This window comes from Cyprinus carpio, chromosome A19 (genome assembly GCF_018340385.1).
Source record: "Cyprinus carpio isolate SPL01 chromosome A19, ASM1834038v1, whole genome shotgun sequence".
NCBI lineage: Eukaryota > Metazoa > Chordata > Actinopteri > Cypriniformes > Cyprinidae > Cyprinus > Cyprinus carpio.
Genome location: NC_056590.1, coordinates 17,578,532 through 17,709,178, shown reverse-complemented (window position 1 = coordinate 17,709,178; position 130,647 = coordinate 17,578,532). Strand labels below are relative to the sequence as shown.

The window sequence follows — 130,647 nt, the reverse complement described above, 5'->3', positions numbered from 1 at the left end:
AAAGATTATTAAAACGATTAAAAATGTACTTTAAAGTACAATTTTTAATTTGACTTTATTACAAAGTGCAATAACATTTTTCAAAGACATGAAAATATCCAAATGATGTGTCATTGTTATTATTATTATTATTATTATTATTATTATATTTTTTATTTTTTTGAAAAGTGTGTGAAAAAATTGTGTTTTATGGTTGGTCACAATTGTGACTGGTGGGATAATGTGTATAATGAATTAACATATTTCCGCAGTCATCAAAATTGTTATATATTTGTTTGATCACATTCTAGCATAACTATTATGCATAAAAACCCTTATAGAACACTGATAGGAATACTGAGATAAAAGACAAAAAAATATAACCATCAACATATTTCAAAATTGTTACTTTATTGCAACATATATCATACTATTGTAACTTATTTGTAAGAAACTGTAACAATGACACTTTTTAATTAATGAAATATTTTGTCATTGCAACATTTTAGTGCAACGTTCATTAACAAGTGCAACTGGAATTATATTGTATACCTAAATTCACTGTTATCCCAACGGTCAGTATTGTGACCATCAACATGTTTACTCATTCTATGACCACACTCAACAAAACTGAATTATTGTGAATTCATATATTAATACTTTGATGTAGCCACCATCTACACAAACATGAAGTAAACTGCTATGGTCATGTGATAATTTGCATTAACCATGTGATACTGCACATATTTAATTGAGACCCTTTATTTTTTAAAACACCAGTCAGTAAGATTTCTACAGCTTTATAAATGAAAAACCTTCTTTACGGTCACTGTTGTGAACGATAGGATTAAATGGGTTGAGTACACTTAAGTGGCCTTTTATTTTATCAAAATATTTTATCTTCAAGTACAGTTTTTTTTAATTTATTTTTTTTATACTTTTAAGACTTCAAGTACATTACAAGTGCACATTCCATGCGATTAAGCACAATTCTATTTTTAAAAGGGAATTTTTTACCATGGGACCAACATACAACAACAAAAAAAACAATAATAATAATAATTCTAAGGGAAGTTTTAAAATAAGTCAACAAAGTTAGATCATAACTGTTCATCCCCTTTTTGTAGGAGCGGATTTAGCAAACAATATTGCTACCAGACGGTTGCCAAACTTTATTGAATGCTCCTTGACATGGACATTTGAAAATGATCAATATGATTTACAGTTTTTTAGTGCAAAGTGATTTAATGTTCTCAAAGAGACAGAGAAAAAAAAAACATCAATGAGATCATTGACACTTTAAGAAAATAAAAATGAAAAAAGATCAGCCAAAGTGTTCTTGCCAATCTCTTCCCATCTGCTTCTAGGAGAGCAGTGGACCAAGACACAGAAATCCTATCCATGACCTCTGTGGGTGGCCGCAGCGCTTGACAAGAGGAGATTCAGCCAGGTGATCACAAAGTGTGTACCAAACACACAAACACAATCCTCATGAAATCAAACCCATATTTGCAGACCTTTCACCTAAAGATTTGTTTTCAGAATGGTTCAAAATTCTTTCCCATGATTTCCTAATTATAAAGTTTGGAACATCTTAACAGCTACTGTGACAAAAGTACTATGTTTAATTAAAATACTATGTAAGCTGGATCTGATGGACAATATTTTAATTAAAATACTATGTAAGCTGGATCTGATGGACAATATAGGGTTTTGCTTTGAAATCCACAAAAAAAAAAAAAAACACATACTGTGAATCTTTAAATCCATTCCCAACCTTTAAAAAAACATCTTAATGAAGTGTTAGGGTTCACTGCTATGTAAACCACGGGAGAGGTCACTGGGGCAGCTTTAGTCTCTGTCTGGGTCTTTTCAGTGTGGATAGCAAGGTTGGGTGAGGTGAGCAGGTCAGCTGACCTCAGATCTGTCTGTAACCAGAGACTCTTCTAACAGATCAGGTTTAAGGTGTTTTATCTTAACCATTTGACCAGATGGAAGTGTCGGGCATGTAAACATCACAGCTTTTCACTTCATGGTTCAAAAAGTTCAATATCTTTTCAAAAGAGGTCTTGTTTTCACCTGGTATAGATCTGTGGTCAACCAAGACACATCACTGTTTACACCTGGTAGTAACATGCATCTCCTGTGACCAACTGTGATCAGATTACTAGAGGATGATCTCTGATTTCTTGACTACATGCATCACCCACTACACCAGTGTGATGTTTAAAGAGCAAGAAAGCAAGGAGCAAAGCATAAAAAAAAGATCAATGCAATATTTTGAGCTGAATTCTGTACTATTTTTAAGTATCAAACAGGACTTTATAGTGACAGTGACAGGTTTAATAATGAATTGGAAACTACGAACATCACAATTAAGTTTTTATTTATTTGAATTATTTATTATTATTAACTCTAGAGCATTTTTTAAAAAAAATTAACTATTTTTTTAACTTGACAAAATGTGGCACTGAGAAATAAAATATGCAAGACGCTGTGTGGTGGTCTAACACATTTAGTGCAAGTTTACATGGAAAAACAATAGAAAAGCAGAACAGTGCATGCAAAAAACAGTGTCTGTGTGAACAGGCTCTAAGCCAGACTTGTTTAAACTACAGTAAACCCATTGAAAGCAATCAACAAATACAAAAGCTCACAGAAAAGCACTTACCACAGCTTATCTTAAGTGAAAACAGCCTTTTTTCTGTTTTTATATATTTGCTTAAACAAGGTCGTGAAAAAACATCTCTTGTGCTGTTTATGCTCCAATTACATTTTTGTTTATGAATGTGTTCATATTACAGCCTGGTAGAAGTCTTTGGCAAAGACTGCAAGATTTCAACCACTAAAAGAACAATTTGATTGGACGTTAAATCTGATAATCAGAGATTAGGATACAATTTTTTTCTATAACATAAATCCGCATATGGACAGAATCTGGGATAGAAATTGATCTAAAATACATTGGTAAATCACAATGAAATAGAAAAGAACTTACTGATTTATTCTGAGACCTGTAGCAGAAGCCATTGCTGGTCTCGAGAGTTCACCACTGACATTAGGGATGTTCACTTCTACACCAAACACAGAATGTTCTCCTAATGATAGTTCATATTTTATTATTTTGGGAGGCATTTCCAAACATTCAAGAATGTTCTTTTTAGGTTTATTTCACAGAACCATAAACTAAAAGGGGGGACTGATGGCCGGCCAAAATCCTTCCACCATCACTACCAAATACTAAAATTACAACTGTCAAGCCACAAGATGTCTTTACTGGCAGAGGGAAGAGCGACAGATTTCTCACACCTCTACAGAGCAAGTGTGACAAAGTTTAATGCCCGTTTTTACAAAAAAAAAAAAAAAAAGCAAGAAAAGAGCCACAGTCTCTTTGTGGTGTGAACCCATTCAGGCAGGTTTCAGAGTGTGATGCAATACAGAAAACCAAAGAAAGGCATGGCTCCAAACATGAGGTCACAGGCCGAGGAACAGTGGTGTCATGTGGTTCCATACACACAGTGCTGACACATAATACTTAATGAGAAACAAACAGTGCTGTTTTTTTAACTGCATTTCCTCTCTTCCTGGATCAAATGTCTCCACCAACAAAAACAGTCTCGTGCATTTGCCGTGATGAGTAGTCTCATCATTACCTAAGATACAGAGGATCACTGCATTCGCAGCACTTAAAAGTAGTCCCACAAAACAGTAGACTTCAGCAGTGACTGTGGGGCACTGTGACTGTACTATGGGAAGAGTACTTTCTTTTTTTTTTCTTTTTTAAACAGATGTGCTACATAATGCCTATGTTTTACTTACGATTAATGAATGAATATCAACAGTCTCACTGTGGCTCAAATTTACAGGATTACCATTTAAAAGGGTTTCAGGATTTTTTTTTTTTTTTTGTCAGCATAACATCACATCAGTGCCATAGGTGTTATATTTTATTTGAGAGCAAACAAAATTTCGGTAAAAATGTATTAATTAATAAATAATAACAATAATAATAATAATAATAATAATAATAATAATAATAATAATAATAATAATAATAAAAATAATAAAAATAATAATGTTTAGGTTAACTATCCCATGAGAAAATGACCATGAAAAAAAAATATGTTTACAAACACTTGGTTTTTCTATTAATGCCATTATTCTTAAAGGAGGTTTTATGCTCATTTCCTTCAATGGCCTAAAAGCTCCTCATTCCAAAAGGTATGCTTGATTAACATGTTCAGACATAAAAATAATCAAAATTAATTTTTAGAAATGTTGGTTTTGAATTTCCAATATAACAGTCTAATATTTTTTATAGTTCACCTAAAAATGAAAATTCTGTCATCATTCATGTCAATCCAACCTTGTATGACTTTCTTTTTTCTCTGGAATCTAAGTGTTTGGTTTGAACCTGAACATCTTTGGCTCCCATATGACTTTTATTGTATGAACAAAATACTGTAGAAGTCAATGAGAATCTAAATTTTTGTTATCAACATTCTTCAAAACATCTTCTTTTAGGTCCAAGTTTTAATTTTTGGGTGGACTATCTCATTAAGTTTTAAATTCTGGTTAAGCCTTTATTCTGAAAGAGACTATTTAATATTACAATTTCAGTAAGTAAATTCAGAATTAAATACATCATGTATTTATTTTAATTTTTTTCTGGAAATACTGGAGATTCTTGTTCTTGCCGTTTATATGACTTGATGCTCAGTTACAGTGAATATTCTGAATAATGTGGATAAAGTGGTAAATTTGGATTAACTGTTTTCAAATGTCTTCAGATTTCTAGAATCTAGAATACTATTCCAGATATTCAGTTTCAAATTTCTAGAAAATACCGCCTTACAGTAAGATTAATCTGTTTTATGTGATGCTTACATAATTAGATTATAACCAAATTCTGATTAATATTGGTGGATTATTGTGCATGTTAATGCAGTCATTGTAACAAGAAGCTTTAAATAAATGTAATCTATTTACTTTTAATGGAATCTGTTTTGAAATGATTATATCAACTAAGTACACATAACCCAGTAAACCAATTTTTACAAAGTAAACTATTAGGCATTTGTCCAATTCTAGAACAGAACTGTCTTCAAAACTAACATTTTGAGAGAAAAGTAATGATTAACCGTGCCATATAAAAAATGCTGAAGACATCAACTGATATGAACATTAAATTAAAAAAATAAAATAAAAAAGAAAGACCATGAAACAGAAGAAGAGAGAAAATTGGGAGAAAGAGAAAGAAAAGAAAGAAGAAAGATGAAAAGAGTCCTGGAAGCTCTCTGCCTGCAGATGTTGGCCTAGTCCGGCCCACCCACGTTGGCCCCAGTGATCTCTGATGGCGATGAATGATGATGTCACAAGTGCTCAGGCCCGAAAGACAAGAGGAAAAGCTTATCATCACTGATGCAACAAAGCGTAACACGAACACACACACTCATTCTGTATATAGATGCATGCATTGCCTACACAAACACACGTACACACACTCAGCACAAACCAGTTAAGCTTTTTGCATGGGCAAAACTAGAAGATCCATGAATTTTAAATTAAGTGAGCCTCACATTTTAAGATAAAGGTCTTTAATATCCAGTGAACAGACTGTTATTAGGACCCGAAGCAGCGTGCATGGCATAATTATGCAAATATAGTACAAAATCTTTTGCATTTCATTAACATTAATGTGGCATTTAAAGTCAAATCTATGGCAAAGGTAAATGCATATAAGTAGTTTACGCAAATATACTAAATATATAATAAAAACAATATAAATATGACTAAATATTCAAGAGATTAGAAAATGCTTCACTATGAGGACTTGGTTGCTTAAGGGGGTTAAGGAGACATGCTGAAACTTGCTTAATTGCATTCTTAGCAAAATAATCTTCTCCAGGCTGTTTTCAATATTTACATGTGTGGTCAAGTTTACCAGTTTATTTATTCATTTTCTCTGCCTCAACTAAAATGTTTGCAGTATACTGTGGTATTTAAAAACAAAACAACAACCTTTGGATATCCTGCTTTGTCATTATGTCCCAAATTTGTAATTTCCAAAAAATAACAACATTTAAATTTCACCCTCTGGTGGGAATTACCACAGGAATGATTACACAGCGTCAGAGCTATGCAAACAAATACGGTACAAATATAATAAAGTTTTCCTTACTGGGAGATTTTGCTTTGCTAATTTTTGCAAGGATTTTTGGGGTAAAAATAAATAAATAATTCTAATAGTAATAATAAATAATCTGAACCATGATGCAGGGTTATTATGTCCAATGAATCCTGCGACCACAGCAGAGAGTCTGATATTCATTTGTTAACAGCTATGAGCGGCTTATAAATCCTACTCTGGTGCCTTGCTTGGATCTTCACAAATGTTCCAGGAACGGCGTTTTCAACAACATATCAAAGACCCATTTAGCACCACCTCAAAATAGTCTCAAAGGAAAGCAATATATTCATGTGTCATTTTCTTTTCCCAGAAAATTACTGCCAACTGCATGCAGTATATCCCTCAATACTACTGCCAGCTGCCATACCAAACTCCAAGTCATATTTCTCAAATGAAGTGACAGAACCAACACATCTTTTAATGATGGAAAAACACACCATTTTGCCATAAGACCCTAAATCTAGGAATCCAAGGAACTGATCATCAACTTTGGATTAATAGTAAGGATTAAGTGCGCGCACAGTCTCTGCTGTCATGAAGATGATGAATGAAATAGAAATAGCAGTTGGGAAGATAATACACTGATTATAGTGCCAGGTAGTACTAATATAAGGCTTGAAAGGTTTAAGACATAAGAAGCCTTAGTTGTAAGGTACAGAAATTATGATTTTATAAGTGCATGTGTCAACACAGGCAAAGAAGAAATAGGCCTACTTCTGGGGTGTCTAGTCAAAAGAACTAAATATTAGCTACACAAATATCCATTTTATTATATTATTAGTAGTTATTATTCTTGAAGCAATATAAAAGTTTAGAAATTGAATATATCTTATGATTTGACTTTGTGGTTTTCATAAATAGTAGGCTATGGTGTAATATATTAGTTGCTTCATCTTGCTTGTTGATGGTTGAGGTAAATGTTGTTTAACCCATAAATTTACATCAGACTAAAAGAATCCAAACCCAAAGAGAGGGAACTTTGCCAAGTCCACAAAGGACAATAGTGAAAGTGCTCATTAAATGAATATGTGGTTGATATAACTTTAAAGTCCTACCTGTGTATAATAGCTTGCACTTAGAAAAAATAGTCCACTACAGCATCCGACCTATCAAAAGGACAGAGAATGCAATATATACCCTGAAGTCCTCTAAGGAGTTTGCAAAGAGCCATTTAGTTCATCTAACCTAATTGTGATTAATCTGATTAATCAGCATGTCATATAATTAATGTAATTTAAATGTTTAATTGATTTATAGCCCTATAAATGACTAAATAAATCAGGGGGAAAGGGATTTTGATCTGTTGTATGAAGCGGCTTCTGTTTTGCGGCTTTCAAAAAAATCATAGATATGCATCAGACACAAACATAAAGATTAATTGTCACACAGCTCAGACATTAGGGCTCAGCAGGTTTGTTCCTATCCTCATACTGCTCTCGGCTGAGACATGCCTGTGAAAATATCAACAGATCAATGTCAATAACATAATGAAAAGGGCCGGAAAAACACAGTGGAATGTAGCATCATTGCATGCCAAATTAAATGAAATCACCGCACACTAAATCTTTAGTTCATGTTGTTCTTTCCTTAACAAGCTTACCTGTTTTACCATCTTAGCCATTCATTACTTTGCCAAACTGCGTACAGTATTTCTAAGACCAGTCCAGTTTCCAGTTCATTGTTTACTCAGATTTCGCATCTCAGTGCTTAACATTCCAACTGTCATTTTTACTTCATTCTGTTTCTGCTTCTACAAAGCCCAAACTCAAATAACAGTATAACAGTTTCATAATTGGATGTATTAACATAGGAACCAGGGGCCCCAGAAACACTGAGGGTCTTTGTTTTACACAAGATGGGCTGTAGCTGGAGGATGAAACCATCTCTCAAGAGCATCTTGGTTGAATGAGAAACAGGTGTGACGGCATTCGGACGCTTTTCGTCTTATGTCTGTGAGTGGATGGGCTAAGCTGCATCAGCTGCTATTAAATATGATACAATGTAAGCAACATTTGCTACATTGACCTCTGCATGAAAATCTCTGCAGATAGTGGTGTAAGTGAGATGTTACAAGGCTACTATGGTTACACGAAAGTGGGAAGTATCCATAGTAAATATTGAACAGAAAAAAGTCCTGGCAATGACCTTGAGACATCTCAGAAAATTTGTTCTCTAAAAGACATGAGGCAAAATCACCAACCTACTGTAGGTAAAGACCTGTCATTACAGTTCATAGCTGTGGGCTATGCTGTAGTTTTGTGTGTGTTGCAAATGTGGATGTCTTATTCAGTCCAGTTCCACAGCAGATTTTCTTACATTCATACACACAAAAAAATAACACACTAACACATCACTTGATCTCTATATTGATCTTACCAGGCTAGTTAGGAAGGATTAGTATTGTAGGTGAACTTTCCTCCCTGAGATCCTGCCTGGCTCTCTTCCTGGTTATAACTAGGGAGTTTATCATGATTAATTGTGCATCATTACTCTGAGAATTGTTACCACATGCATATAGCCAGAGCTGAGAGGAAGAGTCAAATATACCCTCATTAGCCATTTCACAGGTGTGCTCTGCTGGGTTAAATCATGAAAACATCAGCCTTGTGAGTTTTTAATCTCACACCCTATTTTGAATTTAAAGGGATACTCCACACCAAAATGAAAATTTTGTCATTAATCACTTACCCCCATGTCGTTCCAACCCCCCTAAAAGCTTTGTTTGTCTTCAGAACACAATTTAAGATATTTTAGATGAAAACCGGGAGGCTTGTGACTGTCCCATAGACTGCCAAATAAGTTACACTGTCAAGGTCCAGAAAAGAGCTCAAGCATTTAAAGCAGCAGACAGACAGCATTACTGTAATGCATGCTCAAAATAATCAGAACATTATCGTGTGTTGATTTAGACAGACAATATTCAATTCAAATACTGATTTAACTCATCAGCTGTAAAAGACACTAGATGCTCAATTTAGTAGATACAATTTTTAGTCCAACTATATATTCTGTTTAAACAACTTCCATTTCAAGTTGAACCAACATAAAATTTTACCCAAAGGTTGCTGTGTTGTTTGGTCCAAACCGTAGGTGAGGTGGAGTTATGGTACAGTAGGCTATTTTGGCACATTGTACTGTGTTGACAGAATGAGCTATACTTCACTTGCTGCAGGAATTAGCTAAAGTTAAGCGCTGCTCAGGGCTGGATGGTATATTATTCTAAATGTATGTTTTAAACAACGACAGTTGAAGCCTGACAATTGTTGTGAAATGATGTTTCTTAAACCTTGAATGAAATAAATGATGAAGCCATGTGAGAAGTAAAAAAAATATATATGTAAATTACCAAGATTTAATTTTTTATTTTCTTAAACTTTGAATGAAATAAACTGTTGAATTATGAGAACCAATGAGATTTGTTCTTGTGCATCAAGGGTAAAATACAGAATGATAGTAAGAAAGATTTATGCATAAATCTTTCTTACTATCATTCATACTTGTATTTTACATGTCAGTGTGTCATCATGTACATTTATGGGATTTTCAAGGTCCACTAATCACAGGATACAGATAAATGTGAATTTTAAATAAATAGCGTGGTGTTATTTAAAATACCCAGAATTGGGTTTCTCAAACTCAGAAATACAGCTTTGGAACAACATAAGGGTGAGTAAATGCTGACAGAAATTTCCTTTTTGGGTAAACTATCTCCTTACTAAAAAAAGATAAAATATTTTATTTGTTTACCTGCATATGTGATGTGACCCTAAACTGACATCAGAGAACCATGAACATGAAAATGTGCTTTAGGTCAAATGAAATCGGATGACACAAAAAAAGGTGTTAGAATCCCTGGTATAGCCAACAGAATATGTATTAAAAACTGTAACAGAACCTGGTTGTACAGGAAAATGTGTGTAGATTTTGTGATCCAAGTCTCTGCCCAAGTAATACTGTACATTCTGATCATTACACTCAATGCAAAACAAACAGTTCTACAAACAGTTCTATGAACTCACGTTCATCTGCTTCTGCTTCCATATCGAAAAATCCAATCAACAAACCAAGTCCCTACCCTAGATGCATCTTTACAGACTAACCTTGCAAACTTTGGCAAAACCAATGAAGTGTGTTCTGAGCTAATAATCCTGAGTAAACAAAACACATATCCAAAGGAAAGTGTGTGTTTGAATATCACAGTATGTGGGAGTATGCTGAGTTTTATGGATCAGAGCAACCCTCTCTTAATAGAGAATGTATTTGGTAATTGAGCTTATAAATAACAGCAGGTGGTCCTTGCATCTCAAACTCTCTGGGGGCGATTCTGTTGTCAGGAATAATTATAGAGATGGAGAATCAGTACAGACAAAAGCACCCATTTCTGACTGCACCTGTCAACACACCAGAGACATCAGACAGACGTCTTCCGTTAAACACATGATATTACCTGCCTTAGTTTCTCAGTCTTATTTTGTCTCAGACAACACACCCAGGACCGCCCATAGTCCGCTTGGTGACCTTCTGATGTAGCTCGCATACAAAACTTGAAAGTATTTTCTTGATTACTCGAATTTTGTTTCATACTTTTTTTTACCGCTTTTTTTTTACAGGATCCACAAAGTATCTCATCCTCTAGTGACTTGCGGTGTAACCTGTTCAGTGTCACCTTCCTCTGGATTCCTGAATTCATAACATGATGAATCTGATTCAAAACATGGGAATATAACCTCAGGCACGGCAACATGACTTTCAGAATGGCAGAGTGAAAAGATACGGGATACAATGAAGCAGCTTTAACATGTTGCTGCCAAAAAGTAGCTGATGTGCCTGCAGGTGAGGGCAGCCCTTCACAACAATACAGCGTAGAGTTACGAACACAGTGAGTAAGAACTCACTTCTTGAACTAATTCCTCATTTGTTACATAGTTTCTGCCGCTCTGTGAAATTCTACAACCTTGCCTTTAGCTACGGTCAGTGGCTCCACTTCGTAAACAAAATGATACACACCAGCATATGTAAACTACTTAATTTATTGTGTAAATGTGTATTCAACTATGTAAATATCAACTTGAAATATTAATAAAACAACAATTATATAAAAATATAACATATAAAATGCAGAAAAACAAATATACACATAACAATATTTTAAAAAGGGATAGTTCACCCAAAATGAAAATTGTCATTATTTACTCACCCTTAAGTTGTTCCAAACTTGTTCTTCTGTTGAACACAAAAGAAGATATTTTGAAGAATGTTGGTAATCAAACAGTTGCCTGTAGCCATTGACTTCCATAGTATTTTTAAGTCAGTGGCTACATGCAACTTTGGTTACCCACATTCTTCAAAATATATTATGTTCAACAGAAGAAAGAAATGCATACAGGTTTAGGACAACTTGAGGGTGAGTAAATGATGACTTTTGTGTGAACTATCCCTTAACTTTCATCTTTCATTTGTAATAGTATACATAATTGCTTTATGTAAATAGGTTATTAATACATATGTAATAATGCACGACTAGTTGTGCATTAAACAATTTTAATGCACGATGTGGAAGCCAAGAACCCTGTTGCATCCGTGGAGTGCATTAAAATCATTTAATGCACAGCTAGCCATGCATTATCCCGCATACACCATGGTCATTTGCCAGCACTGACAAGTTAAAACTGTTAATGATGTTTGCAGTGCAATATTTGACCAAAGGTAAAAATGATGGTTATTTTTGTCAGTTACGGCTTGTTAGCTCTAGCATTCTGCCCACTTCAAATCAGACACAGAGGTAAGACCACATTTATTTGAATGAATTATAGCATTTATTTGAATTAAGTTGTGTGTGTCTGTGTGCGAGTGATGTGTGTGTTTGTGTTCATCAATTAAAGCAGCGCATTAATATAGAACTGTGATTAAACTGACTTGGAACTACCTGTGCATTAAACGGTTTTAATGTATACTTGCCAGCCAATCAGAATCGAGTATTCAGACAGACCATGGTATAAAAACATTAACCATATTACACTCAAAAAGTGCATACACACATACACATACACACATACTCATATACAGTCATAAAATAATCCACATCTGAAAATATAAAGAAAAACATCTGTACATCTCATTGCAGTCCAAGTCAGTGTCATTGTAGTTCAAAGTCACTTTCCTTCCATGAGCAGGGCTGTGTTGGTCAAATCTGCACCATATGGCTCACCCTCAATACATGAGAGGCTCTATTCATTTTTAGAATTAAGCTTTGAGTTTTTATTTTTGCTTTTTTTCTTCTTGGGGTTCTGCAGTGGTTGATCCTTTGAGGGACTCTGAGGCGCATGAGAGGACTCGTTGTTTTGGCGCGTGTATCTCTTGCAGGTGCAGGATGTAACGGCGGTGATCTTGTAGGTGCGTGTGCTGCCATCCTGGCACTGGAGTTTAATGCGCTGGATGCGTGTGCGTTCAGTGACACAGCGCCACTCCTGGGCGTCCCGTCTGCTCCAGTAGTGACCTCCACCGATCCAGTTGGGCAGCAAGTGGGTGGGTAGACATTCTCCAGCACACACTAACTCCTTCACGGGATTTAGGCTGGTGCACTGGCCATCAGATATATATTTAGTGGACCTCAGCTCCCTGCAACCGACCTGATGCTGTTCTGCTAAATAAAATTTCATGCTTTAAAAATCAGTAAATGGAAAAGGAATTGTATGATACATAATACTTTTAAGTAACTTCTACAGTATAGGCTAATACAATAGCCTGAAAGACTAAAATAGTTGTCAAAGTTTTAAATTTAAAGGTTAAACAAACATAGACAGACAGACAGACAGACAGATAGAGAGATAGATAGATAGATAGATAGATAGATAGATAGATAGATAGATATCCAGGCTGGTTGCTAGGCATTGCTATGGTGTTCAGTCAGGTTCTAAGACATTGCATAGATGTTCACTTAACCGCTAATGCAAAATATGACTGGAGTTATAAAAAAAATATGTAAATGAATGCGAACAACTGTATAGATTTTGATGATTTGTAAATTGTAATATTACAAAAAAATATGGATCCTACAAAATGTCATAAACACATGAGTAAACACTTCAAGATAAACACGTACCGGTTTGGTCTCGGCTCTCCGTTCGTCTTCCTCCGTTGCGCGCTCGATTTAAGGAGGCATTATTTGGAGTCTGGTGAGGTGATGCGCCCATGTGTCCATTAAACTCTTCAGTGGCATCATTTTTGAAAGCATGACAGCTTTTTATCAGAAAACAGAGCAGAAACAGCAGCTGGTATTCGCATGTGTTGAGGGGCATTGCAAAAGAGTTCGGTTCGGTGTCTCTTTGAAAACTCAGAGAATGATCATACCTACCTGTTTCTCATCCATGTTTATATACTCGCCCACTCCAGAACAGCAGCAGTGAGTGGAATGATGAAGTGTGCTGGAAATGGGCGTGTCCTCGCGATGTAGTACACGCCCACCTACAGTAACCGTATTCTGCACTAGCCACATGGAAAATTATTTTGATGTGAGCTAATCGTCGCAGAAACATGACATGAAATCATTTTAAGTAACTCTGACAAAAAACAAAAACAACAAAAAAAAACCATTATAATTATTGTATACAGACGATTATATTTATTAACTGTAATATTTATGATTATGAAATATAATAAAAATACGTTAATAAATTACATTTTGTGTAAAACTGCAACACTAAAAGAAACACTAGATACCAAACCCCCTTATTGTGAAAAATTAGTTGTTTTAAATTTTTTATTCTGATTCTATTCAGTCTGTAAATGTTACTTTCATTAATAATAATAATAATAATAATTTTTCTTTTTATTAAATAGACTTCATATAACATTATTATTAATAGATAGATAGATAGATAGATAGATAGATAGATAGATAGATAGATAGATAGATAGATAGATAGATAGATAGATGGATAAATAGATAGATAGTTTGGAGAATGGATTGATGGATTTTCTTGAATTACATTTTGTTGAATTTTCATATATACATATACACCTATTGTGCAGCTCAGTTGATATTTGTGAGCAAACACTGCATTGCAACACTCTCATACAGAGAGACTGTGCTGAGGATGTTGCGCTCTCAGGTGTGAATGAGTTTTCAAGCGTATTTAGATCCTCTACATCTGAACCTGGTGCATTGAGCTCTAGTGAGTGCTGTAAAGTATGGGCATGCATGACAAAACCAATGAAACAGGATAGGCCTGGATTATTTTACCCCAAAATTATCCAAACAGGTGCCTCCGATGAGCTCACCAAATGAATGTGCATAACACAAACGACATGGAGGAAACTCAAAAGCCCAATGCTCACTTTCTTCCACCGAAAATGTGTCCCTCAAAAAGTGTTTTGTTTCACTCTCTCCTCAGGCATTTACGATTAATTCATCCCGCTTGCCCCCAGGTACACTTCTTTGATTCGGACGAAAAAACACTTTAATATTGTGATTTTTTTTTTAATATATATATATATATATATATATATATATATATATATATATATATATAATATATATATATATATATATATATATATATATTTCAAAAGCCACTGGTGTCAAAATGATCTCTTATTACCTAAAAAGCACTGCTAGTCATATTGGTAAAGGGGGGTTTATTGGGGATCACTGAATATGCAACCTCAGGGCTTGAAAGAGGAATATCAAAGTCATGCGATACAATGCGGCATTCGCTAATTTCTGCATCTCAAAAACCGGATATTTGAGATAGTCCTTTCATGCACCTGTAATGACCGTGACATGCTCATAGATGGAGACAGGAGAGGGATGAATCTCAGGGGAAACAGAGAGGTTACGGCACTGAGTTATGAGTATAGTGACATGCGACATGACAACCGTGTGCTAAATAGACCCTCGTTTGGCCCACAGGGTGAGATAGTCCCTTGGGATGAGGGGATGCGGAGACTGGGAACAAAGCACTCAAAAACAGACAGAGCCGTCTATAGAATTCTGAGTGAGTGCCTTAGGATGTGTGCAACAGGACCAAGTGTGGGAAAGTCCATGGAGGAGATCCATCCTCTACCAAATCTAACACAATACAGAATAAACTACACATCATCCTAAAATATAAATATAACAAACTAATATTAGAAAACATATTATGATTATAAACATAATGCAAATTTATTAAAAAATATGCATTTTCATTTAAAAATGTTTCATTTTTGTTAAACTTTAAACATTGTTAGTTGCCTGTTTCATTAGGTGATCATTATTGAAATATAATTTTCACCTGGAAGAGGTTTATGTTGTTATAAACACTGTGATTCTGCTAAATAAAGCATGTTTATTATACATTCTAAGAAGTAAATAGTTCACAGCCTGCTGATGCCAAAATTGAGCTCACACTTGATCTTCAGATGATGGACGCTGCCCTCTAGTGGAAAACTACTGAATTAAAATCTATGCATTACAAGGCTCTATTTCTTTATTTGATTAATGTTTAGATAAAAGTAACCCTTCAGTATGAACTATTTTAGGGGATCTACTTGAAAAGCAAATTATGTTGGAAATAAGAAGCAGAATTAAAAATGGAAACAAAAAGGGGGGAAAACTTAAATTTTAACAAAAACACTTAAAGGAATGGTTTACCTAAAAATGAAAAATTGCTGAATATTTACTCAGCTTCAGGTCATCCAAGATGTAGATGGATTTGGTTCTTCATTGTAACAGATTTGGAGAAATTTAGTATAATGTAATTTGCTCATCAGTGGATCCCCTCCAGTGAATGGGTGCCGTCGGAATGAGAGTCCAAACAGCTGTTTTCAAGTAATCTGCATGATTCCAGTCCATCAGTAAATGACTTGTGAAGCGAAAAGCTTTGTGTTTGTAAGAAACAAATCCATCATTATGATATTATTAACTCACTTCTGAGTCTAAAATGGATTGAATTGATGGATTGGAGTCATGTGGATTATTTGTGGATTATTGTGATGTTTCATCAGCTGTTTGTATAGGCAGAGTTTTTTGACCAGAGCCAACTGAATGAAAGCGATATGAATTTTCTCATTTTATTTGTTTTATCCTATTATTTTAGTGAGTAGAATGAGTAAGTTAGGGCTAAATGATTTTAATTGTTTTTAAAAATAAGCTCTATTCTCTCGCGACTCAAGAATCTCAAAGTATCGTGTGAGTGGACTCTCTTCTCATTCTGTTCCCGCTTTAGTCTGCAGAGGTATGCTAAATAAACAAAACTAAGAGTGGAGAAAATGGTTTATATGGTATGTAAAAAAAATCTGAGCTCGTGGTCTGCCGGTATGTGCCCCCCCAGGCAAAAATGTGAGACTCGCCTATGGCTGTTTGGACTCTCATTCTGACGGCACCCATTCACTGCAGATGATCCACTGGTGGGCAATTGATGTAATGCTACATTTCTCTAAATCGGTTCACATGAAGAAACAAAATCTACATCATGAATGAGAGTGAGTACAATTTCAGTAAGTTTTAATTTTTTTGGGTGAATGACTCCTTTAAAGTGGTAGAGAAAATTCTCAAACTTTTTCTTTATGTCAACAGTTGCTCACAGACAAAATAGGAAGTCCATTGTTTAGAAGTTTATCATGTGCTCTACAGATCCAGTATTCTGTGTGGTACTTACACAGCTTAGAATAAGTATACAATCCAACACTTCTGTATCATGGTTAACAGTTTCCTATAAAATGAAGAGCACCAATCACAGCACAGCACGCTGAGGCTGAACTGGATGCCCAGTGGAATTCACCTGTACAAAGACAAAACAGCCAAAATATTTCTGTTTCTCAGTCCTTTCCAGCACGAGGAGGATCTTCACAGGCCTCGGAGGTTTCACAGCAGTCATCAGAAGGACTGTGTTGAAGTGCACACTCTGACAACCCCAGACAAAGAGCCAGCATGGAGCTGGTGGCGTTCACTACATCACTGTCATCAGCTGAGAGGAAACAGAAAACACAAATGAAATAAGCTTCATACTTCACTTCTGAAACTCTTATAACATAACATAAAATGACAAGAACAAAGCTTCCGTAGTAAAGACCTTTGTTTTATCATCAGTCCTTAGTCCTTCACTGTCATGACCAAATGCAGTAAGATCCAGTAAGATCTAACTCAAGCAAATCAAGCATTTCGTAACTAACCAATGTCGTGCTAATATGCTAAAACATTACCATTGCTAGAGAGTTCTCTCAGTTTGGGTTGGCGGTTGAGTTGAGCATCTCTCTGTGGCAGAGGGGTTTTGCACTGCCTCTTATGGGTGAACCAGTGCAGCCTCTGACAAGTCTTCCCACAGTAGACCACCTGCAAAGAGATTTGGGAGCATTATGGGAAAACAGTGTTTCAGTAACATGTGAAACTCCAACATAATGAGAAGAGAGCTTACTTAAGAATACAAAACAATAATCCTCATATAATGTAACTCAACAGTGCACTTTAAATTCACCTTTGAAGCTTCAGATACCTTTAAATTTTAATTTTGTTGCATTTCTGACATCAAAAGAAAAACTGGATTAGGTTGGTATAGCCAAATAGTCAATGATCTGGGCTTGTTAATTAAAAGGCTGTAGGTTCAGGATGTGGAAAGTTATGTTTCTGAAGAGAAACCACACGCTAAATAGAAACTAACAATCATTAGTATACTTTTCAGATGATCATTATGTGTGATTAATTGTAAAATAAATCATATTAACAACATTTGTAAGTTTGGCCAGAAAATGATCAAAAATGTCAATATTAACTGAATAAATGTTGATGGCAAGTCATGATTACTTAAGAAAAGAGGAAGCACATTATACCATTTTACAGAAGGAGCACTTTTTGTTAGCACCCCTCTCTCCACATGTAGCACAGTACTCCATGTCCATAAGCACCATCTGGCCCGTCAATGCCTGGGTCAGAACCGAGAAGGCTGTGGGGTCGTTCCCCTGGAAACATAAGTGAGATGTTAGCAATGAGCTGACACATTTTTATCATTTGCCATCAGTCAGCAAGCTATGAACATCTTCACTACCATTCAAACGTTTGGTTAATGTTTCATTTACATGAACAAAAGTGTATTCCTGAAAATTCAGCTTTGCATCACAGCAGACATCACTCCAGTCTTCAGTGTCACATGATCCTTCAGAAATCATTCTAAGATGCTGATTTGCTGCAACAAACATCTTTTATTTAAAAAAATAATTTAATATTTTTGTAGAAACCGTGATACATTTTTCTTTGATGAATAGAAAGTCCAACAGAATAGAATGTCTTTACGGTCACATTTGATCAATTTATGCATCCTTGCTGATTAAAAGTATTCATTTCTTTTAAAAAATAAAAAATCTGATTCCAAACTTTTAAACCGTAGTGTATAATCATAAATATTTAATAAAAGCAAAAGTTAAGTTGTAAAATAGTATTTAATATTAACTATAAAAAATATATTAATTAAATATTAAAATATCCTACCTGATGATAATTATTATTTTATATTATATTATTTACAATATTATAAATCTTTTTTTTATTATTATTATTTAATAAGTGATTCCACATAATATGACTCCTTAAAATGAAAAAATATACAAATTATAAGGTGTTTTTATCTTGTATGTTAGAAAAGTGTACTAACAATTTCTGCGGGTGCTATAATTCGGACCAGCTGTTGCAGCAGGGTTGCCTCACAATAGGGAAACTTCTGGATACAATCACGGATGAATTTCTCCTGGTACTGAGGAAAGCCATCACCATCTCTTCCTTTCAGAAGCTTGGGCAAAAGAAAAATATATGTTTTTGTGACGCCATTTGCAAGACTCTCTAAGATGAAAGGACCATAAAGATGAAGCCACCTCTTCAAAAGGGCATCCAGGTTATCATCACGTTCCTGCAGATAGATCAGACACTTCTGCAGCACGCAGCTGATGTAGTGCATCTTCATGGCCTGAACCTCATTCATGTCCTGCTGTTTCACGCACTGCTCACAGAGCAGATCCATCACACGGTAGCACTTCTCCAGGGCCACCACATCAACCAATAAGGGGTCCTCCTTCACTAGCATCACTATCTGGAAAGTGCATGATGAAAAATGTGCCCCAAAATATGAAAAGTGATTATAGCAGAGACACTAGCCTTACTTTCAATGCAAGTTTCATGAAGGAAACATGCTCTCATGCTACATTATTCTGTTAACTGATCCCTGCTGAGTGTGGGATTGAGACACCTTACTCATCAAAAATCACTGGATGTGAGACAGCTGAGATAGCGCACACAGATGCCATCCGAGATCTGCCTCAAAGCACACACTCAAGTCTATACTAGAGCAACTGTGTATTATATTACTAACACAAACCTTTGATTTGACACTCACAGGCCTGCATCTTGAAAATACAATTTCTGATTATTAGAAAAAGGCAAAATATTACCTATTTTGATGATGCTGAATTCAAAAATATCAATAAAAACTCCCATCTCTCAAAGTTTGACTATTTTGGCACAATTCCTGGAATCAGTACCCCAAAAAAATCAGTAAGAAACAAGTATGGATTTCATTCAGCAAATATGATGCTGGGCGGTGTTATTTATGCATTTCATTGCAATGTCACATGCAAATGTCATTTCATTTTTCATATATTATGCAATGAAGGTTGTTTATCAGAGCTGTAGGTATAACAGATATACAAAACCCCAAGCCTGTGTTGAAATGCAGGCCATGTTGTTGCTCTGTAATATCACAAGGATATATTTAGATGGAATAAAAGCAGAAGGGGTGTTGGTTAGTGCAAACTGATGCTTCCTCCAGTCATGTGACCTTGTATGGTATTCTTATGGGTGTTATAAAAGCATAGGTTGCTGTGTTTCACTAACATTGTTTGGTTTGTGTGAGCATGGTGCTTTACTGTCACTTGAAATCTGAGTTATATAAACACACTTGGCAGTTCTTACCTTGACAGGATTGAGGTTAGTAGTCATGATGATTTTGTGTAGGGGTCCTGCCAGTTTGGGGGGTAGTTTAGGTTCTCTCTCTGAACCCTGGGGTCTGGTGTAATATTCCAGCCTCGCACGAGAAAAGAAATTGTTGATCACTGTCACACAGTCGTGCTGACCTGCACAGGGCAGAAAGAGAAAGAGGTTAGTGATTTATTAAGTAGTAAGTAGTAAGTGTGCATATGTATATGAATCACTCACCCACAAAAGCAGCCATCTGAGCAGCAGTTCGTCCTACAGAGTTGACCAGATCTGTCTCTGCTCCGGCATCTAAGATCATCTCTGTAATTTCAGCATTACCTGTGGGATTAAAAGTGTCAGTAAAGACATTTCTTATATTAACATTACAAAATATTTATATTTTCAAATAAATGCTGTTTTTTAGAACTTCCTATTCATCAAAGAATCCTGAAAAAGGTTTCATGGTTTCCACAAAATGATTAAGCAGAACAACCATTTTCAGCATTTATTATGATGGGATTTAGGCAATAATGAGATTAAACTTTCCTCATGAAAACAACAATGCTTCAGTTACACTGATGTGATTAAGCGCATAATCATAGCAACTATAATCGTCAAAAAATGTTACATATGCAAATTGTAAGCACAGTAAACAGCCATGTAAACATCTCACTGTGATTAATTCCTTACTCTGATTATTGGAAATAATCACATTATTGGTGCACATGTAAATGTAGTCACTGATAAAAATATATGTTTCTTGAGCAGCAAACCAACATATTAGAATTATTTCTGAAAGATCATATGACACTGAAGACTGGAGTAATGATTCTGAAAATTCAGCTTTGCATCACAGGAATAAATTAAATTTTAATATACATTTAAATAGAAAAAAAAAACTTTAAATTGTAATAATATTTCACAATATTACTGTATTTTATATTATAATGACAACCTTGGTGAGCTAGAAGACTACTAAAAACTACTGCTTTATTGTTTTAAAACTGGATCGTTTTATTGTTATTTTATGAACAGTTATCACCAAAACATGCAAATGCCTTTTACAATACGTTTTATGACATTCATCACATTCTTACACACTTTTCTGTCGTACTTGTGTGTTTTATTCATGACTGTGGTATTTGTGCAACCTAATACCAGGTCGTCTCTAGAAATTCATTCATAAATGAACTTGCTAGTCACTCTCAGAAAAAAGGTGTTTCTTGGGCAGTACCCTTTCAAAAGGTACTAAAATGTACCATTAAGGTAATATGTACACTTAAGGCAATAATATGTAGCTTTAAGGTACTAATATGAGCCTTCCCACATCTGCAAGATGTCTGTTAAAGAGCACTTCATCTGGAAAGCATCTGCATGTTGTGTACAAACATCTGAGAAACGTCTTTAAGATGTCAGTTCTAAATCATAAACATCTTAAAGACATTTTCTAAATGTATATTTGACAGGAAACATCCCAGAGACGTATTTCAGATGAGCAAACACTCTAAAATAACATGTAACATGTAAACATGCACATCAAATAGACATCTCTGAGATGTACGTGTGCTATCAGTGTTTTAGGGGTAAAAACAATACAAAGTACATAATTTCAGTGAAGCTTTTTTTACCTTTAAATGTTAGATAAAATGAAACTTGGTAGCATTACTATTGACATGAGTTTACCTGAGAGGCCAGCGAACATGAGAGCAGTGTAACCATACTCATGCTCATTACAGTTGACATCAGCTCCGCGCTGCAGCAACAGTCTGCACATGTCTGCTTTGCCCTTATAGGCCGCATGCATGAGAGGGGTCATGCCATACTGAAACAACATGAAATGTCTTTCACCAATCTTTTCATTGCATGACAAATGACATTTAGCCTTGTTCAATCCTCTCACAAACTGTGAAAATCCAGGAAATGTGTCTGCAGTATGGAGATTCTGACGAAACACTGGCACTTGCTGAGAGTGACATGAGCTGGGTGAGTCATAATCTTTGTTGCTCCTTGGATGAAGTCAAAAGACTGCGTTGGTGGCGAAGCGAACAAGCAGCACATCTGATTTTGACAGGTGGGATACACTTATTAACTGCTGTTTCTAATCATTCTGGCCCCAAAAGGACCTCAAGAAGTCTGTAGGTTACATCTAGTGGCATGTCTCCATTATCACACCTCTTTAAGTACCACATCCGTCACTCAAGAGTCTCTGCCATATGCCTGAATAACAATGTGGAACATATGCCATCACCTCACCAGCCCATCAGCCACTGCACTTGTTTATATAAGGGCTGATCGTCAGAAAACAACTAAATAATACCAGTATTTACAGTGTAAGGCCTGTGTCTATGTAGTCAGGCTGCGGTATAGCATAAACATTAATAAAAGTACAATAAGTATGGGTTGTGTTTGGCCAGCCGCCGTATGTCTGGTTTTATGTTTTGTTGTGTTCCAGCTTGGTGAACCCCAATGAGCCATAACTGGTGCTTAAATGGCCTGTAAATTACTACCCATATTCATCATCTTTATGTTCTTACCTCATCCAGACAGTTAATGCGCACGCTTGGATTGCTGAGGAGCTGGGTGGCCTCTTGCACATCACCTTTTGAGAAAACAGTCTAGAGTTTAAAAAACTAAACATTAGGGATCATGGACAACCCATGATGATCCACAATTTTATTTCCATGGATGGTCTACATACCCAAGTGCACTTTGTATAAAGACACTTAAAGTATATGGAGGGTATTTTCAAAACATTTTTACCCTTTTCAAATTAGGCAAGGATTCAGTAAAATACAATTCTGAGACAAACAGAAAGTTATTTTGTAAGTAAGTTAATTTGGTTAGTTTATGGATATGAATTACGTGAACGAATCTTACATCTAATATCAAAGCCTGTATAACATGAAACGGCACTGGATATATATTTTTTATGTTTTTGAAAGAAGTCTCAGCAAGGCTACATTTATTTGATCAAAAATACAGTAAACACAGTAACATTGTGAAATATTATTACAATTTAAAATAACTGTTTTCTATTTGAATATGTTTTAAAAATGTAATTTATTCCTGTGATGCAAAGCTGAATTCTCAGCATCATTACTCCAGTCTTCAGAGTCACATGAGCCTTCAGAAATCATTCTAATACATTGATTTGCTGCTTAAGAAATATTTCTGATTATTATCGTTGAAAACAGTTGTGCTGCTTAATGTTTTTGTGGAAATTGTATTTTTGTATGTATTTATTTTCAGGATTCTTTGATTAATAGAGAGTAAAAAAAAAAAAAAAAAGAATTTATTTTAAGCAGAAATCTTTTGTAATAAATATGTTTACTGTGTCACTTTTGATCAATATAATGTGTTTTGCTGAATAAAAGCATAAAAACAACAACAGAAAAACTTTCTTGACCCAAAACGGGTCATAATATCAGAAAGGCCTTGTAACTAAACAAACAAGAGAACGAATAAGTAAACATCCAACCAATTTAATAGGTTAATTTATATATGTAATCTACAGAAAGTAGAAAGTCTGGTTCTAAGGAAACACACACACACACACACACACACACACACACACACACACAGTGATTTCCAATGACAAAAATCATTCCTACCTGTATCATCACTCTCTCTTCAGCTGTCAGGTCACCTTTCCTTGCAGGGGTCAGACTCGTCATATTGACACCGGTCATTTGTTATTATGGTTAAGGATAAATAGTATATGGATGTGAAAACTGCTTCCTCAGTATATAGACCTTATAATACAGAGCTCAAAGTAAAAAAGAGAAAGCATTCTTGGTTCATACCACTTTGGAAATTAAAAGGAGGGGAGGGTGGAAATCCGAGTGACACGATGTGAAAAAGCCGTAATGAATATTTTAGGATATAAATGTCTATTTTATTTTTAAAAATTCTATTGTCAATACATGTTATTAATTTTTCATTCAGGAAGATTTAATTATTAATTGCAGTAATAATTCATGTCGTGAGAACTACCCCTCTCAAGAGTAGATCAGTCCAGCTGTACTTAACTTGCCTGCACGAGCCGTCGCGTGAGATACTGCGCGCAGCGGTGCTCGAGATCATCACAGGCAGAATCACAGACAGGTAAAATACAGTCACATGATGCGCAATGTTACTGTACGTGTATGGTTCTCTCGTGCTTCTTCTGAGCCTTTACGAGTTTTGAAGCGTAACCTGCTGGTCTCGAAACCTGTATTATTGATTTAATATTAATACAAATAAGTACATGTGCAAAAATTATACATTTGTAAGCAGACGGAGGAATTTAACTAGTGATTAAGTCAGATTGCTTGGTTATTAATGAAACCGTGTTGTAATGTAATTTTAAGCACTTGTCTGAACAGTTCGACAGCTTGTGCTTTACACGAGCGCACAACAAAAGTATTTAATATTTCAGGGGATCAAATAAAAAGCATGCATGAAAAGTGTGTGTGTTTGTGTGTGTGTGTGTGTGTATATATATATATATATATATATATTCCACATTTCAACATAAAAAAATAAAAAAAAAGTTATGATATTTAGTGGTCAGATTTTTATTGTGTATGTATATATAAAATATCTGACTGTAGAATGTGCATTGTTCTGCATGTGAAGCTAAAAAAAAAAGAAATATGTAATAAAAATATCTTTTAATCAAAACATGAATGCGCTTGAACTATATGTGTGAAGTATAGTGCAACATAGTGTAATATTTATAGTAAAAATTATAGCACATATAATATTTATATCCTGACAAAGCTTCCGTCCTGTGTTGTGTCCCAGCAACTCATTCTGACTTTGAAACCAGGTTGCATTCTCTTCCAGGAATGCCATAGCCTGTGTGTTATTCTTGGCACTGACTGAAGCACTTGTAAATTGGGACCGTTTGACACTAGCACACGAACACACACAAGTATGTGTCATGGAACATAAACCTACAGATATACGGCAGCACACACAAGTCTGCAAGAACATAATCTTGTGGTTGCCAAGTGCAGTGTGATGTTTGTCCTTGTTTAATTGGTTTTGTGACAAGGAATGCCACTTATACACTGTGAGAAAAGTGTTGAAATCAAAGAGCTGTGTAGAATCAGCAGTGTGGTACATTAACTGGAGATTGATTTGGAGTGATTCTGATGGTTTGTAAGCCCCACTCAATCCTCAGGGACTGTTGTAATCTAATTAAAACCCGACTCTGACTTTTGACTCTCTGGAGTTTCTCACTGTGTTTCTCGTTTTCCAGCGACACTGGTACTAAGCAGTACTGTGGGGTTTTGTGCTCTGGACATCCTCTACTTGAGCTGATCTATGAGCAGTTTACTGCATTGTCTGTTGTAATGGATTAGGGTTTGGTGGCAATCAGCTAAATCATCCCCTTGTGGGCTCATCCCTGGTGAACGTGGTTGTTGATATTATTTATAAATCACACGGGACCAGCACATGAGCACATATTGTTCAGAGCTGCGTGAAAGGACTCAATGTTAGAAAAACACTGAGGTTCATGCAGCTTTGAAGACAAATCAAGGCTATTCTTTGTGAGGTATGAAATATAAAATATGCTCCGTTTGAGAGAACCTTTTATATCTACATTACCTGTTATTGTAGAGCAGCATTACAGACCATGGGTAAGGAAGACTCACCTCCTCTGACTGCTATTTTAGAAAAATAATTTTATATGTGTAAAACAAGTAATACATTTGCACAACTTTTTATAAGTGTGGGATTGATCAAAATTTTTTTTTTTTTTTTGAAAAAAGTGTCTTTTGGGGTATTGCTCACCAAGGCTGTAATTATTTATTTATTTATTTATTTATTTATTTATTCATTATTCATTTATTTAAAATGTTGATTTTTGTGCTCAAGAAACATTTCTTATTATAATTAATGTTGAAAACAGTTGATCTGCTTTATATTTTTGTGGAAAACATAATTGATTTTTTTCAGGATTCTTTTTACAGACCAGAAACTTTTGAAAAGTAGTTCAGAAAAAAACAAACAAAAAAAACAACAACAAAAAAAACAACTTTATTTATAAATTAAAATATTTCTCAAAAATCAGTCTGCCCTGAGAAATTCTCCATGGAGGTTTTTGTTTTGTTTTGTATTAGTTTAAATGTTTAAAATTAGATTTATTTAATTAATATTTAAATCAGTGTATTATATTATATTATATTATATTATATTATATTATATTATATTATATTATATTATATTATATTATATTATTGCAACATGAATAAAGGACATCAAGGAACTTTTTGTTGTTGCTGTTTTTCTGGTTATACAGAGCTCATAACAACTACCCATATTTTTTTTTTTTAGATTCTTGTCACAAGGTTACACATCTTAACCACTCTGTCACTCTGAGCGTCAATACGTTGTTGAGGCAGCTGATGGAAAATGATGATTTTGTTTGTGTATGTGTTTGCACGTGTGTATACTTTGTGAGTCTGCTTGTATACACACACACACACACACACACACACACACACACACAGAGGGCTGTAAGCTGTGATCAGACATTTCCTTGCTGTAATACGACACGTGTCCCAGGCCTGAGTGACTGAAGTTTACACTGTCGGGGATGAGCCCCTCTATATTTAGCACAGGGCAGCGAAAGGCTTGCTGGAGCACTGGCTTTCTGCTGGAGCACTCGCTGCATGGAGAGGACCTCTCAGCTGATGAGCTTTTAGATCGCAAGCTTTTTTTTTTTTTCTCCCTTGTACAGTACATTATTAAAAACGAGGTGTGTGAGAGTGGGGTGTAGTGTTGGGTAAAACACAGATTACTAAGTCAGGAGTTGTTTCATTGTTTTGTGTTGTGGGGCTTTTTTTAATAATGGATCTGTCATAGCACACAAAATGGGTCATCTATGTTTTTGGTGCTGATTTGAATATATTTTATGTCTGTTTCTTTGCATGTGAAGGACTTTTATGAATACCGGTAAGCAACAGAAGCCAGTGCTTACAGGCCAGCGGTTTAAGACCAGAAAAAGGGGTGAGTCACTTTTTATCTCAGTATTACACATTCTACCTCATAAAAACTAATTGTGGGCTTTACAAAGGATCTTCTTTAAATTACATAGACCTTCTTTAACACCGTTATTTTACTTAATTGTTAATACTCCAGGTCAAATACAAGTGGCATGATTACTACTACTACAACAAAAAAAAATGAAAAATTGCTTATAAAAACAAACAAAAAAGCGCATTGACCGTTATATGGGAAGTGTACAATGATTTTTTTAAATATTTGTTCACATACAGAAATATGCACACACCTTAGATGTGAACACGTTGCAGACACTCTCTCTGCAATGCAGTGGCAAGGGTCTCAATTCATGTTCTATTAATAGCTTGTTTGTATGCTACTGTGTACTTCATGTCCTACACAATACTGGTACCAGTGCAGACCCTCTGCTGTTCTGACCTTTATCTTAGTTCTTCAGTCTCCAATAAACAGAAGTTAACAAATAGCCTACTGCAGTAGCTGCAGTATTAGCTCCAGAAACAGAAAGTTTAGGGGGCATTCACACAGAAAGCATTTTTCCATTCCACTGCACTACTTTTCAATTATTTCTTTATGCAGACTTGCTAGATGGACATTGTTGACAATTGCACTTGTGTCTTGCATGTGACACAGCGTTCTAAAAACGTAGCATTAAAAGTAAAAACTTTAAAAAAAGTCTCAAGTACTTATGTTGTTATTATTATTATTAATACATTGTTGTTGTGGTGTACTTGTAATGGTATTATCAGACATTTATTTTTTCAAAAAGGCTAAATAGAAGCTATAAAGATTGGTTCACATTTATTCTCAGACATTTAAACATAAAATACACAACTGTTCAAAACTTTGTGGTCGAAGATTTCTTTATAATAATCACCAGGACTGCAATTCTTTATTGTTGTTTTGTTCTTAAAAATTCATGAAAACAGTATTTTAAATTTTAGTAAAATATTATATTAATAAAAAACAAATATTTTATATTTATATGAAAGTAATTTATTTCTGTGATAAAATAAAATCTTCAGCATAAAACGTAATTTTGCAGCTACAGTATAACATCTTCAGGAGCATTCAGTGTCACATGATCCTTCAGAAATATTCTAATATTGATTTGCTACTCAATAAATATTTATTTTCAATGTTGAAAACAGTGATATTTTTTCTTAAAAATAATGTAAAAAAGTTAAAATAAAATAAAATAAAAAGCAAAAAACCAAATACAGCACATAAAGTACAACAAATATCAGTAATCGGAGTACTTATAATCAGTATAAACTATTTGCAGCTACAGTACATCAAGTAGCAGTCATCTGAGTATTAGTAGACGGTCTGCTTAATATCTGCTAAAACTTTATTTTGATGGTCCCCAACAGACATTCTACCAACTATAAGTAACTTTGCAGGAACACATCAATTTATTCTACTAACCCTAATCCTAACCCTGACCTAACAGTCTACTGATACTCTGATGAGAGTTCGTTGACATGTAGTTGCAAGTTACTAATAGTTATTGAAATATTACTGCTATAGAAATAACAATCGAAATAAAGTGTAATCATCTTTACTCCCACTTTTGATAAATTTTATCAATACTCGATAAGTATTAGGCTCATTTAATTACTATGATTTTTTTTAATCCTACTGACCAGTAGTGTATTTTTTAATAATGTTGGTCAATTTTTAGATTTTTAAATAAAAATGAACAAAAAGATACACGCTTAAGTATCGTACATTTGTTTTACAATATCTGCCATACAGTTCTAAATTCAATCTTCCATGTAGGTGTATGATACAGGTGAAAGGTGAACACCGTTAGACATTACGGACAGCTTAGGAATCTTACTTAATAGCTTTTGACCGGGACAAATGTGGGGGTGTTTTCAACAGGGCGTTAGAGTTATGCTTCACTGGCTTGTGTGGTAGGTGTGACTGGCTCTTCAAATGTGAGATCTCACAGGAAGACGCTCAACATGCTCTTTAGCGTGTGCTATAATCAGAATTCCTAGCCAGCAGCGAGGCGAGGGAACTCATTTACATAATGGTACTGTAGATATAAGTGCGGCTTGCATATTTCTGCTTGCGTTATCAAATGTTCTACACAGATGGATACAAATCAAGGATCAACTCTAAATCATTTAAAGCATTATATTCTACATCATAAGTGGCTAATGTGAATCCTGGATATATGCTGCGGTAACCTTGACTGAGAGTCTTTCTTTATTTTCTCTCTCAGATGAAAAGGAGAAGTTTGAGCCTACGGTTTTCCGAGACACTATTGTTCAAGGCCTCAACGAAGCAGGTGGTGATCTTGATGCTGTAGCCAAGTTTCTGGATGTCACTGGGTCGAGACTAGACTACCGCCGTTATGCCGACACCCTGTTTGACGTCCTCATGGCTGGGAGCATGCTTGGTAAGAAGGTCCCAAACTTTGTGCATAGTTTAGAATATTGTCTTAATATGTCATAGTTATTGTTTTGTAGGGTTGTGACTGCTGATACCTCATTACATATGCTTTCTCATGATTTTAAGTATGCTATTTAATTTTTTCTTATTTCAGAAATGCAGATAATAATCTCCCAAACTGTCTATCGTGATTAAGTTGCAATTAGATATTTATATGAAAATTCACCCTATCGATTTCTCATCTTTTACCCAAGATGTCACTGGGGTCATACTGTACATTCTGACAAGCAACATTCGTAAAGGACAGAAAATCACTTGGTGGACCCTTGGAGGATGTAGAGCCATCCTTTGTGCCATTAGCTCACGCAGACCCTGGCGTCTTTAGCAGATTAACAGAATGAGGGGTCATTAGCTCACTCCCCCATGACAGCAGGCTGTTGCTCTAATACTTGCAGCACATCTCTGGATCAAAGTGTTTATTGCAGTACCTCCAGGCCATCAATTTACAAATCCCATTGATGGTTAAAGATAAGGACAGCAGGGAATAAACATCACAATTTTAGCCGGTTTAGTTGTCTCCAAGGAACTGTCACACAGGGTTGGAAATCTTCAGATCTTTTGCACATAAGCAGGCTGAGAGAGTGAGTGGGCGGCTGCACTGTGGGACAGAAGCAGAGTGTTGAATTTGGTTGGAGCAGATATGGGAAGCCAGTGTAGAGAACAGCATATTATAAGGATTTTTGGAGTTGAATATGGATTTTGTGTGTTTAGAATGATATGCGTGTAAAGCACATACGCTGATAAATCAGACGGCACATAATTAGATTATAGCAGTTTAAAATTAATTGAGGACTGAGCCGTGTTACTCACATGATGTTACATAATATAGTGCATTCAAACCAATATAGAAATATGATCATCCCCTTGCAAGGGACTCTTGCTGTTCAAAAAAGTATGCGTTAAAAAATATTAATTAAAAATAAAAATTGTGCAGATGAAAATTAGCCTCTGGATAAATCCAATCCAATGCATTAAATGGAAACATTGAAGTCCCTTTCAAAACATTTCAAATAACTGCTGTTCACTTGAAAATTATATTCATCAAAGAATCCCGAAACAATGTATCATGTTTTACACAAAAATATTAAGCAGCACATCTGTTTTCAACATTGATAATGATGATAATAATAATAATAATGTTTCTTAAGCAGCAAATCAGCGTGTTAGAATGATTTCTGAAGACTGGAATAATGATGCTCAAAATTCAGCATTGCATCACAGGAATAAAATACATTTTAAAATATATTCAAATAGAAAACAGTTTGTAATAATTGTAATAATATTTTAAAATATTAATGTTTACTGTAAGCATATGAAACTTGTTTAAAATATATGTAAATTAAAAAAGATTATATGTAGCTTGACCTATAGGTGCAGTTTTTTTTTTCTTCTTTTTTTTATACTCCTGCTACATCGGTTTTTCTTTACTCGTACTGATCATTAGCTTGTAAGTTTACATTCTTCCTCTCACACACTACACTTTTTGTTCAGTCTCTATGGAATGAGTTCAGTTTCAAGCACTGGTAGAGATGTCTCTAGGATGGGACTGTCTCTGTCAACCTAATTAGAGCTAACAGGTTTACTCTGGCTCTATATAAAGCTCAAATAGCTGTGAGAGCACATGAGAGAGGAAGAAGAACAGCCTGGTCAAACATCCAGTCAGCAGTCAGATTACTCCAGTTATGGTATAGAGCCCTGATGAGCAGAAGACTGCCGTTAACACTGTTAAACTAGAGATTAATCCAAATCCTTTGTTAGCATCACTGAACTTCCTTAAAGCAACCTTTGCCCTTATTAGTACTTAACAAAGATGGATTTCCCTGAACTCTGTGAAAATAGTGGGGTCTATTACATACATGGGATGAAAGTAATAATTTAAAGTTAACATGAAATTAAAATGGACTTATTTCTTTAATCTATATAATAAACAATTTATTTGTGGACAGTATTCATAAATTTTTCATGCATAATTTTCATACACACACGACTGAATATCCTGTCAGTTTAAAACTGTCACATTAAGCAAGTTAAATATGTTAAAATATTTGAAAATATTACTGCATAGTAATTTGGTGAAAATATGCCATCATATAAAAGTCTAACAGAAGAAAAACTTCTGACAACCTGGAAAAAGAAGAACCTTGTTGTACTTTGATTTCATTTAAATATTTTGAATAAAGTCATTCTTGCCTGAAAAATACAGAGCCCCTAATAGATCATGCATGTGGTGGGGGGAAAAATGAGATGGGTGGAAAAGTTATGTTTCTTTTGTGTTCACTTGCAAAACTTGTGCCCTGAGAAACTTTGTATTTGCAAGAGAGAATGCAAATCTTTTGTGAGCAAATATAGAGTTTCTCAGGATACACAATATTTTCACTTGAAAATACAAACATTTTGCAAGGGAACACAAAGTTTCTTGAGAGAACTTAAAAGTTTTGCGAGCAGATGCTAAATTGCTGATGGAAATAATATGAGTTGGGAAGAAAAATATTTCAGTGCTTTTGCATTTATTCGCAAACCTTTTGCATTCCCCGGAAAACATTGAGTTTGCAAGTTTCTCTGGAGAATGTTTTGTGAATGAAGGTAGAACTGGAAATAATATGAGGAGGGAGGCAAAACTATATTTCAGAACACAAAAGTTTGCGAATGCAAAAGGATTAGGATTTTTCTTCCATTCTTATGTTTTTTTTTATTTTTTTATCTATCATCATGTCTTTTTAGGTGATCTGTAGAAAAGCCAGTTTAGTGTTTTTTTTTGTTTGTTTTGTTTTTAAATTGTAAGATGGGAAGTATTACATTGACCAATCAATGGATTAGTGGTTCAATACTGTAACCTGGAGCAAATCTCTCAAGGGGATCTAAAGTTAACTTTGTATGGTATTAACCCGGGCACCTGTGGATTACTCCATGAGGCATTGCATTGTTATGTGTGCAGAGCACTTTGAGAAACCATGACCTATTTTGGGGTGGAAGCAATGCTGTAATTCAATTTCTTTCCTTATTTGATTAAATGGTTTTGAAATGCATCTACTCTGTAGTACAGAGGCTAATGCTTTTTGAACTTGACCTGCACTACATCACTTCTCTTTATACATAAAGCTGTACAGCATAATACTGTACATAATGCATTATACATAAATAAAACTGCAAACATAGCATATGATACATATGGAATGATGTTTTGTGGTATAATTGTTGTGTTGTTGCATAGCTGGTTGCTGTGACGTGTGTCTCTATCATAGCTGTGCAATAGGCAGGGACATTTTCTCAGTAGAGGTTAACAATGACAGCACTGTGCTTTCAAAGGATTTACAGCATTAACCTGTAACCTCACTTTCCGTCTCTCAGCTCCTGGGGGGACGCAAATTGACGATGGGGACAAGACCAAGGTGACGGAGCACTGTATGTTCAAGACGGAGGAAAACCACACTGCTGTCCGCAGCTATGCTCAGGTGAACACCCCACTTCACCCAGTTCAATGAGAAGCTTTTGTATATGAAAAATGAGCAGCTGATACCAAGGTCGGGGGAGGCAGGGGAATCCTCTTTCAAAATTGCATTAGATATACTTAGTCCCCAAATCCTCTGGGTGGAACCAGTATGCCACTCATACTGTGTCATTTTAAAATAATCCCTTGGATTACAGTGTCTCTCCATCACCAGCTACTGTGAGTTTCTTGTGTCCAGGGTTTTGCTTTTGTCATATCATGAGGAATCACATTTTTGAGTCTAGGCTATAATTAGGGATCTAAAAATATTATAATAATAATTAATAATGATGATGAATATATTATATATTATTATTATTATTATTATTATTATTATTATTATTATTATGTATGATCACATATTATAATTATTATAACAAATAAATATTATTATTAATATATTATTTTATATTATTTTTGTTTTTTTATATTATTATATCTAATAAAACAATGTAATAATAGTAATAATATCTGAAAAATAATACAATATAAAATATCACATATTATTATCAATGTCGAAACAAATTTTATATATATATATACATAAAAATTTCAATAAGGATTTTTTTTTTTTTACTGTTGTTGTATCATACAAAATGTATTGTATGACCCCTTAAAAAACACCTTGGTGCTGTGACTCATCGATGATTATGTCTATATACAGGTGTTCAATAAACTTATCAGAAGGTACAAATATCTGGAGAAGGCCTTTGAGGAGGAAATCAAAAAGGTAACTAATGTGCATATCATGTTGCTGCTATTCCTGCTATTATCAGTAATGTGTTTTACTGTGCAGGGTGTTCCACACATACAGTAGGTTGATTATTGATATACTGTATGTTCTGATCCATATGTCTTCTTCCCGCATAGCTTCTTCTCTTCCTGAAGGCCTTCACTGAGTCTGAGCAGACCAAACTAGCCATGCTAACAGGCATCCTGTTAGCCAACGGCACATTGCCACCATCTATCCTCACCAGCCTCTTCAGCGATAACCTTGTCAAAGAAGGTTTGTGCCTTATGTCTTCTTCTTAAAGAGAATTGGGGAAAAAAAACAAATAAATTAAAATTCAAGTATGTGCTTTTTCCCCCACTATCTGCTTTGTAGGAATATCAGCTTCTTTTGCGGTGAAGATGTTTAAAGCTTGGATAGCAGAGAAGGATGCCAATGCAGTGACATCTGCCCTTAGAAAAGCCAACCTGGATAAGAAACTCCTGGTATGATTGTTGATGCTCATTTGTGTTACAGTCTTAGATCAATTTTGATACTGAATTCATTAACCTCTGAAAATTATGAGGAGATAATGAACCATTGTGCAGATTAATTCTGTTTCCATGGAGATGTTCATTACATGGCAGACATGTCTTAACACCCCTAAACTCACTCATGACCTTGATGTGCACAGTGCGAAAAAATCCATGCAGATTCTGAGAAAAAAAAGGTTTTGATATACAGTCACAGGTTGTAGATAGTAGCAAAGTGTTTGGACACAATCACAATTATGATTCCACATCTAAATTCATAAGGTTTTCTGAAATGACCTGTAGTTATGAACTATTTTTGGCCTAAACAAAAACTTGGTGGATCTTGAATGCTTAAGATTTTGTGCCGATGCTTAAAGGTGAAGTGCGTAATTTCTGTTCCACTAGCATCACCAAACATAATTGTAAAATCAAGATGATTCAAACATTTTCTCAATCATGTCCCTCATCTTCCATCAGAATCAATCTGGGAAATGTGTATTTTAAGTATTTAAAATCGGACTATTGACACACTTCACCTTCTTAATCTTAAAGGTTATTCCGAGTTCCTCCTGTAGTTAATCTAATTGTGTAGTCTGCTCTGACTTCAGGAACTCTTTCCTGCCAATAAGCAGAATGTGGAGCACTTCTCAACATACTTCACTGAGGCAGGATTGAAAGAGCTTTCAGACTTCCTGCGCACGCAGCAGTCTCTGGGCACACGCAAGGAGCTTCAGAAAGAGCTTCAGGAGCGCCTGTCACAGCAGTGTCCCATCAGAGAGGTGAATCATCTACACATTTAACATTATAGATCAGTGCTTATCGACTGCTTTTGGTTCAAGACCAAGACTGTATAATGGTCATTATGGACTGACACGGTACCAAAATCATTTATTGTACAAAAAGTCCTTAAAATGTTCCATATGCTCTGATTTGAATTGTGCTTAGATTGTGGTGTATGTGAAAGAGGAGATGAAGAAGAATGATCTTCAGGAGCAGGCTGTGATTGGCTTACTGTGGAGCTGCCTCATGAATGCTGTGGAATGGAATAAGAAAGAGGAGCTGGTCACCGAACAGGCCCTCAAACACTTGAAGGCACAGTATCAACACCTTGACTTTATAATGCCACATTGATATCAATAATGCTTATATTCTCTATATTTTTTAGTAATTAAATTCTTTTGTCATGTCTGCCCTTCTGTCATCACTTAATCACTTCAGTTTCAGTTGAAGCTGTCTACACTGGAAGAGTCTGTCGCAATGAGTGACAGCATGTTGACAGATACCCCATTTCTATTTCTGATGCACTGCAGAGCTACTTCAGCCACTTTGTCTGAAATATAATGGGTCTCATTCATTAATAATTGATTTGATTAATCCAATTTATATGCACAAGAGAACTTCTCACAAAAAAAAATCTGCCTAATAACGTGCGTTTACATATTGATCTTCATATTAAGGGCTTTCTGCTTAACTCTTTCTTTACAGCATTTATTTTTTATTTTTTGGTAAATTGAGAATAATTTTTAGTATGAATGTTGCATTTTTTTCTTTCTACATGTTATCTTAAGGGTTTTTCCCATTATTTAAATTTTAGTTTTAGTATAACATTTATAATTTAAATTCTGCGTTGGTGCTTGAAAAGTTGAAAAGTTTTCAACTTCTGCTGTAAGCAACGGACCCAACGTGACACAACGGACCCACAATTCATTTCGGCAAAGCTTGACATCTCTACATTCAAAGTAAATGAGAGGCGTTGAAGCCAATGCCCCGTGTGAATGGGGCGTTAAAGTTTTTCAGTTCGAGTGTTTTCAGCTTGTTTATTTTCATATAAAAATACGGCATGCAGTTGCATCAAACAATGGTATAAACATCATTCAGTGTAAATTGTGATAATCGTTATTAATAATCGCAATTACAATTTCAAGCAAATAATCGACAATTAGGATTTTTGTCATAATCGTGCAGCCCTAGTGTCTTTATTTACAAAACATCAAATATATTATATATATATATATATATATATATATATATGCAGAGCACGAATTAGTATAGGTCACCATACTTGGCTGTATGTCATGTCACTTTCACTTTTTTTTCACTCTCCTTATAGTCGTATTTAGCAGATTAGAGCTGGGTGAAAAAAAAAAAATCAAGCAATTAAGATTTGCGATGTATAATTTAGAGCCCGACCGATATGGATTTTTGGGGGCCGATGCCGATATTAACTCGAAAAGAGCCGATTTATAAGCCGATATTTTGATTTTGAAAATAAACTGGATATTAGACCCATTTCATATAAACTACACTTACACAACATTCAATAGCAAAATATCTGCCTGTTCTATGTATGTGGGCTGTATAAACCATTTTCCAGAAGGGATTATGTAAAAAAAAAAGCCTTAGATTACAGTCTCAATGACTAAACAATTGCACATCAAAAGTATATATTTTTTAATGATCAAAAGAACACTGCATTAGAGGAATCTTTGCAGAAGGAGTCCCACACTTTGAAAGCTGCTACAGCGTTCACCATCTTTTTCAGCCATCTGTAGGGTCAGAGAAAGAATAAGCATGTGTATTAATAATATCACCATGTATCATTACTCATGTCATCATTAGAATTATAATAATAATAAACAGGGATCTCCTACATAGGCAAAAATGAGAAATATAGAGAAATATATATATATATATATATATATATATATATATATATATATATATATATATATTTTATTTGTCAAGCTAGGTATTACCTATTACCTACTTATATTTAACTATATTTTTACAACATTTTCCTGTTATGGTCTGTAAAGCTGCTTTGAAACAATCTGTAAAAAAGAAAAAAAAAAAAAGCGCTTGTTCAACACAATTTATTTACATGTCCCCTCTGGTTTAATCATTTCTGACGCACCTACTGTAGTTACTGTAACTACACTATATTTGCTCTCACAGACACATTCACAACGGACCCGTATATCTTCTCATCTTCTCTTTGTGCAGTCTGAATCAAAACATCGTCATGCGCTGGCGAACGTAAAGTTAGCCTACTGTTACCGGAAGATTACGGAATCAATTCGAAGTTGAATGGTTAACGTTAGTGTCATGAATACACCGCTGTCAATTTTGAGAAGAACCACCTTCAAACAACAAGTTAATAGCAAGCATTTAAGGGGCCTGCTAAAAGGAAGCTATGTTAGCCTTAGAATAACGTAATACAGTTGTTGTTTTTTCGAGGCACGCTGTACATAACTTCTAGTCATTGACTACACGCGCCCCCCTGCCACAGTTACGCGGTCATTATGTGGGAAACACTGCAGATATATTTAGAATAAGTTAAACACTAACGTTATAGTTTGACCTCTTATTAACGTTCGCGCTCTTCCACTGATAAACATGGTATTAGCTTTGTGGCTAATCTAATATAGCAATGCATTAGCGGCTGTAAATGATGTTACAGAATATTTAGAAGTGATAATGATAGGACCGTTAGCTAGAACTACCACACTGTTTTTATATACAGCGTATGAACTAAATCTACAATCATTTCACATGACGAACAACAGACTCACCGTCAAAAGAGTACATCTCAGTGGCTTGGCTGATAGCTTTCTTCTGTAGTGGATTTCTGGCGCTGTTGTCAACTGGGGAGTTGCAGAGCTCCCTCTGGTGGGCAAACTATGCAACACTCATAACATGAGTGAAGCATGAGACTCTGTTTCTTCATGTTTCATCATAAAAAACAAATATGCCGATTTAAATGCAATTAGCTCATATCGGCCGATATATCGGTCGGGCTCTAGTGTAATTAAAGTATATATAAAGCTGTGCTGTAATATAATGTAACATTTTTGGATGATATAACAATCAAGTAATTGAGATTTTAGTTTTTAATTCGTTATGTGGTGATATTGAGAATTATAAAACCTGTGAGGTTCTTTTGTTATATAGAAGTATTTCTACTACTGCATTCCTGTTGACAATAAAATAGTTTATTTTGAAAGGATTATACTTTCAAGTTTCTGCTGCTGAAGTGTAGTATTTGCAGCTGATTGGTCCATGATTATGTAGGCAGCCTCAAGCAATTGCAGCTTAACACATCACTACATATCTTGTGCGTCCAGTGTAGATCTGTGTAAGAGAGAGAGACATTGATGCTGGAATGATAATGATTATTGTTTCTCCTGTAGCACTATGCACCTCTCCTGGCTGTGTTCAGTACTCAGGGCCAATCAGAGCTGGTCTTACTGCTCAAGATTCAGGAGTACTGCTACGACAACATCCACTTCATGAAATCCTTCTCCAAAATAGTGGTGCTCTTCTACAAAGGTACCCATGTCCCACTTTATCAGTGTTTTAATGATATTTTATATGCAATGTAAGATATGGTGTGTGTTTCTCATTCCACAGCTGATGTCATTAGTGAGGAAGCCATTCTGAAATGGTACAAAGATGCCCATGCTGCCAAAGGAAAAAGTGTATTTCTGGAGCAAATGAAGAAATTTGTGGAGTGGCTTCACAATGCGGAGGAAGGTGAGAAATTATTTGGGATAAAATTATCCTCTGCCAAACAAAATGTAAATTTCAAGCACATTATTTCTTAATTCTCTCTCCCACAGAGTCTGAATCAGAGGGGGAAGATGACTGATAATTTTGAGGATCCTGAAGATTTTATAGGTTTTACACTGTCAGCTCTCGGTGACCAGCTTTGTAGTGCATATTTAGGCTTTTTGTCATTACGTTTGTGTCCAGAGGGATGATTCACATTATGTACACTGAGGCCCAATCCAGGGAAAAGCTTCTGAGCTCTATGAAAAGAGTGCAGGGAGCTACATATAGACAGCCTTTAATAACAAACACTTTAACGTGGATTTTATATTAATGCCGTTCGGGCACACATCAGTTTCCTGCAACTGATTTTCATTTGAACAAACACGTGTATATGTCGTATGGGACTGCTTTGAATCTTTCTATGAATAAAAGGTGTTTTATATGTACTCTAGTTCAAGAATTTGTCTCTTTTAATTTGTCTGAATCATCTTTATCTCTGCATTTTTAAGCTGCTTTAGGTAAAGGTGTCTGCCAAATTAAAAAACTATAAATGTTTTTAAAGACCTGCCTTTTTATGTTGATTACGACTCTATTAAGTCCTTTTAGTTATTATAAATTATGCACAGGCCAAATCCTTCACTCTATGTCTCACTCACATATTGATTAATGTGTTTTCAACATTAACACGAAGAGAAGAGTTTTTATTTCATTATAGAGTTGGCTCATTATCATTCAGAGTAGATATTTAATTGACTTTAAAAATAAAATAAATAAAAAGGTCAAAAGGAAGAAATAGATATTGTAATTTTAGGGCTAATTAGAATTGTTTTGTTTTTTTCTTCTTAAATAAGAACATTTCCCTTCAGTGGTCAAATGACCAGAATGTTGTTGATAACAGAGGTGTAAAGTATTTGAGTAATTGTAATTAACTTAAGTATTTTTTTGGATCCTCTGAAGTTTTACATTTATCAAAGATACTAGCAACTTCACTTCATTTTTGCATAAGTATCTGTACTCTGTACTCCACTACATTTGTAATGAGTGTTGCAATTACACATTACATTTTGCATGCCACCTAGATTTTTCTGCAGCAGTTTATTTCTGCAATAAAAGAAGTGATATCGCCAACTACAGGGCACTGAAAGTACTATATCTTGTGCATTTTGCCCTCACCCAAAGTTGTCAACAAGGCTACTTCATGTGAATGTTAGTTCCTTAGCAACGTAATGAGGCTGAAACCAGGTCATCCAGTGCAAGAATGCGTTGACTTTAATTTTACTTTATTATTATTATTATTATTATTATTATTATTGTTATTATTATTTTACTTACATTATTTTTTTCATTCTACTGTATTCGTATCCTGTTATTATTGTAAAAGTTCAATAAACAAATGTATTTTTTTTACATTATTAACATTATTTTATTTATCCGTTAATCCGTTATACTGAAGATACCTTTTTTGAAGGATTTTTTTTTTTTGAGGTGTTCAGATTTATTTTGGTTTTAGAAAATAAATGTTATTGCTCTTCTCACAAATCATTTTTTTTTTTTTCACAAATCATGTCTCTTTGACTAATGCATCTTTGAGCCTATATTTAGTAAAAGTAAAATACTTACGTTCTGTTAAAATCAGATACTCCAAGACTTTTACTGAAATTGGTGACTTGTAGTGGAGTAATTTTCACTGTAAGGTATCTGTACTTTTACTCAAGTATGGTTTTCAGGTACTCTTTACATGTCTGGTTTTAATTAATTAATTATTATTATTATTATTATTATCATTAGTGTCTCAATACTGTTAAATATGAATATAATACTGTGTGTATGTATATATATGTGTGTGTGTAACTAAATTTACATAAATAATAATAATAATAATAATAATAATAATAATAATACATTTAAATAAACATTAATAATAAATATTTTTGTATTTTTGTATTATCCATCATTCTTAACTGATATTCTCATTAGTCGCAATACTGTTACAAAGACATATGTAAATAAATACTATAAAAAAATTAAAATCATATACAAATGCTGTATATCTGTAAATACTATATATGTGTGTGTGTGTGTGTGTGTGCGTGTGTGTGTGTGTGTGTGTGTGTGTGTGTGTGTGCGTGTGTGTGATTTATTAATTTTCGTTCTTTCTTGTAATGAGTGGATCCTGCTGACAGGTTTATTTTGTGGCGTGGTGTCAGTAGAGGGCAGTGTAGTGGTTGCAGCGCGTGAGCGGCTCTTCTTCTCCTCTCCGCGCGTGCTCTGCTCGAGTCTGTCCGAGTTGGCGCGAACGTGCACGCCGGCGCGAGACAAAGAGCCTCCTGACCTGCACTTCAGTGGAAACTACACCGGTCTCCTGTTATCGGCGACGTTTGCGAGCTGAAAGCTGCCTGTCGAGTCGTTATGGCTGATAAAGAAGGTAAGTGTGGTTTCCCGGCTCTCGGTGTGCTCTTGTTTAGCGGCTGCTGAGCTGTTCGTTGGTGTGAATTCAGCGCAGGCCGAGTCCCGCCATAACGACACAGACCTGCTAACGTTAACTTACATCAGTACACTTTACACATTAGAGCTTATTATGAGCACAGATTAGCTGTTTTTCGGCCTGAATGTATTATTTTTATGATGGGAACATTTTAGGAAGTATCTAAACTATTAAGCCATTCAGTTAAATTAGCGCCGAATTAGCTGCGGCTAGTTTGTTTGGCTTTTAAGTTGAAGCGTGTGAATGTGGGACGCGTCGCTTTATTTCAGGAAGCTTTCAGTATTGTTTTGGATTCTTTTTGTGTGTGTGTTGCTAACTGATAATAAATTAAAATATTTGGCAACTTAATTTTAAGTTGAGTTGAGTTTTAAGAGAGTTTGTCTATAACAGATTGAGCAATATTGGTTGTATCTTTATCTTCTAGTAGATTTAACGTTAAATGTAGATTAGACGGAAAGTCGTGTATTATCGTATAGCAATTCTGGAGGAAAAAAACTGTATGGTCATACATATTCAAGCTGTTGAAGGCGTTTTGACAGATCTCATCTTGTTTTCCCGCCCCTTTTTTGTTACAGCTGCATTTGATGACGCGGTAGAGGAAAGGGTCATAAATGAAGAATATAAAATATGGAAGAAAAACACTCCGTTTCTTTACGATCTGGTGATGACCCACGCGCTGGAGTGGCCCAGTCTTACTGCTCAGTGGTTGCCAGATGTCACCAGGTAATACCTTCACATCTACAGTACAGACATCAGCTTTGAAATAGGACTGAAACGAATGATTGTTTGATAATCGACTCATTGAAAGAAAAATCAAAAATTATTTAAGATATTTTGGAATTAATAAATTATTTACAAATTTGTTATTCCACGTCATGCCAAATGTGTTTTATCCTTACAAATAAGGATACAACCTTTAAAAAAATGGTGCACACATCTGTCAAACGACACAAGGCAAGCCGTGTCAAACTGTATGGTTAGTTTGAATTACTTAATATAATGCATTCTCATGTTTAGGACAAACTGGGTCCTCCAGTTTCACCGCATCAGCTAACTCTGTGTTCTCTGCTGTTTTCCAGATATGTTTTATCCCTAAAAAAGCTTTATTCACTGCTGTAAAGTGACTTGACTGATACGATTAGTCAATAAGCAAATTTATTGTCAATTGATTATGATTAGCTGTTGCAGCCCTACTTTGAAGCATTTAATTTATTGATTTAGTAGGTGTGGCTCTAAATGATCTTTTCAGCATGTTTAGTGGGCTTTTCCCCCCCTCCCTTTTCAACTTTTAATAGTTTGTGATGTCATGATAATTGAATCAGGTTCACTGATTTAAGAATGCGGGATGAATATAGTGTGGATAGTGATTGTTTCTTCAGAGTTGTAGATTTTTATAAAGGTCAGTGTAAATAAGCACCCTTGTCATTTGTTTCACAGACCTGAAGGGAAGGATTTTAGCGTGCACCGCCTGGTTCTCGGCACTCATACCTCTGATGAGCAGAATCACCTGGTTATTGCCAGTGTCCAGCTTCCCAATGATGATGCCCAGTTTGATGCCTCACATTATGACAGTGAAAAAGGAGGTAAGTGGCTTATATTGATGTTCTGATTATAAAATAAATTGTTACTGCATCGTCTCCACCTGTGTACTTATCTCATGTTGTCACACCTGATTCTGTTTGTTCACAGAATTTGGTGGTTTTGGCTCAGTGAGTGGCAAGATAGAGATTGAGATCAAGATTAATCATGAGGGAGAAGTGAACAGGGCTCGCTACATGCCGCAGAACCCTTGCATCATTGCCACCAAGACCCCCACTAGTGATGTGCTGGTCTTTGACTACACCAAACACCCCTCCAAACCTGGTATGAGCAATTCTGGGAATGTTGTCACTTGCAGCTCAATGTATCTAGCAGCATTGCATAAAAGGCGATTGGTTTGAAGGCACAATTTAAAAAAAAAAAACTTTTTTAAAGCATTTTAACATGCAAACATAATAGCTGAAATATAGCACACTATTTAAAGCACTGCACTAAAAATAAATTATAGATTGTTAACCACACAAATCAACTAGTTGTTCAATGTAGTTATTTGGTAGGGAAAACATGATATAATGGGAGACTTAACTTTTCATTTCCAAGCTACTTGCCAACTCAGTGTTTGTGAAGGTATCATATGTTGATAACGTTTCCCTCTAAATTTATGCTGTGTTCCCCTCCTGTGCTCCTGGAGACCCCTCTGGAGAGTGCACTCCTGACCTGCGTCTCAGGGGACATCAGAAAGAAGGATATGGTCTGTCGTGGAACCCTAATCTGAGTGGCTGCCTGCTGAGTGCATCTGATGATCATGTAAGACATTTGTACAATCGTTGTCATTGACCTAGTTATATGGAGACCACAGCTGTATATTTGCAAACATGCTGAGGCTTCAGGTGTTACTTTTTGTACCCTACATATTTTTTTAGTTTTTAATTCAGCCAACACTAAATTCTTGTGTTTTTCTGCAGACAATCTGTCTGTGGGACATCAGCACAGTGCCAAAGGAGGGAAAAATAGTGGACGCCAAGACCATTTTCACTGGTCACACGGCTGTAGTGGAGGACGTGTCTTGGCATCTGCTTCACGAGTCTCTCTTTGGGTCTGTTGCAGATGACCAGAAGCTTATGATGTAAGTACTTTGTCTTCCTGTGTGTTTTTGTAATCTGAATGTCTTTAGCACAACATGAACATTGAACTGTGGGTTTGTAATGTGAGCAGTATTTTAATCTGATATTTTCCCTTCCTTTAGCTGGGACACACGCTCCAATAACACATCCAAACCCAGTCATGCAGTAGATGCCCACACTGCAGAGGTCAACTGTTTGTCCTTCAACCCCTACAGCGAGTTCATTCTGGCCACTGGTTCTGCTGACAAAGTGAGAACTACACTGAGCAACTTGTTCTGTTACACCTATAAATGCCTATTAAATGTGCTTCTATATTTAGACCTCTGTATTGTGCTTTTGATTTACTCTCACAGACTGTTGCATTGTGGGATCTGCGAAACCTGAAGCTGAAACTTCACTCATTTGAATCACACAAAGATGAAATCTTCCAGGTACCGGATCCCTTCCTGCCATGATTGTAGATGAAATTAAAGATAAATGAGTGTGATAACATGAACTCTAAATGTGTCCACAGGTTCAGTGGTCACCCCATAATGAGACCATCCTGGCCTCTAGTGGAACAGACAGGCGACTCAATGTTTGGGACCTCAGGTGGGTTGTCTCATTTTCATTTTACTCACTACTACCGCTGAAATGTAAAACACTTTATTAGTAGTATCTTTTCACATTCATGAGAATTCCTTGTTTTTCCTGCAGTAAAATTGGTGAGGAACAGTCACCAGAAGATGCAGAGGATGGACCTCCAGAGCTACTGGTGAGTAGTAATGGTGTTCAGTTTTTAATTTAAATATATGTACATGTATGTATTTAGATAAAGTTATTGTGCTTTTCTCTGTGTTCATGTTTTTCACATTTTATTTTCATTAAAAAAAAAACAGTTTATCCATGGAGGCCATACAGCCAAGATTTCTGACTTCTCCTGGAATCCAAATGAACCGTGGGTGATTTGCTCCGTGTCTGAGGACAACATCATGCAAGTCTGGCAGATGGTAAGGACACTAACAGCTTTAAATTTCTTACAACATAGAATTTTCTGTCAGCTCCTCTGCAATAAATAAACATCAGCTCACTCGTGATGCAGCCTGTTTTATTTCCTCTAAGTGTATGTGACCACTAAATGTAGATGTTGGTGGAAAAATTAGTTTGTACAAAAAAAGTTTTAGCATAACCTTTCTAGTTTTGTCTTGTAGCTCTGTTATATATGCTTACTTTTTATTTAGGCGGAGAACATCTACAATGACGAGGACCCAGAGGGGGCAGCAGACACTGAGGTTCAGGGATAAAACGGCTCTTTACACCACCCCACTCTCAGCATAAGACAAAACTCTTCTAAAAACTGTCTGTCTACACTCAAGTGAAGAACTTAAGTGCTCTCCCCTAAGTAATGGAAATGGAATAATTGAATATTTCCCCACCAGGCATTTTCTACTGTTAATAGAGTATTTTTCTAAGAAAAATGTCAATTAATCTTTGATCAGTATCAGAATGTGAGACAAATGACCCTTCTCATCCCTTCCCACCAGTATCTCATGAGGATTTCCTTCCAGTTTAAGTAGACTTAAAGTATCACTTAATATCATAAGTGTATACAGGTGGGTAATATGTTGTGACCAGAGTGCAGTGGTACAATGTTGATGTTCAGTAGATTTTTTTTTTTTTTTTTAAACTTGTCCTACAAATGCAATTTCCATTTAAGTATCCATTTATTTCATGACTAGATGTATTGATAACTTAAGCTCTTATGTACTCTTTTTACTTTGAGCTTCATGTATCAGTCAGGTGGTGTCTAATGTCTTTTTAATATTGTGACTTTTCAGTGTTTTTCTCCTGTATGTCCATACCGTTGTACATAACATTATGAATAAACTGTTTTTGTTGATAAAATGTATTTTATACATTTGTTGTTGACACAGCTTTTGTAAGATTTTCTATTTTAAAAAACGTATATATCTTTTACATAAATTATCAAGTCTCAAAATATAAGAAATGATGCTTAAACTAGGCAGCAGAAAGTGATTTTTGACATGGCCCACGTAAAACAATCTCCAAAATTGCAGCTCTTGTGGGGTGTTCCCGGTCTGCAGTGGCCAGTGTCTATCAAAAATGCTCCAAGGAAGGAACAGTGGTGGAGCATCGACAGTGTCATGGGCAGCCAAGGCTCAGTGATGCACACTGGGAGTGAAGACTGGCCCATGGTCCAATCCAACAGTTGAGTTACTCTATCTCAAATTGTTCAAGAAGTTAATGCTGGTTCTGATGGAAAGGTGTCAGAACACACAGTGCATCGCTGCTTGTTGCGTATGGGGCTGCATAGCTGCAGACCAGTCGAGTGCACATGGTGACCCCTGTCCACTACCGAAAGCGCCAACTGTGGGCACGTGAGCATCAGAACAGGACCACTGAGCAATGGAAGAAGGTGGCCTGTTCTGATGAATCGTGTTTTCTTTTACATCATGTGGATGGCTGGGTGTGTGTTCATTGCTTACCTGGGGAACACACCACTGTGGGTAGAAGGCAAACCGGCAGACGCAGTGTTATGCTTTAAATGTTCTGCTGGGAAACCTTGGGTCCTGCCATCAAAGTGATGTTACTTTGACACGTACCACCTATCTAAGCATTGTTGCAGACCATGTAGCTGAAAATGGTATTCCCTGGTGGCTGTGGCCTCTTTCTGCAGGATAATGTGCCCTGCTACAAAACGAAAATGGTTCAGGAATGGTTTGAGGAGCACAACGAGTTTGAGGTGTTGACTTGGCCTCCAAATTCCCCAGATCTCAATCCAGTCGAACATCTGTGGGATGTGTTGAATAAACAAGTCCGATCCATTGAGGCCCCACCTCGCTACATTGCCACATTTCATTATATTTGGGTATGTAAAGTGCAAGTTAGTAATTTGAATATGATTGCTTATAGACTGATCATCAAATTTAGTTAGTCTGTCTTCAGCAGTAGTTATAATGGTAGCTGAACTTTGTCAAGCTCGAAATGAAAGCAGTAGAGATCACAGGATAAAAGATAGCAGGGACTTCAGGACAGGCCTATCACACACCCTCCCTCCCTCATGCCCATGTCCAGAACTTGCTGCAGATCCCTCGCTCTCGTAAGTGACCACAAAAAGATTCATTTGAGATGGATATTACTACCAGATGTAAACGACAATAAAGCTTGCCTGACCACTTGTAATTGTTTCACAAGAGAAAGCCAAAAAAAAGAGACAAAAGCCTCAACAAATACCTTTAATTGTTTGTCATTACCCAGATTCAATTTTTTTTTACATTTTATTCTCCAAAATGTCTTGAAATAGCAACTTATTCAGTCTAAAAAAAAAAACAACAAACATGCTCCCTGTCACTCTGACAGAGTTCGTATACTTGTACTCTGTACACAACTAGGTACGACTCAAATAACCAATTTCTAATTCTTACTTGTTTATCTCCGATCTTATTAACAAGACACGTCAAATCAACAAAGCACTTATTTAATCATCTCTTAGTCATTCGTCTAAATGTTTTCACCATCATGCTGTAGGCATGTTTATAGAGCTCTCCTACAGTGCCCATATAAGTCCTTGTTTTGCCCACTTCACTTTCTCATAAAAGAAAGCACTTAGTTCACAAGCATCACTTGATATATGAGTTTTATTCCCTCTTATACACACATCAAAAACTGTGTTTTAAGAAAATTCTGAGCTGTGTAACTTCTCAGATAAAGATCTGGATATCTGACACAATTGGTCCTTGCTGTTCAGAGTGCTTTTTTAAATCTAGTTTGACCTTTGCAAAAAAAAAAAAAAAAAAAAAACCTTGTGCATCTTCAGTAAATTGAGGATACTGGTGATTTACTGTTAATGAAAAAGAAGACAAGCAGTTTCGATTAAACTGTGACAATATATCAAAATAATTTTACATAACTAATAAGATAATGATACAAACATTAGTTCAATTAGGTTTTTTCCACCACCACACTGTTCTCTTGCTTGCAGGGGCCCTCTACATGCTCTCTGTAAAAGAGTAAAGGCTTAAAATAAATATAGATGTGCCATCTAGGGCTGGTACAAGCTCAACTGCCACTCTAGGCAAAACACATCACAGTCCCAACTAAACACAACCTAGATGCACGTGAAAGACTGAAGATTTAGTTTATTGATACATTTGCACTTTAATAAAAAAAAAAAAAAAACAAAAAAAAAACGCTAGCATTTCACACGGGAGCAGCACTATGGAGCAAAGTTAATTTAGAATAACAAAAATTAATGGGGTGATAACTTGTTGATATGAGTGCAATAATTCCAAATGAATGTCCATTAAAATAAAATAAAAATTTAAACTGTCTCCTGCCTAGTTTGACTATAGGTACGTACTGCCCTTGGTGCCATCTGTCCTAACCAGATGCAATGCAGCAAGTTCTCAGCAATTAGTAAAAGTAAATTGTCTGTCCACACTGAAAGTGGAAATCCAGTACAATCACAGCCAATCAGAACCTAGGGTAAGGTGGAGGAAGATGTGCCTCTTGAGAGACTGTATTATGCCTGCCAGGCCAATAGCGGGCGATATCACTTTGTAAAGAAATTACACGCCTTTCATCTGAAATGTAAATTTGTTCTGACTTATATACAGGCATATGGATATTTACATATTTAATTGACCATATTTTAATTAAAGAATTGTCATAACATGCTTTCACTGAAGTAGCTTATTGGTTTTAATGAAAAGTGAAGACGTGCATCTAATTCATGGAATTACTGAAAAATAACCATAATGAGTTACAGTAAATAATAGATCAAAATTTGGGGTCTTCTTACCCCAGGGGAATCTTTGCCCTTTTTACCCTATATGTTTTTTAATATTTAGAAGAGTCACCTTTTGGACCAATTAAATATACAGGTCCTTCTCAAAAAATTAGCATATTGTGAAAAAGTTCATTATTTTCCATAATGTAATGATAAAAATTAAACTTTCATATATTTTAGATTCATTGCACACCAACTGAAATATTTCAGGTCTTTTATTGTTTTAATACTGATGATTTTGGCATACAGCTCATGAAAACCCAAAATTCCTATCTCAAAAAATTAGCATATTTCATCCGACCAATAAAAGAAAAGTGTTTTTAATACAAAAAAAATCAACCTTCAAATAATTATGTTCAGTTATGCACTCAATACTTGGTCGGGAATCATTTTGCAGAAATGACTGCTTCAATGCGGCGTGGCATGGAGGCAATCAGCCTGTGGCACTGCTGAGGTGTTATGGAGGCCCAGGATGCTTCGATAGCGGCCTTAAGCTCATCCAGAGTGTTGAGTCTTGCGTCTCTCAACTTTCTCTTCACAATATCCCACAGATTCTCTATGGGGTTTCAGGTCAGGAGAGTTGGCAGGCCAATTGAGCACAGTAATACCATGGTCAGTAAACCATTTACCAGTGGTTTTGGCACTGTGAGCAGGTGCCAGGTCGTGCTGAAAAACGAAATCTTCATCTCCATAAAGCTTTTCAGCAGATGGAAGCATGAAGTGCTCCAAAATCTCCTGATAGCTAGCTGCATTGACCCTGCCCTTGATAAAACACAGTGGACCAACACCAGCAGCTGACATGGCACCCCAGACCATCACTGACTGTGGGTACTTGACACTGGACTTCAGGCATTTTGGCATTTCCTTCTCCCCAGTCTTCCTCCAGACTCTGGCACCTTGATTTCCGAATGACATGCAAAATTTGCTTTCATCCGAAAAAAGTACTTTGGACCACTGAGCAACAGTCCAGTGCTGCTTCTCTGTAGCCCAGGTCAGGCGCTTCTGCCGCTGTTTCTGGTTCAAAAGCACACGCCTGTGCACGGTGGCTCTGGATGTTTCTACTCCAGACTCAGTCCACTGCTTCCGGAGGTCCCCCAAGGTCTGGAATCGGTCCTTCTCCACAATCTTCCTCAGGGTCCGGTCACCTCTTCTCGTTGTGCAGCGTTTTTTTGCCACACTTTTTCCTTCCCCACAGACTTCCCACTGAGGTGCCTTGATACAGCACTCTGGGAACAACCTATTATTCCTTCAGAAATTTCTTTCTGTGTCTTACCCTCTTGCTTGAGGGTGTCAGTGATGGCCTTCTGGGTTAACCTCTTACCCATGATTGCAGTTTTGAGTAATGAACCAGGCTGGGAGTTTTTAAAAGCCTCAGGAATCTTTTGCAGGTGTTTAGAGTTAATTAGTTGATTCAGATAATTAGGTTAATAGCTCGTTTAGAGAACCTTTTCATGATATGCTAATTTTTTGAGATAGGAATTTTGGGTTTTCATGAGCTGTATGCCAAAATCATCAGTATTAAAACAATAAAAGACCTGAAATATTTCAGTTGGTGTGCAATGAATCTAAAATATATGAAAGTTTAATTTTTATCATTACATTACGGAAAATAATGAACTTTTTCACAATATGCTAATTTTTTGAGAAGGACCTGTAAATCCAATGTAGTGTGACAGAGCTAGAAATCTTGCAACTTGTTGCAGCTGGTTCGGGAGAGGATGCCTTAACATAGACATTAAAGTTAACAAATAGTTTTTATTACTTGATACACGCATGGTGTAATAGTATTTTCTCTTTAAATTACTTTGCAGTGTCAAAAAAAAAAAAAACCTTTTTGAAAAAGTGTCTGCACTTGCCTGTAAAAGAACAGCTCTTTGGCCATGCTGTTCTTCAGCTTATCCAATTCTTCTGTCTTCTTTATCTGGACCTTGAGCTCAGTTTTCAGTTCTCTGATGTTCTCCTCCAAGGCATCAACTGTCTCCTGAAAGAAGAACATTAAACTTCAATAACATGAGATCTAAAATGACAGTTATCTAAAATCAGTGAACATTACTCACCCGATAGTGTTCCACATTTTCCCTCCTCTGTCTCTCCATTAGTCGGATCCTCTCCTCCAGACAAGATCTCTGGAGTCTCAGCATCTGCTCTTCTTCTCTCAGCGGTCCTAATTGGGCCCTCAGCTCCTGGCATTGCTCTTTAGCCTTACTGAGGGAATCCATGGTGGCCTCCCGTCTCTTCAGCAGGGACCCTAATTGGGGCTCGTAAAACTCTTCCAGAGCTTTGATCCCACCCTGCAGGTACTGCTGGAGGTCACAAGAAGCCCGGCATCCTTGAGTCACATAAGAGCGATTCTCTCTCTTGCTGGATTCTTGAATGACGTTCAGTTGCTTTTGCAGTTCTCGCAGGTTGCTCTGGTGATCTGAATGGATGTTGGTGATCTCTTCAGTCAGCTTAACAGCAAGGGCCTTCAGCTCCTCCTGAGCCAGAGGGTTTTGAATACAGTTAGAGTGGATTTAACACCCATTTATCACAACTGATGTCACATGAACAACAGGGACTGAGTAACTAAAACCATATGATTTTCTATGACATTTGTTTTACAAAATCCACAAACCAGTCAAAACCAATGTTTCCCCAGGTATATCATTTTGCACACTAAAAAAAATGGTGTATAAACTCAGAAACAATTGATTACAAAGAAACGGGAAGTAAAACGTGGAGTAAAATTGTGTACATCATTTTTTATTTATTTTATTACATATTATATAATGTTATTATTGAGTTTTCTGTACAATTTCCAATAATTGCTGATGAAAAATGAAAAAAAATATGTAAGAAAAAAGAGAGAGAGAGAGAAAGAGAGAGAGAGAGAGAGAGAATTATAGAATTAAATTAATTAAACAAATAATTAAATTCAAATTTTTTGTTTTAAGGCCAGTGAGAATGTTAACAGAGCAAATATATTAACTACTGGCTTGACCAGGAAGGCAGAAGAAAATCTTACCTCATATTAAATGCCTGGCTACAGTTCCTGGTGTGGTATAAAAATATTGCTTAATTTGAATAGAACAAACCTTGAGTAGGATTTTACACTTTTTCTGTTTCAATGTACTTGTTGAGTTGACACTACCTGAGCTTGGTTCAGCTGCTCCACCTGTTTCTGTTGAAATACAAGCTCTACTTGTCTCTGTGCACCGTCACGGGCCGCTGTGAACAGGTGTCTCTTAGTCTTTTGAGTCTCCTCCTGCATGCTCTGTCTTTCCAGCCTGACTTTGGACAGGAGGCCTTGTTCTTCCCCCAGAGCCTCCCTCAGACTTTGCAGCTCTAGGGCCATGGGCTCCTCGAGCTCCAGAAGCTCCTGAACCAACTCATCCCTTCTGCGCTCCAACTGACCCACCTCCTCAATACAGCTCTCGAATGCTTCTCTGAGTTTTTGTATTTCCATGGTGGCAGATAACTCAGGCCTTGCCTCGACAGGGTTGGCAACAGCGCTATCTTCAACCTCCAACACAGTTTGCTCTTTCTCAGGAATGCACGTCTCTCCGAACTTATTTGTTTTTGGGAATCCATTCTTGTCCAATTTGTTCTCTGTTTCTGAAAATAACTCCAGTGGTGCAGTAGTTGGATGGGCTGCATCAAAAACATCCAACTCTGCAAACATCTGTTGCATAAGTCCATTAAACTCAGCTTGCAAATCTTCTCTGCATTTTACTGAATAAGGCATGGATTCTCCAGGAAGTGTTAGAGCAGCCTCAATCTCTTCAAAGCAATCTTCAAAGTAGTTTTCATCTTCCTCCTCAATAAACAAGGGTTCAAACGTGTTGTCTGTCTCAGATAGAGATCCATAAGCTTGCTCAAAGTTCATTTCTTGATCCTCCATTTTATATGTTGACCTATGGGGTGAACATTGTTTGAATGCCAGTCAAATCAGAATTAAACTGTAGCATGTAGCTTGTATTTCTTTCACAAACACCAAACACACTGATCACTATATTAACACATCTTGTGATTAGCCATTGAGTTAATTTTAACCTTTATGTACATTATGCTGTGTGAATTGTGATTCCTGAGGGATCAAAGAATGGTGAGAAGAAATCTGAAGCGAATGCGTCATTAAGGGACAGCTGCATAAACTTGTCGAACAGCTGACTAATCATGAACACACTCATACACAGCGTTCATTTGAAAAGCTTAGATTAACATCTGCGAGTGGACCTTTGATCAATTGTACAGAACATGTATACATTGGTATATACAGGTGCTGGTCATATAATTAGAATATCATTAAAAAGTTGATTTATTTCACTAATTCCATTAAAAAAGTGAAACTTGTATATTATATTCATTCATTACACACAGACTGATATATTTCAAATGTTTATTTCTTTTAATTTTGATGATTATAACTGACAACTAAGGAAAATCCCAAATTCAGTATCTCAGAAAATTAGAATATTACTTAAGACCAATACAAAGAAAGGATGTTTAGAAATCTCGGCCAACTGAAAAGTATGAACATGAAAAGTATGAGCATGTACAGCACTCAATGCTTAGTTGGGGCTCCTTTTGCCTGAATTACTGCAGCAATGCGGCGTGGCATGGAGTCGATCAGTCTGTGGCACTGCTCAGGTGTTATGAGAGCCCAGGTTGCTCTGATAGTGGCCTTCAGCTCTTCTGCATTGTTGGGTCTGGCATATCACATTTTTCTCTTCACAATACCCCACAGAAATTCTATGGGGTTTAGGTCAGGCGAGTTTGCTGGCCAATTAAGAACAGAGATACCATGGTCCTTAAACCAGGTAACGGTAGCTTTGGCACTGTGTGCAGGTGCCAAGTCCTGTTGGAAAATGAAATCTGCATCTCCATAAAGTTGGTCAGCAGCAGGAAGCATGAAGTGCTCTAAAACTTCCTGGTATATGGCTGCGTTGACACTGGACCTCAGAAAACACAGTGGACCGACACCAGCAGATGACACGGCACTACAAACCATCACTGACTGTGGAAACTTTACACTGGACCTCAAGCAACGTGGATTGTGTGCCTCTCCTCTCTTCCTCCAGACTCTGGGACCCTGATTTACAAAGGAAATGCAAAATGTACTTTCATCAGAGAACATAACTTTGGACCACTCAGCAGCAGTCCAGTCCTTTTTCAAGCGAGACGCTTCTGACGCTGTCTGTTGTTCAAGAGTGGCTTGACACAAGGAATGCGACAGCTGAAACCCATGTCTTGCATACGTCTTTGTGTAGTGGTTCTTGAAGCACTGACTCCAGCTGCAGTCCACTCTTTGTGAATCTCCCCCACATTTTTGAATGGGTTTTGTTTCACAATCCTCTCCAGGGTGCGGTTATCCCTATTGCTTGTACACTTTTTCCTACCGCATCTTTTCCTTCCCTTCAATTCTCTATTAATGTGCTTGGACACAAAGCTCTGTGAACAGCCAGCCTCTTTTGCAATGACCTTTGTGTCTTGCCCTCCTTGTGCAAGGTGTCAATGGTCCTCTTTTTTTTCAAGTCAGCAGTCTTCCCCATGATTGTGTAGCCTACAGAACTAGACTGAGAGACCATTTAAAGGCCTTTGCAGGTGTTTTGAGTTAATTAGCTGATTAGAGTGTGGCACCAGGTGTCTTTTCACAATATTTTAATTTTCTGAGATACTGAATTTGGGATTTTCCTTAGTTGTCAGTTATAATCACCAAATAAAATAAATAAACATTTGAAATATATCAGTCTGTAATGAATGAATATAATATACAAGTTTCATTTTTTGAATGGAATTAGTATAATAAATCAACCTTTTGATGATATTCTAATTATATGACCAGCACCTGTACATGCTCTTGCATGTGGCAAACATGAAGTGAATAAAATGTAAAAGTTTCTACAGATGAATCTTCTGCATCTTCATCAAAATGCTGTCAATCACCAAAAAGAGGAAACAATATTTTTTGCACATAAACTTGCCTAAACCCTGTGATTTAAGTCTCTAGAAATGCCCATCCACCGTCTTCCTTTTAGACAGGGCTGGTATTTCTTATGCCAGTCTCAATGGGACACAGAGCAGCTGCTGAACTGGCAGCAAGAACAGACAGAGAACATTCCACCAGTGGCAGTGATCTCAAAATCCCCATCATGAACAACTGCTCATTCCTTCGACATGTTTACTCAAGCATGCTAAATTACATATTAGCAGTTTCACATGTTGTTTTGAAGTAACTAATTACTGTAATCAAGTGAAAATAAATGTACATTTGTCTTCGATTAACTAATTTCCTCAGACTTTCCAGACTCTTGAAATCCTCACCAAAAATAGAAACAGAGTGAGAAAGAATAACCACGTAAACACTGCAGTGAGTAGCTTTTGATATGACAAGTCTAAAGACGTATCTAGAGCTAGGATTCTGTGCCCATATAAATATTCTAAAATCAAAAGCATTTGAGAAAAAAAAAACTGTTAGCCTATATATAAATGCATCAACCCACCTCAACTCAGATAACAAGGTTCCAGGACAACCATGAAGTAAACCCAAAGCAAAGAGCTGGTAGCCAACTGAACATGAAAATAGGACAGTGACCGAGCTTAAACATATGCCTCTGGTCTCTCAGGCAACGTTTAATCTGTTTACATTTATTAATAAAACAGAAGAGGGAAGAAATATGAGCTTGTACAGCACAGGCACCAACTTGAGCTAATCAGGAATCATGAGGTCCTCTGGGAGGCGCGAACCACTCACGGGAACCAATAGGACAGCAAAGAGCAAATTTTATGCAAATAGCTATAATCAGTATCCAGTGGGTGGAAAGTGTAGGGTCTGCACATGGACATGACACAGCAAAAGAATCCAAGCAGGGTGGCCGCCCTAGTGAAAAAAATTGTATACTTAAGCACAATTTATTCGTATACTTTAGTTTAACTAAATGTATTTGTGGCACACTATAAATTGGTATACTTAAAGTCTTGGAACAACTAATTTTGTACTAAATGCATTTTATTTGTGCCAAAGCTGTGCTTAAGTACAACTAAGTTGTAATAAATATACTTGTTTGTGCTAAAGTGGAACTATTTTCAGTATACTTAAGTACACTTTAAATATCCCTTCTTGTATTTAAGTTTTGAAAAGCAGAATTCACTCAAAATGAACTTCAAATGTATTTTGCTGACATTACAATTGCACTGTAAGAGTGTTCAACACACATAAGAATTATACTAATAACAAATTAAGGTCATACTATCCTTTACTTAAATTAAAGGTAAAGTAACTTTAAACCGCACTGTAGTGGCATTCAAAGTAAACTTGAAGTGTGATAATAACATCATTATTGTGTGCTTTTAATGCAAATAATGAATCTTTATAAATTATAGCACAGCTTTACAATTCCTCTTTTACTAACATTCCCAGCATACCAGCTAACTCACCCGTAGAACATCAGTGTCACACTGGTCCTAGACATTTGAACAATACTACAGATGGGATTCGAACTCGGGTCGCTGCGACACATGAGCACTCGCTTTATCAGATGCGAAATAAATAAATAAATATATTTTAAATACAATTAAGAATACTGTATTTATTTTTCACGAGGGCACACAAGAGTGGCATGCTGCAGTCACCAATTGGGGCACGGTGAGATGCTCGTGAAAAGTTGTCATCACTTTTGTGGATTCCTAAACGACACTGACCTACATTCAGGAATGACCTGAAAGCCGGCCTCTCATCAAGCATGGACAGGATTGAATTCAGTTGGGAACTGAAAGCTCCAAGAGAGCCATTTTAGACACTAGATATGAGGAGTGAGTGTTTGTTTAGAAGAGCCAACAGCTCCAAATTCCCACCATGCCTGCTCATTTTCTCAGCTGCTTTTAATAGACATCGCAGATCTAAATAGATGTTTCACAAATCAGTAAAGTTGGTAAAAGGTAGATATTTTGAGGCAGCTAGATTCAACAAATTAATAGATTGGTGCTGTGATAAGGCTTAACAATATATTTAGACCATAAGATGTCAAAATACGATTTGTAATAAAAATAATAATGACATGTTGAAAGTATTTCTAAACATGTGATAAATCAGTTTGCTATTTCTGAATACTTCTTTTGAAAGAATTCTAATATTTATTCCAAATTAATCTACTGGGGGATTTTAAAACAATAAATCTGAGAAAGTTATGAAGTGGGTAACACTTTAGAATACTGTTCCGTCATTAATGAATAACTACACAGGAACAAATGACTAATGCACTGTTAACATTCTAGTACCTGATATTAACTAACAAGAAACTAAATAATGAATTGGTAAGTAATAGCGCTCAGTTGAAAGTAGTACTTCACTATTAGCTACTGAGTACTGTTTTTTTTTCATATCTCCCAGAGAACTACTCAGAACGACTGTATACGGGTTCATAATTAATGCAAATAATGCAAAATGTAAAATAACTTCTAAATTGAAGATCATGATAACCTACTAGTAATGACTCAAGTGTTACCAAATCCATCTGAACAAATTACTATCCAGAACCTTAGAAAAATCTCAAAAGTTTACAAAGACCTCAGTCATTACTAGAGAGTTATCATGCTTTTCACTTAATAATAATAATTCACAATTCCTTCTGAAGGATTTGGTAATGCTTGAGTCATTACTAGTTGGTTATCATGACCTTCACTTTAGAATTAATTAAACATTATGCATTATTCATAGTAATTATGAACCTGTATACATGTAAAAACCTTTTCAAAAGGTACACTTTAGGTACTACTTTGTACCTTTAAGGTACCAATATGGACTCTTTAGGTACAAAGGTGTGGCATTTGAAAAGGTACTGCCCCAGTGACCTTTTTTTCCGAGAGTATCAGTAGTTCTTAGTAGTTTTCTGGGAGGTATGAAAAATAGTATTTACTGATTTGCTTATAGTTAACTTCCACACTGGACTAAGCACTATTACTTACTAATTTAGTTGATAGTACTTACTATAGTGCTAATATTGTGTTACTCATGTGTTTATGTGTAGTTATTCATTAATAATGAAACAGTATTCTAAAGTGTTATGTGTTTCCATTTAAATTAATTATCAAATACATTCTTTTTTATGGGCTTTTCATACTTGAAAATACTCATCCAATGTCATTCTCAACCCTGGGTTAATCTGATGCTGGTTGTCTTGTTTTATTTTAATTGATTCTCTATCTGTGGAAATGGCTATGTAAAGTCCTTAAGTCTTCTGAATAACAAACAAATAAATAAAATGCAGAGGAGTGTTAGTGTTTGACATTTTAACACTCAGATGCTTAACTTGACGTACCAGAAATCTGTGTGTCTGTTTAGTTTATGTCTGGTTATGCATGGAAATAAAAACATTACACAGAGTAAGGATTATTGTGAAAGCCCCTAAGACAAAAAAAGGAGAAATACTGGTGCGGTGACTGGTCTGATTTCTGATTTCTGTAGTGGCTGGTCCGCTTAGTTAATGGGATACATGTCTAGGAGCTTTCCTGTAATTGAACTCCTGCACCTTTACAACTGTGTTCCTCTTAGAACCACAAGGAGGCGCTATACAACCTCTTTTCCTAAGGTGACAGATACGTAGGTGTATTTGCAATTTCTTTATGAATGTTGTCTTGGCTAGAATTAGTCATCTGATTAGAACTTAAAAATAACATTTCTAAACATTACATCTAAAAGCTTTTTAAGCTTTTTCGAAATATACTGATGCTCAAGGCTCTCTCTTACAGAAATACAGGTTAATAATAATAATAAGCCCCCTCTGAGGAATGCAGAGGTTGCATAATAAAGCAGTGTTGAGTGATGCCTGAGCTGCCGAACTTGGTAATGTCCATTCAAAATAGTGTCCATCAGATTCATTCACTCTAAATAGATCAGCGTCTTAAGTAGAGAGTAAATTCCTAAGTACAGCCGGTAGTTGGAATATGCCATTTCTTCTAACTTTTCAATAAGGTGGCCAGGTTTCTACAATGTAACAATACAATAAAGCTAGTCTTAGCAAACACTGCTAATAATTCCAAATAGTGTAAGAATAATCCCAAGATTTTCCCTATGTGGCTTTGAATTACAGGTTTCCTCAGCAAATAAGTGATTAAACATTGTTACCATTGGGGTTAAAATACTATTCTTCATCTTCCATTCACATACTTACACAGATGATAAAGACTTTAACCAATTATTCTCCTATAAACTCTATGTATGGGACTACTCACCTGTTTTTTCATCAATAATTTCCTTTTTCTTTCTTTCTATTTTTATGAAATGGAAAGGATGGCTGTGAGCCTCTGGTCTAGGGGTGCTCTGGAAAGTTAAATATTTTGGTATGCCGCTTCACATCCAGTGTTTGATTAAAAGGTCACTTACTGCTCTTCAGGGCTTTGCTGAATCAATATGTGTAACTAAGTACATACAGTGAGGTTCAAAAGTCTGAGACCAAACACAAAAAAAAAACATCATCATTTCCAACAATTACAAAAAATTATAAAAGACCAACAAAAAATAATGCATATAGGCTTTCTGTTTTACATTATATTACATTAGAATAAATCTTAAAACTTAAATCCAATATTTTCTTTTTGACTTTTAGAAATAGTTTCATACCTCCTCTGAATAAAGTTTCATAGTTTTACAAAATATATCCAACTTTATAGGCTTTCTTCATGCTCAGAAGACTTGGAAGGAGGATTTAATCCCAAAGCTCTATCATAATGATGACTGTGATCTGTATGTTAAAGCTATAGAAGATTTTTGAAGTATACTGTATTGTTTTAGTTGGTAAAACAATACTATTTTTATTTTGCATTAACAACTTTTTCTGCTGTTCACATCACAGCTCAGGATATTAAATTAAAGTCAGTTCACATGTATTTGCATAACACAAATATTCTTGTAATTATTCGCTAGTGATGGGCTGGGGATTACAGTGTTGTCATCAATCAGTCGGTGTTGTCATGACATCATCTTCATTGAGCAACTCCCAATACAAAAAAATGTCATCCGTTAGCTTCACTGTAGGCCTAATAAGTCCAGTCCAGTAGAAGGCAAAAAGCAAGTTAAACAAAAACATTACTTGTCAATACTGTAGATGTTTGTGCTTAGCCAGTTGAACAATGCTGTATTAACTTAAATTAACATCCGTAACTTATTTTGAATTCTCTGCGTGTGATTTTTATTTTTGGTCAGAGTTATATTATCATGAAAGGCTTTGGAGAGCTATAACTCTTGGGAATGTCAGCCTGTGGTGCCAAATGAACTTTGTGATTTTCTTAGTTTGTGTTGTTAATAGAAACTCTAAGTGTGTTCTAAGAAAGAGACAGTCTTAAAGAAAATATCTGCTTACATCAAAGAACATTTTAAGATTGACTGACACAGCGTGATAAAAACATACTTCTCACAAGCAAATGTATCACTCTGTGGCTCTTCAAAACAACCTTGACGCTTTAGTATCACATGAAAAGGAAAGATGGTCGTGATAATCAACCTTCCCTGTCTGAAAATAACAATCTGAACTGCCACGACAACATTCTCACACATCAGATAACTCTCTCACGATAATGTTTTGTGTGGGATACAACTGAAACAAATCCACCTGCCAAGTAAATGGCACTCTAAAGTGTTCCTTTTAAGCTTCACATACCATTTTGATAAAAAAAAAAAAAAAAAAAAAAAAACACAACTTTATCATAAAAACATACTCTGCCAGGGCACTGGGTTTCATGATGATGACTATAGTGCATTAAATGCAGACATATCATTTAAATTATTATAAAAATATTGAAATACTTTGGGTCCCAATAATAGAAAAACATGGCAGGCTAAAAAGCTCAGCTGGTAAGTAACCATAAAAGGACACAGAGTTTTTGAAAGTCAAAGAATGTTGGAGATGAGCAGATCAGTGTGATCTGGAGTGATTTATGTTCTCTGTCTCTGGTCTTCTCAATTTATTTCAATGGATGTGGATGAGGTCAACTCTCCTGACGGTCAGCTACAATCAAAAATTATCTGCTAGGATTTTAGTGCAGCTGTTTTCATTGCAGTAATAAAATGGCTCAAAACAACTGATGTTTTTTTCTGCTATGATAGTGATTGTGTAAGAGGGAATTCTAGAGGAAGGGTCAGTCCCTGACACCTGAATCAGAAAGAGGAGTATAAAATGAGATTAAAGATTTAAACTAAAATGAAAAGAGAGATTAGAGTTGATGGGATTTTTTTAAAACAGCAGACACTTAACATTCCACACACTTATGAAAGATGTTGTGTTGATAATGGTGTGTTTTTAACTTTGAAATTCTCAAACAGGAGTATATATCACATTTACACTGTGACAGCTGTGTAAATGTGAATTGTACTCCTTATCAGTGTGTAGGGGAAGTGAACTGTGTTGCTTAAAGAATATTGTACACACAGTGGTCCATTTGTGAGAAATACACACGCACAGCAGCATCTAAGGTCAGACAAATAGCTCCTCTGACTGGGATGACAATCAAAAAATAGACTGAACAAATAAAAACCCAGTTAGACTCCTGTCTGTATGTTGACAGTTTTCCTAGGATTTTGATTTCACAGCAATAGCTGCTTGTCTGCATTGCGCGGAAAATGTGATAAATGCAATAATGGTTTCTAAAAAGGGTCTTTCATGCACCAAAACAATATACTGATAAATACTATAAACACAGAATTGGCAAATGACGCAGTAGATTGCAAACTACTGCAAAGCAAACTGTCCTTTCAGACTCCTGAACTCTGAATGTACATGCAGCACTCAACGATTGGGTAACTGTGTAATGTATGTAAAGATTCCAACAAACCTACAAGATAAAATAATTTAAATGATCAGTATTTCATATCATATCATAAATGGAGATTATGTACAGTCATTATAGCAAAATCCAAAACCAAACCATAGGATTATTTCAGGCAACCAGCATATGGAGCCAGTAAAGCATAAATGAATAACAGAATGGAAAGAGTGACAAACAAAAGTGTCCATGTGTTCACTGGGATGCTCAACCACATAAAGCACAGAGGAGCAATTAAAAGTCAAAGCCTGGGAATATTCTGTCCACTTTCTCCCCAGATTTTGTGCATCTGCATCCTGAGAACTCCAAGCTGAGTTGTCATAGACCTACTGTGTGTTCAAGATTCTTTAGTATAGTCCGTAATTAAATTCTCCAAAGTCTCTGCACATTTTTCCAGGCTCTTATTTTTAGGTCTGAGAAGAAAAACTGACATAAAACAATGATTGCTATCCTTTCTTTTTCTTTTCTTTTCTTTTTTTTTTTTTTGATGCAAAGTCCAGGAATTTCGGGATATTTGGGCTCTCTTAAATAGAGTAGGAAAAAAGAGAGAGACCAAACATCATGCCTGGACCTGTGCCTGTGTCTGAAAAGATAATGAATTATCTTATCTGACCTCTCTTAAAGACCGTAAACTCAGCAATTGACATGTAAGAAAGAAGAAGACAAACGAACAATAAATAATATCCCTGTAATAGTTTCAAGGCTTAGGCTGAATGTATCTGTGCAGTTCCAGCTTTTTTGCCTTTAGTAATCATCGATTTCAGCCGCATATTTCTGATTGTCTGCTGTGGCAGATGTTTTGAATAGGGTGGGGTTATGAAGCTCTTTTGTGTCCTGCCTTCAAGCTGTGGTTTCTTGTCACAGCCACATTTCTGTGAGTCATTGGTTTGGCTCTGTAGGCATATACCGCCTCAGACTCAGAGCATCCAGCCAGATGTGCTCCTCCAACCTGGATGAAATCTTGCTTGCACATGCTTTCAAACATCTAAATCTTTCACAAAAAATATACAACATCATAAAACAATAACAGTCCCAATACACCCAAATAAATCTTAAAAAATTCTAAAACCTTGAATAAAAAACAACTTTAAAAAAGTTGAACAGCTGGAATATTTTACTACTTTTCTTACTAAGGTAAAAACATCCTGACAATACATACATCCTCTTTTTCTCAGACATGTCCTGGATGGGATTTCTAAATTGCATGAAATGTCCAGATTTTGGGTTTGCTCTCCTATTAACATGCTTTCTATATGGTCCTCACACATTATGTACGTGTATTTGTATTGTTCCTGTTGTTCCTTCAGGGATCCCACGATTGGTTGATTATGTACAATGCCTGCAATCTATTAGTAAACTACTTTTAAATTGGCATCGGGCAGTCGGTGAGAGTGAGAACTCACACTGATTGGTTGATCAATTTAACAAACAAGTTAGTTCACAAGAATAAAAATGAAAACGATGAAAGCAAGAAAGTAAGTCAACATGGCACAAACAAAAAGCTGGTTTAATGTTACATCATCTTACCTGATATTCAACATCCCTTACGAAAAAGAAGTTTGTTCAAGTGTGCTATTAGTATACTTCTTTTAAACTAAATATACTTTCAGTATACTTTTTATGTTCTTCTCAGAAATGTGCTTTATGTACTTCTCAGAAATATACTTAAAATGACATACAAATATATTTGACTTATATGTGCTTTGACTTATAAAAAGTCTAAAAATATATTTGAGCTATACTTGTGATCTGGGAATCCATGTTTTCAATGTTATCTGGTAGTGGGTCTATTACACATCTTCTGTACAGAGTTTCCAAAACACAAGCGAAGAAGAAACCAAAACAACAGATGCTTCCACATGTAATCTAACACTATCATCAGACATAAAACAGCATCAAAACTGTGTAACGTTATGGAATAAAATGTCATCTCATGAAGAGGTAATGACTGTCAAGCTTTGGGGTGCTGATCGACTCCATCTACATTTTGATTATCATTCTTTATTATTATTATTTGTTTTTGTTGTTGTTATTTTATGAAACTTACCCACATTCAAGTGTTTATAAAAAAAAAGAATGCATGAAGCTAGAGTAAAATGTTTTATTTGGCCATATAAAACTTGCATTATATAACGATAATTGTCATTGTACACACAGTACATATTTGCATAGTCACAGTTTTTAGATCGGCCTATTAATATTTGTACAAAGTATTTCCGCATCTTCAAAAATGACACACTTCATCTTTAACAAGGATGGATTATTCACGCTGGACTGTTTGGGAAACAGTCTGCAGACCTGATTTGACCTTCCACTGGAAGGCTGGTGAATTAATTAAGTGCTAGTAATAAAGTGTTAAACCTGTGATGCTCTGGGAGCTTGGCACATCAGTGCCTTATTACAGACAGAGGCATGAAAGCACTGAAGCCTCTAAATCAAAGTGTTCATCACAGGCCAGAATGCCTAATTGAAACTCTCCATGCGTTTCATTCTGGAGCATGGCTTGATGAAGGAGATAAAAAAAAACAAAAAATGGGGACGCTTGCCAAGATGTACTTTTCCATGATTCTTGTGATAATGAGTGTGCACTGAAACTATGTGAGTCTCATTAGGGTTAACGCTGTGGTACTAGAGCACCCGTCTGGAGCCTGCTGGGGTTTGGCTGGACTGCATATGTGTAACAAAAGATTACAATGTATTATGGTTGATTGTCTGTACTTTCACTGTTGTTTATGTCTTAAACTCAAAAATTTAAATTCTGTCACAGAATCACAGCTTTCTTTTTTTTTCAGTGGAAACGTTATTTTAGAATATTTTAAAGAATCTTTATACCGCTTCAACCTTTGGTCACTGTATTATTTTGCTATAGAAAAGAGCAGCATGAACATTCTTCAAAGTATCTAAGTTGGTGTTCAACAAAAACAATTATGGAACAGTATAAAGATGAGTAAATAATTTAATTTTTTTGTGTGTGGATTATCTTGTCATTGTTATTGTACAGCTTGGATTGTGTGTGTATTGTGTGGTTTTATGTTGTGTCCTCTGCTCATATTTAATTGGTTTGTGTAATTGTGTGTATTTACGAATGTCACTGGCTTTTGCAGTGGTACAGAAGAAAATCCAGTCTGCAGAGATAGGACAAAGACAGAGAGAGAGTGATAATACAATGCAGGGAGAGGTGGGCTTAACCCACTCGACAGGCGGGATTTCCTGGCTGTTGCCTCAGCTCACATCTATGAAAGTGGTGGAAGATTTATGGAAAGCACCTCTGTAAAGGGGACTTTTTTTGTTGTTATTGCTTATATAAACTGGGTGCCAAATAGAAGTTTTATGGCTTAAAGAACTTATTCTGACTCTTGTTGTTTTGATAAGCTATATAACTGTTGGCTGTTTTATATTCAATTAATTAATGTTATATGTGAAGCTCATATTTTTTCAAAGCATTTACATGAATTCTTTAGCAAAATATTTGATAATTGAGCTGTAAAGCTGTCTAAATCCTTGTAAATCATTTTTTTCAGGTCGATTAACTTTTGGATATGTGCTACCAACATATTTCTGTGGATGGAGTTTGCTCCATGTAAAAAAAAAATAATAAAAAAATAAAATTCACAATCATTATGTCACATCCCTTCTTGCAAACTCGTTTGACCAATTGGATCAAAAGAGTGATTCATTTGCAAATCTGGCATCACTACTTCTGATTGACTTTATTGTTGAAATATTATCAGGTTTTTTTTTTTTTTTTTTTTAATTCTCAGGTTGGTATATGATAAACTTCACTGACATATAAGGAGTTATCAGTAATGTTTAAGTGGGGCACAGCTGTATTTTTACTGGGGCTCATTCAAGAGTATAACCTTTTTATTAAGTTTGGTTATTCTGCACCAAGTTTCAAAGTTTTACAGCTTTGAAATATTTTACTCTTCATCACAGCAATTTTACAGCCTGAGAAGACACGGAAGGAAGAGAATAACTGAAGGCCTTTAAAAAAATCCAGAACAACCACAAATGCTTGCTGGTTTGCAGACAGTGTCCAACTGTGTTATACTGGTTAGGATATTCATCACAGATGGTTGATGATTACAGCAGCCAGAACAGGAACCCGAGGGTAGTGTTTGATTCCCAGTTAAACCATAACTTACCAATATCTCAACACAGTCTCATTTGCAATTCGTAACTATTTTACATCTTGGCAAATTGGTGCCTAATTTGTATGAATTTGTATAGTTATGTTTAGGGGTGGACGTTCTTGTAAACTTTTTTCTAAAAATCTGTTTTTCGCAAGCAATTATTTGGTAACCTTGAGAAAGGCTTGATTTATCTAGCTGGGAATGAGGAAATGTTCCATTTTTCCAATGATCAAAGTATTTGGCAAGGCTTAATTTCTTCTAGTGGTAAATGATTGTGTATAGTAGTTCTCAAAATATACCCACAGATTAAGCTCCATACTTTCACAACAAAACACTGAGGCTTTTGTGAAGGCAAGAGAATGACTGTGTTCTCCGTAGTTGCTATAGCAACATTTAAACATTTCAATGTGTTCTTAGGGACTGAGTTTAAGTCTGACTCACAGTAACCCCACCCAATCCCCCACAAGTCTTCTCTCTCTCTCTCTCTACAATACAGAGGTTGCTGACAGAACATCCATGTCATATTTGAACCTTGCTTTAAGCGACACATGAACCCATGTAGTCCTACAGTGGTTAATAATCATGTCTGATTGCAATCTGTGGTTGGCTGAAGAAAATTGTGAGCATGTATCTTCAATCCATGACCCTAGAAAAAGAGATCCAGATTGTGATCCCTAGATAGTGTTGATTTACTGGATCATAGCTGGTCCAACCCGGTGCGAGGAAGGAGGCCAAGGGCCGAGGTTCTGCATCTGTGCTTTTGAAAGCAGAAAGAAAGTCAAACACCCTCTGAGAATAAGCAGTCTTGTGTTAACAGAGCATATTGAGTCGTCCTGGGTACATATCCTGACACACACTTCTCCCTTATCTCTGTTTACAGTCACTTAATTTTCCTGTAAATGGCCATGGCGTGGTGGAAAATACATCAACAACACATTAAACTTAGTTCATGAAAGGTCGTATCAGACAACAAGGCTTTATTTCTTTGCAGAGTCTCAAATAATACTGTCATTTTAGAGACACTCATAATTTGTTGTCTCTCTTTAGGTTTCAGATAAAAGGAATCTGATCGTTTGTCAGACTGTAGAGTAAACATTGACAGAACGCTTTGACACATCTCTGAAGAATCCCACAGGACAAATCAAGAGCCCCACAGTTTCACAGTCACATATGAATCAGGTGGCAGAGCACATCATTCAAGACTGATACGATTAAAGCCAAGACTAAACATATCTAAAATATAGACTAAAATATAATAATATCGCATAAATATTTTTTAAGTATTATAGATGCTCAAGAAACATTTATTATCAATGTTGAAAACAGTTTGATCATTTTAATACATCATTGCGTAATTTAAAAAGCAGAATACACATTTGTATTTAAATCTGAATATGTATATCCTCAAACATGTACAGAGTTTATTCCTGTGACCGCAAAGCTGAAAATTTTGTCATTAATCATTACCCCCATTCGTTCCAAACCCTTAAGTGTCACACAGGGAGTCGTCAATGAAATCGGACTCCCAATCGAAGGGTTAATTTCGAGTCTCAAGCAGGAATTGTATTTGGGGGGGGAGTGCATGTACAGTTCTCTCTCCACCTTCAATACCACGATTAGGTGCCCTTGAGCAAAGCATCGAATACCCATTTGCTCCCCGGGCGTTTCTGAAAATGGCTGCCCACTGCTCCTCAAACATTAGAATCACAGAGTGGTGTGTGTGTTCACTCCACCGTGTGTGTGCAAAATTAAAATTTTGTCATTAATCTGAGTTACCCCCATACTCGGCTTCCACCACGTAAAAGCTTTGTTCATCTTCGGAACACAATTTAAGATATTTTGGGATGAAAACAGGGAGGCTTGAGACTGTCCCATAGACTGCCAAATATATAAAAGTGTCAATGTCCAGGAAAGTATGAAAGTCATCATCACAATACTCCATCTGCCATCAGTTATTCAACCGTAACGTTATGAAGCGACGAGAATACTTTTTGTACACGAAGAAAACAAAAATAACGACTTTATTCAACAATTCCTCTCCTCTGTGTCTCTCCGTTAGCTCTTCAGTGTCAGCAGCGCTGCGCCGATGCGCTGTTTGCTTTCAAACCAAAACGTAAATACACATAAAAAAATTTATCCTTGTGGCGCGGCTGAAACAGAAGAGCATACGCCATGATATTAAACCTCATACATAACAAAATGGCTCTATGCTGATTTGGAGAGACACAGAGGAGATGAATTGGTGAATAAAGTCGATATTTTTGTTTTCTTCATGTACAAAAAGTATTTTCGTTGCTTCATAACGTTACAGTTGAATCACTGATGGCAGATGGAGTATTCTGACGATGTCTTTCATACTTTCCTGGACCTTGACACTGTTATTTATTTGTCAGTCTATGGGACAGTCTCAAGCCTCCCTGTTTTCATCCAAAATATCTTAAACTGTGTTCCGAAGACGAACGAAGCTTTTACGGGTTTGGAACGACATGGGGGTAGGTGAATAATGACAAAATTTTCATTTTGGGATGGAGTATCCCTTTAATAAATAGGCTGCCATACTCCATGTATCACCCGTGGGAGCCTGCACAATGAACATGAAACCATTAGCAACAGACAGGAAACATCCTCTCAGAAGATGTTGTCAGAGCGGCAACGTTCACATCTCTATGTTAGCTCATCATCAGCCAGGATTTAAAATGAAACCAGATGATCCTGGAAACAGATCCCTTGCCACCGATTCCCACGGGACATGACATCACGATTAGCTCTGCTATTCTTAGCCTACTTTCTGTGGCTTCTCTGTGCTGTGAAAGAACAAAAATAGCAAATTCACAGCAACCAAGCCCTCAAAGTTCAAGGGAAAATTCTGTAGAGGGGGGAGCACCTTCAGAGGTTAAATAACTACTCTGTACATTAAGGAGACAAGTACATGAGGGCACATGCCCTCATCTAACCGTTGCCCCTGGTTACCAGACCACACTTAAGATAACTTTTGGAATTTGGCCACTCTTTAAAATGTATGGATGTCACTATATTAGCTACACAAAATATATAAAAATAACCTATATAATACAAATATAAAAGCAGCATCTGCAAACAATTCGTCGTAGACAGTTTCTCACAGTTGACCTTACTTAACCAGCTGGTCTCAAGATGATGATGATTTTAGTGGATGTGTGAAGTCACTTCCCTTCAAGTTCACACAGGTGTCCTCTCAGATCAGCCTAGTGTAAGTTTAGTATCAGTGATGTACTATTAAACTTTTTATTAATATTTTGAATTTGAAATCAATTTTTTTACATTTCCATTTTAATTTAAATTTTATACAAAGTTGTAATATTTTTTAAAAAGCCATTATTTATTAGTTTTATATTATATATATATATATATATATATATAAATATATATATATATATATATATATATATATATATATATGAGTATATATGAGTGTGTGGTGTGTGTGTGTGTGTGTGTGTGTGTGTGTATATAATTCTTATTAATTTTTATGTCAGTTTTAGTTATTTTAGTACTTCAAGTTACAGAAAGAAAATTAGTTTCAGTTAACATTTATTTTATTTCAAATAATGAAGATGTTTTCTTAAAAGTTTTATTGCCTGAAGTTAACAACAATAACCCTAACCACAGGTGTAGTTCATCATATTAATCATGAACATGATCTATTACCATTTCACAATCACAAAATGTCAATATACTTGTCTTTTTGAACAGTATATCTATTGTTTTATCATATAAAAAGACATTATTTTATCTGTTTTGCTTGAAAAATGTGCCTATCCTATCTGTCTTTACAAAAAATAGCACTTTATATAATGTTTTGCTATCTGATGTAATAAAAACCACATGGCTGAAATCTTTAAATACTTCTAGGAGGCAAAAAGAGGGCATTTTCCCATGTTTCCATGCTTTGGTTTAATCCTTTATTTTTAGCCTCACTTTCATAGCTATTAGAGTCCACATGCTTCTAAGCCTGTCAATCATGTCAGAAGAAAAGCTACATCTCAGGTTTCAGAGCATATAAATCACCTGTAGCTCAAAATGAATGCGTGGCATATGCAGTGTTTGTCTGTTTTTCATATGTCGAAAAACAATGATCAGCCCTTTGGCTTCATGTCTTCGAAAAAGCCAGCATCCCCATCAGGGAACAGGTTGGTGTCTCTCCACCACCTCTGATTAGGATGAGATAGTAAGTTAACAAAAACCAATGAGTGGACAGGGAAGAGAAACAGGAGGAGTGGGTAGACGATGTCTAAGGGCAATAAGTAAAGGTGGAGAGGAGTGAAACGATGTGTACAATGTGGTGAGAGCGTGAGAGAGAGAGAGAGAGAGAGAGAGAGAGAGAGAGAGAGAGAGAGAGAGGAGGAGAAAGTCGGGGAGGGAGGGAGCCTCCTTGTCACTGTGAAATAGTTAGGTGGAATACACGTGTGAACTGCAGTTCCTCTCTGCACTGCGCTGAATGGTGACCAGGAGACAGGACAGGAGGGGGAGGACTGACCAGCATGGAGCTTCACTCACCCAAAAAGAGCTGAATAAACAGTACAACACAGCACTGCAACAAAGACAAGACACACACTGTGACACAGACAAAAGGACGCAAGAAAGGAGATCAAGGTACCCTCTGGTGTTTTTCTGCGCTTGTGGGTGTAGCCACATAAAATGTGTTTGGGAATGTGATGACTGTTTTGAGCTGCACATTGTAGTTGTGTAAGTTAGTGTGTGGGGTGTGTGAGTGTGTGTTGCTACATCCAGAGATTTTGTTGCTGTCGAATTACAGTCCTGAGGTGTCCGAAAGACTGAGAAAGAGATTGAGAAATTGAGAGAGAAATACAGAAAACATTTTCACAAACATCAAAACAAAGATACGAACTTTACTGCCAGCTTTACATTTACATTTACATTTACATTTAATCATTTAGCAGACGCTTTTATCCAAAGCGATGCATGAGATAGCCACACCCCCCCCATACGCACTTCTACTTTTGTTTTGTCTCTTATACCTTCAGTTCTCACACTATGACTAAGATTGGAAGGCTTAGCAAGAATAAATGTTTCAGGGAATGAGGGTGTAGGCACTACAAATGCATGTGAATGCTGAAATGGGACTTGCAAGTACCTGATACAAAACACATGTGAGGCATCTTTGGAGAGGGAGTAATTGTAACTTTTCTCGGATTTCCCTGTTTCTATGGGTACTAAAAGAGACTTGATATAGACACAGTAGTTGAAGTGACTTCTGACTTCTGGGCATTTCTTCTATTACACAGAAGTGTTGCGTAATGGTAATGAAAACGTTGAAAACGTGTGTTCAGTCTCAATTCGTGCCCTCAACCCCAGGTTGCTCAAGAGAGACTGGACCTGTAATAAGTGTACTTCAATTTGATTTTGATAACGCAACTAATTAATAAAAAGACAGTGACTGGGATTCTGCCTAGTATAGGGCATTTCCCTGGATCCACATCCTGGAAAAATATTTTTGGAACAGATTTTTGGGTTAGGACTGAGATTAAACATGAATTGAACATTATTAAAAATCTGTCTCTGTTTGATTTTATAGATAGGTAATAGTTAGGAGTTAAGACAAAAGGTTTTTATTTGTTAGAAAAAATATTTTAATAAAGCTGCTTTGCTGCTTATTGATATTTGGAAGAACTTTCAGCCACCACATCAAAATCATGTGGTACAACCAACATAGAAAAACAGCATAAAATAATATAACACCTTCTTGACTGTGTTTCAAGGTCAATAATTCTTTTAAAATATCAAATGATTTGACATAATTGTATGACAAGGTAAGTTCATGTTGTGGTACAAATGTCACAAAACTGATATTTATGAATTAGTAATTCATAATACCTGTAAAGAATACATTTGAAAAGGTATTTTAAATTAAGATATATACTGTAAATAAATAAAGAAAAATGGATTTTGAAAGTAATAATTAGGATGTGTACATTACCATGTATTCAAAGTGGTGTTATTTTATGGTTGACCACTAGACATTTTTGAAGACATTAAAATTAACCCTTTTTTAGTTTATAAAGTTTTCCAAAACTATATGAAACCAACATGAATATAAAGAGAACATTTATAAGAACTATGTTTTTAAAATATTTTGGACAATCTTATATGTCATTGAGCCACATAGAAGTTTCCCATTATTGCTTTAAGAAATGTAAATGTTCATGTTTCTCTCTTCTCTCTCTTGATGTTAAGGCAGGTGTTTTGAGTGGAATACGAGAGCAGTCAGAGATCAGTGGTCATTGGTCTCAGGATGTCCCGGAGCAGCTCCGCGGGGGATCTGGTGCCCAAAGACATTACTGAGATCTTGGCCCTGCAGCAGGCCAGTAAGAAGAAACGGGGTTCATCCTTGGGCCGGGCTTTTAGCTGGTTCAAGGGCAGCAAACACAAGAGGAGTCTCAGTAATGGGCATAGCAGGTCAGGAGGTCCATGTGGACAGTCTGGAGAGAGTACTACAGCCAAACAGATTCATGTCAGTGGTGACTTAAAAGGTAAGCGAAAACTCCTTGCTTGCTTCACTACTTATAAATGCAGTGTATTTATAACCTGTTGGAATGCAAATTAGTGGGTTTGTTTTTGAAGATTTGGATTAGTTGATGCTAATCAAAGATACATGATTTTGACCCTTACACAAGGAAAATATATGTCTTTATATGAATGATCAATATATTAAATGATTTAACAGTAAATTGAAAATATACAGAATAATATATTGTGTTAATATATCACAATATATTGAATAATAGATAAGGAATTTCCACTTTCATTTATTGAAAAATATGTGACAATATATTGTATATGTGACAATATATGTCTCCCCTATATTATTATTTAGTTTTAAAACACATGAAATAATACTTAGGCTAACTTTAAGATGTACTCTCCTTTAACAGTCAGAAGCAAAGCATGTTGGGAACTACAAATCTGCTGTATCTCATTCTGTGAATGTTTGTATATATCTGTGTTCATTCATATTTAGATGGGAACACGTATGTGCAATATATGTGCACAAGAAAGGATGAAACTTTATAAATTTTAAATGTAATGCTATTTTTGCATTCATTTCTAAATCATTTTTCCTATGTATCAATGTATAGCCATACATGCAATGCATATATGTATATATTGAATACTACATTGAAAAATATAAGCACTAGTTTCCCATTTATGGAAATGAATTATATAATATATCACATTATGTTTTACAGTATATTCCCATATATTTTTTGTACTGTAAGGTGAAACCACAGATGAAATTTTTTAAAAGACCGTTTGGTTTTAGCCATGTTGTCTGGTGCCATCTGTCCAAACCTGGAACATGGAATTTCTTTCTTGTATTATTTGAAATGTTATCACTGGAACATCACTTTTTTAAGCAGGATTAGGCTACCATCACAAGGACATGTCTACTCTGGAATCTGTTTTTTGTAGGGTTTTTTTTTTTTTTTTTTTTTCTTTTTGCCTTCCTACTTTACACTTGCTTTCGGGTTCAACTTTTCTACTCCAAAGACAGCAATGATGTGCTCTGATGTGTCATTGTGTGCTGTTGTCACCGGTGAATATTTTCTTAGGGTATCAGTTTGAATGTGACATAATAATTGTCGTATTCAGTACTGTATCATCCAGCAACTGTGGAAAAGTGAATTACTCCTATATGGCAGGCTATAGGCAGGCTATATATATAAGGTGTTAGGATGTTGTTAATCAAAGATGCAACATGTATGTATCTGTTTGATCTGTTTGGCCCACAACACGCTAGAACACAGCAGTCACCTAGCAAAACCCTAGCAACCACCCAAAACTTCTTAGCAATGCCCTAGCAACACCCAAGAAAACACCCACAACAAGCAACACTCTAACACCCTACAATTAAACAAAAACCTACCAACCACTTAAAAACATACTAGCAACCACAGAACTTCCTGGGACACCCTAGCAACACACTAAAGCCCCATTCACACCACCAGACTCTGTACTCTGTCACTAGACTCTGTACTGCGAAGACACTTGTGGGCATTGCTAGTGCTGTCTAATGGTATTGGTAGACTGCACATCTGGGCATATCTTTAGAAAATTCAGTCACAAACTATATATATTGCCGGTAAAGAAATCGACTAAGAAATTGACTCGGAATTAGACTTAAAATAAATAAGAGTAGCATTCTGGTGTTGGTGAGTGTTTTATAAACTGCAGCAGCGCTCAGTGCATTAAATCATTAACCAGTGCTAAACTCGAACCATCGCTGTATGAATCAAACTCACTAAGACTGTCAACAGTTTTTTTTCCATGCATCATTTTTAATATCCATGTATGTGGTTACAGTCAAATCATATAAAACAGTGAAGTCGCTCCGGAACTCTGTCTTGTCTTGCCTGCACTTGAGACGGTGATGTGTGATCATCACCGACTGATTCTTCACTCCTATTGGTTGTCGCTCACGAAATTCGCTTTTCATTTGCATAAAGTTAAACTATTCATAACTTTTGTCACGTGACTCCAGTCGCTCGCCACCCTCACATTCTGTCCACGATGGTCACTGGCGCTTGTGTTGCTGGAAGTCACCAGCTCTCCATTGAAAATTAATGGGATCATGTCAATTTGTCGCTATGTGTTGCTAGTGGTGTGAATGGGGATTAACAATTCATAACTTCCCAGCAATGCCCTAGCAACACTCTATCAATGCCCAAGCAACCATCCAAGACAAGCTGGCAAAAACCTAGAAAAAGTCCTAACACAAAACTTAAAGGGTTAGTTCACCCAAATATTAAATTATGTCATTAATGACTCACCTCATGTCGTTCCAAACCCGTAAGACCTCCGTTCATCTTCAGAACACAGTTTAAGATATTTTAGATTTAGTCCTAGAGCTTTCTGTCCCTCCATTGAAAATGTATGTACGGTATACTGTCCACGTCCAGAAAGGTAATAAAAACATCATCAAAGTAGTCCATGTGACATCAGAGGGTCCGTTGGAATTTATTGAAGCATCGAAAATACATTTTGTTCCAAAAATAACAAAATTACGACTTTACCCGCTTTTTCTTCTATTCCTCGGGTCTGTTGTGAACGGGACTGCTGTGACTGTTGACGTACGGGGGGGGGGGGGGGGGGGGGACACGCTGCGACGTGTTTTCTGGTGCGCCCAATAACAAAGATAACACGTCAGCAGCGTCGTACGTCAACAGTCACAGCAGTCACGTTCACAAACAGACCCGGAAGAGAAGAAAAAAAAAGCAGAATAAAGTCGAATTTTTGTTATTTTTGGACCGAAATGTATTTTCGATGCTTCAATAAATTCTAACGGACCACTCTGATGTCCATGGACTACTTTGATGATGTTTTTATTACCTTTCTGGGTGAGGACAGTATACCGTACATACATTCTCAAATGGAGGGACTGAAAGCTCTCGGACTAAAATCTAAAATATCTTAAACTGTGTTTCCGAAGATGACGGAGGTCTTACGGGTTTGGGAACGACATGAGGGTGAGTCATTATGCATATTTTAATATTTGGCTGACTAAACCCTTTAAGACAAACCTAGAAACCACAAAGAAGAAAACAATTTAGCAACACCAGAACTTCTTAGAAACACCCTAGCAACCACCCAGAAGCACACAATATCAAAACACAAACACCCAACCAACCAACAAAAACTAACATAGCAACATCCTAACATACACTTAAGCAAAAATGTAGAAACCACTTAGAAACACTTTAGCAACCACCCAAAACTTCCTGGGAACAACCTAGAAACACCTTAGCAACTGCCCATATATTCCCAGCAACACCCTATCAATGCTCAAGAAACCACCCAAGACAAACTAGCAACATCCTAGCAAACAACACATAAAAAAAACCAAAAGCCAACACCATACAAACAAACAACCAACCACCCAGAACTTTGAGGACACAACCTATCAATGCTTTCGCAATCACCTAGCAACACCATAGCAACTATCCAAAATGAGGTAGAAACATCCTATAATCCACACACAAAACCCACCCACAAGCACAATAACACCCTATCAACTGTCTTAGAAATAAAGTTAGAGAGAGATGTGCTGTAACTAGACTCTGCAGGAAGGCATCCAGCAGGAGGACTGAGGATCTCTGCCATGTGACATCTGCTCATAAGTCCCTATGTGGAAGATTGTAAGAACAATATTGGACACTACATTCAGCATTATATCCCCAGCCTTTCTACTAAGTTGTCTTGGGAAAGTATTGCAAAGCCAGTCCCTGTGGTCCTCTTAGACACTGACTTTTTAAAACCTGCTGAACTACTTTTATGTATGGAGGTCCAACCAGAAAAGCAGAAGACTATGTAAAAAAGACACAGATTCTGGATTTTTCTCTTCCTGCCCCCACAAGTCTCACACTCCCTCTGTTACACTGAAAAAACATGTAAACTTTGAGTTGCCAGAGTCTGCGAGTTAACAGACACTTGGGACTTTAGCTGGACATACACCGAGAATAACATGACATTCAGAGTCTTCTAGTCTCATATTCTCTCTTTACACTCCATGATTTATAGCATTTCTGGTCTTTATGAGAGGGAGACAAAGCCAAAGTTTGGAAAGGTCTAAGAGATGAGACACATGATGTGTTATTGAAAGATGATTGATTATTATTTTCTGAAATGCTTTGTAATATTACATCCTTTTCTTTGCCTCAAAATCTCTTTTTTATCTATTTTCATAGTCTCCAACCCCCCAAAAAGTACATTTAATTTTAATGAAAGTGTAGTTGTTGTGTACTTCATATCTTAAAAGTACGGGGAAAAAAAACATTGTTTTATTATTGTGTCAGGTGTGCTTTACAGAAGTACACTTGTTTTGATGTGTTGATTAACACTAAAGCACATAATATTATTTAACATTACATTTAAAATTAATATATGTTAAATGTACTAAATTGCACCTTCATCATTGCATGTCTTATTACAAATATATTTAAATACACAAAATACAAGTTTCAACAGAAATTATATTAAAGAATGTTTTAGTTACCATAAGTGCTAGTCAGTACTTTCAACAGTAAACTTGATTCATATTTTAAAGAAAATAGAGTAAAATTACATATAAAGTTGTACTTAAGTCCTACATAAGTGAGTCAAAAACACTATAAAGTTCACGTGATTTTATTTAATATTAATTTAAACTATAATACATTTTCATTTAAATGCAAATAAAATACCTCTAAGTGTCCAAAACACATTACATTCAGTTTGCATTTAAGTGTATTATTGTAAAGTATTTCATTGCAATATTAAAAGTTACTATATATTTTACAGAAGATGATGTGAGTGGTGCTTCTCTGTGCTTGGTTGATAGCACACATTACTTAGCAGTTTCTAGGGTGTTGTGTGTAGATGCTATAGGGCATTGCTAGATGGTTACATGAAGGCACAAGGCCCACAGACTCTATGATATTCCAGGCTATATACAGCTCAGGTCCTCCTTCAATCCAAGTCTTTAGGATTTGGGACACGCTGCTTCTTGTGGGCCCTTCCATAAACAAATCAGGACATTTCTGGGCTTCGTGGCTCAGCGGTGCAGCACTAAACTCCTTGTCTGACTGAGCTCAACCTCTGTCTACCCCCCGCCCTCCAACCAGAGGGCTCTATCAGGTCCGGAAGCTTTTTGAGGGGTGAGATCACTATGCATGGGATTCCCTCTAATGCAAAACATAGACACAGTAAACATGGATCCTTTATCACTTGAGTGAAAGTGGGGAAAACACAGAGCTGTGTCTCATTGTGACTCAGTGTAAACTCTCTTAAAAAATAAATGTATTATAGTTTGCATTTATATTAAATGGAATTAGCTAAACGTAATTGTGATTTTTTGACCCATTTAAAAGGATAGTTCATCCATAAATGAAAATGTTGTCATCATTTAATAAAATATCTTTATTCTGTTGAAAAAATAAGATATTTTGAAGAATGTTGGTAACCAAACAGTGGACGGCAACCATTGTATAGAAAAAAAAATACTATGAAAGTCAATGAATACCATTAACTGTTTGCTTACCAACATTTTTCAATATATCTTTTGTGCTCACGGAATGAAGAAATTCATACAGGTTTGTAGAATTTGTATTTTTATTTATTTATTTTTTAAAGAATTTTCATTTTTGGGTGAACTATCGGTTTAAGTGGGACTTAAGTACATTTACTTTATATACTTTTAGCTTTTAAAGCACACCATTATATAATTTAATCAGTATTATTATTATTTTTTTCTAATTTCCATATTTTAAAGACTGAAAGTCTGGGTGTCAGACTCTGTTCCTAGTTTTGGTTGTGTTTTGTTCCCCATGTGCTCCGTGACCCAGTTTCTGTCTCCCGTTCATTGATTTCATTCCAGGTGTTCCACGTTTGTTTTGATTGAATCCAGGTGTGTCAAGTTGGTAGTCCCTATTGTCTGTGTATTTAAAGTATTCAGTTCCCTGTTTCTTGGTCCGGTATTGGTGATGTCAACTCCTTGTGTTATGTGTGATTCCCTGCGATATGAATAAATCCCTTGGTTTTGTACTCCTGGTCTCCTCGCTCCATGTTCCCGCACCATAGCAAAGCGTGACACTGGGTCTATATTTATATATTTTACTTTTAATTAAAATCAATACACAATAGTTTCTGTAGTTGAAGAAAAATATGAGATTCTTATCACAAGCGTAGTGGAAATAAGAAAAAAAGTGAAGGTGGCGGCAGATTTTGCTTAACTGGTCATTCTTATTATGGAGGCCAGACATCTGTTAACGATGATCTCGAATGCCAACATAGAATGATGACTTCTGGTCAAACAGAAGAGGGTTGAATGAAATGTGATCTTCCTGTAATAGCTCTGAAATAAAGAACATGTGAATGTTTAATGGCATTTGGAGACACTGATATACATCCCAGCACACATCACAGAAACACAAAAGAATAGAGTGACAAAAGACAGTAATTTAATGTTCCGAGCACTTCCTTGCCCAGAGAACAGTTAAAGAGCACAAGAGGTCAGAATGGAAAACTGTGATAGACATTAGGGTTAAAACTGTCATCCAGAGTAGAGGCATATGATGACATGTTTTCATAAGAACTATATTTTGTGTTGCTGAGAAGATTGTGAAGATAAGCAGGCCTTTACAAAATATACAGCCACTGAATTCCACCAAAAACTCTGCAGATTTCCATAGAATTGGAACTCCAGACATTCAAGTTTAACACATGCATGATCATTTATTAAATATATTTGCTCATTAAAAAGTTTGTTGCACTACTTGATTCTGATTGGTCAAACTTAGCTTTCTGAAATCAAATATTTGCATTTAATGACCACTAAATGAACTCTTGATTCTGGCTGACATACAGTACATTTACATTACAGTTGAAAATCACTTTGAAATATCACTTTGCTTAATTATTTCCAAACCAGTAACAGCATCTTGTACTGTTTGTAAGCTGTATTTTGACTCACAAAATCGTTTTAGTGCACTGGAATGCTGGATATATTATTAAATATTAACTTATTTTGAAGTGTCACAGCTTCTCTGCTTCGTGTCATGGCCGCATTACTAACTAAGGTTTGCATTAATAATCAATAGTGAATTAGTTTAGAGTCAATTATTATTCCTACCAAAAAATAAAAAAGTCTAGTATTATCAGCTGCATTCAACACATTAAATGTAACACATGTAAAGCCACAATTCCACAGTTTTTTCTTGTAGAAAATGTGGGGAAAGGTGTGTATTAATTTGAATAATAATAAGTACAAAGAATATCAGCCTGAATAATAAACTGGGGAAAATTAACCCACATTTACATGACACACACACACACACACACACACACACACACACACACACACACCACACACACACATATATATATAATATATATATATATATATATATATATATATAATATGCTCACAAAGGCTGTATTTAATTCATAAAATACATTAAAAAAAATAGAAGTGTCTTGCTCACAAAGGCTGTATTTAATTCATAAAATACAGTAAAAAACATGATAAAATTAATAAATACTATTAAAAATCATAAATTTCATAAAACAAAAAACCAAAATTAATCAAATTAATGTAGTGTATATTAATCAACATAAATTACTCCATGGCCTTCAGTGTCAAATCATTAGAATAGAAATAGAATACAAATGATTCTAATATGTTGATTTGGATTTCTTATAATTATCATGCTGAAAAACAGTTGTGCTGCTTAAAACTTCTTGACACATTTTTTCAGGATTCTTTGATCTTTACTTCACTGTCACTTTTGATCAGTTTAATGCATCCTTGCTGAATAAAAGTATACATTTCTTTCAAAATACAAACAAATAGAAAAAAAATTGCTATGACCGCAAACTTTTCAACTGTAGTGTATAACTGTATATACTCTGAAAAATAGTACATTTTCTGTGCATCCTTCGCTACAAGTCCCAGTCAGCCAAGTCGTCTCAAGTGTCTCAGTGTTTGTGGTTTTCATTATGTAACTCACAGTAATGGATACACCTGTTGACATGTTTGTTTCACCGTTTACTCCAACAAAACACTTGCCCTCTCTCACCCTCTTCAAGCCTGTGCATGGAAACAACCAGGCAACTCACTGACAGCTTATGAACAACCTCTCACTACGGTCTTCATTTACATAAGAAAGCATTAAGTCTTTTTTTTTATTACCACAAACCTGTCAGGGAGACTACGGCACACTTCTCCCACACTTCTTTTAAAGTCAAGATAAGTGGGATAAAACAAAGTCGCTAATCCCTTTGCAGTAAGATTTACATAGTTTCAATACATTATCTGACTGCTGAACCTTTTACACGGACTGTTTAATGTCTCCTGTGGCCATGATGTTGGTGTGGTGAAACAAGGACACTCTGACAGCATTAATGGATGGAATTGCAGTTTAGAGCTCCAGAGAGAAAGTACAGGAATAAGGAGAGTCTAAAAGAAGCTGCCAAGGTCATGAACAAGTTCTCTGACCTCAGTCTGGGTCATGATGGTTACACCCAACAGTCTGACAAACACACACAAGCTCAACAAGGGGTGCGGACACACCCACACTTTGCTGCTTTGAAACCAGATAACATTATGGGGACATTTCCTGTTGCCATGGCAGCCAGCCCATGACCTCTTGACCTACTTATCTCTTCGTTTAGATCTATTAATACCATTGAAGGTGGAATAAACCATTGTCTATCTGTGTATGTTTGCACAGCAGTACAAGTTAAAGAGTAACTTCTGTAATGTGATTGGAACTTGGTATTATTTTGTTGCTTTTGATGTATATAATTTTTAACAAATGTATTTCCTTAAATTATTGCGGTAAGCTTTATTATCTTGGCTTTTCACCAATGAAAGCATAATTTACTCACTCTCATGTCTTCCAAACTTGTATGACTTGTAAACTTGTATTCTTCAATTGAATGGACAAAAGGAGATAATTTAATAGTGACAATACATTGTGACTTTAACACTTAATAAAGCACCCAAAAGTATCAACAAAAAGTATATTGTTCAGCTTTAAAAACAGAAATCAGAAAGCGCTTCTCCTGCTGCTCTTGCAAAGCCACATAAATGTGCATTTCCGCCACCTACAGGACTGGATTGTGCCGCAGGATGACATGATAGAGTAATATTTATCGAGTTGGCTTGTGAGTTTTATGTTTGCCTTCAGAAATGTGATGCAATTTCTGGTAAGGGAGCATTATGAGCATCGATGCTCCCTGGTTTTTGCAGTGGATTGTGGGATTTTTCAGGGAGCAAACATTTCAGTGAACTTGACAGCCCTTAAAATGGCCCACCCCCTGATCTGAACTAGGGAGCTGATTGAGATGCACCCTATGACTTGGTGGCACTCACAAACAAACTTTTTTGCTAAGTGACAGTGAATAGCAGAGAAAGATGTCTCTCTTGTTTCTGTCCTTTTGTGTTTGGGATTACTTGATAAACAAAAACTGACTTTTGCTGTTTTATAAACAAAAACTTACGGCCATTCTGCTATTTTCCTTGTTTTCTAAAAGGGCCACATACTGCTATTTTGTGTACCATAGTATCCAGGGTAACCACTATATTTCTGCTTTTCTAAAAGGGCCACCTACTGTTTTTTACACATTTAGGTATTTTCATAAGGTAATTTTCATGTTGAACATTCATATTGTTGTGAACATGCCTATACTCTGCATCACTGTACAGTTCTATAACAAAAAAGGAAAGTTATTTCGGAGGTAGAACAAGTTATTTTATGAAATATTACCAAGACAACATATTATACTTTGAATAATGTGCATTGAAGAGTTGTGCACAATAAAACCTAGAACATAAAGTAAACAAGATAAATTATGATTCCATGTTGACTTAATAATATAGACTGATAGCTAAGCTTTCATAAAAAGATAATGGAATTTGTTCATACCCTTGCAAAAGATTGCTAATCATGCTGGATTTCAGAAGCATTAAGGGAGTATACTTCTCGACATGTCAAAAAGCTGTGCGTCATCACTCAGAGAAAAACAGCACACTATAGGCATGAATGAGGAAAGAGTTCATTTTGCTTTTGTTATGAAGCACAACACTTTTTCAACTTTCACTGACAGCTTTCTCATACCTTGTGTTTTGCTTTGTCTCCTTCCACCTAGTTGATGCTGAGATAAAATTATTCTGAATCTCTTTTCATTTCTTATAATGGATCATGACTCATCATCTCGGCTTGACCTTGAGTCTCTTCTGCCTCCTCTAGCCTGTTCAGAACTCTGTGAGCTGGCATGCTAGGAATGAAGACAGAGAACAATGAACACACAGATATACTAAAGTTTTAGGCTGTGCTACTTCTAAGATTTGCTTTTCCTTCCTTTATAATTTGCAAAGACTAATTGGCCTGAACAATTAAAAATGGAGGAAACAATGTTAAAACAATCTGAAAAGGACAAGCAGTTCATTCTAAGAGAAGGTGAATTACATGTAGGCTGGCACTGAGTAAACCGGCCTTGTGTCTGCCAAGTGTTGGCTCTGGAGGAATGCAGGTGGATGGAATTCAACTTGATGCTTGGATTACACCTCTCATTCCAGGATAGCAATATCCCAGCAAATCCAGAACAATTACAGATTTGTGCAAGAGAAAACTGTTAACTTAAAGAATATGTTCTCAGTATGGTTTTGTTTTTTGGCGCCTTTTTTGTTCTTAAGAATAGTGAGAATACCAGGTTTGAGTTACTGGTCAGTGGTCTAATAATGCATGAGCCAGCAATGCTTGCCAAGTTGTGTTCACCTTCAGCTACTAGAGGGCACTTGTTTCCCTCCACAGCATTAACGTTCTGTTTCAAGATCATTTGTCATGTTTTTAAAAGTTATATGCATACAGTTTATACTTTTAGCAAATTTGCAATTAAGTTGTCCTGTGGTGCGACAAAAATAAATAAATAAATAAATAAATTCCCACAATTAATGTGTTTGCATGTATAATAATTTCACTTCAGGGCATATTTTATCAAATAATTTAACATAAAATATTAATAATATTTATTCTTAACAAACAGGACATAATTACGCATTTTACAGTGTGTCTATGTGAGTTACTTTTCCAAGATGAAAAATTATTGAAGAGTGAAAGCAAAATGCTTTACTTGCATTTTCATATAAATTCGACTTCTTTTAGCTTGTAACATCAGGCTTGGCAGTATTTCATACAAAGTACATATTTAAAATGCACTCAGCTTCTGCCTGGAAGGAATTCATTTAGACAGTTCTAACATGTACCTCCTGAACACACAAGCATATGAAATGGCTCTCACACACGCTTACTCATGCATAGATGGGGGTCTTAATCTGTTACATTTCTAGATGTGCAAGAAAAAGAAAGTTCACCTTGACAACAGGAGCCATGACCTGCTTATTAAAGTAATGTGTCGTCATTACTGTATGACTAACTCTAAACAGCAGTGAGCAGGCTGTTGTATTGCCATGATGGCTGGTGGTTAATTTTACCAGTGAGGTATAGAAGCCATGCTAACTAAAAGGCCCGATCCTAATTGGCCTATCACAGGATAAAGATATTTATGAATAACACCTGTTGTCCAGGATTTGAAAATATGCAAATCCTCTGCTAGAAAATATAGTCCCTGAACAAAATGGTATTCTATGGGTGCTGTGCAGTGATACACACAGTAGCTGGTGGATCAGTATTTTGTTACTATAGTCGAGGAATTGTATAGCCAAGTTTTTTGTCCACAAAAGGAAAATCTTTGTTTCACAAAAAAATAAAAAAAAAAAAAAAAAAAAAAAAAAAAAAATAGGCCTTCAAAAAAAAAATATTATGATGATAATTGAACTTTAAAAAAAAATGCTTTAGCATTATATTTATTTTGAAAAGTACAAAATAATTTCAAAATAGAACATTACTCTTAAACTCAAAAATATTTAGGTTTAAATTCAAGATTAACTTTTAAATTAAATTTATTAATTAATAAGATTAAATTAAATAGTTTTCGAATTAAACAGTTTTATGGTGATTCAAAGCAATTTGAAAAAACTGCATTTTGAAAATATGATGATTTAAATTAAATCAAATAGATGCAAATAATCACAATCTATGACATGATTTTTTCGAGTGTAGAAACCTTACCCGTTTCTCAATGGTTTAATTTATGCATAACTGACAAGGTTTATCTTAAAACTGTTTAATCCAGATGGATGGAAATTTTATATTCAACTCAAATACATAAATCATAAATTTAGGCCTAAATATTTTAGTTTGTGTGTTTTGGCTTATAACACTGATCTTTATAGATCTTTATTGATGAAAATATACGTTATAGCATATACAGTGTCATTTTTGTCATTCTTGGCGTTTTGACAAAGCTCTATAAATAAAGCAATTCAGTATGCAAAACAATGTTTAAAAAAATAGAGAAAAAGCAAGTTTTTAGCTGCGAGAAAGTTTCTTACGAAAAACTGAAGTGTGACATAAAAACAACCGACACACTTTTGTCACTTCAGCAGTGATGAATGAAGCAGGCGGCAGCTAGGAAGCCAGTAATATCACTACACCCTCAGGGCATTATATTCCTGTCAGGTGAAATTCCTCACTTCACATCACAAGCCTCTAAAATAGCGTAGCGTGTCCCAGAGCTCACAGAATCAACAGAATTCAGATGAGCTGAATCACATGGAATGGAAAGAACGATGGAGTGAGTCTAATGCAGCGCCAAATAAGGGCAGCATTGATTTATAAGACATTATTATCCATTAGTCTGTGATGATGCCCTCTGAAAGCTTCTTCCTGCGGTATTCAGACTACTTCTGTAAATTGATGTATGATGTACTTGTCTTAGACAAACCTGATATTAAACCTAGGGCTGATCTATGGCCAAACATGAGCGTGATGTTGAATGCTTTGGGCATTTGCATGCTTTGTACTTCTGTAATGACAGTAGTTTTAGAACTGGTCTTTTTGGTGGAGAATGATAACCTGATATAGTTGACTTGTTTTATTGTGTTTGTGAATAACAAATGATGTAATATGGATAATGTTTCAAAAGAGGAGTGTTTCAAGAGAGGATCAGTTTGATATGCAATGCATAAGCCATGAACCTGGCTGATTAAAATGGTCGTCATAGGTTTTGTTACGATCCTTTTCTGTTGCATGACTCATAAAGTGTTTCCCCTGCCAAGTTACAAGAGGATAACGTAATTCCCAGGATTCCATTATCTTTGCATCTGCTTATGCTGGGGCCTGCTGTGTCTTCTGTCTGTTTTAGATTAACAATGATCTGAATACTTTCAGTATTTATAAAGCCTGGGCTCTTGATTACAGCGAGAGGAGGATGGAGGAGTGGAAACAAGGGAAGGGGAGGCCCAACTTGTACCTGTAAAAGGACAAAAACATTCCTGGGGCACTGTGTTCCCCTCCTAAAATCTCCAGTGGGCATTCCTTTTCTTCCAGATCATTACGTAATGTATAAATTAACATTCTAAAGCCCTGTAGGCTGTTTCAGTTACAGCTGTGTCACACACAAATGCTAAATATTTTGCATTTAAACATAAAGGGTAACAACATAAAATTAAATAAATAAATAAATAAAAAGTGTGCATAAAGACTGTTAACTGTAATCACTTTAATTAATGGAAAACACATTTTCATGACACTGTCTAAAAGCCACCAAATCCATATTTTTATACCGTATATTCATCATCTTCCAGCAGTGTTATTTTGGTATCATTGTGATTATAGTTGTTATTAATATTTTGGATTCGTTCTTTATTTTTAATACTTTCTGTTTTCATTTTAAGTTTAAAGTTTTAGCAACTATGTTGTGTTTTTGCTTATATTAGTAGTAGTATTTTTTAAATATGTAAATTTTTTATTAATTTTTATTTCATTTTTAGATTGTTATTTTAGAACATCAAGTAAAACTAAATGAAAAGAAATGGTGCCTTCACAACTAACTGAATAATAACAAATATATTTAAAACATGAAGTAAAACTAAATGAAAAGAAATGGTGCCTTCACAACTTACTGAATAATAACAAATATATTTTATTATATTCAGTTAAAGTTTTGTTTATTTATTTATTTTTAGTTAAGTATAATAAGCCTGACTTCAAGGCCATATTTTTTTCATAACAAAGGGATACTGTTTATATAAATTAATTGTAAATATGTAATTATTTAGATTTAGGAATAGCAGTTTTTATGCATAATCTGTTGATTGCACATTTCCTTTGATTGTACGTTTATTTTAAAAGTACAGTTAGAGCAGTTGAAACAGGCTGTATCCTGCCATTAATGTACTTCTTGGTATAGATTAGAGTCAAATGAAATATTAGGTTACCTGATAGAGAGTAACAGAGTGAAAGACAATAAGCTGAGTGAGAGAAAGTTGGAAACACAAGAAGAGTGAGACACAAGAGGACTGCACCAGAAATAGGACAAAGAAAGAGATGCTGGTGGAAGAAAGAATAGTGGATATAATATGCAGGTTCTTGGTATATCCGTGGTTGAGATGGGATGAGGTTTGAGGCTTGCACGTTGCAGCAGTTGAAGTTGTTTTTGTCTGGTGTGGACTTGAATTACATGCCTACAGCAGTAATATATCAAGAGATATCATCTATGTTTCCACATATGTGGAATATAAGATTTTAAAAGTCATGACTCTTTTAACTAGGGAAATGTTTTGGGAGGGTAAATCCCGGTCAAGTTTTCACACACAAAATCAAAACAAAATGTATTTTATTTTTTTATAGAGAATTTTATGTGTATTTTAAGAGAATTACGATATGTTGACAGTTAAGCACATGTTCTCTCCAAACTGTGAAATAAAAAAAAGTCTATCTAATTAATATAGCACAGTAATAAAATAAATAAAATAAAAAATAAAATAAAATAAAATAAAATAAAATAAAATAAAATAAAATAAAATAAAAAGTTAATTTAATGGCAGTGCAACAAATACTACTATGACATATAGAGTGAAAAAAGGTCATGTGTAATTTAATCGCTAAAGCTTTCTACTATATAATGGAAGCTTGTTTCCACCACAGGATTAAATAATAATAATAATAATAATAATAATAATAATAATAATAATAATAATAATATACAATTCTCACAATTCTGTGTATTCTTTGTTATAAACTCAAAATATAAAAATATAATCTTGTAATTCTGAGAAGAAAAAAAAAGTCACAATTGTGAGATAAAAAAAAAAAACTTGCTATTACCTTTAATTATTTATCTCATGGAGGAAACAAATAACAAAATTTCACGATGTAAACTAAAATTCAGAGAAAAATGTTTAACATCTAAATTTGTCTCACAATTTTGACATTTTATCCTCAGAATTGTGAGTTTATATATTGAGAGATATAAACTCATAATTGCAACAACAAAAAAAGAGTCAGAATTGTGAGATAAAAAGTCAAAATTACTTTTTTTTATTATTATTTTGTTTTATTCCAAGGCAGAAACAGGCTGCCATAAATACAAAAATAAATAAATAAATAAATACTACTACTAATACTACTACTACTACTAATAATATTAATAATAAAAGTAATAATAAAATAAAAAACAGAAAGAAAGAAAAAAGAAAATAACTACAAAAATCTAACAGTCTCATTTAGTCTAAGGCAGTCATGTTCCTAAAAAATAAGCTTCTTTCTGCAGTATTTTTCTGGACAATTCTTAACAGCTTTCATAAAATTCACCCACCTATGGTTTAGGAAAACATTTTGTGGATGGAGTCATTGGGATTCAATGGATAAAGGCAGAGGAAATAAAATCAGGCATCCATGCAAACAGAGGTATGAACTGCCTAAGGCGAGATCTATACAGCAGACAGAGGAAAAAGTGAGAAACAATACAGTATATATTCAAATATGTGAATCCTGATAGTTAAACCGCATCGATTAAACAAGTGTGTGTGCTTTAATGTGTATTTGTGTGTGAGTGGCTGAAGCAAGCACATATCCCTCCTTCCTCACATTCCAAGTGGCTGGAGTGAGCTGTGACTGATCATCGCTGAGAGCGGTGTGGTCTGAACAACAGAGGCGAGGAGGGAGGGTCTTACACACACACAGGAATCACACGCACAGCAGAGAGCGGGACATCTCTGGAGCGCTGAGCGGGAGCAGGAATATACAGGCATTGGGAGGAGGAGGAAGAGAGAGAGCGGTGAAGCGAGGGTCCATATGTGGCAGTCCCGTGGTTTTGAGGAGTCTAGAGCCTTTGGGCCCTGAGATAAATGCCATGGGGAACTCCAACAGCAAGAAGAAACCCCAGGCTAACCTTACCATCAGTCACCATACTAACAAAGTAAAGTCCATCTGGCACTTTAGACATGTGGATAAAAATAAAACAGGTAGGAAAAGATGGGAAATGCTGCATTTTGCAATTCATAAATTGTTTAGTATTGCCTAGCTTAGATACTCAGTATAAGTTGTCTGGTCGTGCTTTACTTCTTTAGATTGTGTTTGATAAGTGTGCTGATTTGAAACCATATTGATTGATTAAAAATGTGATATGGACAAAAAGTACTGTGATGGTATCATGGTATCAGATGGTAATAACAGGGTACTTTGATTTATACCATAGCGCTGAATAATATGCATGGTACTTAAAAGTATTTCATAGTATTCCTTTTGAATCAGGGTTATTTTCATTAACTAAACCTGAAACCAAAACCATGCTGCATTACTTGAAATTATGTCAAAAACTATGACAGTATGTGAGACAGTGTGGCTGAAATGATCAGAGATATTATTAAAAATAATAATAAAAATAAATGAAATAAATAAAAAATCAGTCATTTCTAATGCCTACACATGTCCAACAGTCCATGGTAGTACCATCATACTTTTGGTGGATTTCTGTTAATGTGGGAATCCAGAATCCTGAGAGATTTTGTGCTTGTTTCAGTATAGGTGGGCAAGAGATTCAGATGTCTCTTCCTGTGTTCCAGTGTAAACCCTTCAAAAATCTATCATTTACAGCTTGTTTTCCTCAGATTCCCTGCAATCACGGCTCTGTTATTAAACGTGCAGACTTTCTGTTTTGTGCAACCTCTCATTTTCCAGTGCACACAACAGAGGAGGTCTTTGACTAAATGTTTGGTAATAATATGCATCTGTATCTGCAAGCTTCTGTGACTTCAGGCTTTGAATGTTTGCTTTGCTTTGAGACATTTAAAATCACAGGGGAATGTCAGTGCTGAGACAATGGACAGAAAATGAAATCAAAAGTGTACGTCAAAAAGAGCTGATGTTTACAAAGATGAACAAATCTCCTGTCAAACACATCCCTTTCATCTTTGTCTTGGTTATGTCTTAATAAAAAATAAGATGCCTATCCTCAAGTGGATTTCACTAATCTTACTTATACTTTTCATGCAACGCAAAGACTCCTACATCAAAATATCACTGTAGAGAAAATGGAAAGAGGAAATTAGCCTATTAGCAATAATGTAATTTGTGCATGCATGGAGCATTATGTCCTAATACTAGACGTCTCCTTTCTAAACATGTTATGAAAATGCTTCGTAACTATTTTGTTTGCCATAAACTTTTTGCCAATTTAAAAAAAAATAATAAAAAATAAGAAAGTGTTTTTTTTTTTTTTTTTTTTTTTATCATTTCAGTGATAATAAAGACAATAATAAAGATAAAAAGATATTGTGCATTATGCAATGAACTAAACGATTTTAATGAAAACAAATCCACCTATTTTGCAACATGGAAGAAAGCTTTGAATGTTTGAGACTTCAGATTTATTAGACGCTATAGGTAAATAACTAGAAGAATAATAAAGAGCAGCAAATGGTAAAAATATTGGTGCTACAAACAAACCAGTGTGCTCATGATTATACTAGATTGTCATATAAAGCAGCCCAGCATGAACCTTGATATCAATTTGATATCAAATATTAGTCAAGACTTGATCAAGATGCTGTAACATCATTTTAAATTCAGTTCAGACGGCAATTTCTTCCAGTGGTAATTGGGTGAAAATAGGAAGTTAATCCCACACTGAAATTGGTTTAATGTATATGTAGGCCAATATGTTTGACGTTCAATTTACATCAAATCAGAGTAATTTTGACTTCAGTTTGATTTGCATATTTGACCTGTTTTTTTTTTTTTTTACTCAATTTTGGTGTCAAATTGATGTCTTTTCAACATAAATTGCCCACGGGGGGCATAGTGGACATATTTTGCACAGGTAGAATAACTAGAAGAAAATGACACTGGAAGCCTTGCATGTTCAAATCGAAAATGGCAGAGTCTGTTCTTTCATTAAAAATAAGGTGGATTCTGTAAATACTTGATCTCTTTCATTAACTAGTTCATCAGTAAAGCAGTGTGCAAGGTATTTTAAAGATGTAAGAGAAAAGGGTCATCAGGTGCCCTGTTCATTACAGCTGCATCTAAAAGATCTCAAATTGATTTATTGAGTTATTTTTTCTGTCACCTCTGTGTGACATTATTAACAACAGTCCTAATGTTGAACCAACATGGAGAGGTATGGCTATGTTACTGGACTGGGGAAACAATGTTGCCAGTCTACTTGATCTGCAGTAGCAGCAACAGTGTAGCAGATTTAGTTTGCCAAGACCAAACCTACGCATATTCTTTTTACATTAATAAAGATTTTACAATCTATCCTGAGAGTTGTCATGACTGAAATGACTAAATTTAAAGCATATGTTTGTCAAAAGACTAAATCTATGAAGCTGTGTAAAGATGAGCACTGACTGTGGAGCAAAGGTGTAAACGCTATGCTGTATTGAGCAACTGTTGACTCTTCCTTGGATTGTCTTCATGCATAGCTTTACTCATTCATTGAACCGTTTATTCAGAAGAGCTGAATCTGAATGCATTCCAACATACCAGTCTCTCTCCCCACGCGTGACTGGGCAGAATACACAACAGAGGGGTCGGCACCTGTGGCGGCAGTGCTGTGTACATGTGTCCAATGGTCTATAGCGGTTTAAATATTTACAGGAAAATAAGTGTTCTTGTAGCTGAGCTCCACCTTGTGTGCAGCAAACTATTCAACCAAAGACGCTCAAGCTCCTTGAGACATTAGTGATGTTAGAGATTGATAGATGGACGTTGGATAATGGAGAATGTGTTCTCCTCATCCCATCAGTGCCTGAGCTGCAGAAATCATGCACTGGAGAATCAGGGCTCACGGTATGTTAGATCTCTCTTCACGGTCACGTGAATGATGATTAACACTGGACATAACTCTGACAGATCGCTCATCCCAGTGAACCAGGCTCCAGTTCAAGTGGCATTGGGGGAGGGTCAGCAGACTGCTGCAGGAAGCAGGAACTGAAAAGAAAGGCTGAGCTATAGACCTTTCTTGTGATAATACACCTGTCAGTGCTGCTATGGTGGAACGTGTTTCTCAGAGATTTTTCAGGCGTCTTAGAGAAGATAACACTCATTGCATTAGTTTCCTCAACAAATATTATGTATCTATAGTGAATGTTCAACTAGAGTCAATGTATCATTGTATCATATTTAAATCCAGCAGGGAATCTTTTCAGAACATTCTGCAAAGGTTCACTCAAAAGTTAAAGACAAAATGTTCTTGCAGTAATGTAATAGAGTAGGACATTTATATTTTAACATTCTTTTAATGTTTCTGCATCAAATGTTCACACGTTTTTTTTTTTTTTTCTTCAGTTGTAATTCTTAAAACATTTATTTATTCATTTACTTTCTTACTTACTTGCTTACAAATTAATGTTTTGAATGTTTCAGAACTTTTGGACAGGTTTCACTTTATTTTGATGGTCCCTTTAACACATTCTGTTGACTATAAGTAACATTGCACCTACGTGTCCACTAACTCTCATTAGAGTATTAGTAGAGCATTAGTAGACTGGTAGGGTTAGGGTTAAAATAAGTTAACATGTAATTGCCAAGTTACTTTTAGTCAGTAGAATGTCTATTGGAAGACCATGACAATAAAGAGTTAGCAGGTATTAAGCAACCAGTCTAATACTCTGATGAGAGTTAGTACACATGTACAGTAGGTGCAACATTACTTATTGTCAACAGAGTGTTCAAAAGGGACCATCAAAATAAAGTGTTACCTTTGGACTTTGTAACTTTTTAATGACACAAAATTGTTACCTGGGAAGAAGCAATGCAAACAATAGTGACAATCCACAATTTAATTGCTGCTATATATATATATATATATATATATATATATATATATATATATATATATATATATATATATATATATATATATATATATATATATATATATATATATATATATATATACTGTATATATAACACTTTTGAGGAGTGTTGTTTGCTTTTAGACAAACTGAACAAAACAGGTTTAAAACTTGAAACCATGATTTTCGATTAGACCGATATATAAATTCACTTTAAATAAATGAATTTTCATTTCATTCTTTTTTTCACTGAACACTCCATAAGCCACTCATAAGTTAAAATGAACACTGAAATGACAGACATCACTTTTAATATGCATGACTTCTATGAACTTTTTATACAGATGAGGGTGAGAAACGTTGTTCTTGAGACTCTGTGTCCTTGTTTATGATCAAATGTCACAATGTCCCTGTCACATCAGAAAATATCTTCTGAACAATACAAACCAAGCTGACCTTCAGTAACCTCAAGAGAGGGAAGAAAGCAGAAGTACAGTTGAAGAAGAAAGGAAGACGGGTGTGCTTTTGTTTGGGAAATCCTCTTACTCTGGCAATGCTGTCAGCCTGTTATTCGGTAAAAACTCTGTGTGTGTGGTCCAAACTAAATGCTCATCAGGATGCAGTGTGGGATTTTCTGCAGACAACCTCATTTTTAATCTTGTTTTAGCAGTCAAAACAAGTTTGAAAAGAGTTTGTGTCATGCTCCTGAAATAATTTGTGATGCTTACACAATAGTCATAAGATGTAGTGTGACTGTGTCTTTTTTTCCTGAAAACTACAAGCACACTGCCTTGAATTTAAAGCAGCAAAAGGACAGTAACAATTTAAATCAAAGCTAAAAGTGCATAAAAACATGAACATGAATATAAACATACTTATGTACAGTAAAAGGTACTATAACTTAGATAAAGTAAACGTAAAGATAATTATGCTAGCTTTCATGTGTGATGTTTCAAAAAGGTAAAAAAAAAAGAGTTTTTGAGGAAAGCTAAGATATGATGTATGTGAATGTTTGGGTGTCAGAGATTATACAGATTTATGGTTATATTATTTGGTTATAGTGTATAGTATTGGAGTTCTGTGAACACTGTGACAAAAACCGTGAGAAATACTCACTAAATGTCATTTAGCAGTGATCCCAGAGTGCCAAATGCACTGTGGGGTGGCATCAAAGCATGATGGGTAATGGGGCATAAGATTGATTATCACTCTTTAAGATCTGCAGTTGATGGTTACCATGTAGATGTATCAGCTCACATTAAGATTGATTTGCTTCAGAAAGTAAGAAAATTCTCACACTCACAGGCATTACACAGCAAAATAATACAAACCACATAAAGTGCTGCTTGACCTCTATCTCCCAGTTACATTTGAACTAGATCAGACAAAATATTGAAAACTGCTAAAATATTCAAACTTACCAACAGCATTACAAAGCAGCCCATTCATTAAAATATCTTGAACTACTTCACTGAATCACATTAAAGGGATAGCTCAACCCAAAATGAAAATTCTGTCATAATTTACACACTATCTACTGTTGAGCACAAAACAAGGTATTTTGAAGAATGTTGGTAAAGAAACAGTTGGTGGTAGCCATTGACTTCCATATAGTACTTTTCGCCCGTACTATGTAAGTCAATGGCTGTTCTTTCGAAATTATTTTAAATTCCAAAAATATTTAATAACATTTTGGTTTTTACTGCGTTGATTGTTTGTTGTGACTCAGGATACAACAAGTTCAACTTTTAAAAATGTCTTGAGACCTCGAGAAACCTTGTGATTTTCCTTCTGTCTCACATTTTTGCATCTCTGTGAATGGCTAAGTCATCCTGTTTTGGACCTTTTTATGTTCAGCAAGGTTGACCTGGAGATGAACCTTGTACAACTGTATATTTTGGGGGGAAAAAGACTTGGAAAATCCCAGCAGATTTTTACTATTTGGTGTTCAAACTTTCCACCTGTTTAAGACAAAACACAGTGAGAAGCTGCACTCCAGGATTAATTTCAGAGGTTGGATGTAGTAATTAATAATTCTATTGCAACAGGCTGTGGTGGGCAAGATATTCCATTTTTTATTGTCCCATGAGCAGCACTCAACTAATCCCTTTAAATTCTGTGACTGGTGTAGGTGCGTGCACATCCTTCGCCCTTTGAAGTTTCAGTTAAAAGTGCTTCAATCAAGCACAGTGCCAAAGAGAGTTATAGAACAGCAGGATAATCTGTGTCAGCGGAGGGAAATTCTTTCATACCCAAAATAGACATTGGTAACAGTTTAAATGTACACTCCAATGAATCCCCCTACACCAGTGACCTCAGGATTGGATTTGTTCTCAGACTGGCCAGGGTTCCTCAGAGAGTTCCCTTTATTATTTGGAGTTGCAAATGAAAGAACCCGCCAAATGTTCTTTCAAGAATCCCTGAAAATGTCAACCTGTTTTCTGAACTCAAATAGTTGTTTCATGTCATTTCGAAACGTTTTTTTGACTGGAGTTTTGTTTTTATTGCTATCATCTAGAACATAAATAACAATCAAAAAAAAAATAAATGTCTGAATGAAATAAATACTGCCTGGCACAGTCATTTTTATTAAATATTCACATATTCTGCAGACAAACTATAATTTAGCAGGCATATCACCAGGCTTGAAGGTTGTCTGATGCAAAGTTCTGCAATGAATTCTCAAGGCCATAGAAAGAAGTTTGTATTGACTGGATAGTGTTTCAGTGATAGCATCACAGTGGCTACTGTATATGTGTCAGAGAAGAGCATGTGTGTAACAGTGAGACTGCAGTAAAGTACCTCTGATGTGTTTATCCTAATGCATGTAAGCTAAAGTCATTATAGTAACTAACTAGGGTTAGGGTACTGTACCCTGGGTACAGTCTGATGGTTCACCCAAAAATCAAGATTCTGTCATGCTCATGTTGTTTCAAATCTGTTTGACTTTCTTTCCTCCGTGGAGCACAAAAGAAGATGTATTTTGAATTTTGAAGAAAGATTTTGCTGCCAATTTCCATACATTGAAATTATGTGTTGTGACCAATTACAACAGGCCAACTTTGCATAAAGCAGCTTACAAACTCTGCAAAAACCTTTTTATTTTGTGTTCTGATGAAAAGAGAATGTCATACAGGTCTGGAGAACAACATGATGAATATGGTATAAAAATTTTCATTTTTGGGTGAACTATCCCATAATTGTAGCATTGTGGATTTATTTTATTTTATTTTTTTAATTTGCTGTATAACACAGATTTGGCATTTGCCTCTCTGTACTTATGTAACACCAGTATAGTGTCTGTTTTCAGAAAACTTCTGTCTGTTCTGTATCAAAATCACACCATGTCCATTAGCATAGACAGAACTGCTCTTTGTGTTATTAGCTTGTTAAGGCAACACACACACACACACACACACACACACACACATACACACACCGATAAGGGACCTGTTTTTGATTTGTGACTGCTCTTAAATCAAATTCTGCTTGATAAAAAAATTAACAGCTCTGTACAAGGCACAAGTTCATGTAAAGTCACAGAGTCACAGGACTGATGTTGTTAGTTCAGAGCATATATACCATATGACAGACTCCACTTACTTCCTAATTTCACTAATGATGTCGATATGTCTAAATGATTAACTAAGGCCCTTCTGATGTGATTTAGTTTCGGTGCTGAATTGTGATGATCTTCACAGAAACTTCAGTTCACTAAAATTCTGATGGTGATGTTTTTCTTCGGTTGTCAAAGTCAGCCGTGTTGATGTCACAGCAGTAATCCAGGTGGCATCTTTGCCTGTCATCCTGTCTAACAAATTAGACAGCTCAAGACATGAGCAACTTACTTACAGCTTCTGCTTATTGTGACAATTTTAGGCTGGTAGCACCTGACGGGGAAAACTGGATTGACTGTGTCAGTTGATTACAAGCCACCACTGCCATTGTTTGCAGTCATTTCTTAAAATCAATAGTGAAAGTGTCTTTGTGTGGTCGTATTGAACAGGGTTTGCCTTGTTTTAGGAAAGGATGATAACTGACAAATGGAATGCTGATAACATTTTCAGTGTATTTAGTGAGGTAATGTAGCACTCATCTCCCATATCAGTCTCACATCAGAATAATACCAAAAAAATGTCCAAACTTATCAACTAGCTGGAAGAAGCTACATAGTATTTTCCATTTCCTGACAGTTTTCCATTATCCTATAACTTAAAAAAAGGAGATTACTCAAATTGCTGACAAATTTAATGGGCAAATATTTTTGTCTAGATGGAGTTTCATTCGATGAAACTTAACAATAATGCAGTCTGATGTGTGTTAGTTAGTAGAGATGATTGGATCTTAATATTAAGTGTTACCAAACAGCCACATTTCTGCTGTTGAAAATTGTTAATTGTAAGTTCATGTTAATTCATAGTGCATTAACTAATAAAGCATTAGTGAATGTTGAAATTAACATGAACTGAGATTAATAAATGCTGTAGAAGTATTGTTCATTCTAAGTTCATGTTAACTAAAGTGTCACCAACGTATCTTCTTTTGTGTTCAGCAGAAGAAAAACTCATACAGGTTTAGAACAACTTGAGTGTGAGTAAATGATGACAGAATTTTCATTTTTGGGGGGTGAACTATCCCTTTAAATTTAAACACATTATTTATATCTCATATACAGCAGTACATTAATGGGAGGTGTGCCATTACTTTTCTAAGCAAACTAAAAAAACAAATCAAAACAAAACAAAACAAACTTAGAGATGGGCACCCTTGTGAAAAAGAATTGTGCTTTATTGTATTGAATGTGCACCTGTGCACTTTCATGACTATGTTTCTCAACACACTTATTGTAAGTACACTTTTAAAGAATGCACTTTGTAATAATGTCACATGAAAAGTTTTACCTTAAAGTACATTTTAAATGATCATGTTTTAATACCTTTTAATACCTTTTGTTATGCTTTAAATTAATACACTTATTTTGATGTGTTGACTAACATACTGCATATATAAAGTATTTGATTATGATTTAAGTGTACAAATGTTCTAAACTGCAACTTCAGCATTGCAAATGTCTAATTACAAATATTACAAAAATTACAAGTCCTATTTCAGTTCATACTGAAGTGTTATTTTAAAGTATATTATTTCTGTAATAAATACTCTTTTTAAAAGTATGCCAAATAGTATTTCTTTTTCAGAAGGGGACTCTTCACTTGACTTGACACCACTCATGCATTTCTTCAGTTTGAAATATACTTTCAGCAAGATGTGACAAGTTGGTCTGTTTTTGTCAGTGGGGTCAAAGGTTAAATGATGGTTATAAAGCCTGGGGTAAGAACCTGTTCAGCTCCAGTATCTAACACAAATGTTCACAGAAAGGAAGTAATACATGTTTTGTAAAAACTCTACAGGCCTGGGGATAGCAGACAAAATAATTGTGTTTTTAGTTACCAAACTATTAGCAATGAATGTTTTTTAGTTGTTGCAAAACACTCCCCCATGGGCAAACACCTGACAGTAAGACTGGTTTGGAAGAAGCTGCTTACCATGCTTTGAGCTCAATTTAATTAATGTAATCATTACATCATGGAAAGAAGCTTGTTTCACCCACAGTGCCATGCACATGTTATGCATCCTGTTTTTCTGTACATGAAGAATGTGGCTTTTCAGCATATTTAATGTGCATGGATGGCATGAGGATCTATTTTCACTGTGAGCTGTTGAATTTTTGTTCAAAAATAGCAATGCAACTTCTACTTTTCAGGCCATAATAAAAGCATCAAAACATTTAAATGCATTGAAAATCAGAGGGCACACAGACTGTTAGAAAGTTTATGTGAATACGGGTAGCTCACAGAGCTTGAGCGCTGAGGCTTGGACGGCTCTCCTCACTGTCCACAACAGCCTTCTGTGGTGTTAAAGAATAAAAATACCACTGAACTCAAATCCCTCTCAGAATTATTGCATTCGGCATGCATTTGATTTAACCACAGGGGAAGGATATTCACTATAATATTTACATGTTTTTGGTTCCTTTCTATGTCTCTTTCTTTGCCTTTCTTGGAAACGCTTGGAAGTTTTGACCACAGGCAGCATTGCACAGCATTCCCAACTCCTAGATCCGAGATTAAATCCTTGAAAGGGATATTGAAATCACTTCATAAAAATCATGTTGAGAGAATGTTTTCTGAACTTCTGAATGAATAAAAATACATTATGTGAAAGACTCAGATTCAGCCACACGATGATGTGTGCAGTATAATCCTGCGCTGTATTTGTCGTGACAATGTAATTGACATTGTTTTGGTCGAAACGGCTTGTTGCCTAGAGATGTTGTCACTAATGAATGATCAGATGTGATAAAGAGAGAGAAAGACTTTGCTCAGGGTCACACTCTGCTAACAAACACTGAAAACTAATAAATAGTCTCCAACCTCTGGAAAAAAAAAAACAGTCTTTATAAGCAAACAGTTTAAAAGCCATGCCAAGTCAAAAAAGTGAGAGGGATAAGAATAAGGACAAGTAAATGGACTGTGTTTATGGATAGATTACAATGCACAATGAAGAAAGATTGTAAATATATTGCACTTGCATATAGATACAGACATGGACTAAAGGCCACAAAACTGTATTTTGATTTAATCACGTGTTTAATTTAAACAACCCTCCCAACAAAATATTTAATTTTATTTAATTCATTTTAATACACAACCTCATAAAGAGATAGAACAGTGGCCAGATTGAGATCCAATGAATATAAATAACAGGAGCATGTGCAAATTACACACTCACATAAACACTGGTATTGCTTAAAGAGAAACAGTAGCTGCTTTTATTTGCTTGGCCTGATGTCACCTCAACATTTAAGCACCACAGAGTGTCTTAAACCGCCATTTACACAGATAAATAAAGTATCTGTTTGAAAACAATATTTACAAGTTCTATTAACAAGACAAGTAATTGAATCCATCGTCTTGTTTATTAATGAACCCAGGTTCACTGGAAAATATATACTAAAAATGTCTTACAGAAGCATACAACTTTTAAAAGGTCAGGTACACCATAACAGAATAGCTGCTTTTTTCCCTTATATTAGTGACATGCAGCTGCTTGTAATAACCAAGCAACCTTGTATGATCTCTGTTATGATGATAGTAGAATACTACGCAGATGAGATGCAACATATAGAATCAGTATATATTTCACTGTAACACTTTTATTGGCAATAACATTTAACATTCAACATACGATCTTAATCACTGGAGGAGGGGCTCTGTTTCTTTTGCAGACATTTGCATCATGACAATTAGACTGATGTTGTTTGGGATGAGAGCGATATACGCTAAATAGATTTCCTGAAATCAATTATTCCATATCTTACTAGGAATATATAAACATATTAATTTGCCACTACACTACACACACAAATAACCCATGCATCAGTGTGTATATGAGAGTCTTGGGTGGGGGTTTTGAGCCAGATTTTCAAAAATCATGGCATCCCAATGATTTGCTATTTTGGTATCTATTGCAGTGCCATAGTCATACCTTTTAAGCATGCTTTATGTGCCTACTAACATTTCTGTGGCTATTGTAAATTTAGTACGGAAGACTGAGTGTCTGGTAGAATGAACATCATAATGGCTGCAAAATAAACCCTGCAAGCTTCTCAACCCTCATGCTATTATTAGTAAGTATCGATGAATCTTTTAGGCAGGGGGAGAGGATTACTTCAAATAGTGGGTTTTTGGCTCCAAGGGACTTGTTAACACTGATAGATGCAGATCTCCACCACAGATGAGAAAATAAACTTGTCTTTTGCTTCCTGGCACTAATGACTTGAGGTGGTGCACTGCAGGGCGCTCTCAAATTAACCAGATGATCAGGAGGGGAGCAGAGCCGAGGAAAAATGCCTCATCATCTCCTGAGACACTGAGAAGACGCCCTAATACATCAGTATCATCTCCTCCAGTCGTTCGGTCAGATTCCTTGAAAAGAACAGGCAGTTTTATGAGAGCAACCCATTGTCAGAACGGGAGATTTGGGTCTAATATCCAGGGCAGGACTATGTTAGTCATGCTTAACCAACTTATATATAGGTCTACATTTGAAGTGGATCAAAAAAGTTCATCAAAGTTGTCCTAAGACAAGAAGACATTTTGGTTTTAGGTTTTTGCACAACTTTGATGAAAGGTTTTGATCCACTTCAAATGTTGACTACTGTATATATATATGTTACATATAACAAAATAAATATAAATCAACAATTGACACACTTGTTGGCAAAGGTCAAACTTATTCTGTAGATGTATAATAGTAACAAAGAATGATCATTTCTAGACATTTATACAACTTTTATGGAAGATTTCACATGGCTAACATGCATTGTTTGCTTGAAGCTTACCTGTGATCAAACACAAATACAGTCACCAAATAATGTGGAAAAACTAAGCTAAAACAGCTGCAAGGTACATTAACCTTCCATTGGTGTTTGTTCCAGATTAAGTCAAATGTTAAAGAGTACGTCCTCCCTTGAAAGCTCCGGGAAAAAATGATCCCTCATTTATAAGTAACTGTATTAGCACGTAGTCTCAGTGGGTGGTGGATAGAAATATTTAAAGGATATTGTAAGTTTCAAATTTTCATTGTTCCCACACCTACAGGCTATACAATATGCATGTGCAACTATTGTATATATATGTACACACAAACTCACATACACACAAAAACGTTTGGTTTAAATGAGGACGGTGATCTGAGAGAATGTTGAGAATAGTTCTGGATTCTGAGAACAAGGTGACTTGCTTTATGGGAAACTCGCAACAACAACTTCTGAACTAAAAATTTTCCTTTATCCATCTGCAGTCAGAATTTTTTTTTGCAACAAACAGGCATGTTGTGATATATATGGGAACATGTTCCCAGTTTTAGAGATGCTCATTAAGCAGAGTGAATCAGATCTATCAGACATTGCAATACAGACAACAGGGACATCCTGTACCACCACCTGAAGGACTTTATGGAACATAATTTTTACATTATAAAAAAAAAATGATAAAAATATTAAATAAAATTAAATATAAATTTAGTCAAATAAAATACTAGATTAAAAACTTAAAATAATTTGCCTCGGCAACTTGTTTTAAGATGAAGTACTACAATTACTAAAACTAAAATTGAAATAAAAATAAATGAAAGCTAAACACAAATATTTGAAAAACCAAGTCAACTGAGTGTTCAGGTTATGCTTCTTTAATTTACCATAAAATGACCTGTGTTTCATTTGCTTCCTGTGCATCTAGGAATACAAAAGTGTGAAGAAACTCGAGGGTCTGGTGGTGGTTTAAAGGCATGCATCAACCCTCATTTAACACCATGTGCCAGATGGTGTCTTTTGGCTCCCCTGATACATATTAAAGGGATTTCTGGAGTTGGACAACAGGCAGTTGATAGACTGGGTGCAATTTGAATCACAGACTGAAAAAATAAAAAGATGAGAAAGTCTTTGGGATTAAAAAATAAAAAATCAACTGATTAGAAACATAATAGCACACCTCTCAAACATCTTAAAGAGATATGATTCATGCATGCAGATGTGGTGAATCTCTGTTCAAAGCTAAAAATGGGAAGTTTGCCAGCCGAAATAGTGACCTTTCTATCTTGGTTGGAAGTGACGCCCATAATTCTCAACCAACTTCACTTGAGTCTCTATTCAGTGCCAAAACCAGTGACTGTGAAGTGAGTGTAGACTTGGGACGTCTGATAAATTATTTAATGGTAAAGCACTGCTGCACCCCTGCAGAGGTATATGAAACATACCAAGGAGTAGCTATATTACTCTAAACCTGAAATAATAAATTAAAGGAAATGTTTCTGACATCTGCTATTCTTGTTTATCTCTTTTCTGATACTTAAAGCTGTAATTAAACCTCTCATTGCACTGTGTTTTTAAGAAACTTTAAGTCAAACACAACTGATGATTTTAAAATACCATGATGACTGAACTCTGATCAAAAGACAAATATACAAACACTTTGCACAAAAATGCAAACAACTGGCAGAGAACAGAGAGTTATTTTCCATAAAATGGAAGCGTACACGTTTCAAATATCTGAATGCTATCTTGGAAGTCTTGAAAGTAATGCATGAGTCATGGACTTTTATGATATTTTTATGTTTTTTTTCTTCACCATCTTTTTTAAGCTTTGTAGGTCAGTGCACACCTTCATTGTATGGGGAAAAAAGCAGCATGAACTTTCTTCAAAACATCTCCTTTTGTGCTTTACAGGTTGGAACAGTGTGAGTAACTGAATTTTGAATGTGAGCATCAGAAATTTAAGTTTCCGGTAAACAAAGTTCAAATAACCATCATAATACCTGCTAAAACGCAATGAATTTGCAATTTGAATCACACAGACCATAAACTTTGCGCAATAGCTCATGTAACACCAATAATAGTACACACTTTAGATTAAGTATTTGATTATATATGTTTATAACAAATTACTGAAGTCTATATTTAATGTACTATTCATAATGTTTACTATGGGTAATGGAGCATACGCCCTAATCTGAGTGTGGCATGTTTCCAAGCAGGGGTTTGGGGGGGGGGGGGGCAGATTAGCCAGGCTCCCCTGTCAAGGCCAATCCCAAATTCAGTTGGTGTACGACACAATGGAGGAAAACAGCCAACACGTTGGGGGACACCACTCTGTAAGATGCTGACAAAAGCCGGGGTAAGGGGAGGAGAGATCAAAGGGGGGAGGGAAAGATCAGAGCAGCAGGATTGGTGGCACACAGTAGATCTCATTGTGTCTGACCTGGTTATCCTTCATGAGAGACAGCTAGTTGACATCAGTTAGTCTGCAGCCACAGAAGTGGACAGTCTGTCATGATGCTGCTTAGGAAAAGAGTTTATCTCTTATCATTCAGGTAAAAGACATTTTCAAACTACAGTGATCTCTGCCTGGACCGTTATCTCAAGATAGATATGGTGGTCTTCATAAGTAAAAACGTTCAATCTCTGTTGTCAATATTCAAGAAAAAGGGTGAGTACATTCAAGAATTTATAGGCGATCATTCACATTCAAGATAGTATTAATATATTGTCTCTCCAATGTGAATATATATTTTGTATTATATTCAATTTTTCTAGACTGAAATACTAGTGTTAATAAATGTTGTAAATGTACACAATTGTATTTATTACAAGTTGACGGAAAGTTCTCTGTGTTCACCTTCCTGTATCTGTAACAGGTGCCTTCTCTTTGCTTAAAATGTTGGCAACACTGAGGGACTTTGATAAAGTGCAATGAAATGCTCATAATGAAGTTTACAGACTCAAAACCAATGTACCCAAACAGATAGAGATCATTATTACAGAGTAAAAAGAGAGTAAGGTTTTAAGTCCATAACCTTGCTGTAACTTTTACTGTTCGTACCCGAGATAACAAGGTCAGAAGCTGGATACAGTTCAATCCTTAGAATGCACACTTAACTTCATTTTACCAGTATAACTTTAGGATATATTGTTTGTAAATGTTGTTTTCTTCGAGTACTCTTAAAATTAACAAATTAAAGGAATGTTCCAGGTTAAATACAAGTAAAGCTTCATAAAAACGTTTTATTTTTAAAATCAAACCCATAAAATGTGTTGACTGAAATCCACTTGAAATGGAAGTCTAATGTGGAATTGGTGAATATTTGCTGTATATTGGAGTATTAAAACTGTTAATGTTTTTTTATGAAAGAGATCCATGTATTTAACAGAGCATTACTTTAATTTTAAAACTTGCCTACACTGTGTGTTTTGACTTTCTGTTGTATCACAATGCCTGTAGTCAGTGCCAGGACACCTGACACCCACCATGGGGTGTACTTAGAAGCTTAAAAGGTAATACCAATTGAACAGTTAAAAATCTGCATAAATGGCTAAGAGGCTGAGGAGAAGATCTTTTTTAAGGGAAAGTCCCTGTCCTAAAACACCCTCATTAACTATTTTGCAATGCCTTTCGGAAGCATCAGAACTGTTATCTATGGCAGTATTTTAAGTCACTCAGGATGTATGTAAGGAAGAGGATAGGGGTACGAGTATGAGGCTTCTCGCTGTTCCTTTGAGATTACCTCAGTCTAATGACAGGGCACCCTCAAGTGTCCCATTTCTTGCTATTGTAAAGTTAAAAGAGAGTCTCAGTGCAAGTCAGATGCGAAGGCCACTAAGGTAATTCATAGTGCTTTGATGTTTGCAATGTTTTTTGTATGATGTTGACTTTTGCTGTGCCTCTAGCAAGGGTGTCCTGCTAATGCATCACTATTTTGATTTGATTTGGCAGAAACAGTTAAACTTTTCTTAAACTCTCCTTAAAAACTTTGACAGACTGGCTGCGATTTGATAATCTTATTCTGCATGTTTAGGAGAAGCTTGGGAGAATGACTTCATCGATTTTTTATGTGAAAAACAATACGTTTCCCTTCCCTCTAATTTTAGCAGTCCAAAAGCAGAATGAGACAAGAAAGCTGACCGTACACTACACGGCCTCCCAGCACTACCAAGAGAATGTGTTCATTGAGGGAAGCAGGCCACAGTACCTGGAAGACCTGCATTCTGAGGCCCAGGAGGGACTGAAGATACTACAGCAGGAGGGTGAGCTTTACACCCATCTTATGCCCATGTTTTTTTTACACAAAACATACTGATCTATGACAACCTTAATGCACTGCTCACAGTCTGGCCTTCTAACGTACAACTGTGTTTTCTGATGCACCTCACTCAGTCTTTCTTCCATGCAGAGAACAAAAATGGAGTGGACTTTCAGGATGGTCAGACTCTGGTAAGTCTCCGAAGATTATATATCAATATACATGGCAATTTCCACAAATATGGAATTATTTAGGAGCCCATTCTGCTTTTTTTATAGCATTAAACATACTAGTGTTTTTTTACTAGCATTAAAAGTTGTTCAATTTAAACAAATCAAACGTTTTCAAACCCCTTAAAATGGCAGTTTTGACCTGTCCCATCTCCTAGGTCTGGTATTGAACTTTCGACTGTATCTAACAAATAAAATCATTAAAAGTCATTAAACTTGAATTACTTAAGTTTTTAGCTCCTTGTTCCAACATACCTCTGAGGATAAGCTTTATCTGTAATTTTAAGGGAACTACTGCTAAGGTTTCTGTACTTGTACTTTCTTGTACTCTATTCACTGAAGAGGCAAATCACTTAACTCTTTAAAATGAAAACATATATGCATAACTTGAACCTTTAATGAACACTTTTTACTGATGGCTTTCATTTCTCCACAGCCAGAGGAAGATACAAGCTCAAAAGAAAGAGATGAATTACTTGAGACTGATAGCATTACTGGGCACTCTGTTATTTCAGTGTCAACTGTCTCAGCAGTCTCCTCACGTCCAGTACTTACACGTCAAGGTATACAATGCTGACTTAAAAATAAGGTCTAGAAATAAAACATGCTTAGTGGCACATACTACCTCTTTTGTTTTTTTCCTTCTAAAGTGATTTCAGGTTTAACAATACATTTGTTTGCCACCCTTAAAATCTACATTGTAGTGGGGCACTTGGAGCAAAACATGGCAGTGGTATTGCAATGCAAAGACAAAATCATATATTTTCTCAAAACTAGCTATGATCTGTCCTGTGATAGTTTCAGAGAACATGTGATCTCAATCAAAATGATATCAGTTCAGATAAATAAAAAACTTGTTTGTTAATGTAGTGTAGCTATCAATTAGAGTATGACCTGAGAGTTAATTTTGGAATAAAAAAAACAACTGAAGAAAATTGTATGATATATTTTTTCTTGATATTCAATCTCTGCTATGTTGTATAATTCCCTTTAGGTTCCACATTTAAGCCCTTGAACTCAGTTAAACAACTGGACAAGACCAAGAGAAGAAGTAGAAGAACAACTATAATGGGCATACCACAACAAGTCCAAAGAGAACTGGGCATGTAAAACTATGATATTGTCAAATATTTAAATATATATATACAGTGGGTACAGAAAGTATTCAGACCCCCTTAAATTTTTCACTCTTTGTTATATTGCAGCCATACTAAAATCATTTGTTCATTTTTTTTCATCATTAATGTACACACAGCACCCCATATTGACAGAAAAACACATAATTGTTGACATTTTTGCAGATTTATTAAAAAAAGAAAAACTGAAATATCACATGGTCCTAAGTATTCAGACCCTTTGCTCAGTATTTAGTACAAGCACCCTTTTGATCTAATACAGCCATGAGTCTTTTTGGGAAAGATGCAACAACTTTTACACCTGGATTTGGGGATCCTCTGCCATTCCTCCTTGCAGATCCTCTCCAGTTCTGTCAGGTTGGATGGTAAATGTTGGTGGGCAGCCATTTTCAGGTCTCTCCAGAGATGCTCAATTGGGTTTAAGTCAGGGCTCTGGCTGGGCCATTCAAGAACAGTCACGGAGTTGTTGTGAAGCCACTCCTTCGTTATTTTAGCTGTGTGCTTAGGGTCATTGTCTTGTTGGAAGGTGAACCTTCAGCCCAGTCTGAGGTCCTGAGCACTCTGGAGAAGGTTTTCGTCCAGGATATCCATGTACTTGGCCACATTCATCTTTCCCTCGATTGCAACCAGTCGTCCTGTCCCTGCAGCTGAAAAACAGCCCCACGGCATGATCCTGCCACCACCATGCTTCACTGTTGGGACTGTATTGGACAGTGCCTGGTTTTCTCCACACAAACCGCTTAGAATTAAGGCCAAAAAGTTCTATCTTGGTCTCATCAGACCAGAGAATCTTATTTCTCTGTTTTTTTAGCAAACTCCATGCGGGCTTTCATGTGTCTTGCACAGAGGAGTGGCTTCCGTCGGGCCACTCTGCCATAAAGCCCCGACTGGTGGAGGGCTGCAGTGATGGTTGACTTTCTACAACTTTCTCCCATCTCCCGACTGCATCTCTGGAGCTCAGCCACAGTGATCTTTGGGATCTTCTTTACCTCTCTCACCAAGGCTCTTCTCCCCCGATAGCTCAATTTGGCCGGACGGCCAGCTCTAGGAAGGGTTCTGGTCATCCCAAACGTCTTCCATTTAAGGATTATGGAGGCCACTGTGCTCTTAGGAACCTTAAGTGCAGCAGAAATTTTTTTTGTAACCTTGGCCAGATCTGTGCCTTGCCACGATTCTGTCTCTGAGCTCTTCAGGCAGTTCCTTTGACCTCATGATTCTCATTTACTCTGACATGCATTGTGAGCTGTAAGGTCTTATATAGACAGGTGTGTGGCTTTCCTAATCAAGTCCAATCAGTATAATTAAACACAGCTGGACTCAAATGAAGGTGTAGAACCATCTCAATGGATGATCAGAAGAAATGGACAGCACCTGAGTTAAATATATGAGTGTCACAGCAAAGGGTCTGAATACTTAGGACCATGTGATATTTCAGTTTTTCTTTTTTAATAAATCTGCAAAAATGTCAACAATTCTGTGTTTTTCTGTCAATATGGGGTGCTGTGTGTACATTAATGAGGAAAAAAATAACTTAATGATTTTAGCAAATGGCTGCAATATAACAAAGAGTGAAACATTTAAGGGGGTCTGAATACTTTCTGTACCCACTGTATATTTATACCTTAAAATGGCACCTTTAATCAATATATGAGATTACACAAACATTAATAATAATAACATTACATTGTTTTACTTCTACTGAGAAATGACAAGAGGAACTATATTGCAGCAGCGTCCAAATGGAGAACATGATTGTAAAGTTGATTCCCCTGGCAGAGTTGTCATCCCAACAATTGATGGAGAGCTCCCCTCAGTAAATCACGAAGGAGCTCGTGTACACCTGCAGAACATTGAGGTACTTCAGACATCAAGAGATGAGGAGTTTCTAATAAACCACATGCATTCTGTCTACCAAGATGAGTTAAACCGAAAGCTTGGGATAGGAGCGTGCCCTACAAAGAGACCAAAGTCTCTTGCTGTGCCAGGGATCACCACTTCCTCTTTCCTGCATGAGCCTCAAGGTCCCGTTATGTCTATTTCACCACAGGCAACTTATTTATCTAAGATTATTCCAAACGCAATTCTGCCTGCTGCAATAGACATAATTGAAATTAATCATGATCAAAGCCAGCGCAGTTCAAATACAGTTAGCAAGAGTAGTTTAGCATCAGCTAGTCCAGCTTCTTCACGATCTGGAGGTGGCACAAATCAAGATCTAACTACCCCTATCCCAAGCAGGAGCCATTCACAATCATCTGAGACTATTGTCTCCAACTCCTCCACAATCTCTTCAAAAGCAAAGTGTCTACAAACATTTGATGCTGACAGCACCAAAGAAGTTTCAAATGTAATCCCAAAGGACATAAATGTTACAAGCTCAAGTAGTTGTAAAAGCTCTAACAGTAACAGTACAAATCACAGACTGGACCACAGGGAGATTGGTATAGCAGGGGAAAATGTCAGAAACAGGAATTCGTTCTCTCGTAATCTCTCTGTAATGAAGACAAAATTACCCCCAGCACCACCTCAGAGATCCTATTCCCTGCACCATGAAAAACTTAAGTGGAGATCAAGGGAACTGGTAGACATAAAAGATCTCAAACATATGTCACCAAACAATGGGCAAACTGGTAGAGATCTTAGCAGTGCAAAAGACCATCAGTCCATCAGTAATGAGAAGGGTTCTGTCCATTCTTCAATGCTCAACTCATCAAGAGATTTCCAGTCAACTGTGAAATCCAGCCCGCTTAGTCCTGATCAAGCTTTTACTGGAAGTCATGTCAGATCAGGTAACTCATCACCAAAGAAAACTGGAGAAGAATCTGGTGAGAACAAATTTGATAGGACTTTGTCTCCTTCGAGTGGATACTCAAGCCAAAGTGGGACACCTACGCATTCCCCTACAGAGGTCAGTCCCTCCTCACCTGGAAAGAGAAGAGTAAAGACTTCAAAGCCTGAGAGAACGGGTGTACGGACCTCACCAGTGAATTCAGTCTCTTCATCAATGACATCTCTATCTTCAGTCACATCAGACAAGGCACTTCATGACATTAAAACCAACACCACCCCATCAGAGCCATTAAAGTGCTTTCCACCTGTTACAACAGTGAAAAACAAGGTGACACCAACACACCCAACTATTGCCCTAAGGGAACTGTTCAACATTCCCCCTCCACCCAAGGTAAAAGCCCCATCTCCCCCACCCCCTGAAACCTGGATTCATAATAAACGCACACTTGAACTATTATGTGGACCAGGTCCAAACCCTCATAGGTTACATCAGCTTCAAAAACAAAAAAATCAAAACACAAATTCAATACAAATCACTGAACAAATTATCCCAGAGATGCTGACAACAGAAAAAGTAAAGTCAGGGACCCAACTGGAGAACAAAGAAGCTGTAAAAGAACAAAATGAGTCCATGTCACCACAAGTGCATGAACAAATGATAGTAGACCCTCCAGATTTGAGGCAAAATGAAAGCTCAACTTTACACAATGAGTTAAATGAACTAGAAAGAACAAAATTCCTTGAGGAGATCAACCAGAACATTCATACACAAGATCAGAGAACTGTAGAGGATCAAAAGGAAAAAGGAAGCCAAATACTCCCTACAAAGAAGGTACCAACTATCAAAGTTGATCAAAGTATGCTGTCACAAACAAATTGTGAAGTCAAACCAAATCCTGAAATTGTGAGCACAACATGCACCCTAAAGAATGATGAAACCAGTGAGGAGAACAAAGGAAACTGCATTGATAAGGACATTCTCAATCACAAACAATTGCAAACTCTCTGTATAGAAGTACCTGAGGCCGTTGGCATTTCTCCTCCTCCTTCTCCACCTCCAGAACACCACCCTCTACCACCGCCTACTAAAAAGATGTCAGGCTCCTCAGTGTCTATACCACCATCTGATGAAGATGAACAGAAACAAGAAACAGAAGAACAGGTGACTCTCCTGGAGTCTTCTTGGCCTCCACCACCTCCACCAGAGGAAGAGTCAACTGACTTGATTTTTGAGGAACAAGATGAACTTAACTTCCCACCACCACCTCCCTCGTTTATCCACAAACCCCTTTCAGAGATATCTGTCAAGTGCCATGACAAATCATGTGAACAGCCAGACAATATAGAATTGAGGTCATCTAATGCCTCAGATATGGCCAGCCGTTCAGACCAAGAATCCGAAATACTTACCATTCTGCCAACAAGAACTGTACAAAATGATATGGAGGACAGGCAACAAGATAAGCCTTGTAACAATGTGTCACATGGCTCTGTGGATGAAGATGGCATGGAAAACACAACTGTAGCCCCTCTTAAAATGTCCTCTCTTTTATCAGATGAACTTGTACAAGGGGAGGAAATGCCAGCACAAGATTCAGAGCAAACATCACTTGATACCGAAGCAGATTCCACTAACGTGCCACTTGCACCTCCTCTTCCAGTGGAAGAACAATCCACTGTTAACTTCCGAAGGCACCTGAGCCTCATAAACAAAGACAACCGGAGCAAAGAACTGCTGTGTCATCACAAAAGCACACCTATCCCAAAGGAGGATGCCAACATTCCCCTCGTCACACCTTCCTTACTTCAGATGGTGCGACTAAGGTCTGTGACTGTAGATGAAGACCAAGCTACCATTGATTGCAAACCAAGTACTGAGTCCACAACAAATGAGAATCACAGTATTACTAGTCAAGCAACTCCACAAAAGCCTATTCGCAAATCCTTGACCTTGAAGTCTAACTCACCTGCTAAGTCAACTCCTGCTCCAACCTCAGTCCCATCCATGCGTCTTCAAGAGGCCATACGTATGAAGACGGCTGCAATGTCCTCTAGTGGAGTACCTGCAATGCTTAATCTACGCTTAACCTCAACTAGTGGTACTAGTCCACCTGTACCATCCCCTAAAACACCAGATGGCTGTGACTTGCATAAGTCCCCTGCATCTACAGCCAGCTTTATCTTCTCCAAAAGCACAAAGAAAATTGTCATTGAAACACCCACTTCTCCCGAGATCCAAGCAAGCCTCAAACCAAGTCTTGCAGCTGAGATAATGCAGATTTCCAACCAAGCCAAGACAATGGTTACAAATGGGACAAAAAAGTCAATTAAGGTGCCGCCACCTGTTGCTAAGAAACCAGTGCATGGAACAATTCCTCCCAACAAGACAGATAATGCAACACCAGATAAGACTGAGATCTTGACAAATAAACAAATAATTAAGGTTGATGTTAATGGGCAAAGTGATCAAGTGCATCCTGCTGGTCAGTGAGCACAATCATCAGGAAACCAGAAGCAAGCAAGTAAGGAAGCGTTCACAGGTTATTTTAGTTTGTGCATTAAATAAAGATGAAACCATGTAAATGATGATTATATTAATTTTTCAGGAAGTACAGAGACTGCATGTTGAAGAGTCAGGACACATGAGTTGAGTTTTGATTGGACAGTTTAGTCACAGTATGGCAAAGACAAGAGGACAAAGCAAGTGATGAAAGCCCAAGATGGATCTTGTTCAAGGATTCACGGATACTTAAAAATACCATGGACACTTAAAAGCCTTAGCCTGGAGAAATGGCCTTCAAATGTATGCAAAAAGCTTTTTCCCAATCTGTTTTATACAATAGCTTTATTACAGCTTTCAAGTATTTTTCTACATGAGTTTGTCTGCTCTGGGAAAAGTCACTTTTACTTTGTTGTGGACTTAAAAAAGCTAACGACTGCAAGATTGAACTGACATCTAGTGGTCACTAGTGGTAGTAATCACTGCTTGGCGTAAAAAAGTCAAAACCTGTTATAATTTTATTGACATATCCAAATATGTCCAAGCACATAGATTGATTACTAGCTTTTAATGAAAGAAGCTGATTCTACTAACAGTTTTTAAAGTTTTAGTGCTACTGCAGTCAACTTTCAGAATTTGCTTTCAGCAAATATGTATACATGTACAGAACCATCTGTTACCTTTATGAATGTTGTAGTATGCTGACCATGGCTGAAACATATACACACAAAACATTTACATATTTACTTTTCATTAGATAAAAAGCACTTTCTACGCTAAATGCTGCATTTATTTTCAAACCAGCAAACAGGTAAGATTATTACCGCTGTTCCTTCTAAAACTGATGTAAAAGTATACATACACAAATACTGTAATAGCTATTTACTTCAAGGTAGGAGTGAAGAGAATTACTACACTGTTTAAAAAATAAATATGCATTAAAGATATTTATAGATTTAACTTTTTTTTTTTTTTTTTTTTTTTTTTTTTTACATTCCTGGTACTTTTCAACATCACTGACAGCCATACAGACATAACATCATACATAAGCCCCCCAAAAAAAACAAAATATATTTTGTTTATGATGGATGGAAATCCTCTTCATGTTATTTGGTAAAGCTACTACACCACTTCATATATATATATATATATATATATATATATATATATATATATATATATATATATATATATATATATATTAGTACAACACAATACATAAGTGAATTATAATTTCCATAATCTTAAATCAAGCATTACATTTAATTGCTCATATGGTGAAGTTTGAAAATAGACCCCCAAACCTTTATTGTCAGTTTCATATACCTCAATATTTCTTTTCGGCAGATCAAGCTGTAAAGGTACTTTCAGAGACATTTCCATCATTATATCCAATAAGACATATGGGAAATGGTTATGAATCATTGTTCATTTCAATGAATTTGGTTAACATCAAATGAGTTCTGAATGTTATATAACATGAAATTTCATGTTTTTTTTGTTTTTTTTTTTCTGTGAAGCTAACTAATCATAAAATATGTATCCGTAACAGTTTATTGTGTATATATATGTCTAAACAGTTTCCACAAACCGTTTCCCATGGTTAAATAGTTTCATTCATTGATCATTGTAAGCAATGACTTATTTCCAGACATGGCACAACAGGAGGACCTGAGTTTGAGGATAACAGATGAACTCCTGTAAAAGTCTTCATTTGTCATTCAAACAAATGAGCATTGCAATATTTACTGCAGTACTTTGTGTAAAACATCCTGGACGGCAATACATGCAATGTATAGCACAGACGATACCCATATTTATTCTGCTGCAGTAATCATGTGCTATTAGATTATTCACAGGTTGATATGGCTGAATGGGACAGATGCATTTAAAAAATGTCATTATAAGCCATTTGCTTCTCCATTAGAGTCAGTTAACAGTTTTGGATGGCAATGATGAGCAATGCCTGACACTGTGTACATGTCACAGGGATACTGGCCTGTCATGGAAACTCTAGCTTTGAAGATTTTGAGAGAAATTGTGAAGACAACTAGCAAATATTTCCACCCTTCAGTGTTTTACAAGTGATCTGTCCAAGTTTGGTCATCAGATTTTGCTCTTTCCATTGTGCAACAAACTCGTCTGAGATCTTCAGATCCACCTGCATAGATCAGACAAATAATTATACAACCAAGAATGAGACACCAATATGAATGTTTAAGTACAAAAATATAAAACTCACATACCTGCAACTTCTCAAACACCTTTTTCTTTGGTTTCAATTCATCATCTGCTTTGCCTGATTCATACCCTTCTACATAAACACGGTCTCCTGGTGCTGATCCTTCCGGTGGATCCAAAGGCTCCACTTTCCTGGGCTCTTCCTCACTGAAGGCCATCACATTTAGAAAAATAAAAAATCAAGATGATTTTTACTATAAGAAGATCTTAGCTGATTGAATGGAATGGTTGAAATAGGGTTTATCAGTCCTACTGACATTGAAGCACAGAGCAGCATGGCTTGGGATTCAATCCCCCTCATCTTCTGGGGCTTAAGGTTGCATAGCAACACAACAAGACGGTCCTGAAGCTGCTCCTGTGAGAGGTAGGCCACCAGTCCACTCACTACAGTCCGTGGCTGTTCCTCGCCAACATCAATCTTCTCTAAATATAGTGAGTCTGCATCTGGATGCTAATAGGTCAAAAAAGGGTCATAAAAGTAGGTCATAAAAGTTATTTAAACAACCACTTACTAGTAAAACCGTAAAAGTATTGTTGGCTTTCTCTACCTTTTCTACACTGATGACTTTGCCCACTCTGATGTCCAATCTGGATGGGATGACCTCCTCCTCATCTGAGGTTTGTTTAGGGTTGCCCTTTGCTCCTCCTTCTGTGAGGCAATGACAATTTAAACTGTGTGTAAATGGATGTGCAAGTTCCTCCTTTCTCTAAAACTCTTGAAACGGGGTCTCAAACTTCTTCCTGATGTCACCCTGAGCAAAATGTTTGTAGGCATTGTGTATTTTCACTCACTGTTTTTAGAGGGCTCTGGGTAAGCTGATGCTGTCAGTTTCTTCAACTCTGGGGTCTCAAACTTCTTCCTGATGGGGTCCAACAGTTTGTTAAGAGCCAACTCTACTGAAGCCTTCAGGTCACCAGGATGGATTTGCTGCAGGTAAGCAATGACGGGTCAACATATGACGCTCAACTCAATTTATGTAAACATATGTCATTCGTACATTATGTAAATATAAGTATTATTTAGATACCTCTGCAGCAAAGTCCCTCTCCACTTCCTCATAGTCTGTGTAGACTTTGTCGCCTCCCCACTTTGGATCTCTTTTAATAATAAACTCTGAAAACATAACACAACATTAAGCACTTAACTAGATGTTCACATTCCCGAATTTGCCTAATTTGCCTGAGCTCACCTGAGTGCAAAGGGAAAAGCACATGTTTAACAAAGGACAAAACTCCATTATTCTCCACATTTCCAGGCTCACAGAAGGCTTTCTTTAACTTCTTCTTCACCTCTTGATTCTTATCCAGCAGGTCAATCTTGGATTCCTGTAACAGATATGAAAGTTTGAGAATGATGAATCTTAGCAATATTAATCCCGACACCTAGAATATAACAGCACAGATCTGCCAACCTTGGAAAATTTTTGAGTACCATTAGTGTGACGGGACGGGACACAGGGTTTGTGGGGTGGAGGTTCATATATTCCTAGATAGCTACATTATTACATTAAGCTCAAATGTCAAAATCATAATTGCACAATGTGCAAAATTCAAGATTTAATGTAAAATAATATTTTCCAAAGGTTGGTAGGTCTGCACTCAGTCACACACACCTTTAACCACGGTTTTCAGTTCGGTTTTGTTGACATAGCACATCAAATTATTTACATGATATATATATATATATATATATATACGCACACACACATATACATAAAAAATATATATCCAGTATACTTTCATTACAACTCCAGTACACTGTAGAAAAACATGGATTATCATATGTCTACTCTGAATTTCTTTGGAGAGAAGAATTTTTATGGATTGGCCAAAACACATTTAATTAAACACACATAAATACTGAACCACAAATAACCAAAAACAAACAAAAATAAAACAGAAGTAATAGAAATAATGATACTTCAGCAAATCCCTTACATGGAAAAAACATTCAGCTATTGCTGTGACTGAATTAAATGATAGAAACATTTTGAATGATGAAACTTGAAGACAAACACTCGGCTGAGCCAATGTATAGTTTATGTGTGTTCTTCAAGCCATCTTGGGTATTTTCATAATAGTTATGTACATTTTTAATCCATTGCTAACTAATAAAGCCTCTTTTTACAGTATAAAATATATTTTCTGCCTCATTCTGTGATAAGAAGCCACATAATCTCACGAGAGGATTTCATTTCAAGCCTCTATCCCATCCCGTCAAACCAATAGGATTCTTTTGATTACATAATGTGATTGTAAATCTTTATCTTACAGCTTTCTTGAAATCTTTGAAGGTGAAGATGATACAGTACCTCCTCAGAGGAGCTCATCTTGCCCCCCGTCAGTCCAGGCACCATTGGGTTCATCATGTGAATACGTTTGGTGTACCCGAGAGAGGGCAGATACTGAAAAATAAGAGAAAAAAAAGTTTAAGAAACTTAATGTATCCAGCAAACACACCCACACACACACTCACTGGGATCAGCACACAGTCATCAAATCAGCATGATATCATGGGAGAAAGCTTGATTCACACATTATTCTGTCCACTCCTTGACAGTAGGCTTGCTGATTTTTTATTTTTTTATTTCCTACTGGCAAACTAAAGCAAACATCACATGATCAGCACAGCAGTGGTCTGATTTTTTTTTTTTTAATAGTAATAAAAATCATATAGTTCAGTTAGAGAACAGACACTACAATTAAAGATTAAGATTTACTTTCAAAACAAAAATCAAAAGCACCTGTTTGGCAATATTTTGTATTTTGAAACGGCTATGTTGACTTTCATCATTTATCTAATGTGATTTTGCTGATTTTTTTTTTTAACATTCATTTCTTATTTATTTGGTTCCACAGTGTTTGCTGATTTTCACTGTACCAAAAAACCAGTCAATTTATATGTGACCCTGGACCCCAAAACCAGTCACATGGGTCAATTTTTCAAAATTGAGATTTATACATCATCTGGAAGGTGAATAAATAAGCTTTCCATTGATGTATGGTTTGTTAGGAGGACAATATTTGGCCGAGATACAACTATTTGAAAATCTGGAATCTGAGTGTGTAAAAAAAAAAAATCTAAATATTGAGAAAATAGCCTTTAAAGTTGTCTAAATTAAGTCCGTAGCAATGCATATTACTAATCACAAACTACGTTTTGACATGGAATATGATCTTAACTTAATATCCTAATGATTTTTGGCTACAATTATTCCCCAGCGACTTAAGACTGGTTTTTGTGGTCCAGGGTCACATATATTCTGCATCAGTGTGTATGCCGTGCCTCCAAGCTTTCTTATCGCTTTTCCTAATAAATGTTCTGTTTTATTATTTATTTATTTTATATATATATATATATATATATATATATATATATATATATATATATATATATATATATAAATAAATAAAATAAAATACGCAACTTATTTATTTTATATGACTTATTTTATTTATAATTATATAGCATAGTGTATTTTTTTATTCTGTTTGTTACCAAAAGTTCTATTTTTAATATAAGTGAGTTGTTGTACCATTTTGTTGTTGTCCATTCAAGCAACTGACGCCGAACTGACGCTAATTGCTAACTGACGCTAAAATGTGCATGTTAGCTATTTAAAAGTGAAGGAAAGGAGAAAAAACACCAGCAAACTCCATCTTCTGGTGATAACGGTGTTGTCACACGTCGATTAACTGCTGGGAAAATTTCCTCAGCATCACAACCCAACTTGCCAGACATATCCGATGCATCAAGAAAGATTTGTTTTAAGACTTATTTATATATTTCGCTTTGGTGTATGAGTACTAGGAAATACCAGCTTTAAATTTTAAAAGAAGCATTTATTGTACCTTCTTCAGAGTAACTCTCAAACTAAATCAAAACTGGCAAACTAAAGCAAAAGATGCAAAAGAAGAAAAAAGTATTAAATCAAAATTAAATCAGAAGCATTTATTGTACCTTCTTCAGAGTACTGCATAGTGGCACATTAAGTTTAAAACTGTCATATGGAATAAGAAATATGTATTAAAACAAAAAAAAAAGTACCTTCTCTGCTAATGTGAAGATCTTCCTTTGGTCCACACCTCCAAACTGAGCATCTACTTTTAAGTACTCCTCATCCAGTGCCTGATAATAAAAAAAACACTGTCACAGTGTCTGGAACAAGCAGCAAACTAGCAAATTAAATATAGAACAGAACACCAAAATATCATCCACTTGTAATGAATTTTTTTTTAAATCAGCAGTTTTTGTCTTACTATATTAAAAATACAGCAGAAACAGTAATATAGTGATATATTACTACAATTTAAAATAACTTTTCTATTTTAACATGACACTTTATCATTATAATATGCTGATTTGTGGCTCATGTAACATTTCACATAATCATCATGTTGGAAACATGTTTTTTTGTGGAAGAATATTAAGTTACAAAGAAAAAAAGTTACAGAAAATCTTTTTCAAATTATGTAAATGTCTTTACTGTCACATTTGATCAAGTCAAAGTGCCCTTGCTAAATGAAAGTATTAGGCCTAATTTCTTTCCAAATAAATAAATTGTAAAAAGTGTAGAAATATATTACAAACAGCATTTTTTTAATGGGTTGTATACTGGCATTTGCACCAATAAGGAAAAATAAGCATGTTTTGAAAATGTTCACATTATTAATTAAAACAAATACATGCAGACCCCTCTAGAAGACCACAAATATGAGGAAAATATTAGCAGAAGATGACCTGCATACCTGCAGTCCAGGATACAGCAGGCCACTCAGAAGAGGATGCTCAACCTGTTTGACCACCTCAGCACCTGCTTTCTTGGCATCGTGTTCAGTGACCATGGATGACAGTCGGTAAACATCCAGAGTGTACTCTCTATAATAGATCAACCACACAAACAGCTGCCTTCTTCAACAACAACAACAACAACTGCAAACATCTTTATATCCATAGTAAAATCTCAAATAAAAATATCTAATCTAATATCTAATACAATCTGTTTCCCAGAAGAATGACGAACACTTCCTAAAAACCATGCTCTTGGTCAATCATCATCCTTTGTAATTGTCTGAAATCCATAGCTACAGCGTTTAAATAAACAAGAGTAGCTACCTGCTGAGCTGATAGTCTGTGCCTTTAACAAATTTGAGTTTGTCAAGGGGAACTCCAATGCTCTCCAACATGGCCTTAATGACCTGCTCATAATACTGCACCCTGAGCTCCAGCAGCTCCCAGGGAGCCTTCATGTTGTCCAGATAGGCATGGAGATCAGCAAAGAGGATGGTCACCTACAGAACAGAAGCATTAATAGTTTTACACACCAATGCACTGATCCACTGTCCAAACATTAAAATATGAATTCAGAAGCAATACAGAACACCACAGACAGACAAACCTCACAGCCCGCCTTTAGGAAGTCAGCGATCTTTGACATGGGGACAAAGTAGGCCACATGGGGTTTGCCTGTGGTTGCTGTTCCCCAGTAGACCTTCAGTTCCCTCTCCTTCAGGATTTCCTTCAACCTCTCTTCACCAAGAACCTCCTGAGAACACAACCGTGGCAGAAACACTCAACTGAAACTGACAGAACACACACCTCAGTGTATGGTGCATGCAAAAATAATGACTAAATCATTTTAAATGAAGATTTTCAGAACAATAGCATGCATACTTCAAATGTTAAATAGGTTTTTGAGGTGTTGCAGGGAATTTGGGAATCTCTTAATATCCTGCCCTGCTGTTTCTCACCTGAAGGTTCCTGGTGATGAGCTTGAACTTCTCTTCAGGACTCTGCTGATCTCCCATGATGGCTGCTGCTTCTGTGCGAATCATGTAATTACAGGCTTATGAGACAAATAACGAATATGTCAAAACTGTTATGTTTAGGATCAGTTATTCAGCCTTTAGTTAAAATGACGTCCGCTTTGAATGAGCCGCTGAGAATGAGCTGTCTTATCCATTTCAAAGATTAATCGAAACACTTCAGAACATGCAATAGGTCGGTATTAAAAGTAAAACTATCTTTATAAAATGTCAGTAATAATAGATGACGGAAGCTCAGTAATATAATACAAATTCATATTAAATCTCACCGGTGGAGCTGAGAAACGCGTGTGCCGGTGACAGGCTCTTCCGGTTGAAAGATTTCATCAGGTATTTCATAATAAAAGTCCCCCCATAAATGTTTATTTATTTGAATGAAAGTTCGTTTTATAAATTTATATACACGAGTTTACAAAAATAGTTGTATATATCGGTTAAATATATTAGATATATGACTAAATGTGTATTATTAAACTATTTTTAAACCATATGATAGTGTTGCATCAGCGCTGAACAATCAATTGTCCAGCTATTCAGCAGCAGGAAGAGTAATCGAGTGCATAGAGATGAGCTGCTGTCTGTCTCCTCCAGGGGGCGCGCTGACACTGACCGTGTTGAGACTGCAGGCTCTTTCAGTCATTCCCTGCAGGGGCTGGCGCTCTCTGTGGCAGCGGCAGGTCGCAGCGCCACTTGTTAATAGCTGTTTTTATACAGTCTATGGTTAATAGGTATGGTTTGGAAAGGCACACACATCTTATTAAAAGGTTTAACAGCTGAAAATGCATATCGGAGCAAAAACCAAGCCCTGAGGTCAAAAAAACTGCCTGTAGAGCTCAGAAACAGGTTTGCATCAAGCCAAACATCTGGAGAAGAGTTCAGAAAAACATTCTGCTGTACTGAAGGGTCACAGAAGCAAGTCTCTGTTACCCTTAATGGAAGAAGTTTGAAACAACCAGGACACTTCCTGGCCTCCTGGCCAAACTGAGCAACTGATGGAGAAGGGCTTTGGTTAGTGTGGAGACCAAGATCCTGATGGTCTCTCTAATTGAGCTCCATGATCATATGTGGAGACAGGAGAAACCTAGGTCTCATTTATAAAACTATGCGTAGGATATTTACTAAATCTTTATGGCATTGTGGACAAACTCAGTCCTCTCATAGGGGGACAAAACGTGCCATTTTCCTAGCACACGTCCTGGGCAGGATTTCTGTATTGCCTAAAATATCCAGGTTTTGGTTTCCTGTTTTCATACTTAATGAAGGAAATGGTCGTTTGACCAATAACATGCAGACATTGTACGTAATCGACCAGTCATTGTGCATGAGAAGGTGGGAGCTACAGAGAACGGTCAAAGCAATGCAAATACGTGTACATGTTAGTGGACTTGAAGCAGCACTGAGCATACCGTCCAGTGTATGACATCAGAGTACCGTGAGAGTGATTCAGAAGCACAAGAAGCCGTCTGCTCTCTAGAGCTCTCACGGTACGTTGTCATACAACAATTGGTCTGCGCAGCGCAAACAAAGCCAAAACAATATAGAAATCATGGCCAGGACGTGTCCTGGAAAAATGGCACGTTTGGTCACCCTATCCCAGGGGTCTTCAACCCTGCTCCTGGAGAGCTACTGTCCTGCAGATTTCAGCTCCAACCCCAATCAAACACACCTGAACCAGCCTAGGTGTTCAGGGCTACTTGATAATTACAGACAGGTGTCTTGGAGCAGGGCTGGAACTGAAGTCTGCAGGACGGTAGCTCTCCAGGAGCAGGGTTGGAAATCCCTGCCCTATCCTCTAATCAGTGAAGATGCATGAAACCACACTTAGATTTTGCAAAAAAGCACCTAAAGGACCCTCAGACTCTGAGAAACACGATTCTCTGGTCTGATGAACCTCAATTCTAAGCATCATGTTTGAAGGAAACCAGCTCTGCTTATGATTTGCACAGTACCATCCCAAAAGTAAAGTGTGCTGGTAGCAGCCTCATGCTGTGGGGCTGTTTTTCAGCGGCAGGGACTGAGGGACAGAAGGAACGCTCAGTGCAGCAAAATATAGAGATAGCCTTAATGAAAACACAGTCCAGAGCATTCAGAACTGGGCAGAATGTTCACTTTCTAACAGGACAGTGACCCTAAGCACACAGCAAGAGTGGCTTATAGACAACTCTGTGAATGTCCTTGAGTGGCCCAGCCAGAGCCTGGGATTGAACCCAATCAAACATTTCTGAAGAAACCTGAAAATATGTTTCTGCCCCCATCCAACCTGACAGAGCATGAGAGGTGAAGAGGCGAGGAGAAGAATGGCAGATAATTGCCAAATCTGATGTGCAGAGCTGATCGTATCATACCCAGAAGTACTTGAGGCTGTCAATGTGCTTCAGCTAAGTTCTGAGTTAAAGGTATGAATACTTATGCAATGTACTTATTTCAGTTTTCTTTTTATTTTTAATACATTTATGAAGTTGTGACAGTTCTGTTTTTGCTTTGTCATTATGGTGTATGGAGTGTAGATTAACGTGGAACAAAAAAGTACTTCAGAGCAGTTTAACATAAGACTGGATCATAACAAAACCTGAAATAAATGAAGGGGTACATTTTATAGGCACTGTATATATATATATTTTTTTTATTTATGATCCTGAAGGATGACTCATTTTTCCTCAAATCTGGCAAAGATTTTGTACTTTGCTTTATCAACCATTTCTGTGCAGAACACCTCAAAATCTTTTTTTTTTTTTTTCCCCAAATACAAAAGTGAACAGTTCTACTGGAGAACTTTCTGCCCACGCAGCTTTGTGTAGGGATTTAATTTGGTGCTCATCTGCTTGTTGGTATGTATTATGCATCATCAATTTTTTATAAAAAAAATAAATAAATAAATCCATTTCAATTTCAATTTCTGTTACCACACCAGTCAGTCCTGGGGGGTATTCCAGAAAGCAGGTTATGTGACATACCCGGGTATGTTTAAGAGTAAGTAAGTGGATAACCTCAACTTTCGTTTCCAAAAATGGAGGTAACTTTCAGGGTATGTTAGTAGTCATAGCAACTCACTCTCTGAACTTAACCTGCTCCGGAGCAGGTTATGTTCCAGGGTTAGTTCACTTCAGCGAGCCTTCAGTGGGCGTGACAGATAGCGCACAGCATTATATAATATTACAATATGTAATATAGCCTATTATATATATATATATATATATATATATATATATATATATATAATTTTTTTTTTATTTTTTTTTTATTTTTTTTTTTGAATATGTTAATGAGGAAGCACTAATATAAGTAATAAATAAGGTAACATTATTCTAATATGATTATTTCTTTTATTGCCATATATAAGAGTTATCTGTATAAATTATAAAAACACTATGACAAGGTAATGTTTAACTTATAAATATTTATTTATTTTATTTATTACATGTTATATTATCTCACACATGGATTTTCTATAATGTCTAAATTCTAAATCAAAATACATATCTGATATGACTTAATATATAATTAGCATAAAACAAAAAATATAATTCACATTCTCAAGGATTAAAGATTACATGGAAAAAAAATCACGGTCATCAATTAGGTGGCGATATGCACTAAGCATGTTAACAACTAATGAACAAAAGAAGAAGAAAAAGAAACAGCTTGGCGCGCTTTTTCTTAGCGTCCGTTTCCATAGTGACTCGTCGATTCGTCGCTCTGTTGAGAATGTCTTGAGTCTTAACCAGGAACATACTCTGAGTTGAATGAACTTACTCCCGGACGCGTTTTTGGAACCACATACCTCGAGTAAGCAAGGTTTGGGGTTAATCAACCGAGAGTTCAGGGTTTAGTTCACGGTAAGTTAACCCTGCTTTCTCGAATACACCCCTGGTGTCTCTCAAAAAATGTTTTCCTGCTGTGAAAGAAGAAACTATGGTCAAAATATTTGGTGTATAATGTTACAATTAATGCCTCAAACTTGTAGAGCATTTACAGGACATGACATGATATTTTCTAACATTGAATGCTTTCTATAAATATTATAAATATATTACTACTGTTTGTCATTATAAAATAACAGTAAAATTGTTTGCAACAAAACTTAGGAAAATTACACATGGTTTTGCAACAAATAAAAAAGGTGTTTACAGTTAAAACATTCTGCTACACTCACTAGAATAATACAGTATAATACAGTGTAAAAATACAAAATATAATTGTTTTTAGCCTTTTTTATGTAATGTTCATTTAACCAGGGAAATGTGACAACAGTAAGGTTATAAGGATATTCACAGTGTAGTTTGTACCAAGAAAACAATAGAAACGGCGAGAAAGACTGTGGCAGTTTCTAGAGGAAATCCGTGGCATCTGGGTATACCTGCCGCTGCCAGAATTTGCGCTTGCTCTCTCTCCTTCTTTGAACTGAAAACTATATGAATTAGTATTAGTAATTGGTCCATATGAGCTAACACTTTGAAAACGAATAGATACCGCAGTCTAAATTGTGTTTTAAAACTTATACTGATAGTATTTTATAATGAAAATGACACTGAATAAAAACCCAATCAAATTTTTTGATTTCGTAGGATTTAAGTAAAACTTGTCATTGTCCAAAATAAAAATAAATAAAAATAAATAAATTAATTAAATGAATAATTAAAGGATGCAAGCCCTCTCTTTCTCTAGATATAGACAGACAGACAGGAAGATAAATAATTTTATATAAATATTATACATATTATAAAATGTTTTCATATTTTATTATATAAGATGATTGGTGTTGGATGGGGTGGGGGGATTGGATGGGGAGCAAATGATGATCCTTGAATATTAATTAGAATTTATTACAAAAAATTTTGTAACATCGTTTCTTTTCAGTAACTACACACAATATTTCCGTCCCCAAAAAACAAACAAACACATCTATGTACAAACATGAACACATTTGTTATATACAATATCTGTACTTTTTTTTTAATATCAGAACATGGAAAACTTAACAGATCACCACAAACCAGTATTAATGAGAATAGGGGACAAAAATGTTACAGATGCATCATTACAAAATTGACACGTGTTAGAAAACGGTATTAAACATGCACTGATGAGATTTCAATGCGCTTCATATGTACATATGTATAACATAAGACATTTACACAAATATTATTTACAAGCCATTCCAATTTCCCCAAACAGAAAATGTAAAATATGGCTTTATATTTTCAGATGGTCTATGTACATATATCACATAACTTACAGATGGTAGAGAAACACTTGGCATTCAGATCTTTGACACAGAAGTTATAACTATACAGTAATAAAAGCACTTTTGAGACAACTATTGTACAGACACTGACACGAAACAATCAGATTAGTTTAACACCTAAACTAACAGCAGTGTCACCTGTAAACACACTGATTGGCTTTTCCATAGGAATCAATGGACAGCTCTGATTGCCCTTAGTGTACAAGACTGAGGCCCTTAAACAAGATAAATTAAGGAAGATGGGAGAAACAGACATAATCAAACCAACATATGATTTAAAACAAAAGTAATAAATACTTAATCGTGTTCACCTCACAACATAAGCAATTAATCATACATTTTAACCCCACATACTGTAGTCTGATGGCATCCTGCTAGTTATAGCCTCAGTTGTCAGCAGCACTTTTCATCCACACTTTAGTGGTATACCCATATCATCTAAAGGTGTCAAGGGACCAAATTTCTAAGTTTCTCTCTCAGCGCATCCCTCTGAAAGAGTATGCCCTGTGAGAGCAGAAACAGGTAAAAAAGGAGCATAACAGTAGGGGTACATGAAGGAACGTAACACAAGAAATAAACAATAACCTTCTGTGCGCAATACTGAAGTCTGACGTAATCAAAACTCCTCTTAAGACTCTGCTTATCCAGTTAGATGCACAAAAACATTTATAAACATTCAATTATATACAAATATTACTCGCGTTGCGTACAGTTACACAAATATTCCTCCCAAAATGTACTATTAAATAATGATTGAAATGCATTTTTGGTTTTAGAAACTAAAAATGTTATTAAATGCTTTAAGTTTCATCTTACGGTAGACATGTCTCACCTCAGATAATTTTTTAGTGCATTTTAGATGTGTGCTTATCAAAAGCTGGCTTTTTTGGACACTGCTTTGAGATCCTATACCAGCGAGCAGCACAAATACTGGCATCACACACAAATGCCTTCCTTTCGGTTTTGTTCAACTCAGGGAAAAGTTTCTAGCGTTCATTAGCACTTGCAACCAGAAATGGCAAGGCACTTTGAAATTGAGCTGGAAAAAGGCTGTTTCCTGTTGTATGGTTGGTTCAAAGCATTCTCTCGGTTTCTTTCATCTCTGTTGATGTGACACAAATCTAGGTTTAGGGTTCCGGTGCTTCTAAACCACATTGAGCTCAGTGGAGTCTGAGTCCATCTCATTTTCTCTGAAAAAGAGTCACACAGGACACAGTTAGCTAAATATATATAAATTCTTTTGTTTGTTTGTTTAAATTACAAGAATGCCGTTTAATCCTCCTTAGAGGTTTAAAAGTACTGTGTTAATTTATAGATTTCAAGAATGTTGAGCAGGCTTAACATCTTAAAGCAAAACATGTGACTGGAAGAGTGTTGAAATCAATAGGTGGCTTTACCGTTGTTCATTAAGTAGTTTGCTGTTGCCTTGTCTTATTTCCTCGGTGATTGGATATGAGATGAATATTAGCAGCCCGATAATGATCGAGACTATCGGAGCAGGAGATACCAGGATCTTCAAGGTTAAATCGACTTCGGCGGGTTGCTTGCAACCTCTCGTCACATAGCCAGCAAAACTGTTTGAAAGAGAAGAAACGAGAGATTAATGTTATTCATGTTCATCCAGATAAATCCAAACTCATGACTGGTCACAGAATTTCACATTAAAACACTATCCTACATGGTCACGTCTCCAAACCCAAAAGACCAGTGCTAATCGCATTATATCTAAAGGTCAGGAGGCCAGAACGATTCTCATACAGTAAAAGTAAAACAAAAAGCCGCGCTTATTGGATCATGCAAACTATAATCCAACTTTAAAAGCCGGTATTTTGTGTTCAAGACTGTGAAACTTACTCAAGGCTAAGAGTTGAGACCCCCAAGGAAACTCCAGATGCAAACTTGGTGAAGAACACATAGAAGGAGTAGAAGATGGCTTCGTGGCCTTGAGAGTCAGGATTTTTGATTTTAAAATCATCCACAACATCGGGAAGCATGGACCTGAGCATACAGGAAAACACACTCCATGAATAAAGTGCACCAAATCTGGAAGTGCACATACATTTGTACAATTGTCAGGTGCTTACCATGGCAGGAGGAAGGCCGCTGCAACACTGACTCCAGCAGCAAAGGAAACGATGTACGTCACAATAAGATTGCTTGGCACCAAGACGACGGAGACCAGGAAAGGCACCACAGACTGCAAAGAGAATATAAACATCAATATCAGTAGATGACAGACTAGAAGAAGCCGCTGTTGGTCAGTTAGTGGAATTAACTGAAGGTTTGTGTGCCGCTGCCATTACTTACTGTAGTCCCAATATACACGGCAGTCTTCTTGCCAAATTTAGTGAGGAACCACTGCCAAAATGGGATAGCAAGCGTGGCGGAGAGCTGAAATAGAGGAAATTAACATAAGATTGGGTCAAAGACAACTAAGAGTGTGCAAGTTTAAAAAGAGTTTTCGCTTTTGTCTAAATGTTGGTCACGCCACATGGTGATGATTTGGAAGACAAACATTTTTCAAATATTAAACATTTTTTGATGATCAATGCCGATAGAGACTTCTGTTTTAAGTACAGAAAAAGCACTGCGAGATGGTTTTTGTGACTGATAATGCGTGCAAACGGCATCAGCTAAGATTAGGTTTCTGACAAAGAATTGAAACTGTCTGTGTGTTCACACGTTCCCATCAATAAGAATGCCTAACACACCTTCCAGACAACAATACTGGAACGTTTTGTATCATATCTAGGACAATGCCTGAAAACATTCTATTCATGCATCTGCAGTCATAGTTCCCTGAACGAGGGTTATTGTAGTCTAAAAGAAAAAAAAAAGTCAGCAGACTGGGTTTTACAAGACTACATTAATACTCTCTTACTGAACATGAATTCTTAAAGGAATCTGGGATTTGAACACTCCGATCTCAAGAACAAAAACACATGAATAAGACATAATTGTTCTTTGAAACTAAACTGGATGAACACTTTGACTTCCTTAAACAATAATCTTGTTGTTCATTGATAACTTTTCTGCGATACTGAAGCATTTCATGGGTAAAGCAGTGAGTTGTGGGTTGGCTTCGGTGCGATACATTATTGGAAACACTAGTCTGTTCAGATGTTCAGCCCAAATAGAACTTGTATTATGCTAATGTATTATGTAATGTACCCATTACGTACTTTCCTTTTGTACATTTGTCTGTCAAAATCTCTTTGTCAATCACTCCATAATGAAACCTCAGCTAACTTTACAGACCATACAGAGTCTTTACAGTCTTTTAGTAATCAAAAAGCCCTTTTAAAATACATTAATAATAAAAAAAATAAAAAATAAAAAATGCTTACCATAATGACGAGAAGGATGTTTTGGAAGTCGTCTCTGAAGCCAAGGGTATAGCTACAAAACAGTGCAAAGTTTCCCTCCAGGAACTGCAAGAAATGTTTAAAGAAATAATAAGCTGCACAGTAAAGACACATTACCAAAGCGGTCGCCAAAGGCAACAGTGCTCATCCATGGTGGTCATAGCTTAGACAACCCAAACGGCTGGTGGTGACCATGACTTAACATGAAATTAATGTATCATTTGGACAAGTACTCACCATAAAAGCCAGAGAGGTGAAGAGGAAGCCCATGACCAGCTTGAAATATGGACCGTGGCCCATCACCATACGAATGCCCTGAAAGAATGACATGGGCTCAGTCCTAACCCTGCAGGTCTCTGTCAAAAAGAAGAGATGATGGAAACAAATGGCAATTAATGGTGATACATTCAAAGTAATAAATATCAGAGCAGTGGTGAAGAGACTAGCTTGCTGCCCCACCAATTCTCAGGTGTTGGCTTTCTAAAGAATTTAAATAAAGGAAATTGCTGCACACAACCATATACATTTTGATTAGCTGCCGAAATGCATTGCACTGCATGACAAGGAATCCACCAAAAATATGTCGTTTAATTGCTCATACACTTTCATTTCTAAGCGTTGAGCATGATGAATCCACAAATGAGGTGTGACGATGAGCCAAGACTGTGCTTGATTTTCCTTACAACAGTCTACTGAGGTCTGCATTTGAAGGCTCAATATTTGGGCTCAAAATTAACTATAGAGAACACCATTTACCGTGAGCCCCATTTAGACATCTCTATTTGTGCTGTGAAAGCTAATCACCCTGCTAAACTTATCCACTGGCATTCCCCTGCGGCCAGCTGAGCTCTGCTTGTGGGCCAACTACTGATTTAAAGAAACCCGAGCTGTGTGAAAAAACCCGGGTACATCTGCAAGCAACCACATGACATTTACAGTGTACACACTTTTCTCACTGAAGCAGAACGTTTGGGCGAGAGATACTGAATGAATCATTTCCCTGTTTTAAGACAGCCAATAGGCTTTAAGAACTTCACACCCATGAACTATGATATGCTATTTACTAGTCAGTTTCAGATGTAGGGACTTGTTTTGGAGAGCACTGGATTGGACAAAAATCAGTGTTGTGCAACATGTGTCATCAAAATTTTGGTAAATTTCCAGCATTTATTCTTGAATTAATTTTGAAGGTTAATCTTGTCAATTTTACCAGCATATTAGAAGAACTAACAGCTAACCGCTTAAAAGCATAAAAAAAGAAAAGAAGAAGCAATACTACCGTTCAAAAGTTTGGGCTCAGTAAGATTTTTTTTAAAGAAAACTTTACTTTTATTCTGCCAGGATGAACTAAACTGATCAAAAGTTACAGTAAACACACTTACGATGTTACAAAAGATTTCTATTTCAAATATAGATAATTGAAAGACACTTTGAAACAGGGTAATGTATCAGTTTCCACAAAAAAAAAAAAACTGTTTTCTACATCAAATCAGCATATTAGAGAGATTTCTGAATGATTATATGACAGTAATGATGCTGAAAATTCAGCTTTGCATCAGAGGAATAAATTACAATATATTCAAATAGAAAACAACTACCTTATTGAGCATACTAGACTTTAAAACTCACAATTTATACTTTATCAATGACCAAATAAATGCAGCATTGGTGAGCATAATAGACTCTGACCCTAATTTTTATTTTTTTTAACAGGAGTGCAAGTTTAATTACATAAAGTTTCATTTGTAATAATGTGTCTTTGTGGTAGTAGTAACACTTACCTTTTTGTTCTTTCACACCAAAGAACAAGACCATGGCACAGACGAAATAAATGGAGCAGATGACACCAGATGCGATCATGTAAGCATTTCTCTGTGGGAACAATATGATGCCAGGCATTTAACACCAGTATAGCAGGAGTTTAAATTTCATCAACCTTAAAAGGAGAAAAAAAATCCTTACCAGATGCTGCAGTGAAACACGAGGCTCAGTGAAATTGCCCGTGGATGCCACCTGCAGATCTGTAGAGTTCAGGTCCTCGCCAGCGCTGATACAAGGAGCGCTAGCCATTCCCACAATCTGTCCTTGAACAGCAGTGCCAATGAGCGTGCCCAAAACCTCAACAGTCATTCCTGAGATAAGAGATTAGCAGTTAGCTTTGAAATTCAAAACAGTGGGCAAATCTAGCTGAAGGTGCTTTGAAACTCA

The 130,647-nt window shown here is 36.0% G+C and overlaps 8 protein-coding genes across 16 annotated transcripts in view; 3 read left to right on the top strand and 5 right to left on the bottom strand.

Moving 5' to 3' along the window:
- Positions 1 to 11,369: 11,369 nt before the first annotated feature.
- sostdc1b (sclerostin domain containing 1b) lies at positions 11,370 to 13,647 on the bottom strand. 3 transcript variants are annotated; one of them, XM_042776834.1, is made up of 3 exons: positions 13,524 to 13,647; positions 13,272 to 13,408; positions 11,370 to 12,812 (listed from the first exon to the last, which is right to left on the bottom strand). In XM_042776834.1, exons 1-3 carry the CDS (start codon positions 13,532 to 13,534, stop codon positions 12,397 to 12,399), a joined length of 564 nt encoding a protein of 187 aa, XP_042632768.1. In that variant the 5' UTR covers positions 13,535 to 13,647; the 3' UTR covers positions 11,370 to 12,396. The 3 variants fall into 3 exon arrangements, with proteins under 3 accessions (XP_042632768.1, XP_042632767.1, XP_018938549.1); XM_042776833.1 differs by lacking the exon at positions 13,524 to 13,647 and having other exon boundaries at positions 13,272 to 13,517; XM_019083004.2 differs by lacking the exon at positions 13,524 to 13,647 and having other exon boundaries at positions 11,373 to 12,809; positions 13,272 to 13,517.
- Positions 13,648 to 16,969: 3,322 nt separating this feature from the next.
- LOC109065709 (ankyrin repeat and MYND domain-containing protein 2-like) lies at positions 16,970 to 23,782 on the bottom strand. Its single transcript, XM_042777182.1, has 9 exons — positions 23,720 to 23,782; positions 22,643 to 22,723; positions 21,792 to 21,930; positions 20,349 to 20,447; positions 20,106 to 20,266; positions 18,796 to 19,227; positions 17,978 to 18,106; positions 17,354 to 17,483; positions 16,970 to 17,118 (listed from the first exon to the last, which is right to left on the bottom strand). Exons 1-9 carry the CDS (start codon positions 23,780 to 23,782, stop codon positions 16,970 to 16,972), a joined length of 1,383 nt encoding a protein of 460 aa, XP_042633116.1.
- A 342-nt stretch (positions 23,783 to 24,124) lies between these two features.
- Positions 24,125 to 39,313, top strand: LOC109065710 (basic leucine zipper and W2 domain-containing protein 2). Of its 2 annotated transcripts, none has more exons than XM_042776831.1 (12): positions 24,125 to 24,212; positions 27,037 to 27,107; positions 29,353 to 29,529; positions 32,931 to 33,034; positions 33,734 to 33,799; positions 33,940 to 34,075; positions 34,175 to 34,284; positions 34,920 to 35,090; positions 35,257 to 35,403; positions 38,502 to 38,640; positions 38,722 to 38,844; positions 38,931 to 39,313. In XM_042776831.1, exons 2-12 carry the CDS (start codon positions 27,044 to 27,046, stop codon positions 38,957 to 38,959), a joined length of 1,266 nt encoding a protein of 421 aa, XP_042632765.1. In that variant the 5' UTR covers positions 24,125 to 24,212; positions 27,037 to 27,043; the 3' UTR covers positions 38,960 to 39,313. The 2 variants fall into 2 exon arrangements, with proteins under 2 accessions (XP_042632765.1, XP_042632766.1); XM_042776832.1 differs by lacking the exon at positions 24,125 to 24,212 and adding an exon at positions 26,716 to 26,856.
- A 1,807-nt stretch (positions 39,314 to 41,120) lies between these two features.
- Positions 41,121 to 45,894, top strand: LOC109065688 (histone-binding protein RBBP4). Its single transcript, XM_042776830.1, has 12 exons — positions 41,121 to 41,287; positions 41,923 to 42,070; positions 42,785 to 42,930; positions 43,037 to 43,210; positions 43,578 to 43,693; positions 43,852 to 44,012; positions 44,133 to 44,259; positions 44,364 to 44,441; positions 44,525 to 44,601; positions 44,707 to 44,764; positions 44,889 to 44,999; positions 45,231 to 45,894. Exons 1-12 carry the CDS (start codon positions 41,272 to 41,274, stop codon positions 45,291 to 45,293), a joined length of 1,275 nt encoding a protein of 424 aa, XP_042632764.1. The 5' UTR covers positions 41,121 to 41,271; the 3' UTR covers positions 45,294 to 45,894.
- Positions 45,895 to 47,231: 1,337 nt separating this feature from the next.
- LOC109065708 (syncoilin-like) lies at positions 47,232 to 59,131 on the bottom strand. Of its 3 annotated transcripts, XM_042776829.1 has the most exons (6): positions 55,282 to 55,675; positions 51,930 to 52,692; positions 50,857 to 51,276; positions 50,656 to 50,780; positions 47,943 to 48,010; positions 47,232 to 47,851 (listed from the first exon to the last, which is right to left on the bottom strand). In XM_042776829.1, the coding sequence occupies exons 2-5, from the start codon at positions 52,677 to 52,679 to the stop codon at positions 47,953 to 47,955; spliced, it is 1,353 nt and encodes a 450-aa protein (XP_042632763.1). In that variant the 5' UTR covers positions 52,680 to 52,692; positions 55,282 to 55,675; the 3' UTR covers positions 47,232 to 47,851; positions 47,943 to 47,952. The 3 variants fall into 3 exon arrangements, with proteins under 3 accessions (XP_042632763.1, XP_042632762.1, XP_042632761.1); XM_042776828.1 differs by lacking the exon at positions 55,282 to 55,675 and adding an exon at positions 59,009 to 59,131 and having other exon boundaries at positions 47,232 to 48,010; XM_042776827.1 differs by having other exon boundaries at positions 47,232 to 48,010.
- Positions 59,132 to 70,144: 11,013 nt separating this feature from the next.
- On the top strand, positions 70,145 to 112,715 carry LOC109065200 (uncharacterized protein KIAA1522 homolog). Of its 4 annotated transcripts, none has more exons than XM_042776823.1 (8): positions 70,145 to 70,359; positions 71,962 to 72,257; positions 104,958 to 105,110; positions 105,257 to 105,297; positions 105,773 to 105,899; positions 106,331 to 106,438; positions 108,176 to 111,784; positions 111,869 to 112,715. In XM_042776823.1, the coding sequence occupies exons 2-7, from the start codon at positions 72,020 to 72,022 to the stop codon at positions 111,751 to 111,753; spliced, it is 4,245 nt and encodes a 1,414-aa protein (XP_042632757.1). In that variant the 5' UTR covers positions 70,145 to 70,359; positions 71,962 to 72,019; the 3' UTR covers positions 111,754 to 111,784; positions 111,869 to 112,715. The 4 variants fall into 4 exon arrangements, with proteins under 4 accessions (XP_042632757.1, XP_042632756.1, XP_042632758.1 ...); XM_042776822.1 differs by having other exon boundaries at positions 104,955 to 105,110; XM_042776824.1 differs by lacking the exons at positions 70,145 to 70,359; positions 71,962 to 72,257 and adding an exon at positions 87,814 to 88,630 and having other exon boundaries at positions 104,955 to 105,110.
- A 325-nt stretch (positions 112,716 to 113,040) lies between these two features.
- LOC109065176 (tyrosine--tRNA ligase, cytoplasmic) lies at positions 113,041 to 120,230 on the bottom strand. The gene is made up of 14 exons (XM_042776826.1): positions 120,099 to 120,230; positions 119,755 to 119,825; positions 119,403 to 119,549; positions 119,120 to 119,295; positions 118,753 to 118,882; positions 118,052 to 118,132; positions 116,316 to 116,408; positions 115,194 to 115,329; positions 115,032 to 115,117; positions 114,796 to 114,931; positions 114,552 to 114,652; positions 114,261 to 114,454; positions 114,009 to 114,150; positions 113,041 to 113,923 (listed from the first exon to the last, which is right to left on the bottom strand). Exons 1-14 carry the CDS (start codon positions 120,166 to 120,168, stop codon positions 113,813 to 113,815), a joined length of 1,674 nt encoding a protein of 557 aa, XP_042632760.1. The 5' UTR covers positions 120,169 to 120,230; the 3' UTR covers positions 113,041 to 113,812.
- Positions 120,231 to 124,631: 4,401 nt separating this feature from the next.
- Positions 124,632 to 130,647, bottom strand: part of LOC109112792 (sodium-dependent lysophosphatidylcholine symporter 1-B-like) — a 14,118-nt gene continuing 8,102 nt past the window's right edge. Inside the window, exons 6-14 of the mRNA XM_042776821.1 lie at positions 130,402 to 130,571; positions 130,221 to 130,311; positions 128,677 to 128,795; positions 128,422 to 128,505; positions 127,382 to 127,465; positions 127,159 to 127,271; positions 126,929 to 127,072; positions 126,472 to 126,648; positions 124,632 to 126,264 (exon numbers count right to left, since the gene is read on the bottom strand). Of these exons, the coding sequence (XP_042632755.1) occupies positions 126,219 to 126,264; positions 126,472 to 126,648; positions 126,929 to 127,072; positions 127,159 to 127,271; positions 127,382 to 127,465; positions 128,422 to 128,505; positions 128,677 to 128,795; positions 130,221 to 130,311; positions 130,402 to 130,571 (1,028 nt within the window). The 3' untranslated portion in view covers positions 124,632 to 126,218. The remainder of the gene's footprint in view (positions 126,265 to 126,471; positions 126,649 to 126,928; positions 127,073 to 127,158; positions 127,272 to 127,381; positions 127,466 to 128,421; positions 128,506 to 128,676; positions 128,796 to 130,220; positions 130,312 to 130,401; positions 130,572 to 130,647) is intronic.

Excerpts from the sequence above, each read along its gene's own strand:
- sostdc1b (XM_042776833.1), bottom strand. The coding sequence starts at position 13,467 with ATGCCCCTCAACACATGCGAATACCAGCTGCTGTTTCTGCTCTGTTTT. Across the intron at positions 12,813-13,271 it reads GGAGAGCCGAGACCAAACCG|CAGAACAGCATCAGGTCGGT; the intron begins GTACGTGTTTAT and ends AATTTTATTTAG.
- LOC109065709 (XM_042777182.1), bottom strand. The coding sequence starts at position 23,782 with ATGACGAGTCTGACCCCTGCAAGGAAAGGTGACCTGACAGCTGAAGAG. Across the intron at positions 20,267-20,348 it reads TCAGATGGCTGCTTTTGTGG|GTCAGCACGACTGTGTGACA; the intron begins GTGAGTGATTCA and ends TGCCCTGTGCAG. Across the intron at positions 19,228-20,105 it reads CTAACCTCAATCCTGTCAAG|ATAGTGATGCTAGTGAAGGA; the intron begins GTAAGAACTGCC and ends TGCACTTTCCAG.
- LOC109065710 (XM_042776831.1), top strand. The coding sequence starts at position 27,044 with ATGAATACCGGTAAGCAACAGAAGCCAGTGCTTACAGGCCAGCGGTTT. Across the intron at positions 33,035-33,733 it reads CTGTCCGCAGCTATGCTCAG|GTGTTCAATAAACTTATCAG; the intron begins GTGAACACCCCA and ends GTCTATATACAG. Across the intron at positions 35,404-38,501 it reads AGGCCCTCAAACACTTGAAG|CACTATGCACCTCTCCTGGC; the intron begins GCACAGTATCAA and ends TTTCTCCTGTAG.
- LOC109065688 (XM_042776830.1), top strand. Across the intron at positions 43,694-43,851 it reads TGAGTGCATCTGATGATCAT|ACAATCTGTCTGTGGGACAT; the intron begins GTAAGACATTTG and ends GTTTTTCTGCAG. Across the intron at positions 44,013-44,132 it reads GATGACCAGAAGCTTATGAT|CTGGGACACACGCTCCAATA; the intron begins GTAAGTACTTTG and ends CCCTTCCTTTAG.
- LOC109065708 (XM_042776828.1), bottom strand. The coding sequence starts at position 52,679 with ATGGAGGATCAAGAAATGAACTTTGAGCAAGCTTATGGATCTCTATCT. Across the intron at positions 51,277-51,929 it reads AGCAGCTGAACCAAGCTCAG|GAGGAGCTGAAGGCCCTTGC; the intron begins GTAGTGTCAACT and ends CCTCTGGCTCAG. Across the intron at positions 50,781-50,856 it reads AAAATGTGGAACACTATCGG|GAGACAGTTGATGCCTTGGA; the intron begins GTGAGTAATGTT and ends TTCTTCTTTCAG.
- LOC109065200 (XM_042776822.1), top strand. The coding sequence starts at position 72,020 with ATGTCCCGGAGCAGCTCCGCGGGGGATCTGGTGCCCAAAGACATTACT. Across the intron at positions 105,111-105,256 it reads GAAGATACTACAGCAGGAGG|AGAACAAAAATGGAGTGGAC; the intron begins GTGAGCTTTACA and ends TCTTCCATGCAG. Across the intron at positions 106,439-108,175 it reads ACAAGTCCAAAGAGAACTGG|AAATGACAAGAGGAACTATA; the intron begins GCATGTAAAACT and ends ACTTCTACTGAG.
- LOC109065176 (XM_042776826.1), bottom strand. The coding sequence starts at position 120,168 with ATGAAATACCTGATGAAATCTTTCAACCGGAAGAGCCTGTCACCGGCA. Across the intron at positions 119,296-119,402 it reads TCCTAAAGGCGGGCTGTGAG|GTGACCATCCTCTTTGCTGA; the intron begins GTTTGTCTGTCT and ends TCTGTTCTGTAG. Across the intron at positions 114,151-114,260 it reads ATGCTGCTCTGTGCTTCAAT|TGAGGAAGAGCCCAGGAAAG; the intron begins GTCAGTAGGACT and ends GATGGCCTTCAG.